The sequence below is a fragment of the Salvelinus alpinus genome, chromosome 19 (genome assembly GCF_045679555.1).
Source record: "Salvelinus alpinus chromosome 19, SLU_Salpinus.1, whole genome shotgun sequence".
Classification (NCBI taxonomy): domain Eukaryota; kingdom Metazoa; phylum Chordata; class Actinopteri; order Salmoniformes; family Salmonidae; genus Salvelinus; species Salvelinus alpinus.
In genome coordinates, this window is record NC_092104.1 from 39,676,303 (window position 1) to 39,818,399 (window position 142,097).

The window sequence follows — 142,097 nt, forward strand, 5'->3', positions numbered from 1 at the left end:
TAAAACGGCAGTTACCTTGCCAGCTACATCAGTAAAATAAAGAATAGCAAATCAGCCTCTGTGATCCCTGAGTCCCCCATAAAGTAGCTGAGGAACCCTCAACTCTGTTCCCTTATATCAAGGCGGAGTTGAATTTTGATGACTGGTCACGGGATTTGCTAGCAACAACATTGAGTCACCATCAGTCGATTCTTGTAAAAAATGTAATTCTGAAAACGCTATGTTTGTCCTGTACAACTGCGGCGCTTCCACCGGAGGCTGAAATTCATACTGCTATAAAATCTTTTAGCGAATACAACCACCAACTTTTTTCCCCCTCGTTGCTCATACTACATATTAGGTAAGCTGAGATTCAATTGGTCTGCTATCCGGGTACCATGATGTCCCTACCCTAACCGTAACCCCTACCCATATTCAGGTGTCAGCATGCTTAAGTACGCCTAGCCGAGCTCGGCTAACCGAATGAGCGTGCTCGCATACTCCCTTAAAAGACCTTCGCTTGAAAAACGAGAAACGTTTTCAGAATTGACATTTTTACAAGAATCGACTGATGGTGACTCAATGTTGTTGCTAGCAAATCCCGCGATCAGTCATCAAAACTCATCTCCACCTCCATATAAGAGAAAGGAGTTGAGGGTTGCTCAGCTACACATAAAGTTGTCCTCCACAACCTACCTTCTCCCTTCCTTATCTAGATGTGATGTATTTCTTATTACACATTCTGCCTCCTCCAGATGGCCAACATCACAGTGACCCACAGAGACGGCCGTGTAGCCCAGCTGGAGCAGGTGTACATCCGAGGCAGCAAGATCCGATTCCTCATTCTCCCTGACATGCTGAAGAACGCACCCATGCTAAAGAGTATGAAGAACAAGAACCAGGGAGCTGGAGCAGGAAGAGGCAAAGCTGCCATTCTCAAAGCACAAGGTACAGATTTACATTACATTCTGGCCCTAATCAGACCCACCTTGGAATCCTACTAGCCTGGGTGCCAGTCTGTTAATGCCATCATGCCAACTCCTTGTTAGTCATTGGCCGTGTAAGAATACCAATACTAGCGTACTCCATACTTAAACTGCATACTATGTAGGCTACTCATCGTCTCATACTATTTAGCACGTGCCATTTAGTAAAAAGTATGCATTATGTCACTGCTGTGACGTAGTAGCGGATCCTGACTGGGTGAGAATGTGGAGCGGGGCTGAGTGTGGGATGATTTTTCTTTTTCAGATCCAACAGATATACAGTCGGAAGAAAAAGTATGCGAACCCTTTAGAATTACCTGGATTTCTGCATAAATTGGTCATAAAATTTGGTCTGATCCTCGTCTAAGTCACAACAATAGACAAACACAGTCTGCTTAAACTAATAACACACAATTCATCTTTTTCATGTCTTTATTGAACACACTGTGTAAACATTCACAGTGCAGGTTGGAAAAAGTATCTGAACCCTTGGATTTAATAACAGGTTGATCCTCTGGCAGCAACAACCTCAACCAAACGTTTTCTGTAGTTGCGGATCAGACCTGCACAACGGTCAGGAGGAATTTTGGACCATTCCTCTTTCCAAACTGTTTCAGTTCCACAATATTCTTGCGATGTCTGGTGTGAACCGCTCACTTGAGGTCATGCCACAGCATCTCAATCGGGTTGAGGTCAGGATTGACTGGGCCACTCCAGAAAGTGTATTTTCTTCTGTTTAAGGCATTCTGTTGTTGTTTACTTATGTCTTTTTGGTTGCTGTCCTGTTGCATCACCTTACTTCTGTTGAGCTTCAATTGGCGGACAGATAGCCTTACATTCTCCTGCAAATGTCTTGATAAACTTGGGAATTTAATTTTTCCGTTGATGATAGCAAGCTGTCCAGGCCCTGATGCAGCAACGCAGCCCCAAACCATGATGCTCCTTCCCTCCACCATATTGTACAGTTGGGATGAGGTTTTGATGTTGGTGTGCTGTGCCTTTTTTTCTCCACACAGTGTTGTGTGTTCCTTCCAAAAAACTCAACTTTAGTATCATCTGTCCACAGAATATTTTGCCAGTCGCGCTGTGGAACATCCAGGTGTTCTTTTGTGAACTTCAGACGTGCAGCAATGTTTTTTTTGGACAGCAGTGGCTTCTTCCATGGTATCCTCCCATGAACACCATTCTTGTTTAGTGTTTTATGTATTGTAGACTCATCAACAGAGATGTTAGCACTTTCCCGAGATTTCTGTAAGTCTTTTGCTGACACTCTAGGATTCTTCTTAACCTCATTGAGCATTCTGCGCGGTGCTCTTGCAGTCGTCTTTGCAGGACGGCCACTCCTAGGGAGAGTAGCAACAGTGCTGAAATGTCTCAATATTTAGACAATTTGTCTTACCGTGGACTGACTTTTAGAGATACTGTGTAACCCCTTCCAGCTTTATGCAAGTCAACAATTCTTAATCTTAGATCTGAGATCTCTTTTGTTCGAGGCATGGTTCACATCAGGCAATGCTTCTTGTGAATAGCAAACTCTAATTTTGTGAGTGTTTTTTATGGGGCAGGGCAGCTCCTAACCAAAATGTCCAATCTCGTCTCATTGATTCGACTCCAGGTTAGTTGACTCCTGACTTCAATTAGCTTTTGGAGAAGTCATTAGCCTAGGGGTTCACATACTTTTTCCAACCTACACTGTGAATGTTTAAATGATGTATTCAATATAGACAAGAAAAATACAATTTGTGTTAGTTTAAGCACGCTGTTTGTCTGTTGTGACTTTTAGATGAAGATCAGATCAAAATTTGTCAAATTTATGCAGTAATCCAGGTCATTCCAAAGGGTTCACATTTTCTTGCCACTGTTCATCACGTTAACCAGCCTGATAATAGCTCATTTCTAATTCTATTAATTTCTCTAAACTCTCTGAATAGAATAGAAATGGAGTCATAGGCCTACTCAGGCTGGTTTTAGGCAGACTATCACATTCAACATATACCATAGCCCATCTATCCCATTTTAAAATGGACTGAAGACAAACTGGTCATGTACATTAAATAGCCTAGTACACACACACTTTCAAATTAAAATTCTGTTGCACAGAAAAACGTGGACAGTCGGGTACATCACAAATTCAGAACCGCTGGACAGCAACATATTAAACTAAAGCATTCATCATTGGGAACGAGATCCATTAATTACATAGGTAGCCTAGGTTACAAAACTTAAGCTGGTTGAGAGAATGCCAAGAGTGTGCAAAGCTGTCATCAAGGCAAAGGGTGGCTATTTTGAAGAATCTAAAATATATTTTGATTTGTTTAACACTTTTTTGGTTCCTACATGATTCCATATGTGTTACTTCATAGTTTTGTTGTCTTCACTATTATTCTGCAATGTAGAAAATAGTCAAAATAAAGAAAAACCCTTGAATGAGTAGGTGTCAACTTTTGACTGGTACTGTATGGTTTTATTGACAAACAATTTGCTTTGTCTCCTCTTTCACAGTGGCTGCCAGGGGTCGAGGACGTGGAGGGATGGGAAGAGGACATATTTTCCAGAAAAGGCGATAGTTTAAAAATATATATTTTCTACTTTCTATATTACAACTTGTTTGTTATTCTTTTGTGATCAATTATGTGAAATGACAATTTCCATATTAAAATTATTTTCTTACTATTTATTTGTACCTTGTTTTAAGGTAGTTTATAACAGATTATATACTTCACATTTGACGAGGCTTAATCTGGAATATTAGGAAATATGAGTATATGCCTCATGTATGATGTTTAGGGGGCAGGGGCTGGAGATGGCTAGAGGTCTGGACAAAAGAAGATGGCTTCAACATTCCCCCACAATGTGAAATGACCACTTCTCTGTGCAGGATCTACCGGGTCCCATACGTTGTTTCTCCCAGCTGTACAGACAAATAAGAATTTGTCAGATTAATAATACATGATTTATATAACTAATTTAAGTCAAATCTGCATAATGAAAAAGTTGATAAACAGTCAAATTGCAGTTGTTAAGCAAAGAATAGTGATGGTTATTTTTGTAAGTATTCCCTGATAATTAATTTAGTCCTGTATATAGTGGAATAAGCTTGAGAAGTCAGTAACTCACAGGTTCACCAGCATTGTCATCAGTGTTATCCAGATATGTGAATTTGTGTTTGCTGTAGTAATCTCTTTTCTTTGTGCATGTCAGGAGAAACCAGTTACAAACTGCATTCACCTAAGGGCACACACTTGCATGACTATTTCAAACTGAAAATGACAACTCAATTACACTGTATTAACAGGCTAACATTTCTCTGAAAAATGCTTTACGGTACTAATAATGAATGTTTGTTTACAAATAATGAGTGTTTTGGAGATGGCTCCACTTAACAGAACTTACCAAAGAGAGAAACGTAAGCGCTGCACCTAAATTCACTATGGTCGGAACCATGTTGAATTTACCTGCCTGTAAAGATGGAACAGTAGAGGAAGGTAGGTCGATTTGTCATTTGACATTGAAACCCTTATTGTGGTCGTCTCAATTGTTGCCTTTACCATCTTGTGAACATAAAGCTCATACATTGTCAAAATTAAGTATTCTACTCCTGTGGTTTGAAGAATAGATTCTTTTTTGTATGTTGAGTCTCACCGTTCCAAATACAATGACATCAAATCGGATTCCATATGCTTTGATCAAGGTTCTTGTTTCCCTACCATCTGTGGTTTTGTAGTACTTGGCAAACCTGTGGAAATAAGTCTTGTTGAAAAGCTGTATTTATTCTCTATGAAAGTATTGTGTCCACAGGTTCATTGATTTCACCTAAAGTTGTATCCAGGGGCCACATTGTTTTCAGGGATTTTGTTGTCTAGCCTGCGGAAGGAGTACTTAGGGCCACAGTAATGTTCAGGCCAGTCCAGGTCACAGCTCCAGTCAATCATAATCCCAAGAACACCACCCTGAACAAACATAACCATATAGTCTCATCTCAAATTAATCTATTTAAATGTGTTATTTGATATACCAATGAGTGACACCACTGCCAAAATGTGGCCTGATGAACAAGGATGATTAAAGCCCTCTCATTCAATTGCAACACACACCAAACACGGCATTGAGAATAACTACAGGAAAATCTAGTATGGGCTTATGCAGAATCGAGGCTTGTAAGGGACCTAAGAGGAGAGTGTAGAGCAACATTTTATACCCTGATTGCCATGGTCTGAAAGTCCTCCTCAGCTTCAGAGACCATGTCTTTAAGGCGGAAGATGGGACAGTCAGGGTCTGTTTTGCGATTGAATTCACATTGCTTCAGATATGAGGAGTTAACATCAGGCAAAATGTTTCTTCTGCAAGAGACCAAAGAGAAAATAGTAGTTATTCTACAGAATAAAGTAAAACTCTCAAGCAGGTGTCCTGCCTTTATTCCTTTTCATGTTTAATTTCGGTGCCAGACAAATTAACATGACTCACTTGTGAAAGTTGAATTTGGGGTATGTCACACTGTTTTTGATTAGCACCGTGAAGTCCTCTGCTGCAACCAGCAGTGCATGTCTATGATACAAAATATGTTCCACTTATAATACCTTGCCCCATGAGTATACCCCCATGAATCATATTATCATTTGTTCTTACTTACTCGGGTAAGTTGATGTCTATTTCAAGAGGACACCAAGATAGCACTTCACATGTTTTGAGAGTCTCTGAGTAGTTCATGCATAGCCCTGTCTGGATACCTTTTAACAGAGTAATATGATTAGAAAACATTGCTCTTTAGTTAATCAAATATGTTGCAGGAGGATTCTAAAAGAAGAAGAAAAGTTTCAGCTGTCTCCCTGCTGGTTGCTGCCCTTGTTAACAATTTTACAAGGACACATCAGCATGGCATGAAGACCTACCGTTTCCACGAACATCATTGGATCCCTCTAAGCAGTCACTGTCTGACATGCAAATGGTGGATTGGTTTGGGAGCTTAAGAAGATACAGGATCACATTTCACTATCATTCAAATACTTTTGATTACCATTGAAATAATGGTTGTATAACGCATATCTTCTAAGTTGATGTATTTAAGTATAAATACAGTCCAGCTTAACATTTCACTGGATATTTTCAGTAGTGTTTAATTCAAACAATAAATACACAACTTACACATTTCAATGTATTTTAAACGAGAAATCAGCAACTTACCTCGGGACAGGTCGATTGAGTTTGATTGGGGGTGACAATCATGTTGGTCAACACAAAGAAAGAACTCTCACCCTGCCAGACAGAAGAGATTTTCCTAAAACAAATTATCTTTCTATACAAAAATACAAAAACCGTTACCAACACAATCTGAACTCAAACTGACAAAAAAGTGGTAAAGTGTATGGAGTATAGGATGATGCTACCTGAGCAGGGGTGTAAAGTACTTATGTAAAAATACTTTAAAGTGCTACTTAAGTAGTTTTTTTATGGTATCTGTACTTTACTATTTATTTTTGACAATTTTTACTTCACTACATTCATGAAGAAAATAATTTACTTTTTACTCCATACATTTTCCCTGACAACCAAAAGTACTTGTTACATTTTGAATGCTTAGCAGGACAGGAAAAGTGTCAAATTCACACACTTATCAACCCAAGTGCCTCTGATCTGACAGACTCAGTAAACACACATGCTTCGCTTGTAAATTAAGTCTGAGTGTTGGAGTGTGCCCCTGGTTTTCTGGTTTGCTTAATATAAGGAATTTTAAATGATTTGTACTTTTACTTTTGATACTTAAGTATATTTTAGCAATTATATTTACTTATGATACTTAAGTTTATTTAAAACCAAATACTTTTAGACTTACTCAAGTAGTATTTTACTTGGTGACTTTCACTTTTACTTGAGTCATTTTCTATTAAGGTATCTTTACTTTTACTCAAGTATGACAACTGGGTACTTTTTCCATCACTGTACCTGAGGGGGGATGTTGTAATCAGCCACGTCCCACACACGGGCACCCAGATCAGAGGTGTTGGTGAAGCCAGTGCCCTTCACCTTGGTTGTGACAGAACTGATCACTGAGTCTGTTTCCTGGTAGGACTTTTGCACCACACAGACATACCTATAGTGTAGCAGGTCAGACAGGAGACAAGGGGACACAGGTGTAGAGACAAAGTGATACATTCACACATCCACTCTGAGTAAATGTAGTGGAACACCGGCTTTTTAATGTAAGAAACAGAAGAATTGAATCCCAACTTACCCAATCACATAAAAGAGGATCAGAAACTGGATTAATCTGAAGACGGATCCCACTACTTTGCTCTTCACCACAATCATTCTTTCAGTTTCATATTCAAAGAAACAGCGGTGGCAGCTCTGAGAGCTACAGCCGCCCATCTTCTGAGTTATGGTTACACTGTAGAAAACTAGCAATGGGAGTGATAAAAGAGGTAAAGAGGTGTCACAGCCTGCTGAGATAATAGTCTAATCATTTTAACGGCTAGTATGAAAATTACAACTGACCCTGGCTCAGTTGGCAAATATACCCTATCTGAAAAGTGGCATGATAAAACTGCTGTTCATCCACTCCAATGGATGCATGAAAATGGTATGTATTACTGTATGCACACAAGAACTAGCGAAGTGGTGAAATTATGTTATCAAGTCAACAATATTTTCAAAGTTACATTTATTGCACATGGTAAAAAACATATGTTCCAATCTAAATGTAAGTAGACAGTCAAAGGAAAGATAAAGCAGTTCCCACCTCCAGTTAGCTCCAGTTCAGTCTCATCTAAGATAAGTCTATTACGTTATTTCCCTCTTCATTATTGATGGTCCCTAGACAGTGAGATGGATGGACACAATATCTACAAGACAATGTTCCGGTTGAAAATGTTAACCTTAATGCTGAATGGAAAATTAGATCAATACACCAGTACAAATGCGTTGTACAGTCACTACATGATGAGAACCAATCTCTGATGGAGCTTTCTAGAACACTGACTCTTCCTCTTCCCTAAAGCTGTGTGTCAGGGCTGGACTGGGGAGAGGTAGTTCTCCTGGGCCTCAGACAGTGTACTCTCCTTCTTGGCTGGGGTACTCCTCTCTGATTCTCCACACACTACAACTGGGCATGACAGGGATACTTTCTCTGGGTGGGGCCCCAATTCTCCAGCTGATGTACTGTCTGTAGGCGCAGTTGCGAAGGGCGGCGATCCGTTGCTCCCCCTCGGTCAGGTCAGAGAGAGGCTCCCTGTACAGCAGCACTGCGTCCAACAAGGGCCGACTCAGCACCAGCTGTTCAAACAGGGAGGAGGTGGTAATGCAGCGGCCAATGCTCTGCCTGCAGCACAGCTGCTCCTGGGGATGGGTGGAAGGGAGACAGCAGCCACACAGACACCAGGCTGGACGGTTGGGCCGGGGGAGAACCTGGGGCGGCTTGTCTATGATGTTGTTGCCTTTCTGCAATACACCAACCATGGCACTCAGGTGCCCTGTGTCGTCCTGGCAACAAGTGTGCAGTACATATCAAATTAGTCATATGCACTGACACAATATGTATGTATTACCATACTGACTTACTGTATAAAAGACAAGAGGAGGATAACAAAGTGAGATTAAAAGTGACATCTTTATCTATTGTATCGGGGTGAGAATGGCACTACATTGGGGAAAACACAGTTATGCTAACCTTGCATGGGTGAACAGAGATGGGCTTCACTTGTTGTAAACTTTTCTTATGTGATTTTTTCACCACTCTTATATGGTTCTCGTCCACAAACGAGACACAGAGAATGCACTGGAAAATAGAAGAAGAATTGTCTCATTGTTCAGCGTCTCACCACATATTTACATCAAACAATTCAGCCAATGAGAATGAAAATCTTGCTCTGGGTTTGTATAATCCTCAGTGGGGAATGCCATCCCACTCCTACATCCCACTCCTACCTGCTGTCTGTCCTGAACAGATTCAACTTTCTTCTCGGAGTAGTTCTGTCTGGCTTCTTTAGAGTAACAACTGGTCCCAATGAGCCAGTCGATGAATATAGTGGTCTACGAAAAATCACAATCATTGTCCTTTACTTTCCCTGTTATTAGTTTTGCATTTGAAACAAGTTGAATAAAAAAGTCTGAATAACACTCACCAGTGTATAATATGATAGAGTTGATCCAATAAAGATGATCAGTTGGATTATGCTGAATTTTCCTGCCTTGAAAGAACACATTATATCAATTACCATTTGTATTTCTCTGATTGTCATGAATTAGAAAAAGAAATGCACGCCTACTGAGTGGCGCAGCGGTCTAAGAGGCATCACTACAGCCCTGGGTTCAATCCCGGGCTGTATCACAACCTCCCGTGACCGGGAGTCCCATAGGGTGGCGCACAATTGGCCCAGCGCCGTCTGGGTTAGGGGAGGGTTTGGCCTGGGGGGACTTTACTTGGCTCATCGCGCTCTAGCGACTCCTTGTGGCGGACCGGGTGCCTGCAGGCTGAAAGCAGTCGTCAGTTGAACGGTGTTTCCTCCGACACATTGGTGCGGTTGGCTTCCGGGTTAAGCGGGTGGGTGTTAAGAAGCGAGGTTTGGCGGATCATGTTTTGGAGGATGCATGACTTGACCTTCGCCTCCCGAGCCCGTTGGGGAGTTGCAACGATGAGACAAGATCGAAATGAAGGAGAAAAAGGGGGTAAAAAAAACTAAAAAATAACAACATTCACAAGATTACCATCATCATTGTTGCAGGTTTAAATGATGAGACTTACTCAGTCATACAAACCTTTCCAAACACCATGACATCAAACCTGATCCCAAATGCTTTAAACAGGGTTCTCTCCTCAACACCTTTCTCTGTCTGATATCTGGCAAACCTGCCAACACAAGTAGTAGGTTAAACAATGTAATATCTGGATTGCACTGATATATACAATTACAAATGTCTATAGCAGTATTGAATGACAGATTTCCATAATTTGACATGGGTCAACTGACCATGTATGACCTATGACATGACCGTTGGCCTCAAGAACAAGGCCTGTCACAATTACCTGAAGTTGAGACCAGGGTACAGTGTTCTATTGCTCTCCTTCTCATCTAGCCGGCGGAAGGAGTATTTGGGCAGACAGTTCCGCAAGAACCCATCCAGGTTACAATCCCACTTAATTTGGATCCCAATGACGCCACCCTTTGGTGAGAGAGCATGGTGGAGATGATCTACTCATCGTGTTTTATATCAACCTGACAATCATGTAATCTGACGTAACTAAGGTGATTTAGGGCGAGATTCAATCCGTATCGCCGAAGTATCGCGGGAACATCTGCGTTATATCTCGATTTAAATGTAAAGGCAATGTTCCCGCGGTCGCGGAGACTGCACTGCACTCACGGTACACGCTGCACATGTCAGCTCAATTTTTGACACCACACTCCAAAAAGCAAGTTCTGCAGGCTCTAGTTTTGTCTAATCTTGATTATTGTCCAGTCGTGTGGTCCAGTGCTGCAAGGAAAGACCTAGTTTAGCTGCAGCTGGCCAAGAACAGAGCTGAACGTTTTGCTCTTAATTGTAGTCAGAGGGCTGATATAAATACTATGCATGCCAGTCTCTCATGGCTAAGAGTTGAGGAAAGACTGACTGCATCACTTCTTCTTTTTATAAGAAACCTTAATGTGTTGAAAATCCCAAATTGTTTGCATAGTCAATTTACACACAGCTCCGACACACACACTTACCACACCAGACATGCCACCAGGGGTCTTTTCATAGTCCCCAAATCCAGAACAAATTCAAGAAAACGTACAGTATGATATAGAGCCCTTATTGCATGGAACATCCTTCCATCTCATATTGCTCAAATAAACAGAAAACCTGTTTTCAAAAAACAGATAAAGCAACACCTCGTGGCACAACGCCGCTCCCCTATTTGACCTATTTAACATTTTTACGCGGATACGGATTGAATCCAAACCATAATTCTGTAATTCATTAAGTAATCAAATATGTCCAACATTATGTGCAGTGCCAAAATAGATACAGACAACAGTGAGTGACATACATAATTGAGGGTCATAGAGTTAGTTAATGTGAAAGTTTGTGGTTGTTTGAGAAACTCCCTGTAACAAAGCAGCCCACCTCAACTGCCATCTCTGAGAAGTTCTCTTTAGCCTCCTTTACAATGTCCCCCAGACGGAAGATGGGGCACGAGGAGTCTGTATGGCTGTTAAACTGGCAGCGCTTCAGGTAACTTTCCGTCATCTCAGGGAGGATGTTCCTTCTGTAAGACAAAAACGCATCAGTTAGATCCACTTTTACTAAATTGAAGAATGTGCTTATTTTCCATATTTTTATGAATTAATTTAATAGTTTTTTATGCTCTCAGAGTATGTACAGATGAATGATCTTAGTTTGAGCCAGTTAGCTACAGCAGGAAAATAATCCTGCAGCAACAGGAAATTTGAATTATTATGTGGATTACAATTGATGGACATTTTTGATACATTTTTCTTAAGGGAAAATCAAGTCTGAAATTTCTAAGTGGATATTACAAACTTCAGAAGCCTTTAAAATGTTTTAAACCTCAAATACACTACAAATTTTAAATGTCCTGCATTGCAGGAATGTTCTCCTGCAACAGGGTGTTCAAATTAAGATCCCACATCTGTAAAGGTGGTGAAGGTTACTCTAATTATAATATACTTGAGAACTGTGGTGTGCAAACTAAAAAGCCAAATTAATTCATATTGAATTGGAAAGTCTCACCTCATGAAATTAAAGTTTGGGAATCTGATGTTGTTTTTGATGAGGACTGTAAAGTTCTCAGCTGATGCCAAGAGAGCAGGCCTAGACGTCAGAGCAGTCATCAATTGCATTATTGAAGCAAAGTTGTGAAAACAATAATTTTTTACAGCGGACGGTTTCATTTTCATTTAAAAGTTTCTGTTAAACTACTGTGAAACAATGTTCCTTGGCATATTTGACTATATATACATGCAGCACTAACAAAGTGAGCTTCCTCCACATTAGAGGAACTAAAGTATAAATATAGCTGTCAGGCAGTGGTCTATGTAGAAGAGAAGATAACATTATTTACTGAGTAACTAACCTCTACAGGGACCACATGTCAAATCACACTGAATTTGATGAGAGTAGGAGGACAGGCACACATAAATGCATACTGATGCTGAGAACAACAACAACAATAATAGTGAGCTTATTTACTTGGGGGGCTTTTTCTTGGACTCTATGGGGCACCACGCAGACACCTCACATGTTTTCCGTGTCACATCAAACTTCACACATGCACCTGTCTGAACCCCTGATAAGGAAAGCAACATTTTAATTATTGAATGGGTCACATGACAAACAATACCAACTATTATCTTAGATGTTCTATTATCATGTGTCTACATGTTTACTACTACTGTATAAACGTATATAACCATAATGTATCTGCAAATAGTAAAGAGCCCAGAGCGGAGCTGACCGTCTGAAACCTTAACACATCAGGGACAAATTCCTCCCCTCCATGCAAGAACAAATGGTATCACCAGATAGAGGTGACACAAACAGAAGAGAAGGATAATGGGAGAAGTTCTGGACAGTTGTAGTTGTACCATGACTGTGCTGATCCCAGAATCCCTTTACACAGTCCTCGTCTGTCCGACACACTTTTCCATACGGAGGGACCTGTAATATAAGCACTCCTAGGAGATTAGTGGGTTCTAGTCATCAAATAGAAATTATATAAGACATTAGAATGTACAGTAATTGGATGTCCTACTGGCACTCTACCTCAGGGCATTTTCCTTGCCTTTGTTTCTTTGTAACAATGACATTGGTCACCACGAAAAATGAATTCTTTCCCTTGAAACAGAAAGTCAAACAAATGTATAGAAAGTCAGAAGCAATGTAAAAATATGTGCATGTATATTACAAATGTAATATGTGTATAATATACAACAATAAAACAACAATATTCTCTCACTATCTCACACACACATAAACACACACACACACACACCTGTGATGGCCCACTGTAATCCACAACGTCCCATACTATATCACCAACATCTGGTAAACTGGTCAAGGCCACTCCCTTGACCTTAGCAGTAACAGAGCTGACCACATAGTCGTGTTCTTGGTACTCCTTGTGCCAGAGCATCATAATGCTACAAAATAAAACAATATTTGATCATGGTATTAGGCAAATTGGAGTAAGTTAGCCTACTTTGATATATATCCCTGATCGTTTTAAAATACTATTGGCATGGTTACAAGAGATACAGTTGATGCAAGTAATACATCATTATTTTAGAATATAATCATTATATAAATCATTCATACTTTATTTTCATGCACACATTCTTGATCAGTCAAGGCGCGTGGGCGTTCGTAGTCTATTACCGTTATTACCGCAAGATGAATCATTCTGCAGAATAGCCTACTCACCAGATGAACATCAGTATGACTCCGTTAAATGTCCATTTCAGCGATCCCAGCCTTACACTTTGTATTCGGACCAGTTTATGTGTTTCATACTCACATAGATTTAGCAGTTTACAAGGCATTTTGGATAAGTCTGACTGAGAGAAAGGATCTCTTCTGACTCATACTTGGTTCTTTCTTCTCCTTCCTCTGGGTCAGCTTGCAGCTGTTGCAGTTCCATTGACCGAACAATATTCTACGTCTGTGAAATTCAAGACTGGTCCAGTCATCGTTGTTGTGGAGGCAGTGTGCGTGCACATCCCTACTGAGCAGCCAAAGCGGAAAACAAAGTCGTCTTTGTCGATTGTTTTATGTTATTCGCTACTTTGAAATGATTTGACAATAAATTGCTTGAATAATAATATATTCATATTGAATAACGATGTAGGCCTTGGGCTATACCGGCAAGAACATTAAAAGAGGTAAAGGATATTAAATTAAGATTTCTGTCACTATCAGTATTTGCATATCAAAGGGTCACATATCCTTATGAAGGGTTTCATTGTATCTGGGCAGGGGCACAACTTTCACTGGGGAAGGGGGGATGTCTCCCCACACATTTTTGTCCCCCCCAGTATTATCATTGTAATGTGATACAAAACAAGGCAACGGTGTGCAGACACCTACGAGTGGTCGGGTAGGATTTTTGGAGTGTTTATCCGACTGGATTTAGGACCATGTGGAGATCACAGAGTGGGTAGACAGGCTGTGTGAAGGCAAAGCCTCTGGAAGTCTGTCTGGACCAGCACAGGAGAGTTGAGCATAGTTCAGTGTACGCCTTGCGCTCTTTCATAGAGTTGTGAAAGGAACAGAAACTAGCTACTCTTTAGTTGACTGACGTAGCCGTCAAGGTAACTGCTCTTTAACAGAAAAAAAAACTAAACTAGTGTTTATTCGCAGTGCTGAGCTAGTATTGTAACTGACATGTAACATCCCCTCTCTGCTGAAGTGAATGAATAAGCTACACTAGTGAGTAGCTACCACACAGCCAGGTCAGCTCTAACTTCTAGTTATCTGTCAGATAGCGATATGAGATGGCTATTATTACTATCTAACAGCAGTTGTTTGTATGGATATGTTTTGTACCCTTTGTTTTGTTTGCATGGACATGTTTTGTAGCCTTTGTTTTGTTACATTTCAGAAGTAAATGAACTTGACAAGCTTTCGCCAGTTGATGTACCATTAGAGAGAGAGCACCAAAAGTTGGCTTACATAAACTATTATTTTTGCCTCAATCAAACTAGACAATGTGAGTTTTATTAGTCAGTATGTCAATGTAACGTTATTGATCTGTCAGTTTCCCTAGTTAATTCCCTACTTTTCACACTGACACAGTAATAAACAGCTCTAACATTAGAGGCTTCACTATCATGGTGCACAGAAGAGGTCTGTGCAGGACCGATTTCTTAATCCCGCTCCCGCCCGCAGTCCCGCAATGTTATTTTAGGCGTGTGTAACGCAGCTCACTTGCCAGCCATGGTCCCAGCAATTTTGCGCCCAATAGGCAATATCAAATGTGCAACAATACCTTAAGAAACAGGTTAAATTACCAGAGATTCTGGCATGGCCCTTATATTAGGCTATCTGTATTACTGAGCTATATCAGCCAATATGCTAGATGTACATTGAAGCAAGCAGAGTAGGAGAGACTTGCACTTCCTCTTGAGCTATTTTTATAGCCTACCTTTAAGGAGTGGGAAGAATTTCAGACTGAGAAATATGGGTGATCAATATTTAGGCCTATTTCTAGGCAATGTAGTAAACTATAGCCTAATCATAGGCCAATTTAGGAAGTACATTTCCTTGGAATGATAACTGCCCCGTGCTTCTCCGTCCATGTATACATAGGCTATAGCCTACTCTATTTAATTGAGACCACACACGCACCTGATCTCGCTGGTATGGCTACTGAACTGGAAGCAGCAAGAATGAAGACAGTGACACTTGCTACATTTTGCATAATCCTATAGGATATAGCCTACCTTTTAGGAGGACGATTTACAGGCAGAGACAAATAAATGGGTAATCCATACTTATTGAAAGTGAAAAGGCGCAACGCTCACTCAGCATAGTAGCCTAACCTATGTGTGCGTTGTGCGTTTTCCTTTTCAATCATGATAAAAACATTTGATTGCACTTCGACTCACATTGGTTGAGCGCCTTCCACTTCTTTTCATTATCAATGTTTATTTACAGACACTGTAGTAAACTACAGTCTAATCATATTTAAGTTAATTTCATCGCTTACTCTATTTCAACGAGAACACACATACTAGGCGCCCAACTACGAGAGGTAGGCTACTGAAGTTGAAGCAGCGAATTCTGAGTGTGTGAATAATGCGAAAAAAGATGTGCTTTTAATACAATAGGTAGACTAACGCTTACAAAGCAGAAAGAGGACAGTTTCAAAATAATCTGTGGGACAACAAAAATATTTTCATCCCAAAGTTGTCTGTCTGACCGCCCGCTCCCGCCTGTAGCATGAAAAATGTCAAACGAGCCATAATCTCTGTCGGGACCAGCAGGTCCAACACTATGCTCATCATGTCTTAGCAGGATCAGACGGTGACAAGGGTCCCAGCAGGGTCAGACAGCCAGGGAAGACCAGTCTATGGAGCTCAGGTGAATTTCGCAGTATGTTTAGTGAATGATACAAAGTTCCATCTTGAATTGATGGGTAGACCTACAGTAGCTACATGACAGTAGGTTAAGTTTAAAGCTACAGTCTGGGATCTGGGAATAATGTTCATTTCAATTATTGAACCATTTCTTCTATTTTTGGATAACATAATGTATAAATGTACACCAAGTTAATTATTTGTCATGCCTCATTGTAGGAGGATCAGATGGTGACAGGGTTTCTCAGCAGGGTAAGGCAGCCAGGGAAGACCAGTCAGTGACAGAGGTGAGGTGGATTTTTGCAGATACAACACTTTATTCTCTCACACTGGACAAGCCAGATGCTATTTTTTCGCATTATTCACACACTCTGACAAACTTCCAAAGTTGATTTCCAAACTGTATCAAGGGTTGATAGAGGCTTTTCCCGATGATACAAAACATGTAAAACACAAATGTGAGGAAGACCTGGGAGACACCACTGATGATGATAAATGGATACATATATGTTTGAATGCCCAGTCATGTTCATATAATCTCAGACAGAAAGACCATCCATATAACATACTATATATGCCAGTGAAACTGAATATCATGCTCTCAAAAATTTTATTCTTCTGCTGGAGGTGTAAAACACAAAAGGGGACATATGTGCATATGTTATGGTCTTGTGAAGGCTGGCTGAATTCTGGCAAATAGTATGTTCTTTTATCTCAGCATGTCTACAGATTCTCCCTTCTCCTGTCACGCCCTGACCTTAGAGATCCTTTTTATGTCTCTATTTTGGTTGGTCAGGGCGTGAGTTTGGGTGGGCATTCTATGTCTGGTGTTCTATGTTGTCCTTGTTTTTTATTTCTATGTGTTTGGCCTGGCATGGTTCCCAATCAGAGGCAGCTGTCTATCGTTGTCTCTGATTGAGAACCATACTTAGGTAGCCTGTTCCCACCTGTGTTTGTGGGTAATTGTTTTCTGTTTTGTGTTTCGTCACCTTACAGAACTGTTCGTTTGTTGTTTTTGTTGTTGTTTCTCCCGACGACAGCCGTTACATCTCCCTGTTTTTGTTTGCTTGGAAATGTTGATATTGGAGACTGTTATCAGAAGAAACTATGTAACCTAGTATTTATAGTGGCTAATAAATGCATTGCCATTAGTTGGAAGGAATGTTATCCTCCCACAATGTATGGAAGAAATGTCAAGTTATGTACAGTATCACTACATCTGTTTTAAGATTAAAGGTATACTGTGCAACTTTCATAAGGTCTTATATGGACTACTAATATACGACAAAAGGAGTCTGTATTGAAAACATACACACATCAGGGGAGATGTAGGCAGTCCCTAGCTACTGGGCTGCTCAGTCCTGGCCATGGGGGTCTGCTGTACTGTTGTCACTCTGGCCTAACACACCTGAAACCAATAATGAATGTTTCACTAAATCCCATTTAAAAAATTGTCACATGCGCCGAATACAACAGGTGTAGAACTTACCATAAAATGTTTACTTACTAAGATCCTAAAGCTGAGTGTGGTGTGTTGGGTTGGGGCGCTACAGGGACGTGGACCGCTAGGGGCAGGACGGGGTGACCCAGCTATATTGTGTGCAAATAAAAAGCTCTACAGTACTGTTAGGCCTATGATATTAATTATATGGAGGGTGTACTGTTTCTGTGTGTTAATGGTGTATGTGTGTTTTCATTCATCTTTTGTTTTCCAAACCTTTTCCTTGAAATACATTTTTTTTTAAATGGGAAGGAAGTTGGGGAGAGAGTTGAGTTATTGACTAGACTGGTGGGGGTTGGGCATGTAGGCGGCTTGGGTTGACTGGCCGTTCTGGCTGAAATTTGATATAGAGGATGTCTTAATGTAACGTCCTGACCAGAGTTCTTATGTGTTTTGCTTGTTTAGTGTTGGTCAGGACGTGAGCTGGGTGGGAATTCTATGTTGTGTGTCTAGTTCGTCTGTTTCTGTGTCCAGCCTAATATGGTTCTCAATCAGAGGCAGCTGTCAATCGTTGTCCCTGATTGAGAATCATATATAGGTGGCTTGTTTTGTGTTGGGGATTGTGGGTGGTTGTTTCCTGTCTTTGTGTTTTGTCTGCACCAGCTAGGACTGTGACGGTTAGTTTGTTTTGTCATTTTGTATAGTGTCTTGTTTTGTGTTAATTAAATAATGGAAAATTACCACGCTGCACATTGGTCCTCAGATCCTTCTCGCCTCTCCTCGTCTGAGGAGGAGGACGACTTAGACTGCCGTTACAGAACCACCCACCAAACTCGGACCAAGCAGCGTGAGTACGGGCAGCAGCAGCAGCAGCGACCCACTACACAGGAATCCTGGACATGGGAGGAAATTCTGGAGGGTAAAGGACACTGGGCTCACATTGGAGAATATCGCCGCTCTCGGGAAGAGATGGAGGCAGCTAAAGCCCAGGAGCGGTGGTATGAGGAGGCAGCACGGAAGCGTGGCTGGAAGCCCGTGAAGAAACCCCAAAAATTTATTGGGGGGGGGGGGGGGGGGCTAAAGGGTAGTGTGGCGAAGGCAGGTAGGAAACCTGCGCTCACTTCCCATGCTTACCGTGGAGAGCGGGAGTACGGGCAGACACCGTGTTATGCGGAAGAGCGCACGGTGACTCCTGTACGTGTGCATAGCCCGGTGCGGGTTATTCCACCTCCCCGCACTGGGCGGGCTAGATTGAGCATTGAGCCAAGTGCCATGAAGCCGGCTCAACATATCTGGCCTCCAGTACGTCTCCTCGGGCCGGTGTACATGGCACCAGCCTTACGAATGGTGTCCCCGGTTCGCCAACACAGCCCAGTGCGGGTTATTCCACCTCCCCGCACTGGACGGGCTATGGGGAGCATTCAACCAGGTAAGGTTGGACAGGCTCATTGCTCAAGGGAGCCAGTACGCCTGCACGGTCCGGTATATCCGGCGCCACCTTCCCGCCCCAGCCCAGTACCACCAGTGCCTACACCACGCACCAGGCTTCCAGTGCGTCTCCAGAGCCCTGTTCCTCCTCCACGCACTCTCCCTGTGGTGCGTGTCTCCAGCCCAGTACCTCTAGTTCCGGCACCACGCACCAAGCCTCCTGTGCGTCTCCAGAGCCCTGTACGCACTGTTCCTTCTCCCCGCACTCGCCCTGAGGTGCGTGCCCTCAGCCCGGTACCAGCAGTGCCGGTACCACGCACCAGGCCTATAGTGCGCTTTGAGAGTCCAGTGTGCCCTGTTCCTGCTCCCTGCACTAGCCTTGAGGTGCGTGTCTCCAGTCCGGTACCACCAGTTCCGGCACCATGCACCAGGCCTACTGTGCGCCTCAGCAGGTCAGAGTCGGCCGTCTGCCCAACGCCGCCTGCACTGCTCGTCTGCCCAGCGCCATCTGAGCCATCCGTCTGCCCAGCGCCATCTGAGCCATCCGTCTGCACAGCGCCATCTGAGCCATCCGTCTGCCCAGCGCCATCTGAGCCATCCGTCTGCCCCGAGCCATCAGAGCCGCCCGTCTGTCCCGAGCCGTCAGAGCCGTTCGTCAGTCAGGAGCCGCTAGAGCCGTCCGTCAGTCAGGAGCCGCCAGCCAGTCAGGCGCCGCCAGAGCCGCCAGCCAGTCAGGAGCCGCCAGAGCCGCCAGCCAGTCAGGAGCCGCCAGAGCCGCCCTTCAGTCAGGAGCCGCCAGAGCCGCCAGCCAGTCAGGAGCCGCCAGAGCCGCCAGCCAGTCAGGAGCCGCCAGAGCCGCCAGCCAGTCAGGAGCCGCCAGCCAGTCAGGAGCCGCCAGAGCCGCCAGCCAGTCAGGAGCTGCCAGAGCCGCCCTTCAGTCTTGAGCTGCCCTCCAGTCATGAGCTGCCCTCCAGTCATGAGCTGCCCTCCAGTCATGAGCTGCCCACCAGTCATGAGCTGCACGCCAGTCAGGAACTGCCCGCCAGTCATGAGCTTCCCTCCAGTCATGAGCTGCCTTCCAGTCATGAGCTGCCTTCCAGTCATGAGCTGCCTTCCAGCCATGAGCTGCCCTCCAGTCATGAGCTGCCTTCCAGTCATGAGCTGCATTCCAGTCATGAGCTGCCTTCCAGTCATGAGCTGCCCTACAGTCATGAGCTGCCCTACAGTCATGAGCTGCCGTACAGTCATGAGCTGCCCTACAGTCATGAGCTGCCACTCAGTCCGGAGCTGCCACTCAGTCCGGAGCTGCCACTCAGTCCATAGCTGCCACTCTGTCCGGAGTTGCCCCTCTGTCCTGAGCTACCTCTCTGTCCTGAGCTACCTCTCTGTCCTGAGCTACCTCTCTGTCCTGAGCTACCTCTCTGTCCTGAGCTACCTCTCTGTCCTGAGCTACCTCTCTGTCCTGAGCTACCTCCTAAATCATGTGGGGGCCTTTGGGAGGATTCTTCGGCCAAGGTCGTGGGCGAGGGTCGCCACTCAAAGGACGCTAAGGAGGGGGACAAAGACAGTGGTGGAGTGGTGTCCTCGTCCGGTGCCGGAGCCGCCACCGCGGACAGATGCCCACCCAGACCCTCCTCTTGAGTTTTAAGGGTGCGTTCGGAGTCCGCACCTCAGGAGGGGGGTACTGTAACATCCTGACCAGAGTTCTTATGTGTTTTGCTTGTTTAGTGTTGGTCAGGACGTGAGCTGGGTGGGAATTCTATATTGTGTGTCTAGTTCGTCTGTTTCTGTGTCCAGCCTAATATGGTTCTCAATCAGAGGCAGCTGTCAATCGTTGTCCCTGATTGAGAATCATATATAGGTGGCTTGTTTTGTGTTGGGGATTGTGGGTGGTTGTTACCTGTCTTTGTGTTTTGTCTGCACCAGCTAGGACTGTGACGGTTAGTTTGTTTTGTCATTTTGTATAGTGTCTTGTTTTGTGTTAATTAAATATTGGAAAATTACCACGCTGCACATTGGTCCTCAGATCCTTCTCGCCTCTCCTCGTCTGAGGAGGAGGACGACTTAGACTGCCAGTACACTTAAAGACAATCAAAAGTTGTCTTTGTACTTTATTTGTAAGAGTTGTTCATTTGTTAGGCTATTGGTTAAAGGTGCAACACAATATTGATTATGGAATTATCATGGATCTAGTTCAGTCTTATCAATCACTTAAACATATTTAATAATCTCTTACCTAGCTTGATGACCGTGGGCATTTTTGCTTACTTTTTGTGGTTCTAAAGACGGCTAGAAGGGCCATGGGTCATATTAGATTATGTAGAAATGCAGGAAAAGTGCTTTAGATGCTCCCAAAAATGGGAGGGCCCCCAGACCCCCTGCCACATTATGTCCCCCTCTGCAAATAGCACTGCTGGGTGATTTAAAAAGTCATAGTCAATTGATCAATAATATAATAATACCCGGAAGCCAGCCGCACAAATGTGTCGGAGGAAACACCGTTCAACTGGCAAACCGGGTCAGCCTGCAGGCTACAGGCCCGCCACAAGGAGTCGCTAGGGCACGATGAGCCAAGTAAAGCTCCCCCCGGTCAAACCCTCCCCTAACCCAGATGACGCTGGGCAAATTGTGCGCCGTTCTGTAAGACTCCCGGCCATGGCCGGTTGTGGCACAGTCTGGGAATGAACCCGTGTCTGTAGTAATGCCTCTAGCACTGCGACAAATGTTGTAAAATATGTAAAATCTATGAGAATAGAAAGGTTCAGTACATTTGTGTGTACCTGTATGTCTTTATCACACACTATTTAGTTCAGTTCTTTGCACCCCATCATTGTGAGGTATTGTTTGTTTTGTGACAGTTATATTCAGAGCTCTGTTTTTCCCCGTAATTTAGTCCTCCCGTGTATGATAGTTTTTGTCTGCCTTACTAACGATACCTTTGGCCTACTCCCTGCATGTACCTTAGCCTATCGTATTTCCTGTTATCAAGCTATTGCCTGATCTCCCGGACGACGTTACTAGCCTTTTCCCTGCCTGTACTGTTGCCTTGTTGGACCCCCTGTGTATGACCTTCTGCCTGCCCCTGGACCCAGCTACCTGCCTCCTCCTGTGGTCCTTTACAAATAAACACCTGCTGCGCCCTGCGCTTGAAACCAGCACTCTGTCTCCCATCATGTTCATTACAGTTAGATATTACTGCACTGTCGGAACTAGAAGCACAAGCATTTCGCTACACTCACATTAACATCTGCTAACCATGTGTATGTGAGCCGCCAGCCAGTCAGGAGCCGCCAGAGCCGCCAGCCAGTCAGGAGCCGCCAGAGCCGCCAGCCAGTCAGGAGCCGCCAGAGCCGCTTGTTGGACCCCCTGTGTATGACCTTCTGCCTGCCCCTGGACCCAGCTACCTGCCTCCTCCTGTGGTCCTTTACAAATAAACACCTGCTGCGCCCTGCGCTTGAAACCAGCACTCTGTCTCCCATCATGTTCATTACAGTTAGATATTACTGCACTGTCGGAACTAGAAGCACAAGCATTTTGCTACACTCACATTAACATCTGCTAACCATGTGTATGTGACCAATAAAATTGGATTTGATTTTATATGAATATTGTCATTCTTCTGCAGCAGGGGTCTCTGCAACACCTGCCATAGACCTATTGCCCATGTTTCAGATGTTTTTGTTTCCTTTCACTCTACATGCACACCTTTGCCCAATGTATCATTATTATGTAATGATTTGAGCATCAGCGTGTATCTTGCTTTTTAAACAGGACAAAACTGACTTGTGAACAAAAATAGCTTCGAAGAAAGAATTAACTGATCACGAAAGCTGTACATGACATCATTACAAATAAAATCAGCACCATACTACATCATGGTTTGATCTTCCTTCAGTCTCAGTAAGGGACCCAACCAAACTCCCACCTCATTCCTTTGTTGTTGTAAGTCTCACAGGAGGTCAAGCCAGGTCACTCATGTGGAGACTTGTATATTCTACAAATTTTATCAGATTAATTGTTTTGTACAGATAATTATCACACTCAAGTTACAAATGCTGGTAAACACTTAAATACATGGAGTTTAAAGATTTTTCAAACAAGTAGTGCACTGGGCCTTTACTAGTCCTGTATTAGGGATGGATATATATCTTCAGCTCTGGACAATTTCTTGCACCACCCACACATCTGCAAAAAAGAATCGCAGCATCCCCACCCAAACTACTTCCCGCTGCTATGGTGGGCAGAGCACTGGATTCTTGGAAAAATATTCCCTAGAAGGTCATGTTCTTGTCGGGTGTCCACTCAAGCCTTTCAGTCCTTGAAAAGCTTTAGCTAGTCAGTAATTTCGGGAACACTTTACTTGACACCCAGCGTCATAACACATTATGACACAGTCATAACCATGTCATAATAGCTGACGTAACTTGTCACATCCTGTTATAATATAGTCATAACACTGTCATGACACATATATTTAGACCTGTTGTGACATATATTGCGTTATTTTATGGCTGGTTATGACACCTACATAAGAGTATAAAAACCTTGGAAACCTACCATGGAATTATTTTATGGCTGGTTATGACATCTACATAAGAGTGTTACCGCAATTTCTAAATACTTCACACATACATACACACACACACACACACACACACACCTCTATAATAACTTTCTGTGGTTTGTGGGTTGTGATTCTCTTTCAGGCAAACGGGATATATTACGGCCTTTTCCCTGTACCAAACGTAACGTCTGTCAGTAATTAAATAGACTGGCAATGTTCAATTCCTGAATCCTGTTATTTAATGATCACAATTACTGAAATTAACTTAAATGGAGTTTCAGGGAATGCCTTGCTGCGGGTGAAGCAGCTTTTTTGTGGCTGGTGGGACTGGTGCCCACTTGGAGATGGGCACCAGTCCTAGGACAAGGTTTGGGTAAAGAGGGTTGTTGTGACGCATTATTTTCACATCAAAAACACAAATGGTTATATGTTATATGGAAACAATTACACAGCTTGCTGCAAACGAAATGTGTGTAGCCTATATGTGCCATTATCAGTTGCCTGCGCAAATAGCTCAACCTTGGCCAATGAATATCGAACCAAATATAAACAACAAACTTCAATAGCATTTAAAAAATATTTATTGATGAAGAATAAATTACATTTGAGTTACACATAAGTTGTTTTTCCAAAAGACAACATGCATTAGTTTCCTATTCTGGTTATTGCAGGTAGATCATATGTTTTGAATCAACGTTATCGCAGCACAAAATGGGTTAAATGTCACGTGGTAGCGGGTGGTATCACTTGAGGCTATAAAATTTGTATTTGAAGAAAGAGAACAAAGAATCAGAACCTATATAAGAGTCCCCAAGACGCTGCGCAGTCACTCTTTGGCATTAGAGAGAGCAGAGAAGATTACTGCCGCTGCAATCTGCGTCCACGGGTCCAGAAGAAGATGATGATGATGATGCTGACTTCTATCCTTCTATCCTGCGTCTTTACGCTGCAGTGCCTCCGAAGCATGCATTGTTCGCCAGTGCCAGAAAGAAGCAGGTACCAAGCGGCGCCGGTGAGTGCAGTATACTTGAGTTTTATACATTTTCTTTGTTTGATAATATCTCTCAACAGACAAAATTAACTTGATAGTAATTACTGGAAGTTTCATCGGTATTGCAAGTCAACCATTATCCGTGCATTTCAAATTCACCTGCTATTTCAAATCACGCACACATGAGAGTGCAGAAAAGTTTGCTTAGTTGTCATTCCCAGTTTTCCAGTTCAGATTTTCACTGCAGTGGGGGAAAATCTTTTTTTTTTTTCGAATGGTCAGTGTGCTATACCCACACTACAGTTTGCTTGCAGTTATGAGTGTGCTGAGCCCTGGTTGACAGATACCAATCTGCTAAATGTTTAAAACCAATCTGGCAAACAAACAATCTTGTAGATGTTATGTTCAATATTATTAGAAGAGTTCTATGTCAATACTTAGTGTTAAGATGATGCGCCTGCCCAGTGGACAAAGTGTCATATCTTTCAATGATGACCAATACATGACAGGAGTAAATCACAACATAAGATTTAAACACGGCATCATTAATCCTAAACAAAAAGATGTCTCAGTCGAATACATAACCATCCCATGATGGGACTAAGTCTAAGAAATGTTTCATTTAGAAACTTCACAAAGCCGCTGCATTGACACTGACATCAAGAAGGCTTTTATTTTCAACCTTGGCTACCATGGCACAACTGAAAGTCCTGCAGGGTGTGGGGATGTGATCAATAGAGAAGGTAATTGAGTTCTTGTCTCTGCAAGGCAGGAAATTATAATAACTGGGCTAAAAATACATTTTGTCAACAACCCCATGAATGAGAGGATAAAGAGATATTGCTGATAACTTGCAATATTAGCCTACTGCCTCAATTACAGAGATTATCAGGTACGTTGAGATGAAAACTGAAGATTTTTTTTTTGAGGTAGCCTACTGTAAACCTACTGTATAAAGGACGAAGTATGGTAAACGTCTCCTCAATGGAATGGAGGAAAAGATGTTAGTTTAGTTTCTACTCTTCCTTTTACTGAAATGACTTGCACCTGCGATGGCAACACATACAAATAGTAATTCAATGTTATCCCACTGGTAACACACTGTTTGAATCAATGTTGGTTCCACGTCATTTCAATGAAATGAGGTTGATGTCTAGTTGGTAACTGAACTGAAAATCTGTAGTCTTGTCAATTTGTTTCCCATTGTTGACAAAAGAGTGGGTGATTATACAAGCACAGACAAGTTTCTCTGTATGTGGCATCTGGGTCAGGAAACACAGTGCCTGTTTGCTCTCTCAGGGAAAATGGAGGGAAGGGAACACGAAGGGCTCACTGTTTGGATATCTCTTTGTGAATAAAACGCATGTCCCTTGGTTTTTCGTCTTGTTTTGCTCCATTAGTTCTGTCCTTTGGCCAAACTGACTGCTAGACACCGTGAGACCAGAGAGATTACGAGCCTCAGTTAAATAGCATCCACCTGTTGAATTAGGCTACAGCAGCTCCACATCACTGGAAGGCTCCAATGGAATGAAAAGTTAGAACGCTTTGAAAATGAACTGATCGTATTCATTTTCTCGGTTTTTATGGTCCTCAGGAACCCTCCTCTGTTTTGCAGATGCTTTACAGAAACCAATCACCTTTCAAGAGGGAGGGTTCCTGAGGACCATAAAAACCGAGAAAATTAATACGATCAGTTCATGCAAGGTGAGTGGCATCATCTCCTTGATTCTCAGCTCAGCACGAGGAAGTTTGTTTGCAAGGAAAGATAAGAGAGCACAGTAAGTACCCAGGGGATTTGTAATATATCTTCCATTGCCTGGTGTTACTGATTGTGGCTGATGTATTCGATTAAGGAGGATAAGGAGGCAGATACCAATGAATGTATTGATAGTGGTGGATCTATCTCTCACCTCATGAGTTTAATCCTCCTTCCTGTTATAGTGAAATAGTTTGTCTTTATTTACTCAGTTGTATATATGCACTCTCCAAATCCAGACCACATCTGATTTCTCATGTAAACATTCACTCAAGAAGACCAGCTTCTCTCTTCATAACTAGATTCACTCCAGAATGCTTACCAAGTTGCTCAGTTTACAGAAAATATCCTCTAGTATTGTTCTAATAGGAACGGGTTTTAGTATCCTCCTTCTAAGTTTTTACAAGACATAGTGAGATCTGACAGAATGTCCACATGTTATAATGTCAGGGCTTTAGTATAGATGGAGAAACTTTTCAGAGGCGCCTTGTACAGACATGTTGAGTTGTGCTCTTTGAATATCACTCTGCCAGATCCCCTCCACTACATTGGCTCAGAGATCTTGTCATCACTGTTACCAGAAGCTAGATGTGTCCATACATGTAATGAATCCCCCTCTCAAAACGCGTTGGTTCACACACACAATGATAAAACAGCCTGAATCACCTAGATGCCCACTTTCGGGGTGTACTACTTCAAAAATGGGCTATTTGCATAGTCAGCAGAACAGAAGATGATGGACTGACTGAGTGGCAGCCAAAGCAGTGGAAGCACAACACCACTGTGTACTGGGTATACACTACATATGTACATAATTACATATGTGTCCAGCCTGTACGCGCAATGGGTATACACACAGAACATTATATACAATACATGCTGTAAATGTCAACAAAGGCATGCAAATTGAGGACAGTCAAAGTTTCCGGTTCAACCCGTGACACCATGGAAGTGAACTTTTACCTTTACCCTGTTGGGAATCTGAGGGGAGGAGCTGTGCTTTCTCTCACCTCAGGGGCTAGACTGGTTCATTTGATTGATGAGGGGGGATAACTTGTCAACAACACTCATTTATTTTCTCATTTCTCTCTTTGAAACATGTTGAGTGCACACTTCTACTGCCTGTTAGCCATGATTTACAACGTACTGTAGATAGCCCACACTTCCTTTCTCATGCTGTAAGGTATATATATCTTCTTATCACCAAACTAGATTAGAGAGCAACCCTAACATACATATATTAAGTTGAATTCCAGTTTGCAAACTCTACAAAGTGAAATGCAGGTGAAAGACTGAGAGTTCTGCATAGTGTTCCTCCCCTTGTTTAGGGGCACATAACTCAGGGTAAGGCCCTCTCGTTTTGAGGTCTGGAGCACATTCCACAAATCCTGCTGGACATTGTTCCCATTATAGTGGGGCAGCTAAGCACATTTTGTGATAAAAGCACCAAATTTGGCACATAGGTAGATTTATAGACCCTGAAAATATTTAGATATGTAGCCACCCCAGATTTGGCCCATGCGGGGCATGGCAGCCATTTTTCTAAATGGCCGCATAGAGTAATACTATTTTAATATTCAGAAGGACTATATTGAGGCAAGCACACCACATTTGACACAGAGGTAGATTTGTGTAGCCTGAAAAGATTAAGATATGGAACCACCACAGACTTGGCCCCTGTGGGCCGTGGTGGCCATCTTATAAAATGGCCACTGTCGGTAATACAATGTTACAACTCTAAACATTTTCTTTTGTAAACACACCAAATTTGGCACAGAGGTAGATTTATGTACCCTGACAAGATATATACATGGAGCCACAACAGATTTGGCCCAAGGGGGCCAAGGTAGCCATCTGAATTTGCTTCTGATATGGGCATTGCAAAGTAGCTTTAGTAGACATTTGTTACATGCTTATGTACCTGGTAGGATGTGAACCCCAGTCTCCACCTCCAGAACCAAACGTCAGAACCAAAATAAATATTCTGTGCTTGGCCTAGGGTGATTTTAAGCCGAATTCAGTACCTCAAGCATTCTACCTCATATCCACTACACTAATTTAAAAAATTGACCTACATGACTGCTGTGTTTCTGTCACGCTCGTCATTATGAATGGACCAAGGTGCAGTGTGGTAGGCGTACATTTTCCTTTATTAAATGAACACCGAACAAAAACAACAAAATACCAAACGAAACGTGAAGCTAATAATAGTGCTGACATGCAACTATCCATAGACAAGATCCCACAAAGCACAAAGGGGAAATGGCTGCCTAAATATGATCGCCAATCAGAGACAACGATTGGGACCGTGGATCGGACCGTGGATCGTTGCCGGTTTATCGTTGTCTCTGATTGGGAACCATAACAGGCCAACATCAACATATAAAACGCCTAGATGACCCACCCTAAATCACACCCCAACCTAACCAACATAGAGAATAAAAGCTCTCTATGGTCAGGGCGTGACAGTTTCCTTCTGTACTCTTTGTAATATACTGTGTGTTACTGTTAAACATTTTGGTTTTGAGGATATCCAGAGCAAGAAGTATAGACCAGAAATATGACTTAGTATAGGCGATAACTTTTTGTAGATTCAAGGTTTGTAAAATAGTGGCACAGTCTGCAGCCTTTTAGTAAAATGATTATGGCTCCATATCTTAATCTTTTCAGCATACCTCAATCTACCTCTGTGCCAAATTTGGTGTGTAAGTCTCAAAATAGGCCTTCTGAAATGTAAATTGTATTACCATCTGCGGCCATTTCATAAGTTGACTGCCACCACCCCCAGAGGCCAAATCTGAGCGGGCTTCATTTCTAAATTGTTTCAGGGTACATGAATATACCTCTGTGTCAAACTCGGTGTGTTTATCTAAAATAAAGTCCTCCAAAACTCTAACATTGTATTACCGACAGTAGCCATTTTGTAAAATGGCTGCCATGCCCTCCAGGGGTCAAATCTGGGGTGGATCCATAGCTAAATGTATTCAGTGTTCATAAATCTACCTCTGTGTCAAATTGTGGAGCCTATCTTAAAACAGTCCTTCTGAATTCCCAAAAAGTTTTACTGTTGGTGCCCATTTTTAAAAAAATGCTTCCACGCCCACAGTGGCCAAATCTGTGGTGTCTCCATATCTAAATGTTTTCAGGGTACATCAATCTACACCGGTGCCACATTTTTACCACAAAAATGCACAACACATTTTTGCAGCTATCGGTCACCCCACAACTCCACAACACGATTTCCTCACAGAGCAGAAGTTAGCTACCAGAGGAGGGTGGTCACTTCAGCAACATGGTATCTTAACCCAATGACAGAATGATTATCTGGTATCTATCGTTCATTTAGAAGACACTGCAGTACACTACCTTTTTTGATCATGAATACACCGCAATAGGCTCCTGAATTGCAATGCTGCAGGAGCTGTAAAAGGCCTGCAATTGTACAACTTCAAAAAGCCATCGAGACACTGTGCCACTGACAGAATTTCTCCTTTCTGTAATTTACGCTCGAGGTATGAGTTAATGAGCAGAACCATTTCCTCTGGGTTCTGCAGGGGGATATTTACAGTACTAGTTCCTATGTGTAATGATAACTGACAGTACAGTAAGCTCCAAGCCCACAATATTTTCAGGTATTTTTGACCTCTCATACTTCCACCTTCAGAAATATTTACAGGCAATCATGTTCAGGCAATGTTTCTATTTTTTATTTTACCTTTATTTAACTAGGCAAGTCAGTTATGAACAAATTCTTATTTTCAATGACGGCCTAGGAACAGTGGGTTAACTACCTTGTTCAGGGGCAGAATGACAGATTTTTACCTTGTCAGCTTGGGGATTCAACCTTTCGGTTACTAGTCCAACGCTCTAACCACTAGGCTACCTGCCGCCCCAATGTCAATGTATGCATGGATTATAATAAAAAGTAATGCATTTGTATACATATTTCTACCAAATCTGGTGTTCTCTAATGATTTTAAAATTATTTTTCTAATAAATGTTGCTCATGTTCCTGCTTTTGCAAAGGGATGGCTCCAGAGGTCTGATCTCTACAACCTAAAGAAGAGAGGAAGAGTCGCCCATCCTCAGGACACACTCAAAGACACAGCCTTGGCCAGAGGAGACCCTATAAGAGCAGCCCTGGTAACTAACAGCACTGAGGTGTCTAACCGCCCCCGCTGTGGCGTCCCTGACTACCCTATGCTGAATGATGTCCTCTACAGGGGGAAACACAGGCAGAAACGCTTTGTCCTGTTCGGGGTGCGCTTGGAGAAGACTGACCTCACCTACAAGTAAGGATATATTATTATTATCATAGTATAACCACACTGTTGAACGGCTTGTATGTATTTAGAGATGGACTTGGACCCAACCAAGGAAATATAATTTTATATATGACATGTTTTGGTGGATAGTTGCCAGTACAACTGGTTATAAAGGTACAGTATGCCCAGAATCCAGTGTTACTCTATCCATCATTAGTTAATTTTTTAAGTCCCCTGTTGAGTCACAGCTCGTATATTCTAACTCAACAAGGCAAGCAGGAGGTGCACTCTCATCACGTTTGCCTCAAAAACAAAGTGTGTCTCTGAAAAGGAGGGACCTACGATGTTATTTCTTTGCCTCCTCCGGAGACTCACGGCATGGAGTGTCTGGGCTGTCTGTCAGCTGGATGCTGCCTCTCTGTCTGTGTCCTCTGGTTCCTCTCATTGTGGCTGTTCTTTATCATAATGCATGGTATCTAAAGAGCCACTCAGAGAGAGGAGGAGAGGGCAAGCCATGATGGGCTAATGAGACTGCTGGAGTTGAGCAATACATTTGTCTCAATGTGCCCAGGGATAGGAGTAGGGCTCGCCTGTGTCATGGCAGTGTTACATTGGGAGCCCTCATGCTTAGGACAGTGGAATCACTGGGTTTGCCAAGGGCTTTCGTTTGGATAGTCGACTTAGGCATGCATTTGATATGAATCAACTTCTTTGATGATTCCCTAATTTGATTTTAATTGTTGACATAAGCTCTCTAAAGAGTTTCTTTGTTTTAATGTAATAGTCATCCTGGGTGGTTTTACCTGAGACAGCTCATGTAAAGGTGAAGGAAGAGGACTGTTATACACAATTATCTTACAGAGCCTGCGGGTCTATGTAACAGCACACCTCTCTGTTGATTTGATGGTTAGATATCAAATCAAATTGTATTGGTCACATACACATGGTTAGCAGATGTTAATGCGAGTGTAGCGAAATGCTTGTGCTTCAAGTTCCGACAGTGCAGTAATATCTAACAAGTAATCTAACACACAAATGTAAAGGGATGAATAAGAACATGTACATATAAATATATGGATGAGCGATGGCCGTGCGGCATAGGCAAGATGCAGTAGATGGTATAGAATACAGTATATACATATGAGATGAGTAATGTAGGCTATGTAAACATTATTAAAGTGCCGTTATTTAAAGTGACTAGTGATACCTTTATTAAGTACATTTATTTAAGTGGCCAGAGATTTGAGTCTGTATGTTGGCAGCAGCCTCTCTATGTTAGTGATGGCTGTTTAACAGTCTGATGGCCTTGGGATAGAAGCTGTTTTTCAGTCTCTCGGTCCCAGCTTTGATGCACCTGTGCTGACCTCGCCTTCTGGATGATAGCAGGGTGAACAGGCAGTGGCTCGGGTTGTTGTCCTTGATGATCTTTTTGGCCTTCCTGTGACATCGGGTGCTGTAGGTGTCCTGTAGGGCAGATAGTTTGCCCCTGGTGATGCGTTGTGCAGACCACTTTACCCTCTGGAGAGCCTTGAAGTTGTGGGCGGTGCAGTTGCCGTACCAGGCGGTGATACAGCCCGACAGGATGCTCTCGATTGTGCATCTGTAAAAGTTTGTGAGTGTTTTAGATGACAAGCCAAATTTCTTCAGCCTCCTGAGGCTGTCTGTGTCGGTGGACCATTTCAGTTTGTCCGTGATGTGTACGCCGAGGAACATAAAACTTTCCACCTTCGCCACTACTGTCCCATCGATGTGGATGGGGGGGAGTGCTCCCTCTGCTGTTTCCTGAAGTCCACAAACATTTCCTTTGTTTTGTTGATGTTGAGTGAGAGGTTATTTTCCTGACACCACACTCCGAGGGCCCTCACCTCCTCCCTGTAGGCCGTCTCGTCGTTGTTGGTAATCAGGCCTACCTCTGTAGTGTTGTCTGCAAACTTGATGATTGAGTTGGAAGCGTGCATGACCACGCAGTCATGGGTGAACAGGGAGTACAGGAGGGGGCTGAGAACGCACCCTTGTGGGGCCCCAGTGTTGAGGATCAGTGGGGTGGAGATGTTGTTTCCTACCTTCACCACCTGGGGGCGGCCCGTCAGAAAGTCCAGGACCCAGTTGCACAGGGCGGGGTCGGTCTCGAGCTTAATGACGAGTTTGGAGGGTACTATGGTGTTAAATGCTGAGCTGTAGTCAATGAACAGCATTCTTAGATAGGTATTCCTCTTGTCCAGATGGGATACGGCAGTGTGCAGTGTGATTCCGATTGCATCCTCAGTGGGCCTATTGGGGCGGTAAGCAAATTGGAGTGGGTCTAGGGTATCAGGTAGGTTGGAGGTGATATGATCCTTGACTAGTCTCTGAAAGCACTTCATGATGACAGAAGTGAGTGCAATGGGGCGATAGTCATTTAGTTCAGTTACCTTAGCTTTCTTGGGAACAGGAACAATGGTGGCCATCTTGAAGCATGTGGGGACAACAGACTGGGATAGGGATTGATTGAATATGTCCGTAAACACACCAGCCAGCTGGTCTGAGCATGCTCTGAGGACGCGGCTAGGGAAGCCGTCTGGGCCGGCAGCCTTGCGAGGGTTAAGACGTTTAAATGTTTTACTCACGTTGGCCACGGAGGAGAGCCCACAGGCTTTGGTAGTGGGCTGTGTCAGTGGCACTGTATTATCCTCAAAGCGAGCAAAGTTGTTTAATTTGTCTGGGAGCAAGACGTCGATGTCTGCGACGGGGCAGTTTTTTAATTTTTAATTTTAGTTTATCCGTGATTGACTGATGAGAGGGAGGTTATAGATATGTAACAATGCTGGTGGTCTATGGTGTGTTTCTACAGACTACAGATGATGGTGTGTGGAGCTTACAGTCTCTGATGTTTATATCTATATCTCTTCCTCAGAGTGGTTCGCTTCCCCTGGCAGATGAGTGAGGACAAGGTGCGGCGTGTCCTGCAGGAAGCACTGAGAGTGTGGAGTGAGGTCACACCCCTCACCTTCACTGAGGTCAGCAGTGGAAAGGCTGACATTGTCATCGACTTCACCAGGTACGCATGTGGTAGAGTAAGTGTATTCAAATGTCCGATTACAAGTTACTGAGTTACTGAGTCACTTTCCTGATATGGAGCTCTACTGTAGGTACTGGCATGGAGATAACCTGCCCTTTGACGGGCCTGGTGGCATTCTAGCTCATGCCTTCTTCCCCAAGACCCACAGGGAGGGCGACATCCATTTTGACTATGATGAAGCATGGACCCTTGGCAACTACATGGGTGAGTGTTTGCTTGGTAGGGAACATGCAAGAAGTATGAAGAGTTGATTTACATAGAGCTCTATGTAAAATTAGTACAGTCAGGAAGTAGTTGTCAGCTCTGTGGTTGTACTGTGTATCCCTGTAGGTGTGACCCTCTCCCTGTATCCACTGCAGGCACAGACCTCCTCCAAGTGGCTGCTCATGAGTTTGGACATGTTCTGGGCCTGCAGCACTCACGGGAACTGGGTGCAGTGATGTCCCCTTATTACAGCTTCTCCTATCCCCTGGAGTTGAGCGAGGATGACAAGCTGGGGATCCAATACCTGTACGGCCATCGTCCACATATCCTGCCCCCACCTCCACTATCACCACCGCCACAAATCCCCACAGAGACCAATGAGATCATTAGTAGTATCGTGAGTGTTACATCTTGCCATTCATATGTTTTTTCGGCTGCTACACAGGAAATAATAATAACATAAGACATAAAATACAACTGAGAAACTAGCCACACAAGAATACACATAATATGACAGTATGGAGATGCACTATTGATCCTCTTTCTGTTTCCAGCCTGACGTCTGCCAGACAGACTTTGATGCTGTGTCTATGATCCGTGGGGAGCTGTTTTTCTTTAAATCAAGCTATGTGTGGCGCATTCGGGAGGGGCGGCTGGAGGCGGGCTACCCCGCGCTGGCGTCCCGCCATTGGAGGGGGATTCCAGAGAGCATTGATGCTGCCTTTGAAGACCAATCAGGGAGTATCTGGTTCTTTCAAGGTGTGTGTCAGAGATGTTGGCTGTCTGCTGTGGTTAGTCATGTCTTATGAGTATAGGATTAGATAAGCCTCAAGTTGAGTACAGACAGGTAAATATACATGTAGACAGACAAGCAGTAAAATGACTGCATTATAGCGTTATGCCCTTTTTGGTTACCCAGAAAAGTGTTCTTCCAAGACCAAATGCAGCAACCTTAAGTAGGGCATGTCAACAGTGACAAGAGTGTTGAATAGCCAATAGTTATGGAAACTATGAAAACTTAGCCCAGATCCTTGCAGGGCCACAGCAAGGGCATCTAATGTATGAAGTTCTCTCTCTCTCTCTCTCAAAGGTCAAAGCTACTGGGTGTTTGATGCAGAGAGACAGATCACAGGGCCAGAACCTGTGCGGAGGCTCGGCCTGTCAGTCTCCCACATCCAGGCAGCCCTGCTCTGGGGCCAGGACAGCAGTTACAACACCTACTTCTTCAAGTCAGGCAGCTACTGGAGGTTCAGCCCCAAGGAGAACCGCGTCCACTCTGTCTACCCTCGCAACATGCAGGACTGGCGCGGCTTCCCCACTGATGTTGACGCAGCCTTCAAGGACCAATACGGTAATATATCTTATGAATGAATCACCCAATCAGCTTTACATTTTGAGGTGAGTCCTACATTGAAATGTTCCATGATGGAATAATTATTGGATTGTATTGAGTAGTCCTTTTCACTCGAACCCGTATACGGGTTGAAAATTGCAGATTCGGCCAAGGATAAGCACCTTAATTGGAACGCAGTGCCTGCACTGTAACATGCTATACATGATGTCAGAGCCCAGGGTCTCTGCTTCACAGAGCTGTATGGGTTTTGACTGACAGCTGCTCTGAACTTGAGCACAGCGCGACAAGAAGTTTCCCCCATCCCTCCTGCTAATTGGGCAACTTTAGCTAAATGTTTGTTGTCTGAGAAATGCTGTAAATTACGAGTGGTCTGTGTATTTTTAAAGATGAGACGTTGAGGATTATAATAAATACTGCTTTGATGTTATACAAGCAAGCCAGACACCAGTGAGTCCAAATGTGCACTTCACATTTCCATATCATAAAACTAATGTAATATACAGTTGGAATTCTGAACTTACATGCTCGCAACTAGATTTAGAATTTTGGAATATTGACAAGTGGCAGTTGGGATGTCGAGTGCGCAAACATCACTATGTTTGATGCACAGTTACAAGATGACATGGCGTCATACCCTGAGTTGTTCAGAACAGAATGTGTTTCTGTGTTTCTCTATTGTGTAGAAAATGAGCTGTGGACCACGCATCTGAATGCAGTCATGACTCCATTCTATGATCACCAAAATTACTATCTGTTTCTCTGAACTGCCTTGTGAAAGACTTACACTGTAAGATCCTATTTTATAACTTAGCTAGTCATGTTGGCAATAGAATAAACTTAGAAATGAGGCCCACCTGACCCAAATGGAAATTCATAATGGTCCGTTTTTGGATTGCGTAAAAAACAGTAATTATGGAAAGGCGGGGATGCAGGGCTGTGTTCCAAACAAAACAACTACAAGTGTGCTTGCTCTAGTTCCTCAATGGCAAAGCTAGGAGAGATAAAATAAGTTGAAGACTCTTCTTTGAGTCATAAAAGTACATTGAAATTACTTGGGAACTGTACACACTTTGGAGAGGTGTGCAGCCACTTGGAGACACCAATTAGTCCTCTCACCCAAACCCTTGTCATTTTTTGGTCTTATATTTCACCTACCCCACATTTTCAGGAATATTCTTAGCATGTTACTGAATGTATCCAGAATATTTTCAGATTTCTCTATCAATAAATGCAGCGAATAGTACAGTAAATGTAAAATGCACAGAAAATCTATCAAAATCAGGGCAATGTTTGGATTCAGTCTTGTGTCAAGTGAACTGTTGTGTCCTCACCTTTAGTCTAATAATTTTTCCATAATCTCCAAACTGTTCCCTTTTAATTGCTACCATGGTTATGCATATGTTTTCTGTAAGAAAGATTTCAATGTAGCCCAGTCCTTATAGGCCAATTCCCACCAGTGTAAGGAGCTAATAGATTTTTTTATTTATTGACAGGCTATGCCCACCTTATCCGAGGGAGGCAGTACTGGAAGTTTGATCCTGTGGAGATGAATTTACTAGAGGGGTATCCTCGCTATATTGGAATGGACTTCTTTGGTTGCCTAAATGCATGAATAATCAGTATTAAGTGATGCTGCTGTCTCAAGATCAAACCCAAGTCCAAGTTTAGTCCAACTATGCCCTCGTACTTATGGTCTTCAAATACAACATTGTAATGTTGTGCATTTTTTGGGAACAAGACCATTGCATCTACAGAGGCTTCTTCATCTTCTTCCAAATGTTGAAGAAACAAACTATTTAGAGAGAGACTATTTCTTTACTTGAGTGAGTTCCAAAAAATGTGTGTTCTTCCTCAAATACGTTTTTGTTTAATCATGATCTTAACACTTTGAATGGACTAGATCCCTTTTTCTTCTCAGGGAAACACAAATTCAGAGTTTGGACTTTATGTGCAGCAATGTACTTGTATTTATTTGTTACTGGGTTCGGTTCTAGGGTCAGAAATTGCGTTGTTCAAGACCATGGGCAGACAGTACAGTGCCATCTACAGTCCAGTACCAACCAATTGCAGGAGGTTCTTTTGAACTATATTATGATGTATAATTTACTCCAGAGATGTTGCAGCATAAACATGTTTGCTTTATTCTTAAAGGGAAATATGTCTAAGGCACTGCAGTTAAGGTGCTAAATCTGTTAATCACTGACAATCAGGGACACCTTTTGTTCTCAAATGTTATGAACACTTACTCAGAGTCTTATATGTATGACATCAAGTACATTATCGCGTCACATTTAATTTCTCTCTAAGATTACTATACTTAATTCAATAATGTTCCATCCATGGTGCTCTCAGTCAGTGCAAAGGGATGGGGTGAACTTGGTGTTGCATTATGTGAATCTAAGCCATGAGGATAAGTTACTTTTTGGTTCACTGCAGTTTGTCAGTGCAGGACACTGATATATCTGCTTTACTGTAAAATACACTACCGGTCTAAAGTTTTAGAACACCTACTCATTCAAGGGTTTTTCTTTATTTTGACTATTTTCTACACTGTAGAATAATAGTGAAGACATCAAAACTATGAAATGGCACATACTGTATGGAATCATGTAGTAACCAAAAAAGTGTTAAACAAATCAAAATATATTTTATATTTGAGATTCTTCAAATAGCCACCCTTTGCCTTGATGACAACTTTGCACACTCTTGGCATTCTCTCAACCAGCTTCACCTGGAATTCTTTTCCAACAGTCTTGAAGGAGTTCCCACATCTCAAATAAATATTTTGATTTGTTTAACACTTTTTTGGTTACTACATGATTCCATATATGTTATTTCATAGTTTTGATGTCTTCACTATTATTCTACCATCTACAAAATAGTAAAAATAAAGAAAAACCCTTGAATGAGTAGGTGTTCTAAAACTTTTGACCAGTAGTGTATGTATGTGTGATATTTTGTGTTTGACAGCCAATAGCTGCAGCCGGGCAGATAACTTGTTTTTAGTCTGTCTCTTCTAACATTTCGAGTGTTGACTATAGAGCTCAGAAGTATTTCAGGACATAATTGACCTTTAATTAAAAGAGCCATTATATCGGTTCTAATTACATATTAACATGTTTTTCTACTCAAATGTCACATTTACTATGTAAATACAAATATATGAATTCTGTACTGTGTTTTGGTACAAATAAAATATTTCAGCTTGAGTACCTTGTCCATTTTTATGAATCAGATAGATAAATAGATAGATGGATGAATATATACTTAACAAAAATATAAATGCAACATGTAAAGTGTCCCATGTTTCATGAGTTGAACTTAAAGATCCCAGAAATGTTCCATACGCACAAAAAGCTTATTTCTCAAAAATGTTGTGCACAAATTTGTTTACATCCCTGTTAGGGAGCATTTTTGCTTTGCCAAGATAATCCATCCACTTGAAAGGTGTGGCATATCAAGAAGCTGATTAAACAGCATGATCATTATACAGGTACCCTCTAAAATGTGCAATGGCACAGATGTCTCAAGTTTTGAGAGAGCGTGCAATTGGTATGCTGACTGCAATGTTGTTTTAGAGAATTTGGCAGTACGTCCAACCGGCCTCACAACCGCAGACCACGTGTAACCACGCAAGCCTAGGACCTCCATATCTGGCTTCTTCACCTGCGGGATTGTCTGAGGGAGGGGGAGGTGGTGGATGCTGGGTGCTGAGGAGTATTTCTGTCTGTAATAAAGAACTTTTGTGGGCAAAAACTCATTCTGATTGGCGGGGCCTTTTTTCCCTTGGTGTGATATGAATATGGTATATCCCATTAACCAATTTTCACCCAAAATGACATACTGAAATCTAACTGCTGTAGCTCAGGCCCTGAAGCAAGGATATGCATATTCTTGGTACCATTTGAAAGGAAAAACTTTGAAGTTTGTGGAAATGTGAAAGGAATGTAGGAGAATATAACACAATAGACCCGGGAAAAGATAATACAAAGGAGAAAAAAAACATTATTTTGTACCATCATCTTTGAAATGCACCAGCCCAGGTGCAATATACATTTTGGCCACTAGATGGGAGCAGTGTATGCGCAAAGTTTTAGACTGATCCAATGAACCATTGTATTTCTGTTCAAAATTTTGTATCAAGACTGCTCAAATATGCCTGATTTGTTTATTAATAACTTTTTATATTCAAAATTGTGCATTCTCCTCAAACAATAGGATGATATTCTTTCACTGTAATAGCTACTGTAAATTGGACAGTGCAGTTAGATTAAAAATAATAATATCAGATATGTCTATGTCCTGGGAAATGTTCTTGTTACTTACAACCTCATGCTAATCGCATTAGACTACGTTAGCTCAACCGTCCCCTGGAAGGGACACTGATCCCGAAGAAGTTTTAATAAACTTCTATAATTACCTTTTAAGACGTATTTTCGTTAGACCTATTTGTATCCTGTTGCAATTTTGATCCATTTAAGTGATTTTGAGTGCAATATTTATGTATTCATTCTCCCATGCATGGTTTCGCACTTTTAGCAGGTGAACAACCTCTGGGTCTGTCTCTGCCCTCTGGGGAGGGTCTTGTTCTTTTACTTGGCCCTAGTGATGGTGCAGATATTGGGGGCTGGCTGCGCTGCTCCCATTCCTGGTTCTCACTCCCTGCATTAGACCATCAATCGCCTTGTTCCCTCTGTCTGTCCTACCAGTTTCACTCCTGACCGATTGGCATACGTGATCCACCTTGGGAGTGCCCATATCAGCCGTGCCTCTTTTGGAGACCCCCCCTACCCCCTCTGCTCTACGTGGTTGATATTCTAGCCCCAAAGATTAACCAATTACACACGGACAGTACATTGAAATGGTGAATGGTTCATTAAATCAGTTATGGTTCGTTCTGACCTTTGGGGACAGGTGCATTTATCAGACCCAAAACCCATACGGGGTGCTGTCGGGTGCCCTGGATGCTTTTGGTGACCCTTTGTGGCCCTGGAGTCTCATTTGAATGTCTGATCTATCAACTTTTTATGGTAGTTTCTGTGCCTACCATGGTTACCACGAGAAACAGGGAAACAGGGAATCAGGGATCGATTCCGGAGAGGGAGCCTGAGAAACGGCTACCACATCCAAGGAAGGCATCAGGCACGCAAATGATCCACTCCCGATTTCGGGAGGTAGTGATGAAAAATAACTATGCAGGACTTACGAGTCCCTGTAATTGCAATGAGTACACTTCAAATTATTTCATGATGATCCATTACTGATGTTCAGAACTGATGTTTAGAAGCATTTTTACAGTGGTAAAAAACTTCCAAAAGTGTCACTACGTTTTAACAGTAAAATTTGACTGCCTGCTGTGTATTGTCATTCAGTGTGACATAATGCCCTATGGGGTGACGCCATTAAATGAAAGGGATTTTTTTTTTTATCTTGGACAAAATGGTAAAATAATTGTTAAGCATGAGGCATGTAACATTATAATAATACACAGGTAAGATAATTGCTTTTTACCTAGGCTTAGTGAAGTTACTGTGAATCTTACCCAAAATGTAATAGCGAGACACTTGGTTATCATCATAATACAAGGAAATTATCTTTTTAATTTGAAATGCAAGAATATGATTACAAATTTAAAGACACAAGTAACAAAATAATTAGTTTAAAAAATATTGTTTATTTGGGAATCATTAAACCTTTATATTAACATTGATTGTAATGTCACACCAGAGGTCAAATTCAAGCCATTAATACATGAAATGGTTCATTAAATTGGATATAAACTCAAAATTGAAGCGGGCGGTATGACATTTTGAGTTGTTTAGACATAGTTTATTGTAACTATATGTTTTTTTACTTGAATTTGAAAGAAAACACATTTTATTTGTTTTACTTTTGTTTTGGCCATATGGCAACTACCCATATACAGATAACTCCTTTTTACTATACATTATTTAAAGGTATACCATATTGAAACGGTGATGAATTCAAACATGTAGCAACTGGAGGTCCTCACCCCATTTCAGCTTTATTTCAACCCAGACCTGATCATTAAAAGATACCATGTAAGAGGAAACCTCTGTTAAAGGCAATGTACAGTTGAAAACAATTAGGCCTACTGTACATTTTACTGTATAGATTATTGTTGAAAACAAGTCTAGGTTGGAACTGTTGCTGTTAAAATACAGTTAATTTTTATTCTGAACTGGAATAAACTGATTGAAGCAAGATGCTTTTTGAGGCAAACACACTGACACAGTTCTGGGTTGCTCATCTACAGCAGGAGGCGGTCTCCTGCCTGGCTGAGAAAGCAGTAGATGTTCTGATCTAGTTTGGCACCACATACAGTCGGAAGTTTACATACACTAAGGTTGGAGTCATTAAAACTCGTTTTTCAACCACTCCACAAATTTATTGTTAACAAACTATAGTTTTGGAAAGTTGGTTAGGACATCTACTTTGTGCATGACACAAGTATTTTTTCCAACAATTGTTTACAGACAGATTATTTCACTTATAATTAACTTTATCACAATTCCAGTGGGTCAGAAGTTTACATACACTAAGTTGACTGTGCCTTTAAACAGCTTGGAAAATTCCAGAAAATGATGTCATGGCTGTAAAAGCTTCTGATAGGCTAATTGACATAATTTGAGTCAATTGGAGGTGTACCTGTGGATGTATTTCAAGGCCTACCTTCAAATGCAGTGCCTCTTTGCTTGACATCATGGGAAAATCAAAAGAAATCAGCCAAGACCTCAGAAAAACAATTGTAGACCTCCACAAGTCCGGTTAATCTTTGGGAGTAATTTCCAAACGCCTGAAGGTACCATGTTCACCTGTACAAACAATAGTACGCAAGTATAAACACCATGCGACCACGCAGCCGTCATACCGCTCAGGAAGGAGACGCCTTCTGTCTCCTAGAGATGAACGCACTTCGGTGTGAAAAATGCAAATCAATCCCAGAACAACAGCAAAGGACCTTGTGAAGATTCTGGAGGAAACCGGTACAAAAGTATCTATATCCACAGTAAAAACGAGTCCTATATCGACATAACTTGAAAGGCCGCTCAGCAAGGAAGAAGCCACTGCTCCAAAACCGCCTTAAAAAAGCCAGACTACGGTTTGCAACTGCACATGGGGACAAAGATTGTACTTTTTGGAGAAATGTCCTCTAGTCTGATGAAACAAAAATAAAACTGTTTGGCCATAATGACCATCGTTATGTTTGGAGGAAAAAGGGGGATGCTTGCAAGCTGAAGAACACCATCCCAACTGTGAAGCACGGGGGTGGCAGCATCATGTTGTGGGGGTGCTTTGCTGCAGGAGGGACTGGTGCACTTCACAAAATAGATGGCATCATGAGGCAGGAAAATTATGTTGATATATTGTAGCAATATCTCAAGACATCAGTCAGGAAGTTAAAGCTTGGTTGCAAATGGGTCTTCCAAATTCGCAATGACCCCAAGCATACTTCCAAAGTTGTGGCAAAATGGCTTAAGGACAACAAAGTCAAGGTATTGGAGTGGCCATTAGAAAGCCCTGACCTCAATCCTATAGAATATTTGTGGGCAGAACTGAAAAAGCATGTGCAAGCAAGGAGGCCTACAAACCTGACTCAGTTACACAAGCTCTGTCAGGAGGAATGGGACAAAATTCACCCAACTTATTGTGGGAAGGTTGTGGAAGGCTACGCGAAGCGTTTGACCCAAGTTAAACAATTTAAAGGCAATGCTACCAAATGCTAATTGAGTGTATGTAAACTTCAGGCCCACTGGGAATGTGATGAAAGAAATAAAAGCTGAAATAAATCATTCTCTCTACTATTATTCTGACATTTCACATTCTTACAATTAAGTGGTGATCCTAACTGACCTAAGACAGGGCATTTTTACTAGGATTAAATGTCAGGAATTGTGAAAAACTGAGTTTAAATGTGTTTGGCTAAGGTGTATGTAAACTTCCGACTTCAACTGTATACTTATTGAATCAAGACATTTCAGATTTACATTTTTCAATTAATTGTAAAAACATTTGAAAAACATAATTCCTCTTTGACATTATGGGGTATTGTGTGTAGGCCGGTGACAAAAAAAACGTACATTTAATCAATTTTAAATTCAGGCTGTAACACAACAAAATGTGGAAAAAGTCAAGGGGTGTGAATACTTTCTGAAGGCACTGTAGGGGAGGGAGCACATTGTAGGGGCTGTTTGAGGTCGCAGACTAGAAAGCTGAGATGAGCGGTGAAGATGAGGATTTGCTCTGGTAAACAGGCTGAAGGAATTCCTGTGTAAATGCTATTAGCATAGCATGTCCCAACACATTTCATCAAATGGCCTACTGTCTGTCTTGTTGAAGGAGCAGGACTTCTCGCTTGCATCATCTACCACGCTGGTGCTGTGTTTGCCAGTCGTCTCATGCGCCTGTAATGCAAATATACAGAGAGAATATCAGTAACTGACATTAATAAAATTCCATTAAATCAAACTAATTAGATTGAATGAGTGGACAGTTTTATTTACAATACTTTCAAACTGTTGTTTAAAAGAGACTCTGGGTAAGATAGATCATGAGGTATATTTTTAGGACAGTAGTTCAGTGCGGTAACACCCACTGACAAAGAGCCACAACAAATTATTACACAACCATGAGACACAGCCAGACAGGAAAATAGCATGTTGCTGCAAGGGGTATTTCGGTATAGGAGCCCAACAGAGGCAGAGGTAATTGATATTGTTTGGGCAGTTACTTTTTACCAAATTTTTACATTGCGTTACAAACAGACTCTACAGAGTCAAGACTGTCTATTACGTTTCTCCCAAATACAAAAACGATTGGAGATAGATCAGTCCTCTGTTACCAGCTCAGCTTTGAGTTTTTGCTATGCATATATTTGAGTGGGTGTACTGTACAAGTGTGTCTTAGCATCAATCTGTATATCTTACCTGAAAGCGTATGTCCTCTGGTGCCAACTAAGTTGTCCTCAGATGCTGTAAGCGATGGTGATGACAAACTCTCCCCTAAGCCAAGCTTCAAGCAGTTTCAGTGCAAACTTCTCTGGGGACTTCTTCCTCTCTGACATATCCCACTTAATCTGGTCCACCAGCGAGATGTTTCCAACATGAATGTTCAGCTTATGGTGAAGATAAGAAATCGTGTTTCAAGTTAACGATCAGTTAAACGTCCATTATGTGATTTCAGATAGAAATGTGAGTTATAGCTCTGTCATTCTCATTTAAAGCAAGTCTGATACACAATAGATCCTTTTTATATGTGATATTTCTGTGATTTCTCCCTCCGTGCATTTTGTTTTAGCTTCTTTTTACTTTCGGTTTTGTACATCAGGTTCAAACAGAAAATATATTTCACAGCAGTTTAGGTGATACAATGATTCTCTACAACAGGGGTACTCAACTCTTACACTACGAGGTCCAGAGCCTGATGGTTTTCTGTTCTACCCAATAATTAATTGCACACACCTGGTGTACCAGGTCTAAAGCAGTCCCTGATTAGAGGGGAACAATCAAAAAAATGCAGTGGAACTGGCTTCGAGGTCCAGAGTTGTGTTTGAGGGCTCCACACATTGCTTGCTGTGACAAACTAAAATCAGGTGAACATTTTAGAAACCAGGAAATGGTGGAGCTATTTCTACAAATTGCGCCTTTAATTATAATAGTCTCAGTTTCCTAACTCTGGTCTCAGCTCATCATTGCACACACAGTAAGGTAAAGTAACAATCTTGGTTTTACCTTACGATGACCCTTTGGTCAGTCTGTTCGTCCAGGATGCCGTCTGTGGGATAGGACTATCTGCTGGCGGATGGCGGAGGCAATGACAGGGATTAAGGCCAGTGGGTCCAGGTCATCACACAGGATCTCAGCAAACATCTCAGGAGTCATGAGGTTCTCTGAGGAACAACAGCATGTATCACATGAGGACTTGAACTAGGACTGAGAAGAAAAGGTGTTTGGGCAGAAGATGACAAGAACGTTGTCATGTTAAAATAATTTTGTTCTAGAAAACGACGAGATATATATGGATTCAAATACCATCGTTATGGACACCAGTTTTAGACAGAGCTACAATGCCATCCTACCATTCATATTCCAGGTGAAAGCATCCCTGAGCTTCTGCACCTCTATCTCCATGTCCAATCGGATCAAAACCAGAACCTCAGACTGGGTGGCGTTCTCATGGATCACTGCAGGATCATGGTCATCAAAGATGTGCATGTGAGAGAGAGAACAGGACACACATTTGAAAGATTGTTTCACACAGTTGTGTTTACATTCTGTTTGACTATGATAGGCCTTTACACCAGAGTTAATCTGTTCTTACAGTGGTTTAGGCTTTATCAGGCTCACCAGAGAAGGAAGGTCCTCTTCTTGTCTCAGCCTAAGCGACTGCTGTTGATAGTTGTGGAGCAGGGGACAGCGTCCAGGTGATGAGAGCTGTTGGGCAGCATGGGTATCCACTGACTATTCCTCTTATCCTTTTGCTCCCTGTTGGCAAGGCCATACACAGTGAGACATGAAGACTATGCATGAGACAAAGAGACAGTTATTGACTATAATACCAGGAACATCAAGGACCAGGAAAAACATGTATCTCCTCTACCTCTAATGCCTTCAGAAGGGTCACACTGGTAGCTAGGGCTGTGTAACCATGATCTGAAAGTAGTTAAAAAAGCCAAGGGTTTAGCTATTCCCCACATTTCAGAGGAGACCTTCGTTATCTCACATTAGGTATTGTTTCATGATAATTAGCTAGCCATCTAGCTAGTTACTACCCCAAGACGTACTCTTAAGGAGCCTACCTTTACTCCTTAAGTTCCAAGGACCATATATGCTATTTTCAGGGATAGACTGGATATGGCAGCCAAAATAGCCAAATACTCCATCTAAACGTGAATCGACTCTCAATTGCAATACGGTTCTAGAAACATAAAGCCCTTTACGTTCATATCCCATCAAAATAATTTCACAAATGCAAAATATACACTTAGCCTACTGTACACTGTTTTAACCTGGGCCAGCAGGTAGCCTAGTGGTTAGAGTGTTGGGCCAGTAACCGGAAAGGTTGCTAGATCAAATCGCTGAGCTGACAAGGTACAAATCTGTCCTTCTGCCCCTGAACAAGGCAGTTAACCCACTGTTCCTAGTCTGTCATTGTAAATAAGAATTTGATCTTAACTGACTTGCCTAGTTAAATAAAGGTAAAAAAAATAATGCTCTGTTACAGCCAACAGTATTTTTCAGTGACAACACATTTCTGGCGGCCTTCTTCCCATTACACACAGGTGTTTAGAGCGTGCTAGATAGCTAATTATAAACTGGGTGGTTCAAGCCCTAAATGCTGATTGGCTGACAGCTGTGGTATATCTGATTGCATACCATGGGTATGACAAAACATTTATTTTTACTGACCTAATTATGTTGGTAACCAGTTTATAATAGCAATAAGGCACCTTGGGGGTTTGTGGTATATGGCCAATAGGGCTGTATCCAGGCACAGCCCTTAGCCATGGTATATTGGCCATATGCTGTACCACACCTCCTAGTGCATTATTGCTTAATTAGCACAGGTGGTCCCTCTGTCTAACGTAAACACGCGTTGTAACATGTTTATATTGTAGTGTGGGAAAACTGACCCTGTAAAAAGGTTCGTATCAATTGAACCTTTTGTTTTTAGAAAATTATTTATCCGATATGAAAAGCTTCCAAAACCATACCGCAAGCAACGCGTGTTGAGACCGAGTGTCGGGGGTCTTAACAAAACTCCCCCATTCAGAAGACACCTTCATCCAATGACTACTGTGTAATGGAATGGAACTGAGATTCATGATCAAGGGCTAGCTAGTTACTAACCATGTGATGATTGCATTATTTTCTTCCTCTCCTCCACTGATGCTAGTTTCCTCTATAGCGATGGGTTTCATTATACAAGTAACCTCTGAACATACGCAGGTAATTTCCGACCTAAAAGCAAAAACAACAAATTGGTTTACAGCTGTTATTGTTGTTTTATCGACGGTAGCCTAACTCTTTCCGGTAATTAGCAAACAAATGCACGAAAAATGTAGCAAGCTAATGTTACTATAGCTAAATAACACTAAATTACTAATCTTAAAATATACTATAGCCAAAGAAACTAACCTCCGACCCAATCAAATAATAATCCCCATTTTCTTCAAGCTGGAATTTGGGGAATTTATATGTTTAAGGTAATGACTAAAGAATTTCAACCTGAAATGTAATTATTAGATTATGTAACATGTATAATGAATAATTAGACAAGCGTAACTATTAGTAATTATTAGATTATGTAACATGTATAATGAATAATTAGAGTGATAAACTTAAGTCCAATAAGGTTTGGTCGAGACAAGTAAGGGAAAGAAATATGTGTGTGTGACTAAGAAAACACAGAGGACAATTAAACTATGCATGACCTGACCTGGTTAGAACTCTGAGAAATTTACGACAGGAAAGGGAGTCCTGTCAAGGTCCCTCTAATCTCGGGAGGATGGAACTGCCAGCTTGGTAGTGATAAATGAGGAATGAGAACTGTGGGGAAAGATACATCCCACCTACTATTTGTGTGTCTGTATATGCGTGTACGTAGGTAGGGGGGTGGAAGTTATAATATGACATGTCTTTGCATTTTTTGACTTTAGAGCGCTCTCTGAATAAACGTTACGGACCTCTTGCAGAAGCTGAGTCTTTGCCTAATTATTATTAAACCCAGGCTCTTACAAGCCTCGGGGTTTGGTCAAAGCTTAAATAATTGTTTAGTTATCATCATTGGGATTGAAAATTCTCGTGACAGTATTACTAAGAGCCATATTGGAAATAGCACTAACCATTTGTTATGACATCTGGGATACGGATCATCTTCGATGAGGTTGAACGGCGGTTGGCATCCAATATGTTGCATTACCGCCACCTACTAGACTAGAGTATAACACCCTTATACTTTGCTTGAAATTTAAAAATACAAAAATAAACAAAAACCCCACCATCTAACACTACATACACTCACAAAAAATATGTTTAAAAATCAAATCAAATTACCACCACCCTACTCCACTATTTAAATCTATGTAGTCCTACATCATGCCAACAACCTGAAAGGATGGGACATCACCACTTAACACACCCTGTAGCTCTTTTGATGTCAAGTCTTGCACACCCAAATGCCTTTCTGCAGCTGCCTCCACACCCTCAATTTTCTGGGACTTACATTCCATCCCTGCAGTACAGTTGATAACCATTGCTAGAAATGCTAGAAATCCAATCTTACTGAAACATATATCACTTGTTGGCCTATCCCTCTGTACTGGTACAGATCTACTACTCACACCACTCCTCTCAGGATCACTCCCCTTGACCCATCTTCCTCTACTTTCACTGTCTCAGCATATGGCAACTTCTGCACTACTCTAACTCTGGAAACCTCAACCTGCCTCTCTCGCACTGGACATTTCTGATCCCCAGCCCCATGGGCACCCCTACAATTAACACATACCCCTACTTTCCCCAATGCTACACATTCCTTTGTCTCAAGCCCTTCTGCACACTTCTCACACCTAGGAACCTCCCTCCTACACACTGCTGCCACATGCCCATGAGCTTGACACCTGTAAGAATGTCAAAAGCTCGTACAGGATAACTTATATATCCTAACATCACTTAATCGAGAAAAGATTCAACATCAAAATTCAAAAGAACAGACAATGACTCTTCTGTTTCACCACTCTAGGCACCCTGTCTGCGTCGCACCAAACGACGAGCATCACAAACACCGGGAATCTACCCCTTTAGTTGGTCAACTTTTACATTTACTGCTACCCCAGTAATCACTCCTTTCAATTGCGCCTTTTTCTTGAGAGTGAAACAATTCACATTTCTTGCCTCCATTCGTTTAACGCTGAGCACCTTCTCCCTCTGACCAGCAGAAACACAAACAATTATCACAAGACCACTTCTGGTTACCCTCACCGATTCCACAGTACCCAACTCTGTTTTCACCCACCCTGAAACCACAAATGGATCAGCCAAAAGGTAAGGGTCCACTTTTTCCCCAAAACTTCACTCCTACTGTCATAGACTCATCTTTACCGAGACCCTCGGTGCAAGCCTCGGGCTCCGAAAACTTCACCACACCTGCCACCTCCAATACTTCGCCCTCATTCACTTCCATTTATCCTCCTGTCTTCAGCTCACTCTGCTTACAGTTTCTACCATTCTTCTTCAACAAACCATCTCCCTTTTTTCTACCATTTTTAACTGACTGAAAATCACCATCTTCCTCCCTCTCTCTCTTAGACCTCCTCTGCCTCTTTTTCCCTCCATTCCTCCTCCGTATTCCAAGTATATGTCTCCTTATGATAATACGGCACTTCTCCTAACATACATCTTGTTCTTGCTTTCTCAAGGGACGCCATTTAACCAGCTGTCACAATCTTCGTACAATCAGCACGAACCCCTCGGGATGTAGTGCAGTGCATCCACTAATAAAGCAGCTGCTTCATCTTGATGTTATTCTTTATCAAAAGCTACCGCGACACTTTTAAATTTCAAACAAGCGCTCTCTCAGGGTAGCCTCTGGATACGGATCCTTGGGACGTCCCTACCCTTAACCCCTAACCCTTAACTGAACCATTGCAAATTCAACTTCAATGGAGTAGGGACATCCCAGGGATAATATACTGTAGCCTATGTTCATCATAGATGTTTTCCTGTGAATATTCTTCAATTGCTGTAATTTATTGGGTAGGCTGTATGAGGGTATCAAACTGTTGATCCGTTTATACCAGGGGTGAGCATTACTATCACATCTGCCAAGGAAGGAGCCACCTTCTCCCCTGATTGAACTAAATTACACCAAAACAACGAGTGAAATTAGTGAGTATTGTAAACATAAGTGTTTATTTGTATATACATGAGTATATATATGAATCTATAATTACGTAAGAGGAAATAATGTACAATGCATAGCAAAATCTCTGTACAAACCAATAAATAATGCCAGGTCAACAAATACATAAACAAAGACAATTCCATATGACATCTTAATATTTTCATGAGACATGACACTGCAAATACATATAAAGGTTTTTAACTCTATGATAATGGCAACAGATTCTGCCAAAGTAATATGCAGAGTAGGACCAGTCATTCCAGGTAAAGCAAAGCAGGCTCCAGTAAATGATGAATAACACCACAAAACAATCAGTGATCAATCAAGTGGTAGTAAACAAGCATAAAATATACTGAACCATTTCAAGTGTCAAGAGTCAAATTAGTTACTGTTACTATTCAGGACAGTGGTCCAGTTTCTCCAAGGGTAACCAGTAATAACCACACTGCCACCTAGGCTTGAACAGTATATCTGAGGTTCTTAGAATGTTGTTGTAGTGTTCAGAACATAACACTCAGAAATGGCCATCTCCCCAAGAAAAATCAAGTGATAGAGAAATGAAACAAACATTGTATTTTGAGAGTAACAGACCCCTCGTCCTCCCTCCCTCCCTCACCCACTCTACTCATCTCTTTGGTACATATAGGGAGGGGTAAACCCGCCACCTTTCTCCATGGCCTGAAATATTTTCTACCACCACATGGACCTCTATCTATTCTCCGTCAGGGTTGAGTTTTCCCCATTGAATTGTGTCATAATGGAGAGAGAGACAGAGAGAGAATGTGTGTTCACAGTGCTCTGCATAGAAGAGAGCCAATCGGAGTAATCGGCAAAGACCGAATCACAGTGTAAGGGAGAAAATCACAGTGAGGGAGTTCGATTAAGTGCACCAGGCTATGGCCCATGACGTGAATGGGCCAAAGCGGTGAGGGAGGAGTACCCTTCTCAAATCGAATTGTAATTTGTGCCGCTCGGTCATGTTGTCAACAAGGCAGCGTCATGCATCGTTCAGAAACATACCATATCTCTTTTTCCATAAAATATGTTTGAATCTTCTAATTAGTTTTCATTGGGAAGGCAGTTAAAGCCTTTTTTTATCAAAAGCAATCACTTCTGCATGTGAAAACACAGAATCCTAGTCATTAAACTATGTGCTTAACCTACGTCACTTTTGTTTAGAGCCAACTTCGCCATCGTCCATAACAGGGAACATGGGTCACTCCTAGGAGGCAACCCAGTTACAAAACTAATGCAATTAAAGCTATCCCAGTTCACCCGGGTGAAGTCTGGGGCATTAATTGAATACCCTCAGTGACAGCCCAGAAGAGATAACCAATCATTATGCTATGTATGTCCCTCCAAAAAGAACTCTTAACATCATGGGAGAGTTTCCACCATATTGCTATTACTCATCTCTATGGTCCTATCATGGTCATCAAGGAAAGGACACACATTTAAAAGGCAACTGAAGGGGTTGGGACCAGCATACAGCACTGAGCAATAAAGGCATGTAATGTCAGTGAAATGACAAACAACTTTTTGGTCGTCTATTCCATGACATAAAAAGACCACTGGCATGCTCGTAATAATTTCAGAGTTGGTGTCATTGCTCTCACTCTGTCTGCTTGTAAGTAAGAAGAAGCTTGTTTGGGGTTTGATGCACTGCTTTCTTTTGAGGCGAGGATTGTTAACTCCTCTTGCATGATTGGGCAGCCATAAGGGGAATCCTCAGGCAGTTACAGATTATACATGATACCACTATCCCACTGTCAGTACTGGGATGTAAACCGTTGTTTTCCATACAGAGATAGTCCAGTAGGGACAGGGTGGTATGAAATGCTGTCCTCTGAGCCCCTGAATCACTCAGTGATACTCAATACCATGCAGTCGTATGAAAGTCCCAAAGTCATGCCTGTCCTCACCCCAAAAAGTTTTTTTTTAATTAAGGTGAATTATTGACCTTTAGAAAATTTACATTTAGCAGCAGCCCCATAGCAAAGGAAAGGGTGGCAAAAAAAACTAAAGCAATAGCCTAACTGTAATGGGAACATCGTCAAACATAAAGGTCCATTGCAAAGTAATGCTGATATTATGCTGTGAAGTTGGGTATTTTTTAAATACCATAATACTGTATCTCTATCACGTTTTTCTCTTATTTTACACCTACCTCTCTGTAATTCTTCTAATGTTTATTTTGAGCATATTGAGCCCCATTGCTACATCCTTCTTCCTTGTAGTGGTTATAATTGAATATAACAAGATGTGTCTCTTGGCTGCTCTTAATAGAGTGTACAGTATTCACACCTTGTTTGCTCTGAAATGGGCACAGACTTGAACCTATATTCAATATGGCAGCATCTGCAGTAAACTCTTCAAACTTACAAAGGAGCACCTCTCTATCTAATCACACCAGGCCACTTTAGTTTTCTGTACGTTCCTTGTGCTCCTGTTTTACTATATTTACTAACACCCCTCTTATCATCACAGAGTCAGAGAGAGTATTTAACATGACCAGATATTCCAAATATCTGTAAACACCATTGACACAAACTCAGGCACGAAGGGTTAGGGACAGCACATTGTTAAGCTCCCAATAATCAAGGCCTGAGCCAAGAAGACATCAGTCTCTTCAGGCTTGTCTGGAGAGTCCTGGTCTGGACACAATTGTGTTGATACCGGTAATTGCTTCTCCTGCTTTGCTGCCTGCTTATGATGCATGCAGACAGTTCTTGTTTTCCACTAGGCTCCGTCTCTAGTGTAGTTATCAGATACTTTAGTGTAGGTGGATTTAGAGGGCCTTAATCCAGAAGACTGACAGGGAGCTGGGACACTCGCCCTCAGAAGATCCCTTTGGCAATTTTCAGGCCCTTCTGCTTCATGCGGGGCAGCGTACAGCTGGCTACACTCTTGGCCCGGCCTGTCTTGGATGAGGTACGTTTCTTCAGCACGAAGTTATAGTTGGCGGTAGAGTTCATGGCATAGAACACGTTGGCATTGTCTGGGATCTGCAGCTCTATAGGGTGAGAGGAGAGGTGTATATATTGTTAGTAAAAACATTTGTTTTCCAGGTAAGTAATTAATAAATTAGGACACTATACAAGATGGATGGAGATAAGTGTCAGTGGTAAGAACAACAAATTGATATACTATTAATGACAATCTGTTTGAATGATAATGAAAAGTATTATATGGGTGAAAACGAAATATGAAAAGGTCCAATGCAGCCATTTTTATCTCAATATCATTTGGGTTGGCGCCCCCCCTTGGGTTGTGCCGTGGCGAAGATCTTTGTGGGCTATACTCGGCCTTGTCTCAGGATGGTAAGTTGGTGGTTGAAGATATCCCTCTAGTGGTGTGGGGGCTGTGCTTTGGCAAAGTGGGTGGGGTTATATCCTGCCTGTTTGGCACGGTCAGGGGGTATCATTGGATGGGGCCACAGTGTCTCCTGACCCCTCCTGTCTCAGCCTCCAGTATGTATGCTTCAGTAGTTTATGTGTCGTTGGGCTAGGGTCAGTCTGTTAAATCTGGAGTATTTCTCCTGTCTTATCCGGTGTCCTGTGTGAATTTAAGTATGCTCTCTCTAATTCTCTCTTTCTCTCTCTCGGAGGACCTGAGCCCTAGGACCATGCCTCAGGACTACCTGGCATGATGACTCCTTGCTGTCTCCAGTCCACCTGGCCGTGCTGCTGCTCCAGTTTCAACTGTTCTGCCTGCGGCTATGGAACCCTGACCTGTTCACCGAACGTGCTACCTGTCCCAGACCTTCTGTTTTCAACTCTCTAGAGACAGCAGGAGCGGTAGAGATACTCTCAAAGCCAACTGACATTTACTTCTGAGGTGCTGACTTGTTGCACCCTCGACAACTACTGTGATTATTATTATTTGATCATGCTGGTCATTTATGAACATCTTGGCCATGTTCTGTTATAATCTCCACCCGGCACAGCCAGAAGAGGACTGGCCACCCCTCATAGCCTGGTTCCTCTCTAGGTTTCTTCCTAGGTTTTGGCCTTTCTAGGGAGTTTTCCTAGCCACCGTGCTTCTACACCTGCATTGCTTGCTGTTTGGGGTTTTAGGCTGGGTTTCTGTACAGCACTTTGATATATCAGCTTATGTAAGGGCTATATAAATACATTTTATTTTATTTGCATATTTCCGTTAGGGAACGCCTACTTTGAAGTGCGCATTGGCAATAACTCAATTCGCATTTGCACTCCTAAACAACGCAATTTAAAAAAACTTTGGCAAAGGGTAAAGTCTACTAAACTTAGTCCACTCTGTTCGTTACATATTTTGGTTTTGGGAATTGAAAACTGCATTGAGATGAAATGTTTCATCGATGAGAAAATTTGCAGAATGTCATCCAAAATCCATCTGGTTCCATCTTCTCCCACTGCCGGCCACTGGGCTTCCTCTCACTACCATCGTTGGTAGTGAGTGGAAACGCCAAGCGGATGCTTCACATTTATACATCCAGTGAAATATCTGTCTCATTGTTCTATCTGTGGCACTATTTTCAAAGTAACATCATCACGTGATCAACGACATCTGAAGTGTTTTTTCACACCGGTGTTGCAAAAAGCGAGATCCCACTGATTTCACTGTGTTTCCAATGCTTTCTTCGATTCCAAGCTGCTTTCAAACACCGACCTCTACTGGACATCGTACTTACAATGAATGTAGTTAGGATTTTTAAATTAAGTGTAACCTGAACGGTAGCTCAGCAGGTTGAGTCGGGTTCTTTGGGACTGCCATTTTAGATTAAGATAGATTTAAGAAGAAAGTTAAGCAAAGTTGATATTCCTCAAAAAGGTTATTGGAAACTTTCTTGCACTATTTCTTATGTTTCTCCTTAAGTAAAAAGTTAACAATTTCGATTCTTGAAAATAAAGTTAATGGAAAGATAGCTAAACTCATAAAAGCAATTGAACATTGCTTTAACATTCACTCACAAACTTCATCTGAAAGTTTCAGTATTGATTATTTTAAACCCAAGAACATGTTTTAGAACGGTAATCTCAGTAAGAAATATGCTAACATAATTGCCATTGCTAGCTAGATCGCAAGCTAAAACGATTGCCTAGCAACAAACATCTTAAGATTTGTAAGGAGATATTTGAGAAGTTCGTAAGAAAATCATTAAATCTTAAGATATTGTTGAGGAATTGCACTTACGAACTATTTAATGAATGTATTTTTTTTTCTTAAGAAGGGATAGCAATTAAGTACCTTACTGTGATTGTTTTCAATTAAAATGGTCAAAGAGAAACAAAAATAGCTTATTAGCAAAGAGACACTTCTCAAGGAAGAATTTTGCTAGGACTGTCTGGGAGGGATCAAATCAAATTGTATTGGTCACATACACATGTTTAGCAGACGTTATTGCAGGGTGTAGCGAAACGCTTGTAACTGCTTGGTCTGAGTGGGGAGGGGAAAACAGTAAACCAGCTGTTATTGGCAGAGCAGTTTGGAACTATTTTTTTATTGGTCCATTAACTAATTTACCCCCTGGTGATGTCACCAGGCAGGCCAAAACTCCAACCAGCTCTTACACTAAATGGGCGTTAATATCATTTTCATAATTTCACAGTACCATACCACCATATTGTGGAAATATAAAACACAGGAAATCAAGTTTTTGGGCCTTTAACATATTTTTGGTAAATTATCATATTACCTTTTTCTTCAGAGATTATCTGCATCAGCTCATAGTCCTCAGCTTTCTCTCGCTCCAGGTTGTGTTTCACCATGGCTTTCCTGATGACTGCTGGCGTCTTGTCCTGACTGGTCACCTGCACCAGGAGATAAAGAACACATTTTTAGTTGACATATAAAACTGATTTGCCTGAAATCTCTTCTCTGGCTCAGACATTGTTCATTGAATCAACCGCCCTCTGCTAACAATTAACATTTTCCACAACATTTCACAAGAAATTAATCTATCAATCTAAAATAACTCTCTCCTGCTCCTCCTCCTTGGTCTTACCAGGATGCTCTTGTACATGTTGCCGTTGTCCACCTCCAGGCTGACTCTGATGATGCAGCAGTCATCCACCTGCTGGTTGTAGCGGGGCAGGGAGTAGCAGGATACGGCTGAGACGGAGCGCTTGTGGGAGTGGGAGGCGCCTGGGAGAGGAGTGGAGGAGGACACAGAGGAGGACGAAGCGCTGCTGGAGCCTGAACCGGAACCCATCCCTGAGGTGTCTAGAGACGACAGGGAGGTGGACTCCCAAAACTAGAGACGGAGAGAGAGAGATTGATTACAACCATTTACAGTCCACAGAACAAGCTTCTGTTTGCAGAGTGGCATGCTGCAATAAACAAATAAAATGTGAAATGTGAAAGTATGAGTCGTAAGTATAAAGATAATGGGGATGAGAAGCTGAGAAGTAATGTCTGTGATGAGACGGTAGTGAGGAGGTTAGAAAAGAAGAAACCCCCTCGTGTGAGAGTGAGAGGGTTAGAAAGAAGAAACCCCCTCGTGTGAGAGTGAGAGGGTTAGAAAGAAGAAACCCCCTCGTGTGAGAGTGAGAGGGTTAGTAAGAAGAAACCCCCTCGTGTGAGAGTGAGAGGGTTAGAAAGAAGAAACCCCCACGTATGAGAGTGAGAGGGTTAGAAAGAAGAAACCCCCTCGTGTTAGAGTGAGAGGGTTAGAAAGAAGAAACCCCCTCGTGTAAGAGTGAGAGGGTTAGAAAGAAGAAACCCCCTCGTGTGAGAGTGAGAGGGTTAGAAAGAAGAAACCCCCACGTATGAGAGTGAGAGGGTTAGAAAGAAGAAACCCCCTCGTGTTAGAGTGAGAGGGTTAGAAAGAAGAAACCCCCTCGTGTGAGAGTGAGAGGGTTAGAAAGAAGAAACCCCCTCGTGTGAGAGTGAGAGGGTTAGAAAGAAGAAACCCCCTTGTGTGAGAGTGAGAGGGTTAGAAAGAAGAAACCCCCTCGTGTGAGAGTGAGAGGGTTAGAAAGAAGAAACCGCCTCGTGTGAGAGGGTTAGAAAGAAGAAACCCCCTCGTGTGAGAGTGAGAGGGTTAGAAAGAAGAAACCCCCACGTATGAGAGTGAGAGGGTTAGAAAGAAGAAACCCCCTCGTGTTAGAGTGAGAGGGTTAGAAAGAAGAAACCCCCTCGTGTAAGAGTGAGAGGGTTAGAAAGAAGAAACCCCCTCGTGTGAGAGTGAGAGGGTTAGAAAGAAGAAACCCCCACGTATGAGAGTGAGAGGGTTAGAAAGAAGAAACCCCCTCGTGTTAGAGTGAGAGGGTTAGAAAGAAGAAACCCCCTCGTGTGAGAGTGAGAGGGTTAGAAAGAAGAAACCCCCTCGTGTGAGAGTGAGAGGGTTAGAAAGAAGAAACCCCCTCGTGTTAGAGTGAGAGGGTTAGAAAGAAAAGGCTGCTGAGTGGAAGTACCGTGAAGTTGGGATCAGGGGTCTGCCACTCTTTCCCCAAAGCAGAGACGGAATGTTTTACTGAGGATGTAGAGGTCTATAGAGGGAATCACAGCCACAGTTAGCCAAAAGTGTGACCGGTAAAGGAAGTACATGGGGCAGTGTCAACTCACATGGCCCTTAATCATTATAGAAGATTAATTCAAAGACATGACGATTTCAGGACTGAAATTGCTGCAGTGATGCTGTAATTTCAGTATCTCAGAAAAAAAAATCAAGATGGATGTGTGCGGCATGATGAAATGCCTCTGCATCTGGTGGGAGTGTTCTCCTCCCCCCATGTGACCATGGCCCGCCTCCTCACCTTTCTCTCTTGGGCGTCCGGTGAGTCAGACAGGAAGCTGGAGTTGACATCCTCCAGGTCAGAGCCGCTGGAGCCGGCTGAGGTGACGCTGAGGGTGTCCCCACTATCAACTCCCCCTCCCTGGTACGGTCTGAAGTGGGACTGGTCAAACGACTTGGAGTGGGGGCTTCCTGCACTGCTGCAGCTGGCCTCAGTTAACTGGCGACTGGAGATGGAGGAAAACACAGAGACGTATAAGAACCGGACCTCTAAAAACATCAAACTGTACACAATGGAAAACACTGGGTAAGGATGTACGCTAAAAATGTCATTACTAATTTTCAACTACACTGAACAAAAATATAAACGCGACATGCAACAATTTCAAAGATTTTTACTGAGTTAAAGTTCCTGCAAATCCGTCAATTGAAATAAATTCATTAGGCCCTAATCTCTGGATTTCACAGCTGGGAATAAAGGATTTGTTAGTCACAGATACCTTAAAAGAAGGTAGGGGTGTGGATCAGAAAACCAGTCAGTATCTGGTGTGACCACCATTTGCCTCATGCAATGTGACATCTCTTAGAGTTGAGAGTTGATTAGGCTGTTGATTGTGGCCTGTGGAATGTTGTCTCAGTCCTCTTCAAAGGCTGTTTGAAGTTGCTGGATATTGGCGGGAACTGGAACAAGCTGTACATGTCAATCCAGAGCATCCCAAACATGCTCAATGGTGAGTATGCAGGCCATGGAAGAACTGGGACATTGTGAGGCCAGTTGGACGTACTGCAAAATTCTCTAAAACGACGTTGGAGGCTGCTTATGGTAGAGAAATGAACATTATGAAGGAAAAGGAAACCGCACACTGCTCTTGATAGTATCACCGATATTTAATAAGCTTATGTATCGGCCACACGGCCTTCGTCAGAGCTTTTGGGATTTTTTGAAAGTTGCACCCTTATGTAGACCTGGCTCCACCCACATCCGTTCTACACATCGAAGGGGGTTGGAGGCAAAGGAAAATAAATAAGTGCTACCAAATATAACAATGTGCATTTCATAAATATTACAAAAGTGTATAAATAAGGCGTATTGAACACTTCTGTATAATCTCAATGAGGACATAGCAAGTTCATTAGTCATTGGGTACATCATATGAAAAACGTCAGAATAATCTACAAGAGACACACATTTCATGTTCCAATTCACAGCATAACATACAAAGGCATTTCATCATTAAGACATTGACCCCAATCTCAAATTCACTATTGAACGTGACACTAAACGTGTTCATTATCTCGATATGTGGATTGAGAAATCAAATGGAACCTTGTTTACAAGTCTATATAGAAAAGAAACGGACAGAAATACTCTATTACAGGGTGACAGCTTCCACCCTGAGCCATTAAAAAGAGGACTTCCAAGAAGCCAATTGTTTAGACTGCGCCGTATATGCCACTCCACAGATGATTATCTAGAAAAAGCAGCGGAGATGCGCATGAGGTTTCTAAAAAGAGGCTATTCGTCACAATGTGTGGATGAAGCTCATAACTTGGCATTGGAAAAAACACGAGATGAACTGCTACAAAAAAGACCCGCTAAAGCTACAGAACACTCCGTAATGTTCACAACTACATATACTTTGAATTCGCGAAAAGTGGGAGAGGTGGTCAAGAAACACTGGCATATTTTATCATCGGACCCAGCTTTGCCGGCTGAATTTAAATATCCACCACGTATTGTGTATAGGAGAGGTCGCAATTTACGCGATAAATTGGTTCATGCCAACTGCCAGCCACTTAAGAAAATTAGCCAAGCACTTTTACGCCCTCTACCAAATGGTAGCTATAAATGCAGAGGATGCACACAGTGCAACAATATGATGAAGTGTCAATATTTCTGTCACCCACACACAGGAAAAAGGTTCCAAATAAATGACATTATTACGTGTTCCACCACCCATGTTATTTACATTATTAAATGTCCATGTGGGCTCTGTTATGTCGGTAAAACCACCCGCTCTCTCAAACAGAGAATTAGTGAACATAAAACTTCAATCAGGAGAAACGGCAGGGATTATCCAGTCGCTGTACATTTCAATGACATGAAGCATGACATTTCCACCTTTAGATTTTGTGGCATAGAGAAAGTTAAGATATCAGACAGGGGAGGTGATATTAATAATACTCTGAGTAAAAGAGAATGTTTTTGGATTTTCACCCTCCAGACATTGTTTCCAAAAGGACTTAATGATGAAATGCCTTTGTATGTTATGCTGTGAATTGGAACATGAAATGTGTGTCTCTTGTAGATTATTCTGACGTTTTTCATATGATGTACCCAATGACTAATGAACTTGCTATGTCCTCATTGAGATTATACAGAAGTGTTCAATACGCCTTATTTATACACTTTTGTAATATTTATGAAATGCACATTGTTATATTTGGTAGCACTTATTTATTTTCCTTTGCCTCCAACCCCCTTCGATGTGTAGAACGGATGTGGGTGGAGCCAGGTCTACATAAGGGTGCAACTTTCAAAAAATCCCAAAAAGCTCTGACGAAGGCCGTGTGGCCGATACGTAAGCTTATTAAATATCGGTGATACTATCAAGAGCAGTGTGCGGTTTCCTTTTCCTTCATCTTGTTCAATTGATGCCATGCACCTGCAAATAAGATTGCTCAGATGTGCGAGTGCCTTTTTGAATTTAGAGAAATGAACAGTCAATTATCTGGCAACAGCTCTGGTGGACATTCCTGCATTCAGCATTCCAATTGCATTGTGTTGTGTGACAAAACTGCACATTTTAGAGCGGCCTTTTGTTGTGTACAGCACAAGCTGCACCTGTGTACTGATCATGCTGTTTCATCAGCTTCTTGATATGTCACACCTGTCACACCTGGATTATCTTGGCAAAGGAGAAATGCTCACTACCATGTATGGAACATTTCTGGGATCTTTTATTTCAGCTCATGAAACATGGAACCAACACTTTACATGTTGCGTTCATATTTTTGTTCAGTGTACAATACATTTAGGGATAGTGTGAAAAGTTGTCTATACTATATGGGACTTACTCGCTCCAGCGTTTCATGATGCCCCCGTTCTTCTTGGCTCTGAGAGTGTTGCTGGCAGACTCAGAAAGCGGTTCAATCTCACAGGACAAAGTGTAGCTGTGGAGAAAAGGAATGGAAATGACAACACTGTATGCCCATAAAGACTTGATTCTTTTCATTTTACATTTCATAAAAATCCTTAGGCCTCTCCTCACCTCTCTGTCTCACTGAGTCTCTCCACTTCTGAGAACCAATCCCTGAAGAGGCTGTCCTGGGTGAAACTGTAGTTGTTGGACGCCAACTGCAGAAGCTTAATCTGAGCTATCACCTCAAACTCCTGCAAAGAGAGAGAGAGAGAGCGAGAGAGAGAGGGGGGAGGTGAGTCTGCCAGTCACCTCTGGTGGGCCACAACCAGAATACCAGGGTGTCTCCCTGTTTACCAACACCTATTTATCATAGGTACATATGAATTTAATTTACCTTTCGTCGCTTCTCAAAGTTGATAAGTCCACTCTGGAATAGAGAACAAAGAACAATAAGATGTGGGCACTATTCATGCTGCTATAAACAGAGACTTAACAAGTGGACTGAAGAGGCTACAGCATCCAGAGATAGATAGAGATAGACTCTCACCTCTGTGAAGTCTTTCATAGCCGTGTCCATCATGACCAAGTCAGTGAGGAAGGTGCCCAGGTAAGGAATGGTCCCCTGCATCACCCCCTGGGACAGAGACAGAGTCAGAGAGAGGAGTTATCAGAGAGCAGTGACCACAGGAGCAATAACACTCATCTAACCACTAGATGGCGCTATGAACACAATAACAGCATAAAGTGGTTGACTTTGGTATTTCATGTATAAAAAAAAACACCTAGACTCACCAAGTCTCTCTGCTGCTGGTGTCTCCTCTGTGCTCGTTTAGGGTTCATCTCCAGGGTGGCAAATTTGGAGGTGCCCTCCTGTAGAGAGAGAGGGAGGAGAATCTGGTTTTACAAAACTGCCTAGAACAGTGCAAAACCCAAATGTGAAACACAACTGGTAATGGCCATGATTCCATTTCAGAAGAGTAGATGGAGAGGGCTTAACTAATTCACAAATGTATGAGAGGGTGCGGTATGGGCACTGTCGAGTTAGCTCTCACGTTTCTGTGAATGGTGCAAACCAGTGTGATTCTTCACCCCAGGTAATGAGACCTTGCAATCCTACACAGGCGTGGTTGAGCTGGCCCAGATAGATAGAGCAGTAGTGGTAAGTGGGAGCAGAGGTAAGCAGGACAACGCCTTAGGATATCCCTTACAGGCTCATGCATCATTAGGGTGGGGCTCTTATCTGTACTTGCCAACTGCCTATGACGTCAGCAGGGATTCCCTCTGAACAAGCACAGGTTTCCTCTGTCAATTCACAGCCAATGTACAACTACGTCAACAAGCACCCCAGGCTTCACTGTTAGGGCCAATTCATTTACATGCCTAATAGCCTAGGAATATGGATAGGAATACCTGTTGGAGAAACCCTCTGCTTTTTCCAATCATAATTGCTTCGTATGACATCAACACAATTTCACCATTTCACCAGTGAAAGAATATGCTGGTAGTTAAAGAGTAACTTATGCTAAATAGGCATAACAACGACGAGGGCACTTCCTATTTCTTTGTGTAGTAATGTATTCAGGTGAGCAGACTAAATATGTTTCTCTTGGAGGATTCAGATATAACTGAATATGTTGTCTGCTATCTAATCCTCTGTGATCTTCATCAAAGAGAATATGATCTGCCTCTAGTCCTGGTAGAAGCACTGAGCCTCATGTTGAAAGAGTAAAATATGAATGACTACTGGTGACACGCTCTTCTTCTGCAGGCATGCGGTTAGGCATATCAAGTCCTCTCGAAACACAAACACACTGATACTTGCACTGGTGGATCTGATACACTTTAGAGAGAACACTACAAGGTAAGATTCTATACTGTGTTGTACAACTCAACTCAACTCAACTGAGAGGAGACAAGGTGTTAGCTAGTTTGTCTATTTATTTTCAGGATGCTATGGAGACCCAGCTGTACAGATAGAGATGAGGGCCAATAAAGCAGTAATGGGTCAGCCAGCCATATTTCCTGTCAACTACTTAGTTGTCAAACCCCACTTTTGACACAACCACATCCTGTTTATGCAGTCCATATCCTAAAAGATCTACTAGGTGCTGAGTAACATTTGGGTCATTTATGCGCACAATCGTTTCTACATGCACGTTTTCCCCTATGATCTTTGACCCACCTTGACCAGCAGCTCTCGGCTTAGAGAGTAGTTGTTGTCATCTGAGAAGATTTCTGACAGCTCACGGAAGGTGCGGAAATTCTCTCTGTTAGCAGAATAAGTCAAATAGGTCAAAAGATGAACCTGATATCTCAGTGGCAAAGACAAACCTAAACCAGCACTGCAAAAAAACACAAAATTACATTTTAACTTCTACCATCAACCCATGTCACTAATGATGTTTTCTTTGGTGGTTGGGGAACTTGACCATGAAACCCCCCTGGTTCAATTCATAATCTAATAGTACACCCTCCAACCCAACTGTTATCCCTCTGTTGCTGATCCCCTGTCTCACCTGGACACCTCATCCCAGGTCCTCTTGAGTCGGTGGAGAGAGTTACACTGCAGGGCAGAGAGGATAGCTCTCAGAGATGAGAAGTTCTTGAGGATCCGACATTCCTAAACACAAAAACAGACATGACCAATGACCTACACATGAAACTAACTGTTGAGTGATTGAGCCAGACAGTGGGTCTAATGGCCTTACCCTGGCCACCTCTATCCAGCGCTCCACCAGTCTGGCTCGCTGGGTGGGCTTCAGACAGGGGTTGCTGAGGCAGGTGGTGATGACACAGTTGGTGACACTGTTGAACTGGGCCACTGTGGCCCGAATGGTGGGGGCCAGGTGCTCCTTCCCCTTCTTATCCCGCTGGGACCAGATGCCCCCCAGGCAGTGGTAGGGGACCACCTTCTTGAACAGATCCTACAGGGGGGAGGGAGAGAGAAGGTAAGGGTAAGTAAGGGTGCGCACAAAGAAGTTGAAATTGAAGTAACTTGAACTCGAGCAGCAAGTTCAAATTAAGAGGGGGATGTCTCACCGCATCCATGAGTGTGAACTGCTCAGCAACCATGATGGGGTCAAAGGACAGTAAGTTCAGGGCAGGAAGCTCGTCCTCAAAGACACTCTCTTCCTGCGTGGCGAACGGACAGCCAACCTGCTCCACTGTAAAGAAAACACAGCTGAGATAATAATCAGACTGCCTAAATGACCGTCTATATTACCAGTTCACCACAGGCCCTTAATAAGCATCAGCATCCCCATCATCCCTGATCTCTGAGACACAGACCAGTTTAACCCTAGCCTGGCTCTCACCGTTAAGGTCCGGCTCACACCGATGCCTGCGGTGGAAGAGGGCTAGCATGTTGAGTGCACGGCGCTCCAGGTCGGAGCCAGGGAAGTGTTGGTGCAGGTAGGACATCAGGTGGTGTAGACAGCTATACTGTGGAGGACTCCAGAAGTCCTCTGAGTACTGGTCCAGCCACGCCCCCAGGATGGACGACACATTGCTGCAAGACACAACCAGGATGGTAAGAGGCAGGGAATGAGGAGACGTGCAGATGACAGAGAGGGAAGAGCACCTGTGGTACATTAGAAATCTGAAAGATCAAACTGTTTGAACACGCTGGTCTCCCCAGACACTTACTGTCTGATCTCTGTGTGGTCCTCCTGAGTGTGTCTGTGCATGTCTATACCAGGCTGGCTCTGAAGCTTGGCATACCTAAGACATGAAGGACAACATCTGTCAACGTTCTACAGAGGGAACTGACACGTACATTGTGTTAGTTTGTGTGTACACATGCAGGTGTGGTTTTAGCTTCATAGCCGACAGTCTCTGTACCTGTTGAGTAGGAGGCCCAGCACCTGCTGGGTGGTGGCGAAGGAGCGGTAGGTGCAGAGGAAGATGGTGACGTAGGTGGAGTCCTTGCCCCTGAACGCAGACACCATGTATTCCACTAGCCTCTCCAGTGTACCAGCCTTAATGGTGCGCACTTTACATGTCTCATAAAGGCTGAGAGCAGAGTCTGTCTCCACCCCCAGCCATCGCTGCGCTTTGCTGGCCGACTGGTGCAGCTGCACTTTCCTCAGGGTGATGGTGAAGACTGCCCCCTCCTCCACCTCCTCTCCGATCTCCTGTGTCGAGCTCTACAGGAAAAACAAGACAACAAAATGTTGGAAATACACAAGCAACGTTTGAGATCGGGCCTTTGCTCTTTCTCTCTCCCTCTCTCTAACACTCATACACACACTTAGAGTGTACATCTGTGTGTCTATCAGTGGAGGCTGCTGAGGAGATGTCGGCTCATAATAATGGTTGGAATGGAGTCATTGGAATGGCATCAACCACATAGAAACCACATGTTTGATGTGTTTGATACCATTACATTGACTCCATTTCAGCCATTATCATGAGCCGTCCTCCCCTCAGCAGCCTCCACTGGGGTATATGCATAAATAACAATACTGTTCAGCAAACAGAGGTTGCTATAGATACACAGCCCAACAACACAGCCCTGCTTTACAAACAAGGAACTAACAATCAAATGTATTTATAAAGCCCTTCTTACATCAGCTGATGTCACAAAGTGCTGTATAGAAACCCAGCCTAAAACCTCAAACAGCAAACAATGCAGGTGTAGAAGCCCAATGAAAGAGGCCATAATACAGTTCACTGTTGTTGATTGTTGTCACCATTCGTTTTTTTCTCCAGCTCTCCAACACAGAATGTTGTAAACAGTAATGGTCATTTAAACTCACACAGTCTGACATAACCAGTACATGTAGCAGAATACATTTACATTACAGGACTTTACAGTGAGCATCCCAGGCACTTGACCCAGATAGCCAAGTAACATCGGTTTAATCACTTTTTGGCTCCCGACCTCTATGGGGGACTGGTACGTACAGTAATCTAGCATGCCACAGACATCAGTCATACCCTTACTTGTGTATCTGTCACACATTATTCATCGGAACCTTTCAGTAGCTAGGTATACAGCAGCTTCTCCCTCAGACATCTGCTGTTAGTCGTAGCCTACTCTGTACTCTCTCACCTTCAATCACACAGCTGCTCTGTTTTGATTGGTTTCCACGGAGTGGAGCAGCTGCATTTCCAGTTCAAGTGCTATATTCATACTATCAATGATGCAACCTATTTTTGAACAGAAGTGTTTACTGTATGTTGTTACAAATCATTTTTTACATGTTTGTAGCCTAGTGGTTAGAGCGTTGGGCCAGTAACCGTAAGGTTGCTGGATCGAATCCCCGATATGACAAGGTAAAAATCTGTTGCTCTGCCCCTGAGCAAGGCAGTTAACCCACTGTTCCCCGGGCGCCGAAGACGTGGATGTCGATTATGGCAGCCCTCTACACCTCTCTGATTCAGAGGGGTTGGGTTAAATGCGGAAGACACATTTCAGTTGAATGCATTCAGTTCTACAACTGGCTAGGTATCCCCTTTCCCTTTCCCTTGTATGGCAGAGGCTGAGCACACCAGTACTGGACTTGACAGTGAGAGTAGCCCTTATCATCTGAGCCATACAGAAATGCTGCTGGCCTATCAATATAAACCCAATGGAACACAGCCCTGCTCTTAATATAATGGCAACCTCTCTAGGTTCATGGAGCAAGGCCACAAATCAGTGCTATTCAGATTCACCAGGTCAAGAATAATGAAAGAATGAAAAGAAGAAAGAAACCATAATCCTAATGTAAATGTAGATTAAAGGGTTTAGATAAGATTAGGTTTGGGTGGAAAACTCTATTTGTGTAGTCTGTGTATGTGTATACAGTGATGAACTGTGGCTGCATGTGGTATGGCTGTGCCACACAGGACCTATTTACAACTGCAGAAAAGTCAGGGGACTCTCCAGAGACCAGGTTACCATGGAAACCAGAGGAAACTCCCAAAGAGCCACAGGAACAGGGCATAAGTAGGGCCAGGAAACAGACATATAAGTGAAAACAGCTTCCCCCATTTAGCCTTAACCAGTCATATTCCCTCTCTGCCTGACTCATAGCTTAGTCAGCGACAGAGGTGTCATGGGTAGCCCTAGTAGTGTGCCTTTGGTCTCAATTCCACTTTCTGTTGTTCTAACACAAAAAGAGCCACCATCACAAACATACAATATATATGTAACGGATGTGAAATGGCTAGCTAGTTAGCGGGTACGCGCTAGTAGCGTTTCAATCAGTTACGTCACTTGCTCTGAGACTTAAGTAGGGTTTCCCCTTGCTCTGCAAGGGCCGCGGCTTTTGTGGAGCGATGGGTAACGACGCTTCGTGAGTGTCAGTTGTTGATGTGTGCAGAGGGTCCCTGGTTCGCGCCCGTGTCGGGGCGAGGGGACGATTTAAAGTTATACTGTTACATTGATGCTGTTGACCCGGATCACTGGTTGCTGCGGAAAAGGAGGAGGTTGAAAGGGGGGTGAGTGTAACGGATGTGAAATGGCTAGCTAGTTAGCGGGTACGCGCTAGTAGCGTTTCAATCAGTTACGTCACTTGCTCTGAGACTTAAGTAGGGTTTCCCCTTGCTCTGCAAGGGCCGCGGCTTTTGTGGAGCGATGGGTAACGACGCTTCGTGGGTGTCAGTTGTTGATGTGTGCAGAGGGTCCCTGGTTCGCGCCCGAGGTCGGGGCGAGGGGACGTACTAAAGTTATACTGTTACATATAGATGTAGGATCTTAATCCGAGCCAGTTTGCTACAGCATGAAAGTAATCCTGCAGCAACAGGAAATGTTCATTATTATGTGGATTATAATGAATGGACATTTTTTGTAGGGGTTGATACATTTTTGTAAGGGAAAATCAAGCCTGGAATTTCAAAGTGGAAATTACAAACTTCAGAATCCTTTTTAAATCTCAAATGCATTACACCTTTTAAATGTCCTGCATTGCCGTAAAGTTATCCTGCAACAAGGTGATCAAATTAAGATCCTACATCTGTTCACCATCAGATTCAAGTAAACTACGAAGACCTTTGTCACAAACCATCTCATTGACAGATTTTCATTATTCTGTGAGTACTCGTTCATATGATAATTTTTATCAAGTGTTGATAGGCCTACTTGAGTTGATTTTGTATTAAGTGTTGTATCTTGAGTTGATTTGATCAAGTGTTGTACTTGAGCACACACTAATAGGGTGGCACCATGCATTCTAGAAGTAACCTTCCTCATTATGACAAACAGGTGCTGCTGTCACAAGGGTGTGATGATGACTAGATACTAGACAATGGTGGGAAATATCTAATAGGGAAGAAAGGAAACGAGACTCACGTGGGGAAGAGTCTCCTTTTAAACAAGTCATCAGTTTATCGGAAAGCGAATTCTAACTGGAAAGTCCATCAAAAACGAAAGAATGAAAACGAGTCTTTAATTGACAGGCCAGGAACCTCACTGTAACCACAGCAACTGCAACATTTGAATGGGTTCTGTTTTGCAAGATCACTTTTTATGCAAGACTGTGTCAGAATGAAAACTTCTATGGGGAACTTCCTCTGTCAATGCAAGTCGACAATGAGTGGTCATATACTATGCATCCCACCTATAAAAAAAAAAATCTATCTGGATGTGTTAGCTTCAGTCAGTTAGAAACCTTATGAATAGCATGTAGCGAGGCTGTAGCCACAATGACCACATAAACGAAGCATTGATCTTTGGACTCTGAGCAACAGAGACCTCCATCCTTCAGCCAACAGTTGCAGATAATTCGTTCTATACATGTGCCTGAATACACATTGTCACATGGCACAATTGCAGCTAATGCACATAGCATCGCTATAACAATCTACTTCTCATAATTGTATTTCAGTAGTTTGTTGATAGTGTTGGCTATTGGGAAATTGTTGGCAAATCCACAGCTGGTTTCATAATCATCCTCTCCTCCAGTTGTTCAGGGAACTGACACATAGAAAGTCCACACCAGAAAGAGATCTACTCCGAAATAAAGTAAACAAATACACAACACAAACAATAGTGCAGTCCAACAGTACGGGCAGCAGCTTCCGCTCACACACAATGGCTGTTGAAAGCCAATGAGATCATGTACAGCTTAGGATCACTTTTTTCTAGAGCAAAATCTCAACTACAAACACAAATATACACACAAATTACACAAACTTTGCAGAAAATGTCCCGTAGACATCAATTTATGATTTACACAAAACTTAGTATGCAAGGGTAAAATGCGAGTGTGCATTATCTGCTTTCATTTTCTTTTGAGTGCTGTTCTTTAAGAGAGGGCCTGTGAGCACAAGAGAGTTGAATGTTCAGAATGTTCTTTGTTCTATGTGAATTCATATCAGGAGCTGTATCCACAAAAATTATATTTGGAATAGTCAGACAGAACAAGGCCTACATCCTTGCTATAACATTAGTAGCCTACGGTTTGGGACATAAGTAGGAATTCATGTTTGGAAGTAAGTCAAAGACAACTACTTACTTGGTATTAAGTTTCAAAAACTTGGAATAAAGTTATTTTCCAGGATGCAGGCCTAAACATTCCAGACACTGTCTGTTTCTTTCATTCAACCTTCCTGAACCTCAGTGCCACTCTCCCTCTCTTTCACTTAATGTCCCTCTTCCTCTCCCTTTCCCTTGCTCTCCCTTTCTGTCTCCATTCAAATGAGCTACAAATCGACCTACAGTTTCTCATTACAGTACTCAGTCACTCTTCCGCCTGCAGTCTGCAGTCTTCAGGATAAGATCCAACAAACAATGGTCTCCTTAACAAAAGGACATTTGTAGAGCATTTCCACAAACACACACACACATACATAAACACACACAAAACAACAACAAAGTATGTAATTAACTATTCGGAGGGAGAGTATGATTTGCTTTTTACTTATTTGTTTGACAAATGATATGTCCAATTTGTTCATTACCACATATGTGGAAATACCCTAATATTTTAATTATTGCATATTATTAACAATAACACTTTTCAATTACGGTCCGTCATCTTTTACCAAGGAGAATTTGTGCCAATATCACCAGTTTAATCTCTTTGATTGACCTAAAAACTCAAAACCGAAATAAACAATTAGCTATAAAGTGCAGTACTTTATCATCATAACAGTTTATTGGCTAGATGACTATGCATCATGGCTAATGGACAAGGGCCAAAGGAAGGACACACATATACAGGGTGAGGACATCATCCACAAGACAAAGGGGCTCCTCCTCTCTACCCTTGGTTGTACCACTATCAGTAATGTCATATTTCAGATGACAGAATGACCATAACAGTATCAATCTTATGCCAAGCCTGTGACACAGCACTCCTGAGATAGACCGAGTTATTTACAGACTCCCACTACACCATCATTTCAGCTCAAGGATATATAACTGCTTATGTGTTACAGGGGCTATAGGGGTCCTAAAGCAATCAACAGCCATTGGCTGAAGTGTCAAATGAATTTCAATGGACTGAGTTTCTTTATACACAACTGAACCATTGAATTCCAATACTGTACATTCACCTACTCAGCTGAAGGAGAAGAATGGCTGTGATTGTAGAGGCAGCTCCTAGGCCAATGAAAGAGGGGGATTAAGCATTAGGTAATTGTGTTACTGGAGAGGATTAGATTATAGGAGAGAGAGAGTTAGTGCATGTAGGAGTGGAGACTGAATTGCCCTCTACACTTGTGACAAATGAAGGAAACATACTGTCTTTAATAATAATGGAGCGTTTGAGTTCCTGCCTTTCGTTTCACAAGCTTGTTGAAACTCTTAAGGCAGCATTTATTCTTCAGAAGGATATTGAACATATTTAGAAACATGCATGCCAGACGGTGGTGTTACTGGTAACATACAGTAAGTACACACACACACGGTTTGTAAACGCACTTTCCCAGAATTACAGATGTTTTGCCTGCCAATTCTTGATCTGATGTAACAACTAACAACATTCAAAGTCACTGTATCAGTTACGCTCTCGTCCTCATCTGATCTCCTCTGATCGAAGGAGGCATTATGTAAGGCCAACCAATTTGATTAGTCATCCCCAATGCTTTATTTGCGGCAACTTATCAGGGGAAAAACAACTGTTAAAAGTACAGGCCCATAGTATAATACGTATGTGCTGAAGTATATGTACTTCTTTACACGTTCCCCATCTGCCTATAAGGCCAGTATTGAGCATCAGCAGATAGTAGCCTAAGTTAGAAGGAACATATCCCACTCTTTTGAATCTTCCTTTGAAATGTGGGTAGTACAGGACACTCAGGACTTATGTCATGATAACAACCATATAAAAACCCTGAAACATCACTATGAACTTCAGTAGGCCTACATTTTATACATTTTGATAAGACTCAAAATCAATAGGATACTACCACATCCCAAATGTTCAGTTTAGGGACACTAGCTATAGGCCATGAGCCTATAATTACTGATTCGGTATTGATGTAGAGTTCTTTACGCACAGCTCACTGGCTTACCTCAAATAGTGGTAGGTCAGGGTCCAAATGGGTAAAACTGTGAAGGACCACCGGGCTTTCGTCCTCGCCAACCTCCAGCTTTACCCCATCCCAAATATTTCGCACCTTCCATGTTCCAGCATCAAACATCTCATCGAGGTATCCTGATTTGATGTTTTGCGCATCCGAGTACATCCACATAAAGTGGACCATTGATAAAGGATACGATTATGGCAGGCAATCGCTGCTGTGACAACCTATCTTGGTCGTACATCCATAGTTCCTTCGTATGATAGGCTACAATAACATTATTTTTTACCATGGACCCACCCACACAGTAAAAACGGACTTACATAGACGGAGTATGCTACTGTACTAAAGGCAAGCGCCTCGACCTACTGTACTTGGTAATACATGACTCAGTTACGGAAAGTGCTTCATAGCTCCACCTTTCTTACGGTACCCGTCCCTCGGGGAATCGTTGTTACTATTATGTCGCTGAGGAAACCGTTTCCAGAGAAGGTATTGTATATTGATACATTCGTCCGGTTAAAATGTATTCACTGCATGTATCCATTACGCGCAACAACAGAGGTATTATACCTCAGTAGAAATATAAAAGGATAGAAAACAACTAAAACCTTTCAATAAATCTAATGGATGGACCATAGTCAGTGAAGCATTTTGAAGGCAAGTGAATCCTTTAGACGTTATGTAACTCACAGGGAATGGGTGAGTATAACAGTACAACTACAATTAGTGCTGGGGTATTTTTACAATTGTGCAATGACTCCTAAGCAATTACCTTGAGGTGAGGCAACAACTACAAGTAACATTCAATACTTTTCTCCTTTTTTGAAAACAGCTGGTTATCTAAAAAAGATGATAAGTTTGCCGGTCAAAGGAATGGTATCATTAGGGGTATAATTGTATGTTCTGTGGATGAGTGCTCATGTCATCTCCAACATTGACTGGATAGACAATTTTGATGGTATTTCTCTAGAGTGACACTTCCCTCTGCTGGTCAGAATTGGAACACACTTGGAACCGCTTAAGAACCAAACATTACTACAACACATTGCAAAATACAATATTCAACAACATACACTAATCTAAGTGTGAGAAAGAAAAGAAAAACAGGTGTGACTATGAAAACATCTGCTTTAACAACAGGGGGTGTTTTCTCCAATACATTCCTGAGCCCACATTTTCTCCCATGTCCCATCATTCAGCAGCACAATATAGAGATTACTGGTGCTGCTATGATTCAGATTCACAAATCTCTCCCTGAACAGCTATATGGGATGAGGAGATACAGAAAGAGAGAGGAGAGAGAGAGAGTGAAATGGATGGGGTAGGGAGAGGGAGAGTTGTCAGCATGGAGGTGCAACCAGCTGGCTACCTTTTGCCCTCCTATGATTGAACCACAGTCCATCCCTCTTCCATTTGTCAGGCTTCCTGCTTGAATCAATAAACAGTGTTGTTCTGCTATGGCAGATACCCCAATATGGTTTACTCTCAGTAAGTGCTCATGTACTAACTGTACTATTACAACTAACCTATAACTACAAAATACAGAATTATGATCATATCACACAGAACAGAAACAACAAAGCCAAGCTATTGGATAATATGCCACTGCTAAATGTGAGGAAAACATACTGTATGCACACACGCACATGCTCAGGCTCATAAAAAAATTTCATTTATCAAAGAAACTCAAATATTTCATGCATAATATTGAGTGTATCAGAGTTGATAGCTACCTTTCGGTCTACCTCTCTGCGTCTCACAGTAATGAAGGCAGCCTGGCACATAGACTGAGTCCTACAGCAGTCTCCACCCCTCAGCAGTCCACAGGTCCACTGAGCCCACCACATCACTGCTTCCCTCAGAACCAAGGAATAAGACTGGAGAATAAAACCGGACCGGGACAGAGAACCAAAAGCACGGCTTAGGGCTGTCCCCTTTCCCCCCTCCCCAGTCACAGATTGTTTGACCACCTCAGGCCCACTCCAGTGGGTATTTACTTAAACAATTGTGTCAACACGCAAGAAACTGAACAATAAAATATTAACTTCTACTAAAAAATGATAGGGATTCCAAAAAGCCTGTTCATAGCTTGTAAGAGTGAAGAAACTGTCCCATTGTTCAATTGCAAATTACAACTATAAACGGTACTTTACAGTGCCTTCAGAAATTATTCACACCCCTTGACTTCTTCCACATTTTGTTGTGTTACAGCCTGAATTTAAAAGTAATTACACTGAGATTTGTTGTCACTGGCCTACACACACTACCTCATAATGTGAAAGTGGAATTATGTTTTTCGGAATTTTTACAAATTAATAAAAAATGTATATCTGAAATGTCTTGAGTCAATAAGTATTCAACCCTTTTGTTATGGCAAGCCTAAAAAAGTTCAGGAGAAAGAAATTGCTTAACAAGTCACATAATACGTTGCATGGACTCACTCTGTGTGCAATAATAGTGTTCAACATGATTTTTGAATGACTACCTCATCTCTGTACCCCACACATATAAAGACCAGAGAGGTTTTCCAATGCCTCGCAAAGAAGGGCACCTATTGGTAGATTGGTAAAAAAAAAGTAGACATTGAATATCCCTTTGTGCATGGTGAAGTTATTAATTACACTTTGGATGGTGTATCAATACACCCAGTCACTACAAAGATACAGACCCTAACCCTAACTCAGTTGCCGGAGAGGAAGGAAACCGCGCTGGGATTTTACCATGAGGCCAATGGTGACTTTAAAACAGTTACAGAGTTTAATGGCTGTGATAGGAGAAAACTGAGAATGGATCAACAACATTGTAGTTACTCCACAAAACTAACCTAATTGACAGAGTGAAAAGAAAGAAGCCTGTACAGAATAAAAAAGATTCCAAAACATGCTTCCTGTTTGCAACAAGACAATACTGCAAAAAATGTGGCAAAGCAATTCACTTTTTTTGTCCTGAATACAATGTTATATTTGGGACAAATCCAATACAACACAATACTGAGTACCACTCTCCATATTTTCAAGCATAGTGGTTAGAGGTCGACCGATTATTGGAGGACCAAAAAAAGCCGATACCGATTAATCAGCCGATTTTTAAAATATATTTGTAATAATGACAATTACATCAATACTGAATGAACACTTATTTTAACTTAATATAATACATCAATAAAATCAATTTAGCCTCAAATAAATAATGAAACATGTTCAATTTGGTTTAAATAATGCAAAAACAAAGTGTTGGAGAAGAAAGTAAAAGTGCAATATGTGCCATGTAAGAAAGCTAACGTTTAAGTTCCTTGCTCAGAACATGAGAACATATGAAAGCTGGTGGTTCCTTTTAACATGAGTCTTCAATATTCCCAGGTAAGAAGTTTTAGGTTGTAGTTATTATAGGAATTATAGGACTATTTCTCTCTATACGATTTGTATTTCATATATCTTTGACTATTGGATGTTCTTATAGGCACTTTAGTATTGCCAGTGTAACAGTATAGCTTCCATCCCTCTCCTCGCCGCTACCTGGGCTCGAACCAGGAACACATCGACAACAGCCACCCTCGAAGCAGCGTTACCCATGCAGAGCAAGGGGAACAACTACTCCAAGTCTCAGAGCGAGTGACGTTTAAAACGCTATTAGCGCGCACCCTGCTAACTAGCTAGCCATTTCACATCGGTTACACCAGCCTAATCTCGGGAGTTGATAGGCTTGAATTCATAAACAGCAGAGCTGCTGGCAAAACGCACGAAAGTGCTGTTTGAATGAATGCTTACGAGCCTGCTGGTGCCCACCATCACTCAGTCAGACTGCTCTATCAAATCATAGACTTAATTATAACATAATAACTCACAGAAATACAAGCCTTAGGTCATTAATATGGTCGAATCAGGAAACTATCATCTCGAAAACAAAACATTTATTCTTTCAGTGAAATACGGAACCGTTCCGTATTTTATCTAATGGGTGGCATCCATCAGTCCATCAGTCTAAATATTCCTGTTACATTGCACAACCTTCAATGTTATGTCATAATTACGTAAAATTCTGGCAAATTCGGCCCAAACTGTTGCATATACCCTGACTCTGTGTGCAATGAACGCAAGAGAAGTGACACAATTTCACCTGGTTAATATTGCCTGCTAACCTGGATTTCTTTTAGCTAAATATGCAGGTTTAAAAATATATACTTCTGTGTATTGATTTTAAGAAAGGCATTGATGTTTATGGTTAGGTACACGTTGGAGCAACGACAGTCCTTTTTCGCGAATGCGCACTGCATCGATTATATGCAACGCAGGACACGCTAGATAAACTAGTAATATCATCAACCATGTGTAGTTATAACTAGTGATTATGATTGATTGATTGTTTTTTATAAGATAAGTTTAATGCTAGCTAGCAACTTACCTTGGCTTCTTACTGCATTCGCGTAACAGGCAGGCTCCTCGTGAGGCAGGTGGTTAGAGCGTGGGACTAGTTAACCGTAAGGTTGCAAGATTGAATCCCTGAGCTGTAAAAATCTGTCGTTCTGTCCCTGAACAAGGCAGTTAACCCACCGTTCCTAGGCCGTCATTGAAAATAATAATGTGTTCTTAACTGACTTGCCTAGTTAAATAAAGATGTAAAAAAAATATTTAAAAAATCGGCGTCCAAAATTACCGATTTCCGATCGTTATGAAAACTTGAAATCGGCCCTAATTAATCGGCCATTCCGATTAATCGGTCGACCTCTAATAGTGGTGGCTGCATTATGTTATGGGTATACTTGTAATTATTAAGGACTGGGGAGCTTTTCAGGATAAAACATTTTGCCAAGCACGGGGAAAATCCTAGAGGAAAACCAGGTTCAGTCTGCTTTCCACCAGAAACATGGAGATGAATTCACCCTTCAGAAGGACAATAACCTAAAACACAAAGCAAAATCTACACTGGTGTTGCTTACCAAGAGGACAGTGAATGTTCCGGAGTGGGCGAGTTACAGGTTTGACTTCAATCTGGTTGAGAATCTATGGCAAGACTTGAAAATGGTTCTCAAGCAATGATCAACAACCAATTTCACAAAGCTTAAAAAAAAAAATAGGCAAATATTGTGTAATCCATGTGTGCAAAGCTCTTAGAGACTTACCCAGAAAGACTCAAAGCTGTAATCGCTGCCAAAGGTGATTCAAGGATGTATTGACTCAGGGGTGTGAATACTTATGTAAATGAGATATTTCTGTATTTAATTTTCAATAAATTAGCAAACATTATAATTAAAAAAAAACTTTTACCCCTTTTTTCGTGGTATCCAAATAGTAGTTAAAGTCTTGTCGCATCACTGCAACTCCCGTACAGACTCAGGAGGCGAAGGTCGAGAGCCATGCGTCCTCCGAAACACAACCCAACCAAGCCACACTGCTTCTTGACACAATGCCCGCTTAACCCAGAAGCCAGCCGCACCAATGTGTCGGAGGAAACACTGTACACCTGGCGACCATGTCAGCGTGCATGCGCCCGGCCCGCCACAGGAGTTGCTAGACCACAATGGGACAAGGACATCCCTGCCAGCCAAACCATCCCCTAACCCGGACAACGCTGGGCCAATTGTGTGCCATCCCCTGGATCTCCCGGTCGTAGCCGTCTGCGACAGGGCCTGGACTCTAACCAGGATCTCTAGTGGCACAGCTAGCAACTGCGATGCAGTGCCTTAGACCACCGCGCCACTCAGGAGGCCGTAAAATTTGCAACATTTCTAAAAACATGTTTTCACTTTGTCATTATGGTGTGTGTAAAGGGGTGAGAGAAAAAATATATTTAATAATTTTTTTAATTCAGATTATAACACAACAAAATGTGGAATAAGTAATGTGGTATGAATACCTTCTGAAGGCACTGTATTTCTCTGAACAGAAAATAAAAATGAAATCCCTGGCATCATGTTACCCTGAAATTCCCAGGGTTATTCCTATTCAGCTGAAATTGTGAGGCAAAATGTATATAAGGCCTAACAAAATAGATTATGGCAATTCTATATTTTCATCAGTTAATCAGCTAATGAACTGACAAATGTAAACCGAAAGCAAACATGGTGAGCATAGGCAGTCAAACCAAAAGCAGTGCCAACACTAGTACAGCTTCCTTATGGTGGAGTACAACAACAAGACAAACACGTGAATGAGTTCACCATAAATTACAGGCGTTGTCGTCAATCTCTTATAAAGGTTACACAAGAGCCTAGTTTTAATGGGGCGTTATGTGATCTAGAAGCCGAACAGTTTATTACTGGCCACCCATTCCAAAACAGACTACAACTCTTTGTTAATCATCAGCATACATGGACACACATGTTTTGTTTAATGCGTGGCAGGTCATTGTTAAAAATAGAAAAGAGTAGAGGGCCTAGAGAGCTGCCCTGCGGTACACCACACTTTACATGTTTGACATTAGAGAAGCTTCCATTAAAGAAAACCCTTTCAGTTATATTAGATAGATAGCTCTGAATCCACAATATGGCAAAGGCTGAAAAGCCATAACACATACATATTTTCAACAACAGGTTATGCACTGAAATCTAACAGTACAGCTCCGACAATCTTATTATTATCAATTTATTTCAAACAATCATCAGTAATTTGTGTCAGTGCAGTACATGTTGAGTGCCCTTCTCTATAAGCATGCTGAAAGTCTGTTGTTAATTTGTTTACAGCGAAATGGCATTGCTAGAAAGCTTATAGGTCTGCTGTTAGAACCAGTAAAGGCCGCTTTACCACTCTTCGGTAGCGGAATTACTTTGGCTTCCCTCCAGGCCTAAGGACGAAGACTTTCCTCTAGGCTCAGATTAAAGATATGACAGATAGGAGTGGCTATAGAGTCAGCTACCATCTAGCTTTCCATCTAAGTTTGTCAATAATTTCCCCACCTCTTCCACACTAACTTTACAAAATTCAAACTTGCAATGCTTTCTTTAATTATTAGTTTTTTTTATGCATGAATACGATGGCTCACTGTTAGTTTTTTTTTTCCTGCCTAAGTTTTTCCACTTGGCCAATTAAGTAATCATTACAATAATTGGCAACATCAAATGGTTTTGTGATGAATAAGCCATCTGATTCAATGAAAGATGGAGTTGAATTGGTCTTTCTGCTCATAATTTCATTTAAAGTACTCCAAAGTTTTTTTCCATCATTCTTTATGTCATTGATCTTGGCTTCATAATATAGTTCTTCTTCTTTTTTGTTAAGTTTAGTTACGGGCTTAAAAAAAAGAAGACACCTGTACCATGTCAGAAATAGAGTTGAAATTAATCCAATTTTGAGTTTGCATCCCAATATTACACTTTATATACATCACAGAAGACTGAAATAACAAAACTGACATAGAAACACCGGATTTTCTGTGTGTTTTTTAAAATAACGTTTATTAATTTAAAATATTCATAACATTCGACCCATGAAGCCACTCTGTCATTGGACTGCAGGAAAGGGCTACGAAACGTCCCATTCAAACAGAGTGAAATAACTTCTGAGAACGACAACACTCCTAACTACCTGACCGAAAGAGTCTGCTCTTATGAACGGATGGATTTATTGCTCACCATTATTTCAAGGAGCTGCAGGCCCATTCCGAGGCACTCCTAGCTCGTAGGTCTTAGCATTTAAAAACTTTTTGACAACTGCACTGCAGCTAACTGAGGACCATTTGAAAAGCAACCCCTCTGAGGCAGCTTAACAATACCTTAAGGAGACACCCTATCTAATAGCAGGAAAAAGCAGGGTCTTTCTGATTGGGTTTGGGCCAAGACTGCCAGCAGGAACACAAAGTTTTACGAAATGCCTCTAGTGCAAAGATTCTGTCTTCCGAACTTCTTTGTTCAACATGTAATTGGAAATAAATCATAGACCAGCGGCTACCATAGGGAACAACAAAAGCAACTTCCTCTATAATCAAGTGTAACAGGGTTTGAGCAAGAAGAGCAGGACTAGAGGAAAACAGCTGACACAATGAAACACACAGAGATGGACTTGTCACAGTGAGAAGGAACTAGAGACCAATGTCACACAGTCTATTTCCAAACTCAGTGAATAACAACAACACAAAACCAAATAATTTCCAACACCAACAAAAAGAATGAACCACCAAGTAGCAAGTAATACCATATTTATAACTATGTAATAAACAATAAAAACACATCCACATTCAATAGTGGGCATGACCAACCATGCACAAGAAAAACATATCGAAGTAAACGCACACCACAGGGGAATGGTTGCCTAACTCTACTCTTGGATGTGTGCCAGACACACTGAACAGCTGAACCACCACCCTGGTGGTAGCATACTGTAGCAGACAAACACATCCTCCTTCTCTGAATCACCACCCTCTCTCTCACCCATAAACTCTTTATCTCACATACACACACACAGCCAAAAAGACTGCGACTGAATCAAATAACAACATATGAGCTCTTTCTTACCAGATCATCCAGTATGTTGACAGGGAAGTCAAACATACACATCTTGACTGGCTGAGCCAAGGCTTTGTGAAGGCTGAAGAGGGACTTGGTCTCCATGCTGCTAAAGCACTCCCAAGAGCACAGACGACCGATGCTCCCGGAGCAACAGATCGCTAAACTCCCTCTCGCTTTAACGCTCACTCTGCATCAATCACGCACACACACACAAACAAACAAACAGGAACTCTGGGCTGCAGTTAACAGAAACACCACCACAACTACCACTGTTGCTGCCGCTGCCTCTACTGAAGACTTGAAGGAACCTGTCTGAGAGGGAGAGAAACCCCCTCGGCTCCCTCACCTGCTTCTTCTAGCCTCTCTCTCTCTCTCCCTCCCTCCCCTCTCACTCTCCTTCAGGCGCTACGTTGGGAGAATCTAAATTGTATACTCCTCGCGTCGTCTCTATTCTCTCCTCATCTCCTTCTCAAAACCCATTGGAGGAGAAGGTCAGAGGGGCGGGACCTTTGGCTTTCTCATCCAATAAGTTTTGAGAAGGAGGCGAGAAGAGAGGACGCGAGGAGTGAGAAAATGCGATTCTCCCAGAGTGTTTCTCACAAGGGAATGTCTGTGCTGTCAGCTGCTGCCCTCTCTGCTTTCATCTATTTCATCCTGCAGATGTAGGTAGAACCTCTCATCATTCAGCTGCTTATCCAACATTAGTGGCTGCTTTTTCTTCCTCAGTAGCATTGTAATGTTGTTCACACACCCTTTCACACTGACCATAGCCTGCATAATAAGTACTGTATGCAGAAGGCAGAGAAAAAAACGAATGTGAAATGCAGCAGGTGTGCTCATCTCCCTCTGCCTCAGTCTCTGACTGTGCTGCAGTGGAATGAATGTTAACACTGGAAGCCAAGCTACATTGTTATGTGTAACCAGAGGTGCTAAATAAACAACACATCCAGGGAAAACAAGAGAAATTACTCTGGGGCGAAAGGATGTCGCAATGTGGGCTGTGGTCAAGGCAACATTAGAAGTGTTTTTTTGGCTACATACATTAGAGGTACAATGTGTACACAGTCCATGCATCTTCCTGCATGAAGTACTACTTCTGTTGATGCCCCAGCTACCATCTCTAGTAGCTCCTAGGGTTTCAAACTAACAGCAGAGCTAAAATGAATCTTATGCATGATATGTAGGTCACACGGCTTTTACCTCAAATGGCTAAAGGCTAAAGTAATTTCTTACAAGATTGGAAAAAAAGTTGTTCCTCCCCTGAAGACCGCACATACACACTTGGTACTTTTGTGTACAATGTACAATTCTGGAATATGACTAACGTCCTGTTTCATCATCCACCAGGGGGATTCACGGTAGTGAAATATAAGTTTCAAAAGCATCAACATGTAGTGTAAATCCAATTTGTAAGTCGCTCTGGATAAGAGCGTCTGCTAAATGACTTAAATGTAAATGTAAATGTACAATGCTCATTCAGAGAAGTGAGAAGAGGGTCATTCCATGTCATTTCAGCAAGCCATGACACCCACCATCTCAGATTGTTCTGAAATGGTTTCTGCAGTTAGCAACAGATAAGATAAGCATTCCTGTAACATTATTTGGTTGAAATATAATTTGATCTTAAGCTAATTGACTGCAACCAAATTGGCCCTTTTAATTTGTAGGATTCACATAATATTCAATAAATATAGTACCTAACATCGGAGTTGTACCAAACTTCATCCTACCAATGATTAAGACATGAGGAATCCAAATAAATGGTCAAGAGCCACCCACAGACCCTCCACACCCCACACCCCACACCAAGCCCACCCCAACAGCCATTATACAGTATCAGTCTGATTAGAAAATAAGATTCTCACACATTCACCACTGTATGCTCATCTATGGATTTCCCAAGGACCATATCAAACATAATGGCATAATATGTGTCACTGGAAACTCACTTTGCATCTATGAGGCTTTTGGAGAGTGGAACAAAGTAATGGAAGATGCGGGTTCCTGGCAGAGTTCTTGTGTTATAGTTTTCTGCTATGATGAGTACTGGATTGGAACTGCAGATGCCGTGAATGATGAAAACATGGACGTAAAGTTGAAATTCATGCATCCAAGTTATCCAGCAAGGTCATTCTCTTGGCCAAACATAAAGGACACATGTTATGTACCAAAACCAAGCATCATCTGCACCATTAATGCAACGACCCCTGCAACTGGTCGCCAACATCATTTGGGATGTAGATACATCACTGCAATAGAAGATGCACTAAAGGAAAATAAAGTGAAATAATAAAATGAGATATGAGTAGTCCTCAGCTCTGTTGATGATTTTTCTTTGATGTGTATTTGGGCAAATACATTGTTCTGACTTTAACTCTTCAATCTACATTTATAAATCATTTGAAGGTTCAATCTTGAATTAACATTGAGGAATGGGGGGGGGGATTCTTCACACTTTTCCCCACTAATAGCAGGAACAGCACCCTCTAGTGGTCAGAACCTAGTAATATCAAGTTGTATGATGGTACATAAACCTAACAACTTTAATGATGCATTTCTCTGAAAAGGGGAAAATAACCATAATCAAATTCACTGAATAGATTACATTGTATGAGGAAACAATACTCCTATCTGCAGCTTCATACTACTTGTCAGACATAGAGAATTGGTACTTTATACTAGCCATTGGGGTGGGCTTGGTGTCATCACGTCTTAATCCTTGTTAAGAAGAGGTTTGGTCTAAATCGGTTGTTGCGTACTATATTTATTAAATATTATATGAATCCTATTAATTGAAATGGCAAATTTGTCAAATTGTTGAAATTGTCTTTCAACAAAATGATGTTGCAGGAATGCTTATCTTATCTGTTTCTAACAACAGAAACGATTTCAGAACAATCTGAGATGGTGGGTGACAAAATCCTCTATCTTTTTGAGGTGGAATGACCCAAGAGACAGATTTGAAATGTAAACTAAATCGTAATTCGCAGATAGTATTGTGGTGCAATTTAACATTGGCTATAGGTAGACAGATAGATGGGCAGTGAAAATAGTATATGTGCTATGTTCAATAGAATAAGGTTTGAGACACTGAAAACTGTTTTCAGATGCAGAGATCCACATTGCCTGCCTACTGTAGAAGAGCAGTTGTCATGGAAACTGTACGGCAAAGCTTTCCCTCATGGAGAAAAATCGTGTGGCCAATGCCATGGCTGAATTCATGCAAGTCTTGCCTCAGTGAGGGAGTTCTATTAACTGCGGTGCTCCGGCCTATGAACCGTGACATGAGCGGGCAAAAGCGGGCAAAAGCGTTGAGCGGGAGGAGCACCCTTCTCAAATGGAACAGTAACCTGTGCCACTCGGTCATGCTGTCATCAAGGCAGCATTGTGCATCGTCCAGAAACATACAACATCTCTTTTCCATAAAATATACATTGGATACAGTATACCAAACATTAGGAACACCTTCCTAATATTGAGGTGCACCCCTCCCCCCTTTTGCCCTCAGAACAGCCTCTATTCGTTTGGGCATGGACTCTACAAGGTGTCGAAAGCATTCCACAGGGATGCTGGCCCATGTTGACTCCAATGCTTCCCACAGCTGTGTCAAGTTGGCTGGATGTCCTTTGGGTGGTGGACCATTCTTGACACACACAGGAAAAAGTTAAGCATGAAATACAACTTTTGAGTAGTAAGACATGTATAAAGGCAACAGATACCATTAATAAGAAGGGGCTAGAAGCCACTTATATGGTGAGCTACGAGTGGCTAGGACAGACAAGCCCCATACTATTATGGAGGACTTAATTCTTCCTGCTGCGGCGGATATGGCTGGGACAATGCTGGGGGAAAAGGACTGAAAAACTACACAGACAAGGCCTTCATCAAACAACACTGTTTCACGACGCATCAATGACACGGCAGGAGATGTTTTTAAACAATTACTGCTTTGCATACAAGCCAATGAATTCTATGCATTATAGCTGGATGAGTCAACTGACGTGGCGGGCCTGGCACAGCTCCTGGTATATGTCCGTTACGTTTATGGTGGGGGGTCAATTAAGGAAGGCATCCTCTTCTGCAAAGCACTGGAAACCAGGACAACAGGAGAGGATATTTTTAAAGTACTGGGCAGCTTTGTGACATCAAATGGACTTTGGTGGTCAAGATGTGTTGGTATCTGTACTGATGGCGCAAAAGCCATGACAGAGAGACATAGTGGAGTGGTAATGCGCATGCAAGTAGTTGCTCCCGACGCCACTTGGGTACACAGCAGCATCCACCGAGAGGCTCTTGCTGCCAAGGGAATGCCTGACAGCTTGAAAGACGTTTTGGACACTACAATGAAAATGGTTAACTTTGTTAAAGCAAGGCCCCTGAACTCTCGTGTATTTTCTGCACTATGCAATGATATGGGCAGCGAACACGTAACGCTTTTACAACATACTGTGTGCTGGTTATCAAGGGGCAAAGTATTGACACGTTTTTTTTAAATTGAGAGACGAGCTTAAAGTTTTCTTTACTGACCATCATTTTCACCTGTCTGACCCCTTGCACGATGACGAGTTTCTCACACAACTGGCCTATCTGGGTGATGTTTCTTCTCGCCTGAATGATCTGAATCTAGGATTACAGGGACTCTCTGCAACTATATTCAATGTGAGGGACAATATTGAGGCTATGATTAAGAAGTTGGAGCTATTCTCTATCTGCATTAACAAGGACAACACACAGGTCTTTCCGTCATTGTATGATTGTTTGTGTGCAAATTAACTCAAGCTTACGGACAATGTCAAATGTGATATAGTGAAGTACCTGAGTGAGCTGGGTGCGCAATTACGCAGATACTTTCCCGAAATGGACGACACAAACAACTGGATTCATTATCCCTTTCATGCCCTGCCTCCAGTCCACTTACCGATATCTGAACAAGAAAATTGCAACAAGCGGTTCTGTGAAAATTGAATTTAATCAGAAGCCGCTGCCAGATTTCTGGATAGGGCTGTACCCAGAGTAGCCTGCCTTGGAAAATCGAGCTGTTAAGACACTGATGCCCTTTGCAACCATGTACCTACAGTTGAAGTCGGAAGTTTACATACACTTAGGTTGAAGTCATTAAAACTTCAACCTTTTTTAACCACTCCACAAATTTCTTGTTAACAAACTATAGTTTTGGAAAGTCGGTTAGGACATCTACTTTGTGCCTGACACGAGTAATTTTTCCAACAATTGTTTACAGAGATTATTTCTCATTTAATTCACTGTATTCACTGTAATTCCAGTGGGTCAGATGTTTACATACACTAAGTTGACTGTGCCTTTAAACAGCTTGGAAAATTCCCGAAAATTATGTCATGGCTTTAGAAGCTTCTGATAGGCTCATTGACATCATGGGAAAATCTCTTTGCTTGACATCATGGGAAAATCAAAAGAAATCAGCCAAGATTTGTTGCGTACTATATTTATTAAATATTATATGAATCCTATTAATTGAAATTTAACATTGGCTATCTCAAGACATCAGTCAGGAAGTTAAAGCTTGGCCGCAAATGGGTCTTCCAAATGGACAATGACCCCAAGCATACTTCCAAAGTTGTGGCAAAATGGCTTAAGGACAACAAAATCAAGGTATTGGAGTGGCCATCACAAAGCCCTGACCTCAATTCTATAGAAAATGTGTGGGCAGAACTGAAAAAGTGTGTGCGAGCAAGAAGGCCGCTCAATGACCTGTTCCCTGGACCAACATTGGGACCATCCCTGCTCTGTGGCCTCCTCAGATTCCGTCAACATGCCGTAGCTGTAAGTGGTGACATCAAAGGCATGTTTCCTCAGATCCGCCTCTTACCAGTTGACAAACCGGTGCTACTCTTCATCTGGCAGAACATGCATAGAACTGAAGAACCGAGCATCTATGAGTGGCAGGTCTTGCCATTCAGCACGACTTGTAGTCCCTGTTGCGCCATCTACGCTCTGCAGCAACACGTTCAGGACAACATAGGAGCCAACGAAGAGCTTGTGAAGTTTTACGTGGACAACTGCCTTCAAAGCATCCCCTCTGCCGATGAAGCAAGAAACTTTGCTAATGGACTGTGGCAGTTGCTCCATACTGGAGGCTTTGAGATACGACAGTGGGCTAGCAATGTACCAACTGTCATCAAGCACCTACCACCCGAGGCCAGATCAGAAAGCAGCAAACTGTGGCTTTCCCAAAGTAGCACGCATCTCCAGGAACTAACCCTGTGGCTATGTTGGAACTGCCTCAGAGACTCCTTGGGATACAAGCACAGCACTGTGGAGTGCTCCAAACCTACAATGACGAATATCTACAGCATGCTCACCCTTCAATACAACCCACTAGGCTAAATCACGCCTTTCACAACCCAAGCCAATGTACTCGTCCAGGAGCTGTGGAAAGAAGGGATAGGTTGGGATGACCCCATTCAGCTCAGAGGCTGCTGGACAGATGGCTTGTCTGGGAACAAGACATTCCTGACCTTTTCCAGATGGAACTCCCCAGAACTTACACACCACCATATGCTGACAGTCGACCAGAGATCTGCACATATTCAGTGATGCGTCAGAGAGAGCATATGGCTCTGTTGCCTACATGTGGACTGTGGATGACCAGAAGCAAGTAAACATTTACTTCGTTCTGGCCAGGTCTCGCATTGCGCCAAAGAAGCAGCTGTTGATGCCACGCTTGGAGTTGAGTTCTGCATTCACTGGAGCTCAGCTGGCCAGTGTCCTCCAAGCAGAACTCACCCTGCCCATCGGACAAGTCATCCTCTGGTCCAATTCCACCACAGTCCTTCATTGGCTCAAGTCAGAATCTTGTAGATACAAGGTCTTTGGAGGAACTCGAGTTACAGAGATTCAGAACCTTACGGATGTAGCCAACTGGAGGTATGTGGATACCGCAAACCACCCAGCGGATCACATCACTCGGTCCAGGCCATCATGTCAAACCGGTCTATACCTTCTAACAGTCGTCTGGGTCCCTTGTTTCCTGAGTATGATAAGGATTCGGGACTCCTTAGAGTTGGCTTTAGACTACGAAGAGCAAAGCACCTGGAGATGGATGCTATGCACCCCATCGTCTTGGATCCAAATCATCCGCTGACCATGCTACTCATTCAAGATTTCGACGAGACTCTCCTCCATCCCGGCCCAGAGAGGGTTCTGGCAGAACAGAGTCATAGACACTGGATTCTGCGGGGAAGGGAAGCCATCCGGAAGTTTCAGCACACCTGTTTGCAATGGCAAAGATTGATCGCCAAACCTGAAGTTCCAAATATGGCAGACTTACCTTCTGCTCGTCTGCAACTGTACAAGCCACCCTTTTACTCTACTGGAGTGAATTGTTTCGGACCATTCAAAATAAAAATCGGACGTCGCAACGAAAAGAGATGGGGCATCGTCTACAAATGCATTGAGCAGCCGCTGCACCCACTTGGACCTCCTGGAGAGCCTGGATGCCGATACCTTCCTGATGTCTCTAACATGCTGACCAGACCGGACACGTCGCGTGCGCGAGCGTCGCAAAATACATTTTGAAATCCATGTTATTCAATTATTGCACCCACACTGCTTGCGCGCGCCAACGAGCGTCTGCGACACCAAGGGCTAAAATAGATGTCGTTCCTATTTCTGACGCAGATCGCGCTGCAAGTCCTGCCTCTCCCATCTCCTCATTGGTTTATAGAAGCAGGTACCCACGTGCCATCTCCTCATTGGTTTATAGAAAGACGAACTGTTTTGCCGGTAGTCGTGGTAATACAATGAAAGTTTAGATGCGATCACCATATAATTTAAACGATGAAAAGGCCTGGAAGGAGGAGAGATGACTAGAAACGATTCAGTTGGCCGTTTTATGTGTGGATTAATTGTTGGAGTAGAGATCCTTGTGCATTTCAGGTAAAATAACAACTCAATGTTTATATCCCATGACAAATTAGCTAGCAACAGCAAGCTAGCTAAATAGGACAAATTAACGTTAGCTAGCAAGAGCAAGCTAGCTAGCTAAATTACCATACATGTTTAATGCTTTTCGACCTGTCCCCAAATTAATGTCATTGGTTCAGAGTTTGTTTTGATATTTTAACCTGCGTGTCGTGATCGCGTTTGGTGTGGGGGGGCAAAATAAATTTATGCACGATGGCGCACGCACGCAGCCGGTTTGGGCAAGTTGTAAGACGCTTCATTGCACGTCGAGGCAAGCCTTTCGAGCTTCTTTCGGACAATGGTACGAACTTCGTTGGAGGAGACCGAGAACTGGGAGAGGCCTTCAAAGTGATGGCCCCCCCACCTGAAGGAACAGTTGGCCGAGCAGAGGATAACATTCCAGTTAAACCCGCCAAGCCCTCACTTTGTTGGAACGTGGGAAAGAAAGGTGAACTCAGTGAAGATTGCTCTCAAGGTCATACTCAAGGAACAGACCAACACTGAAACCGTGCTCTGCACTGTGCTTACCGAAGTGGAGGGAATCTTCAACGCAAAACCCCTTGGGTACCTCTCCTCCAATGTCACGGACCCAGATCCCGTCACATGAGCCTCCTACTAATGGGACGCTACAACACATCTCTTCCTCAGATTTTTTATGACTCCAGTAACATCCTAGGGAAACTCTGCTGAAGGCATAGCCAAGTCCTTGCCAATTTATTTTGGTCCCAGTTCGTTTGCTATTACTTGCCAAGTCTACAGGAAAGATAGAAGTGGAGGAAGGATGGAAGAGAACTAACTGTGGATCAAGTGGTTCTCATCGTGGACCCTCAGCTCCCTCGAGTTCTCTGACCTGTCGGGAAGGTGAGTCATACTTACCCCGGAGCTGATGGACGTATTTGGACTGCTGCTATCCAGGTCAAGGGTTAGACTTACCTACGACCAGTGGCCCGGCTGGTGCAGATCCCAGCCATCCTTGATGACGATGCAGAAGAACCTGTCACCTAGAACAGACTTTCCATCTGGTTAGAATGTCGTAGCAGACATTCGGGGCGGCTGTGTAAGAAAGCCTGTCCCTTTAAGAACTCCGTAATGACATCACAGCTATCACAAGCTGGCAGAGTGTTTAGTTCATTACCAAGTGCAGCTCGCCACCTACTGCTGTGAACACAAATCTCAGTTTTGGACATTATTTCCTTTCTGACCAATTTATTCATCACTGTGCATGAACACCAAAACTGTAAGTAAGACCACATCTTGTATGGATAAACAGTTAATTGGATAATCACAGCTGATTGACATGGCACAGAATTGCAAACATTGTTAATCTCCAATCAACATTAAAGAACCCTAAACTGAGGATCTGTCTCTCTAACCGTCTCTCTAGTCTTATAGGAGTACAATGTCCATAACTTCACCTACTCAATCAGTGTATAAGTTCCAGAGGCATTACCCTCTAATTCACAACCTGTAGAAACATTTGAAGAATTATCAATGAAAACAGGATGCACCTGAGATACATTTCGAGTCTCATAGCAAAGGGTGTGAATACTTATGTAAATAAGGTATTTCTGTTGTTTTAATTTTTATAAATTTGCAAACATTTATAAAAACCTGTTTTCGCTTTGTCATTATGGGATATTGTGCGTAGATTGATGAGGGATTTAAAAAAAATCTATTTTAGAATTAGGCTGTAACGTAACACAATTTGGAAAAAGGGAATGGTGTCTGAATACTTTCCGAATGCATTGTATATGCCCATATATGCATATATACTGTGTGTATCCAAACATACACTATATATACAAAAGTATATGGACACCATTAAAATTAGTGGATTCAGTTAAATCAAATCAAATTTTATTTGTCACATACAAATGGTTAGCAGATGTTAATGCGAGTGTAGCGAAATGCTTGTGCTTCTAGTTCTGACCATGCAGTAACATCTAACAAGTAATCTAACAATTTCACAACAACTACCTTATACACACAAGTGTAAAGGAATGAATAAGAATATGTACATAAGAATATATGGACGAGCGATGGCCGAACGGCATAGGCAAGATGCAGTAGATGGTATAGAGTACAGTATATACATATGAGATGACTGATGTAGGGTATGTAAACATTATATAAAGTGGCATTGTTTAAAGTGGCTAGTGATACATTTATTACATCAACATTTTTATTAGTTATTTCAGCCACAACCGTTGCTGACAGGCCCATTACTGAAGAGCTCAGTGACTTTCAACGTGGCACCGTCATAGGATGCCACCTTTCCAACTAGTCAGTTTGTCAAATTTCTGCCCTAGTAGAACTGCCCCGGTCAACTGTAAGTGATGTTATTGTGAAGTGGAAACATCTAGGAGCAACAACAGCTCAGCCACAAAGTTGTAAGCCACACTAGATCAGAGAACGAGACCGCCGGTTGCTGAAGCCCGTAGCGCTTAAAAATCTTCTGTCCTCGGTTGCAACAATCACTACCCAGTTACAAACTGCCTCTGGAAGCAAAGTCAGCATAATAACTGTTGGTCGGGTGCTTCATGAAATGGGTTTCCATGTCTGAGCAGCCGCACACAAGCCTAAGACCACCAAGTGCAATGCCAAGCGTCGACTGGAGTGGTGTAAAGCTTGCCACCATTGGACTCTGGAGCAGTGGAAATTGGCAACGCGTTCTCTGGAGTTGGAGTGATTAATTTCACTTCACCATCTGGCAGTCCGACAGACAAATCTGGGTTTGACAGATGTCAGGAGAATGCTACCTGCCCGAATGCATAGTGCCAACTATAACGATTGGTGGCGGAAGAATCATGGTCTGGGGCTGTTTTTCATGGTTCGGGCTTGGCCCCCTTTCTAGTGAATGGAAATCTTAACGCTACAGCATACAACATTCTAAACGATTCTGTGCTTCCAACTTTGTGGCAACAGTTTGGGAAGGCCCTTTCCCGTTTCAGCATGACAATGCCCCCCGTACACAAAGCAAGGTCCATACAGAAATGGTTTGTTGATATCAGTGTGGAAGAACTTGACTGGCCTGCACAGAGTCCTGACCTCAACCCCATCGAACACCTTCGGTATGAATTGGAACACCGACTGCGAACAAGGCCTAATCGCTAAACATCAGTGTCCGACCTCACTAATGCTCTTGTGGCTGAATGGAAGCAAGTTCCCGCAGCAATGTTCCAACATCTAGCGGAAAGCTTTTCCAGAATAGTGGAGGCTGTTATAGCAGCAAAGGGGGGGACCAACTCCATATTAATGCCCATGATTTTGGAATGAGATGTCTGATGAGCAGGTGTCCATATAATTTTGGCCATGTTGTGCATATTGTCACACTCCACTTACCAAGACCATTGCCAAATAAGGCACGCTGTCACCTGCTTTTAAAGTAAGCATTGCGGTGGTACCCCCCAGCACATCTAGCATCTCTAAGGGAGTGTATTTTATACCAAACCCCTCCCTTGAGATGACATAGAGGCACCTTCTCTAAATCACGATTTCAAAAAGAGCTAGATTTACTACTAAAAGACCAAAATATATAACTTTTGCAATGAACTGTCAAAATGAATGTGTTTCGCTATAACTAAGCCTTAAACGTCTGTTTTTTTATGAAAACTTTAAGAGCATAATAGTCTAGGCCACCGGACATCATCTATTTGTTATTAATAATATCCTATTTCTTCTCCAATTTCAGCATGTTGTGAACACAAAACGTCTTTGGTGATCTCCAAATAATTTCATGGAACTTCCATGTCGGCACCTAGTTAGCCTGGGATAGTTACTAACAGGACCCAAACTGTAGTTGTAGTAGCTAACCTTCCTGATAGCCACTAGCACAGGTGGAATACACTGGGATTTACAAATGTTCATAGACGCGTGCTGGGATTTACAAATGTTCATAGACGCGTGCAAAAATAACTGCTTTCCAAACGTCGCTCTTTGGTTGGGTCTTTTGCCCATTTATCAGCAAAGATAAAATAGCAATAATTCCATACAGGCAGATGTTATTACCCCGCCTGGTTTCTGCAGCCGAATTGCCCAGAGACCAGGTTGTATTACAGGTACGTAGGCTAATCTTAGTTCCATAATGTCAACGGTGAGAACTGTATGCTCTCCATACCTGTGCATCCCTACTTCCTGGTCACCTGTGCGCCAATATACATGTGACCTGTGACCGATGACCCAACACATAGTGCCCTCTAGTGTACAAATGATGTGGAATACACAAATGGACAACAGCCACAAAAGTAGGCCGAAATGGCTCTTACAGCAGTAATGGTATAGACTTTATACCAGAGAAGGCTGTTGGGAGGGGCTATAGTAGGATGGGCTCATTGTAATGGCTGGAATGGAATCAACTGGACAGAGTCAGACATGTGTTTGGTGTGTCTGGTACCATTTCAAAGATTCCATTCCAGCCATTACAATGAGCCTGTCCTCCCAGAGCTCCCCCCACCAGCCCCCTCTGCTTTATACCATTGGAACAATGACAACCTGCAAGGTAAGGTTACATACAAAAGCATCATATTGTAAGTTATCTCACATTGCAACTTATTCTGATGATTAAAGGGCAGGGGGGAAAAGATATAGAACAAGTCCATTTTCAACGGCTGTTAGAGCGAGTTTGTTATTTTCGGGGTAGGCTTTCTTTGCTTTTTTTATAGCCCAAGAGCTGACTTTGGAGTTTAACCATGGGAGGTCCCCCTCCCTCTGATGCTGAAGGCCAGTGGGCCTGATCCAAAAAGCATATTTCCTAGAAAGCTTCACTTCCTTGCCAAGAATATCATTGTGTTTATTGTTCATTCTTATCAATGCACAGCCTGTCCAGAAACAACATACAGACACTTAAATATTCAGCACCATGCCCTTCATCTTTTAAGTAGAAAAGTGTGCTTGTATGTGCATGCATGAGTGTATGTGTATGTGTGTGAATGTTTGTGTATGCACACGTGCATGGATTTACGTGTATATGTGTGTGTGTGTCTGAGCGAGAGAGAGAGAGAAAAAATGAGAGTGTGTGTGTATCACATTCAAACCATATCTAAGGATACTGACTAACAGATGCAGTTCCAATGATGGATGTGATAATGATGTTTGCTCATTCAATGATGATGAGGGGATGATGTTTCAGCTTCAGCGTAGTAGACCATTGGGAGAATTGTCCACACATCCAAGAGAGTCATAAACATATTGGGGGTTATGGGCATGCTGACAAATTACTATTCACATGCATTTAGGTCAGGGGTTTATCCAGTGAGGTTTCAGGTTAAAATGATCTACCAAAATAAAAAATATAATATAATAATATGATGGTGTATTATTTATTATGTGGGTCTATGCAACACTACAACAGAGTGACAGGACAGGTGCATCTCACATACTAAATGTTTCCCAGGTGACTGTAACTGTAGCATACCTGTTTTTCCAGCATTATCATCCTCTCAGATTCATGACCTTAAAATCTCTTCTCGTGCATGTTCAGGATATATTCTCTTTTCTTCTGCACCAGCATCCAGCATTTTGATAACGATATTATCCACAGTGATGCTCGTGCATCAAATTAGCGTGTACCCTTGTGGAAATGTCCAGTGAGTCCAGCACCACCTTGAGATGACATGTACTGTAGTAGGACAACAGTTACTGTACTAGTCTATTCAGCTATTAGTCTAAACTACACAGTAAATTGCAGCATTCGTGCATTTAATTTCTAGCTTCATCCTCTATCTTGATTATGCCCTCCTGCAACCATGGGAAGCATGCAATGCGCATTGGTCTGATTTGAACAATTTCATGCGATTTCTTTATTTGCAATTGTTAATTTAACCCCCCCCCCCAAATAGTCATACAAATGAAGTTAAATAAATAAATAAAAAATACAAATTACGGGTCATATAATGCCTGATCCTATCATTTTGCTTTGGTGTACATAGCAGCATCACGCAGTGACTTATTCTGTCCACTTATGTTCAAAATAAACTTTTGGAGGAAATGATTTACAGCTGTGCACTGAGACTGGCAAAAAAAGAACAACTGGCCTACCTATGTCAAATATCTATTTACTGCCTTCTGTCCGGCTCTTAGGTAGCAGCTCTTGAACACCCCAACACCCAACCAAATCGCAAATCGATACTATGTTCTTGAACAAGTCCCTACGCACTGCATTGTGGGAACTTATGTAAAATCAAGATGGCAGCTTCCTGTGCGAGAACTGTCGGTAAGATCGGCTGGCACATTTTGGAGTCTCCAGTATGTCTTGCTGGAAATATTGCCTCTCTGGTTCCAAGGGTCTCGCTGCTTAGATCAAGCAGGGCACACGGAACGGGCGGTTCAGGATTCCGATCCAAACTGCCCTTCTCCCCTCTGCGCGGTGGCCGTGTCCTGGGTTGTGCGTTCCTGCTTGGAGGGGGACTTGGCTTGTATAAAACAATACAGTTGTCTGTCCAACATCACCTTGCTGAAGAAGAAGAAGCAAAGGTAATAGGCAATAATATTAGCTATGAAATGTATTTTCATTGATGTCCATATAGTCTACCTGAAGCAAAGCATGTCAGGTGGATTGTGTCAGCTGACAACCTGTCTGTGGTTTGCCTAATAAATCAGACCTGTACACAATGGAACGCATCGCCACATTTGGGACTACTGGCAGGTGTGCTTTTGTCATGTAGTTTGCCCAATGTTACATCCACGTTCAACCAAATTTGGCCTTTTTAAATATATTTGCAGTTAATAAAATTGACTTTCTGAGTTGTATCTCTTCCACAGGCTTATTCTGATGGTGGCCTGAAGTTGACCCTGTACCAGTACAAGACCTGCCCGTTCTGCAGTAAAGTGCGAGCTTTTCTGGACTACCATCGGCTTCCATATGAGATTGTGGAGGTCAACCCCGTCATGAGGAAGGAAATCAGGTGGTCAACTTACAGAAAAATGCCAATCCTAATGGTGAACGATGATGTGGTAAGGGGGGACAGAGTCACTCTGCATGGCTTGGTATTAGCTAGCAGATCCGACCAGCTTATTTACAGCTGCACTAGGGTCAGACAGGCTTCCTGTATATATATGGCTCGGAAAACGTACGTCATTCCAGGGATAAGAAGTGCGTTCTCCGAATAGTCCCATTATCCTAACTGTTACAAAGAGAAGATTGAACGACTGCTAGTTTTTTAGCAGTTGCTCAGTCTTCTGTGTAACAGTGGGGATAATGGGACAATTCGAAGTACATATCTCGCACCGGCTCTACAGTGGCTTAATCTACACAGGAAGCCTGTCCCACCATAGTGCACCTGTAAGCAAGTGGGTCGGATCTGCTGGCTAGGCTTGGTATTAGTTACAGGTGTGTATGGGATGATGGAAAACTTGTCATGTGATCGCTCTCCTTCTGTGCTCTTGACCTATCAGCAACTGAACGATTCCTCAGTAATAATCAGCGCTTTGAAGACACAGTTGGTGAGCAAGTAAGTAGCTACCTCCCGAGAAGTGTTCTAGTTGTTTTTTTACATAAAGTGTTCCTTCTTGATCATGATAACTAAGCATTCTGAATTCTCTCTCTTCCTCCAGAGATAAAACCATCTCAGAGATTCTGCGCTGTTACCCAGAGATGAAAGCGGTCAACGAGAAGGGGAAGGAGGTGACAGAGTTCAACAACAAGTACTGGGTAATGGTGAATGAAGCTGAAGGTCAGACGATGTACCCAGAGAAAGACTCCAGAAAGTAGGTGAACACATTGGATGCCAAATTACTGCTGCCCATAATGACAATTCTCAGTGCATGGGATATTAATGAAAATTAATGTATCTGTCCAAACCTCTCTAAAGACATACTGTGCATCACTACTCTTGATAGATTCTGTCAAGCATCATCTAGGCTTAAATGTCCCTTTCTCTTTACTGTCCATCTTCTTCAGAGAGGAGATCAAATGGCGTAAGTGGGCAGATGATTGGCTGGTTCACCTGATCTCGCCCAACGTGTACCGGTCCACTGGAGAGGCCCTGGCCTCCTTTGACTATATTGTCCGTGAGGGCAAGTTTGGCACTTATGAGGGCTTCTTTGCAAAGTATGTTGGAGCAGCTGCCATGTTTGTCATCTCAAAAAGACTGAAAAGTAGGTGGGTGACAACATTTTTTGTGTGATTGTCTGATATATAACTAGCCAATAATGCTTAGTGATGAGCTCTGTTTAAATTGAATGCCTCTATCCTGCAGACACAACTTGCAGGATGATGTGAGACAGGATCTGTACAAGGCAGTCAATGAGTGGGTGGCGGCCATTGGCAAGAAGTTGTTCATGGGTGGAGACCAGCCCAATCTGGCTGACCTGGTAAGAGCATCACATCTGTCATGTGAAGTATTATCTTAGACTTCTAGAACTTGTATTGTCTACGTTGTCTCAGATGCAGATTTCCTGATGAGACTATTTGTTTACAATAGCCAAAGTGTGTTTTGCTGATTGTCCTTGACTCTCCTCTCTGCAGGCAGTGTATGGGATTCTGAGAGTGATGAAGGGTCTTGAGGCCTGGAATGACATGATGGAGAACACCAAGGTGAAGAGCTGGTACAGACGCATGGAGAAAGCTACAGAAAGCCATGAGGACCATAACTGATCCTGCTCAAAACATTGACCAGCACTAGGAGACTTGAATTCAATAGCACTTCCAGCCCTAAGACTAAATCTGTAGATGTCATGAGATGGGAAAAGTGATTGCGTTAAGTAAAGACTGCATGATAGGCAATAACATTTTGTCCCAAGGACCTTTTCCACCTGTTGCAATTTACAGAAATCTACTTCCAACCTTGATATATTGTCTGTGAAAATGCACCCAATGATTTGTTGATTTTCTTTAAAAAACTGGAAGCAATTAGCTGTTTAGATACTTGTTTACTGTCTACCTGGTGTCCCCCAGTGTCAAAGCTGCAGACTTGAACAACGTGTATGACATGGGTAAAACCAAATTGGCAGTTTTAAATTTAGTGCAAAACATTACCTCCAGTCTTAGCATTTTAGGTTCCATTTTTATTTGCCCCCGTTTTATTTTCCATTCACAAAGGTTTAAATTTAACAAGCTAATGTTACATTTGATGACTCAATGTAATTTCCCTCTAGGTTTGATCTTCCATAAGTTATGAAAGTAGGAAATACACTTGTAATGCTTTGATGGAAAGTATACTCAATTATGGCTACCTGTTTCAGGATTTTCTTGTTAACTACCTGACTGCTTAATCTACCTCAGATGGTTGTCACAGTCAGATTGAATTATCTGAGCAGAAAATGTATTCTCAATTATGCAGGATATAGCATGGTGTTAGTGTGCAAAGTGAAATGGGTATAATAATTTGGGAGCTACCATTGGACAAACTGGTTGAAATTGTTATGTATTAACCAGCCTAATGATGTGCATACATATAAAAATAAGTAAACAATGTATCATGTTTTAATTCAGTTACACCTGTATTATTCATTTCACTCTAAGACTGCATTTAGACAGGTAGCCCAATTTATGATCGGTTTTCATCTGCTCTGAAAATGATCTGTGATTGGTCAAAATACCAATATTGGGCTGCCTGTGAACGCAGCCTTAACGGTTTGGTACAAGCTCAGCACTAACAGAGTGGTAAATGCAAACCTTCAATCCTCACACTATATAAAAACAGTTAATTACATGTAAATGTACAAATTATAAACATGTTGGTGGATTCCATTATGACCACACTGACAATATGACTTGAATAGGGGATGTCATGATTGAGTAATCAGATCTAAAAGCAGTCAACAAAAAATAAATACAAATAGAAACAAAAAAGGGAAAGAAATCCCTCAGTTTAAAATAAGTAATACGATATGAATTTGGTAAAGCAAAATAATCACATTGCAGTGAATCAGAAAAAAAACTGGGGGAAAAGCCTTGAACTGTACAGCAAGAAGCTACATAACTACCTTAATAGTATAATGTTCTCAACAAGGGTAAGGAGAAAAACAACAACGGATGACTATGCAGTAGGATTAGCACGAAGATTGGATAAAATGGTTCATGTTGCAGTCACGATACAAGCCAGTTAGTATAGTTGGCTAAAACCAAATTATAAGTATACATACTATTAAGCAAATTGATCAGAATATAGTGCATCATTGCAAACATAACTTCCACATCAAGACAGAGCTTCTCTACCTAGTAAATTCTATGAGTTGGGGACTGAGGTGATGCAGCCTTGAATCCAACTGATGCATCATGTCCAAAACCACCTTTCCCATCCTTCCCCCACTCAGGATCTCCAGAAGTGGGAGCTCAGCTGGCCTTTGGGGGGAGGGATCTGCCTGCTTCTTAATGAACTCTGATAGGGAGAAAAAAAGAAAACACAGGATCATTTTTGACCAATTTTAAGAGTTCAGTAGGTTTTAAAGACAGTGCATCAGTGTCAGTTAAACAACAGTGCCTATGATACTGTGCTATACTTGGCCTTGCAGCACACTCACCTCCAGGAACTGCTTGAGCCTCGTGACTGAGCCCGCCTGCCCTTGGCTGGTGACAGCTTCAATCCTAAGAGAGAACAAATGACAACATGAAGTCTGAGCATTGAAAGAGCGGCCAAGGTAGAGTGTACCACAAAGTCACAGCAGACTATTTTGTTCTGATGTAAAACTGAACTGCTGAGAGTGGTGATTGTACCTTGGCAAGTATTCCTCTTGGATGAGCAGAATGAGCTTCCAAAACTGAACCTGATACTGCGTCATCAGGGCATTGCCACAGACCTAAGGGAAGACCGAGAACAGTGGACGTCAGTGACCGGCATAAAATGTCTAGTCCAGAGACCGTCTTTGGAGACAGGTGTCAGAGACATGACTCATCACCTCTAGGAAGTCAAAAAGGAGTGTTGCCGTAACGTCTGCCAGGGGCTCCATGTTCAGCATCTGAGCCAGCCAGCGCCAGCCGTTGTTCAGCCCATGTGGGGCAGGCTGGAGGGGTGGACACAATGATAATAATAAAGGTCAGCCTAATAACAGTATACAATTGGGGGGGGGGGGGGGGTCAGTGAAGTGTTTTGACATAGTTAGTGATATTAGCATTCGTTATATAAACAATGTAGGATTGTCGATACCCCCTGCTTGGAGCCATTAGGCCATCGGAGCTGTATGATAGCAGCATAGAGGCGGATCATTCCTGACATCCTCTTCAAAAAGCTGTCCTGAGCCTCCACCCCTCCATCTTCCACACGGTAGCCTAAGATTCTGGTGGGACACAAAACAACACTTCAGCCAGAGCAACTAACCTCATTTGCTTAGATCGTGTAAGCAACTCACTTGAAATGCAGCATAGGTGTTTTCAACCCAAAGTCATGGAATTACATCAATTTCTGTTTCATTACAGTTCGTTCCAGATGCATTGTAAAACAGTGTGATGCTTCACTGACTTCTGATATTCCTCTACAGATGTGCCATCCTTCATAGGTGGGTAGTGGGGCACGGCGTAGGGGCATTTCTTATGAAGGTGGGCGAGGATGAGGTCTCCGACTTTGGGGTGAAGCTCCCACACCCCGGAGGCCACCACAGCGATGGGGAAGGCTGCCTCGTGGTGGGACGCCACCTCCTCTTCTCCTTGTTTCTAGAGAAACAAATTGACAAGGAAGCATTTAAGAGCTCTATGAAAACAAGACACTACAGTCTTTTATTTGTATGACTACGGGAGTATAAAACGTAACAGAAAAATTCAGCAATGTATGGAAGAGACCATACAGACCAATAGTCCTGTGTCTCCAGCAGTTCAAGCCAAGGTCATGTGAACTCACCACAAACTTCTCGGCCAGTTTGTAGCTGACAAAGTCCAGGCCGTTGGGATGCTGGGAGGTGGAGACAGACTTCCCTCCGGATACCACTGATCTCCCAGACAACAGCTTGTCAATCTTGTCAAATATTTCCCTGAGCTTGGAACCTGGGTATTTGACAAACATGGCACAGACAATTTCAATCTCACAATTATTATAGCAATGTTCACCTTCTTTCACTTTACCATAGATATAATGAGTGTCATTATAAGCCTCTGAGCCCTCTGCATAACCCAGACGCACCCGAGATACTGGAGATCTGGCTGACAGGGATTGTGGCTGCCTTCTGGAGCTCCATTCTTAGTTTCTTTGTCTGAAAAACAAATGTAAAAGGTAATAGGAACAAAAAGGTAATGTTGCCAATCGTTTGTAATTGAGCTTTTAATGTGAAGGTGTATCATAATGTGGGAACTGCATTTTCCTATACTGGCACAGTTCATTCCTCACCCATGCACAGTTTCAACCAACCTGGATATCCTTAGTGTTGTTCAAGCCTTCAAAAGACTGTGCACACTGGTTAGCGGAGTCCTGCAGCTCTTGGTACCACTTCAGAGTGCTCTGCTCGGCTTTAGTCTGCAGGCCTTTGGAAAGAAGAGTGCTTTTTAAACCCCTTGTTCACTACCTAACCTTTCACTCATTCGTACATACCCTATGTAATCAAATAAAGACATTTTTATCCATCCATTTATCCTCCCTCTCCTTACCCTTTTTCCGTGCCTTCTCTTTGGCTGACAGAGCTGCACTCTTCTTCTGCTCTTCCTGCTGGGCCTGCAGCACTGCCATCTTCCTGCGCTCCTCTTCCTCCTCCTGCTCCTTCTTCCTCTTCTCCTGGGCCTGGGCAGCTGCCTCCTGCATCACCCGGATCAGTGACCTCATCTCATGCAGTGCCCGCTCTGCCACCGTCATGTCCTCCACACTGGGGAACTCCCCCTACACAATCACAACCACTTACCCATATTGACCAGAGCAAGGACATAAACAGGATGAAAACAATAGATGGTATTCCCCGCTCCCCCATAGCATGGGTCTACTTCGACAAAGACACATACAACCATAGATGAGGGATAAAGAGAATCACACTGACCTCTGCTGTCATGCGCACCACCTCTGACACCTGGGAGCATAGCTGGTTGGCACGGGTGCTATAGGATGTGAGATCAGGGGAGGGGCCTGACTGGGTGGGTGCGGCCGGCTCCAGGAGCTGATTGAGTTGAAGTATCTCTTCCTGGATGGCGTTGAGAGCACGCAGTCTCTCCCTACCCTCCACCTGTCTCTGCCTCTCAAATTCCGCCTCCCGCAAACGCTGTTGCTCCGCTTCCCGCAGGCGCAGGTTCAGGATCTGTGAGGGGCGGAGGAGGTTTTTCAACCTATATCTGAATACGACTGTTTTGCATTTTGCTTTCTGAAGTTCCAGTGGTTAAACTTTCAATACCTTTATTCTGTTTTTGTGCTCTTCTTTCAACTTTTCTTGGCGCCCAATGCTTTCTTGTGTTCTTTTAAACAAGAGAAAGACAAGCAGCAAATTAAGATTCTTGACATTTAAACACATTTTCAATTCTGTCACAGGGACAGCGGCATATTGGTAGGTGAAAAGGAGACAATTATGCTTTAGAGATAAAAACAAGCAGGGTGTACTCTCTGTCCATCATGTCCCGCATACTCTGGTACTCCTGTCTCTGCTTCAGCTCCATCAACTCCTCAAAGCGTTTGAGCTGCTCCGACTCACGGCTCGCAACTGAGGCCACCAGCTTCTCCTGCAGCTCCTGCCTCAGACTCAGCTCCATCTGCACCAGGAAATTCAAGGGTCTAGATTAGGTATGAAATGCTAGCTTAACATAATGCCATGGTTCTCACATATACAGTACCAGTCAAAAGTTTGGACACACCTACTCATTCAAGGGTTTTTCTTTATTTGTACTATTTTCTACATTGTATAATAATAGTCAAGACATCAAAACTATGAAATAACACATATGGAATCATGTAGTAACCAAAAAAAGTGATAAACGTGTGGGAACTCTTCAAAGTAGCCACCCTTTGCCTTGATGACAGCTTTGCACACTCTTGGCATTCTCTCAACCAGCTTCACCTGGAATGCTTCTTCAACAGTCTTGAAGTAGTTCCCACATATGCTGAGCTTTTGTTGGGTGCATTTCCTTCACTCTGCGTTCCAACTCATCCCAAACCATCTCAATTGGGTTGAGGTTGGGTGATTGTGCAGGCCAGGTCATCCGATACAGCACTCCATCAGTCTCCTTCTTGGTCAAATAGCCTTACACGGCCTGGAGGTGTGTTTTGGGTCATTGTCCTGTTGAAAAACAAATGATAGTCCCACTATGCGCAAACCAAATGGGATGGCGTATCGCTGCAGAATACTGTGGTAACCATGCTGGTTAAGTGTGCCTTCAATTCTAAATAAAAATGACTGACAGTGTCACCAGCAAAGCACCCCCACACCATCACACCTCCTCCATGCTTCACAATGGGAACCACACATGCGGAGATTATCCTTTCACCTACTCTGCGTCTCACAAAGACAGCGGTTGGAATTCACCAGAATTCTCAAATTTGGACTCATCAGACCAAAGGATATTGCTCGTGTTTCTTGTCCCAAGCAAGTCTCTTCTTCTTATTGGTTCCCTTTAGTAGTGGTTTCTTAGCAGCAATTTGACCATGAAGGCCTGATTCACGCAGTCTCCTCTGAACAGTTGATCTTGAGAAGTGTCTGTTACTTGAACTCTGTGAAGCACTTATTTGGGCTGCAATTTCTGAGGCTGGTAACTCTAATGAACGTATCCTCTGCAGCAGAGTTAACTCTGGGTCTTAATTTCTTGTGGCGGTCCTCATGAGAGCCAGTTTCATCATAGGGCTTGATAGTTTTTGCGACTGCATTTGAAGAAACTTTCAAAGTTCTTGAAATGTTCCGTATTGACTGACCTTCATGTCTTAAAGTAATGATGGACTGTCATTTCTCTTTAACTTATTTGAGCCGTTCTTGCCATAATATGGACTTGGCCTTTTACCAAATAGGGCTATCTTGTGTATACCACCCCTACCAACACAACTGATAGGCTCAAACGCATTAAGGAAAGAAAATCCACAAATTGATTTTTAAAAAGGCACACCTGTTAATTGAAATGCATTCCAGGTGACTACCTCATGAAGCTAGTTGTGAGAATGCCAAGTGTGCAAAGCTGTCAAGGCAAAGGGTGGCTACTTTGAATAATCTAAAATCTATTTTGATTTGTTTAACAATTTTTTGGATACAACATGATTCCATGTGTGTTATTTCATAGTTTTGACATCTTCACTATTATTCTACAATGTAGAAAATAGTAAAAAATAAAGAAAAACCCTGGAAGGAGTAGGTGTGTCCAAACTTTTGACTGGTACTGTATATATTTTGTTATGGTACACGAGACACCTGTCTGATGTACGCCTGTCTGAGTGGACTAATACATTACGGAGGCCGCGGGGATGGCACACCAATATCACATTTACCATTCTAATCTACAATGTTTGTTTGGTTATGGTAATTGCTGTTAATGCATTCAATATATTATTATGCCATGTTGATGCATGAACAAGATAACTAAGAAGAAAAAAAGACAAAAGCTTTTGCAACCTTAGCTTTGGCACGATGTTTCTCCTCACAAATGCGTATACATCCTTCCATTTGAGTTGCCCTGGGAGACAGCAGGGAGATGGTGGGGGGAGGAATGGGGTTGGTGACTGGACTGAGATCGTCGCTGGTATCTGGGGCACTGTCCTCATCACCAACAATCTGCTGTGGATCGATATGAAGACAAATGTGGTGAATACATACGAATGTAAAACAAATTGTGTGCAGAGGGAGTAACAAAATGGTATAAACAGAGCGGGAAAGAGACTTGCCTGCTCTGTGTCTTTCTTCAACCTGGGGACCAGTAGTGGAGAAGAGAGGGGAGTGGGCTGAGCATTGGCTGAAGGGAAGGGGCTGGTTGAGGAGACTGGGGCCTCCTCAGACAGGCCTGGGCTTGGGTCACGGGAAGCAGAGCCCAAAGAGCAGGTCTTCTGAAGCGCTCGAGGGCTCATGTTAAGCCTCTTCAAGATGAGCCCAGAGAGTGGGGACAAGCTAGGAGCTTCATTACAACCTGACAAAATATCCTGCAGGGGACGAGAAAGGATCATACCAGTAACGTTAGGCTATATCACATATCTAATCCAATGAAATGCTTATTTAAAACGTGTCCAATGTTGGCTAGAATACTGAAATCGTAGACATGCCATGGTCCAGCTAGGTAGCAGGCTAATAATTATATTGGTGATGTGGTAACTTTGTTTTAGTCAGTTAACGAATGCAGAACATGCGAGACAACTTTGAACCTTTGAGCTAACGTTATATATGTGAAGCCGTTAGCTAACGTTGACGTTCATTACCTCCCCCTTTTCGAGCCAGTCTGGGTTGTATTTCAGTCTTCCCTTTGGTGAGCTTTTCAAGGCCTCCAATGTATCCCATCGTAAACTTTCAGCAGGCATTTTGGCGTGTAAATAAACACACGACAAACACTTTAAGAGACAGGTGATTATTAGGCTAGCTGCTGAATGCGGTATAAGTGCCACTGAAAGTCAAACTCCGACGTGGTCCATTTCCGGCTGTGATATATCTATGGTTCCGAGTCAAGGCTGTTTATCCTCAAAGCTACTTTGCCCTCATAATGGGTAAAATCGTAACATATTGTGAACAATGTTCATCTAAATACTGGGGGTAAAAGCTGGATAACTATCTAGATTTTTTCCTTCATTTTCTGAGTCTTTTTGTGAAACACACCAGACTGTCCACTCTCATTTTAAGCTTTTGTTATTGTTTTGTTAAACAGTACAGTACATTTCAACTGAATATAAAAAATAGAGCTCATACAACTCATACAAAATATTTCTAAGAATATTCAATCCGATTGGTGAGTGTGTGTGTCGAGAGCTTGATAGCACAGAGTCACCAAACACATTACAATACGGAGCTTTGAGAAACTGAACATAATTCTGCAGGCTGCGGTTTGTGGAGTCAGATTGTTCCAGTCTCTCCTTCAGGTTCCTCAACTGATTCCGGAATATTCATTCCATCTGCAAAGAAAGAAAGACTTACATATCAGTTCAGTTTGACAAAGTTATCATAGTTGTTGTATCATTCCTTTTTATGGTGTTCAGATTTTATAGTTTGTATAAATAGTATTCCTGTCCATTGCAATTGTTTGCGAAGTTGTAACAAATATTTCACTAGATATTGGATGTATAATGTATAACACATATAGATAACTCTCTAGAAAACGAGGTCTTTGGGTTAAAATGTCTCACTCACATCCTCTTTGCTGACTGAGCTCTGTCCTACTGAGTCCCAGCTGGCTCTCCAGGTCCAGAGCCTTGGCCTGGCTGAACCTCTTTGAATAAAGCCCGCTGTAGGCTCTGATCCACCTAAAAGTTGAAGAAGTCCAACCAAAATTATCAAGTTGACACTTAGAACATAAACATTTTAAAAATGCGAAAATAAAATCTTGACTGAAATAAACTGAAAGACTGCACAGGTATTTGAGTGATGTTCAGTAGTAAGACAGACCTGTCTCTGTCCGGCCTTGAGGGGCTGCTCCAGCTGCTTGGAGAGGATGCTGCACTCCCGGACCTGCTCCTCAAGCTGTTTCTGGGTGCTGTGATTCGTCTCTGAGATCTCCAGCTTTAAGCAGTAGTCCTCTGACTCTAAGCGGGCCCTCTGAACCTGCAGCACAATTGTCACATATCAATTCAAAATCTATGCTACAGACTGGATAGCATGCAGCATTATAGCTAGATTATAACACCTTGATTGAAGTACAGCCGACACTCTGATAGGCTGATCAACTGTACCTTGCTCTTATATTTTTCCACCTGGCTCTCTAGCTTCTTGACTGAACTCTTCAGCTGCTGGGCGTCAGACTGGGACTGCGTCAGGTTTTCCTCTGCAGCAGACAGGGTGGTCTCAAAAAGAAGATCCACAAATAACCTGACATTCAAAGTTACAGAATGTTTTGTCATCTTCAGTCCTTATCAAGGTTTGATATACTATACTTTTTACACTTGATGACTGAAAGTAAAGAGAAACATATGTTTACCTTCAGTCTCTGGTTCTCTAGTTTGTTGACGGAGTTGCCAGAGGTGAAGTCGGATCAGGAGCCCACCCGTCTCAGCACGGCCTTTCTCCACCACAGTGTGGATCTGTGCAGTCATCTCAGTCACCTGGCTGCATAGACAGACAACAGAGCACATCATCCAGTAATCAGAAAAGAAGAAATGCCTGCAAAATACACCTATTTCAAGGTTTTGGACAACTTATTTTTTACAAGGTCATTTGCCAAAGACAAACCATTATGAATCATTCATATGAAACATGTCTTGAATGCCTCATGGTAGTCACAATTACTCACTTCTTGAAAACAGTGATTTCCACTTCAAGCTGCCTTTTTGCAGTCATCTCTTTGGAGTGGCGGGTACACCAGCTCTCAGCTGAAAAAAGGGCCTCTGCCACCTTAGTATCCTGAATGATGGCACACAAATACATAGGGCAGTGTGACACTTGGACCGCTTGTTAATAGTGTGACACTTGGACCGCTCGATAATGTACAGTGGGGCAAAAAAGTATTTAGTCAGCCACCAATTGTGCAAGTTCTCCCACTTAAAAAGATGAGAGAGGCCTGTAATTTTCATCATAGGTACACTTCAACTATGACAGACAAAATGAGGGAAAAAAAATCCAGACAATCACATTGTAGGATTTTTTATGAATTTATTTGCAAATTATGGTGGAAAATAAGTATTTACCCACCCATAGCCTCATTCAAGGCTGTCAACTGTGTGGCCACTGCCACCCCATCAATATCTGCTTCTACCAGCTTCCTCAGTAGCATGTCTCTTTCCCCATGTAGAGTCCCCGACTCAGCCCTGCACGAAATGGAAAGATTAAAACCAAGCTAGTCCTAAACTGCCTCACACATTTTTACATTGTCTTGTGAATGTTTGTAAACGTATGCATGATGACTAAATGTGCTCATGTCATGATATTACTCCACACCTGTTGTGGCCAGTCTCCCACCTCTTCCTTTGGGAGTGCTGGAGGGAGATGTTCTCTCGTTTTCCAAGGTCTAGGTCTTTGGTGGAATCCAGCAGATCCTCCTCCTGCTCGTCGATGACATGCTGGCATGCACCCAGATACTCAGACTGGTGCGCCAGCAGACGCTCCTTCTTCCGCAGCCTAATCTGATCATCAAAAGCAGACAGAAACACACACACACACCCACAGTTTCTTTGTTTACAGGACACATTTATGCAACAAACAATAAGGCACTGGATATTGCTGATTGCCAGTTAGATCTTTGCTCTGTATGTTGTGATAGTGGGATAGCCTCTTCTAGGGTTTGTTGGGTAAGGGGCAAACATTGAACTGTACACACTATACATTATCAACTGACATACCTCATTCTTCAGAGATCAAACATCCATCATGAGTCTATCAATCTTTTTTCCATATTTGTTACGCTGGGCATGTTCTCTGCTCTTGTTCATCCTCATGAGACAGGTCAGCCAACTGCTCCAGACAGTAGGCCCCTGAGAGACATGAAAATCAATATTGGTAGTATATCTAATGATATCATGCGTGATATACCTTTGGGAATAGTGAGCAATGATGTATGTTTATAAATGTGAAATGTAAGCAATGTCCATTGCACTGGATGAAAATGTATCTGTGAGGAGCAGATCAATTACTTGCAGGACCTCCCACTTGTGTCTTCCGGAGTAGAGGTTCTTCCTGGGTCCAGCACCCAGGGGACCATGGCACATAGGTGCACAATATGACCTTTGATGTGTACCTCTTTGATTGGCAGTCATTGCTTAACTGTTATAGGCCCACTTAATTTCAAAGGTTGAATCAGTGTTTAGAACTCTATTGACTAAACGTTTACTAACCTGTGGGGTCTTTTCAGTGCAGCTCTTCTGACACATCTTCAGGTGTACATTGTACAGGTCTGGTCTCTGGCACGTGGACATGCAATGCCAATGGTGGTGAAGAATCACGCGTTTTCAACCAATAACTTAATCTAGAATTGGAGCACACGATAGAGCATAATTTGCACTAGTAGGCCATCTAGCTGCTAGAAATTCACACAAGACAACCTGAGATAATCATACCACGATAAGAACAGTACCCGGGAGGGAGCATGTTCATGATCACTCCATGCATGTCCAGCAAGCTAAATCTCAACAGATGTTCTTTATTCATAACCGGATTATGAATAAAAAAACGGGTTTGGCAAAAGTGAGTGATTTGTTAACCTGCTAAATCTCTACCGACGGGATCGGATCCGGTCATCTCTAAAGATATCGGTCTGGTGATTGGAGAACATTCCTTGGACCCGCGTTTTAATTCGCGTTGCCAATAGCAACGGGAAATCCTCTGCAACATGTAAAATTACCGCAAAATATTTCCTGCCTGTAGACGGAGACATGCGATAACTCATTCGACCATCCTTGTAAACATGACGTAGTTTTCCAGGCCATGGGGTGCTCAAACGAACCAAATTTGAGGGATACATTTCGAATATTATATGAATTGGTTGGTAACGTCCTAAGCAAGCACCATTTATTTTCTTAACTGTTTCGTCCGATCTCGCTCGTTCCTGATCTGCATGACTGCACACATATGAAAGAGTAACTAGTATCATTGCATAAGTAAGTTGGCGGGCAGAGACAACCGTCGGAACTTCGGCTGCAAACACTTGTTTCACTGTATTTGTGTGTGATAATGCTCGTCGAAGCCTGTGTTGTGGATGGATTCGGTGACTTGTTCTAGTTAAAGCGTAAATAAAAGTGTTTACTTGTTCTGCAGGTCCAGCGGACAAGAATTGGCTTTTGAGAAAGATGACAACTTTATCCACTGTCGACTTGCGCCCTCTCACATGATACTGTTATAGGGAAACTAGGAGTGCCCGTCGAGCTGTTCGAACCCCCTCAGGGCTAACAGACATGACTTTCGGCGGAGACATTTCATCTGGTGTACTGGACAGTCGTCACGCGCACCTTGGTGGGTTGGAAGTTAAGATAGACTTCGGCATATGATTTTGGTGTGTCTAGTCTCATCCATCAAACGTGTCTGGCAACCAAGTGGGGGGTTTCTAAATTGAAGGCACCAATGCCATACACCTATCTACCTTATGCTGTTTGTTTTGTAACGGCTTAAGTCTAACCAAAAAGCAATTCGAGGAATCGGCGCAGACATTTGGGGCTTTGATAACTAACCGATTGCTAAATTATTGTACCATCAACACTTCCTATGACTTTAAACATTCAGAAGTGGACAACTCCTGCATTCAAAGTTACAAAAGGATACCTGGCTCAGCTGGCTCTACCAATTAACTTTTGCATTTCATAATAAGTGGCGCCAACACAGCATGTAGTATTCTATGTGATTGTATACACTTCTAAAATAAACTGGTCATTAACACTAATATATACTGGTCCAGTAACACAAGTACACTATTTTAGCCATAACCACCAGACATTTAACATCCATGTAGTTTGCTGATTCTAGATAAATCGCTACAATTTACTACTATGGTTGGTTAGAAGAGTCACACACATTTGTGTACACATTAAGTTTTATTGTAACAAAACAACTTGTACACCGCTAAGTTTAAAACATGATTATTTCCCCCCCAGCGGAAAATAAAACTTTGATTAGATGTAAATTCCATGAGATAACAGGTTCTATTCCATGAAGCAGTGGGAGGCCCAAATTTACAAGCATTTTTTTTTTACATTTTTGTTTTGTTTATTAAAAATGTAATTTCACATCTCATGAATGTCTGTAAAACAATAAAAAAATGATATAGTAATGGTGTCAAAATGCCCACCCTCCCCAGCACCCCAAGATATCCCTTCACCCTACCCCAGCATTGACCCCAAACATTACAGGTGATGGGAATAAGCTGGTATTTTCTGTTAACTTTTAACCACATGAGGGGGACATTATTTGCAGGGATCTACTCGCCAACTGAACAAAATTATAAAAACTATAGAGGGGTCTGCTAGCGCTAGGTCACTGCACCATGGCTTTTGTTCATTTATCACAACCCTTTTAACAGCAAGAAAATTATATATATAAATTGCTATTTAATTCTACTCAAGATGGCATGCTGAATCTATTTTTTTGTACGTTTTTATTTTTCTTCAGATGAATTTGGGAATTGGGGTGGTACATACAATTCAAGGCAGGAATTTGCCATTGGTTTTTAGATGAGACAAAGAAACTTAACATGGCACAGACAGGAGTGAGACTTCAGAATGAGACAGCGAAGCACAAAATAAAAATACAAAATCTTGCTCCCAAATATGGGTGGATAACCAAATTGGGTGAAAATAGGAAAGGGTATTGGTAGATGTCATTTTTCAGTTTAGTCATCTTCTCCTTCTTCATCCTAAATAAAATAAAGGAACAATCATCAACACCATAAAAACAAATCTCACTATTCAATATAGCCAATTAAGAGGAAATTAAGCAATTATCTAGGGCATACCTCCCCCTCGTCTCCATCATCCTCATCTTCCTCTCCATCATCTTCATCACCCTCCTCATCAATGTCCTCAAGACCTTCCTCGTCATCATCATCTTCACCTTCTGCCTCCTCATCATCCATGTCAGGAACCTGCCAATCAAATTAGCCAACATTTTAACTATAAATTCTTCATCTACACAGGAGACTTAATCTCCTGGGTGACATCCAGAGAAGGAATAATAAAGTTGCACAATGGACATAGAAGTCAAAGAGCTGGTAACAAGTCCTATTCAAAGTCAAGAGAACATCGATAACAGGGTGTGCTAGGCATTGGAGACCAGCGTTGGAAAAAGTACCCAACTGTCATACTTGAGTAAAAGTAAAGATATCTTCATAAGAAATGACTCAAGTAAGTAACCCAGTAAAATACTACTTGAGTAAAAGCCTAAAAGTATTTGGTTTTAAATCTACCTAAGTATCAAAAGTAAATGTAATTGCTAAAATATACTTAAGTATGAATCTTTTCAAAATCTATATATTAAAACAAACCAGACAGCACGATTGTTGTTTTTAAAATGTACGGATAGCCAGGGGCACAGTCCAACCCTCACACATAATTTACAAACTAAGCATGTGTTTAGTGAGTCCGCCAGATCAGAGGCAGTAGGGATGACCAGGCATGTTTTCTTGATAAGTGTGTAAATTTGACAATTTTTCTGTCCTGCTAATAAGCATTGGGTGTCAGGGAAAATGTATGGAATAAAAAGTACATAATTTTCTTTAAGAATGTAGTGAAGTAAAAGTTATCAAAAATATAAATAGTAAAGGAATGTACAGATACCACAACAACAAAAAACGACGTAAGTAGTACTTTAAAGTATTTTTACACCACTGTTGGAGACTTACCAGGTAGTACTGCAGGGGGTTTGGCCAGATGTCATCCTTGATGACCTCTCCCAGCTCATCTGCCCCAGCATCTGAGTGATCAGTGAACCAGGTGAAGAAGCTCTCTGGCTCTTCATGCTGCCTCTTCTTGCCGGCTTTATTCTGCGTCTGGCTGGAGCGCTTTGTCAGGTCCTTCAGAGACGTCACAGGGGTAACAAACCAACTTAGGTATTTGTTGTGAAACTGTTAGATATTACTTGTTAGATATTGCTGCATTGTTGGAACTAGAAGCACAAGCATTTCACTACACTCGCAATAACAACAACCAGGCATGAAAACCAAAATTATCTATATACACTGAAGTACAACATTCAGGTTAGGGCTGGGAATTTCCAGGGACTTCATGATACGATATGTATTTTGAAACTAAATTTATTGTGAATAAATACTGCGATTTGATGTTCCAAGCATATTGCCCACTAAAGAGGGAGCACGAACGAGAAAGTGAGTTTTGATCAGTCAGGGTAATAAGTGACAAAAACATGTTGGTTCACTATTTAAAAAGATGGAGAGCAAGCTAGCTATATGATTAAAAAACCCAGAGTTTTGGCATAAGTACAGCCAGCTAACGCTACCCACAGTAGAATTCTACATAGTTTTCACCTGAAATCAATACTTATGACAAAATGTACATGATCCTAAAATAATTTTGCTATATGCAACTGCAGAGATATTTCCCCCTCATATTCAGGTACGTAGTGTTAAAAAAGTCTGGTCAACATACTGGTTTAAGTGCCCTACTCGTTTCTGCCAAATGCTGTGCTTTTAAAGCAGCAATATGTAACTTTTTGGGCAACCAGACCAATTTCACATAGAAATGTGAGTTATTGATCTGTCATTCTCATTGAAAGCTAGTCTAAAAAGCCGTAGATATGTTCTATTTGAGCCATTTCTATGCTACACATTCGTGAGTTTAGTTTTTACGTCTTACTTTGTAGTTGTTTTTTTACACCAGCTGAAAATACACTGTTGGGTTACTGAATATATATTTCACATCATTTTAGATTGTATAATGATTCTCTACACATTACTTGTTTAGTCAAACTAAAATGATTTAGCAACCAGGAAATAGCAGAGCGATTTCCGCATATTGCACATTCAGAGAATCTCCAATATGTCCATGCATGTGAAAAGAGGTGATGTGAAATACCTTTCCTGATTTCCATTTGATTTCTGTTGACTTTGATGATGGGTCTCCACTCTCATTCAGGTGGAACTCTTTGGAAAGGACTTTGTTTTCAAAGTATGGGTTTTCATCAAAATACTAGAAGACAAAATAAATCAATTTAATTAAGCCAATAAATGACATATTGCTGCCATTAATGCAATATCCTATGAATGCAATATGATGGTAACCTTCACGTACAAAATCTATTCTGTAGCCTGACTTGATATCTTCAAATTCTGTAACCTCCACCCTGGTCAGATAGTGAAGTGCCTCCTCATCTTCCTCACCAAGAAGGGCAGAAACTGTAGGGGGAAGAATTAAAACAGTCAGAACGTCTGAGCATTCTAGGTTCCAGTGGTAAAATCCTGTGAGCCTACTAAAGAAACGCACCTTGCGGATGGTTGACGAACGTTGTGACCCAGAAGTTGGGGATTTTGGCGATCAGTTCTGACCTCTTCTGAAAGAACGGCTGACGGAGTTTGTTGTATTTCTGTTCTACCTTCAATATCTCCTCACTCGCCTGCTCATTCAGTCTGTGGAGAAGAGATTGCATATCAGCGTTTTTCCTGGATCAAAAAGGGCTTAGGTGGCGTTTCTCTTCCCGAAAGTTGTGTATATAGATTTTTTTTGCGTTTTACGTGAATTTCCTGAAATTAACAAAATTACTCTATGGAGACAAGAAATGTTTGCCATTTTAACACGAATTTCCTGAAATTCTAAACACTGTGCCATGGAGCTGAGAGAAAATTGTGTAGTTTTAAAGCTAATGTAAACGGAATTGTACATGTTCTGCCATGTAGCTGAGCGAAGTCATTTTAAAAGATAATTTCCTGCAATTCTATGCATTTTGCCATAGCTAATGTTTTTGCTCAAACGTAACAAAATCAATACTGTTAAATGAATTATAGGTCCTTTCTCTTTTCTACATACTTTATATTTGGTTTCAGTCATTTAAGTTTACACCGAAAGAGTTTATAAAAAAAATCGGCATGGCTGATTAATAAGGGGATTTTTGGACGCTGATCATGGCCGATTACATTGCAATCCACAAGGAGACTGTGTGGCAGGCTGACCACCTGTTACGCGAGTGCAGCGTCAAAAGGACCCTGTGGCTGCAAGGAGCCACGGTAAGTTGCTAGCTAGCATTATGTATCATATAAAAAAATCACATAATCACTAGTTAACTACACATGGTTGATGATATTACTAGGTTAACTAGCTTGTCCTGCGTTGCATATAATCAATGCGGTGCCTGTATCATCGAATCACAGCCTACTTCAACTTCGCCAAACAGGTGATGATTTTAAAAAAGCACAATCTTTGCACAAATGTACCTAACCATAAACATCAATGCCTTTCTTAAAATCAATACACAGTAGTATATAAAAAAAACTGCATATTACGTTAAGAAATTCATGTTAGCAGGCAATATTAACTAGGGAAATTGTGTCACTGCTCTTGCTTTCAGCGCAAGCAGAGTCAGGGTATACGTGAAAATTTCTTCATAAAAAAAGAAAGTAATTAATTTTCCAGAATTATGACATAACATTGAAAGTTCTGCTATGTAAAAGCAATATTTAGACTTAGGGTTGCCACCCGTTCGATAAAATACGAAACGGTTCCATATTTCACTGAAATAATAAAACGGTTTATTTTCTAAATGATAGTTTCCGGATTTGACCATATTAATGACCTACAGCTTGTATTTCTGTGTTTATTATATTATAATTAAGTCTGATTTGATAGAGCAGGCCGACTGAGCGGTGTATGGCAGCAGCAAGCTCGTAAGCATTCATTCAAACAGCACTTGCCAGCAGCTCTTAGCAATGCTTGAAGCACAGCGTTGTTTATGACTTCAAGCCTATCAACTCCTGAGATTAGGCTGGCAATACTAAAGTGCCTATAAGAACATCCAATAGACAAAGGTATATGAAATACAAATGGTAGAGAGAGACAGCCGACAAGTCATATTTCCTATAACTACAACCTAAAACGTCTTAATTGGGAATATTGAACCACCAGCTTTCATATGTTCTCATGTTCTGAGCAAGGAACTTAAACGCTAGCTTTTTTACATGGCATATATTGCACTTTTACTTTCTTCTCCAACACGGTTTTGCCTTATTTAAACCAAATTGAACATGTTTCATTATTTATTGAGACTAAATATATTTTATTTATGTATTATATTAAGTTAAAATAAGTGTTCATTCAGTATTGTTGTAATTGTCATTATTACAAATATATACAATTCAGCCGATTAATAAATCGGTATCATCTTTTTTTTGGTCCTCCAATAATCGGTATCTGCGTTGAAAAAGGTCAACCGCAAATATATAGCACATTGTTACACCTTTAAACACAAATGTGTTTAATACTGATACATATGCACTAACTTGAGTGGCTCACCTGTCAATTTCATTTTGAACTTCATCAATGTGTTCAATAGCTTCCTGTTGCTCTTTTTCTGTAATGAGAAATGCAATAATGTCAGAAAATATTGTAGTGACTCTCGGTGCAGTGCATTGGTGATATACATCAACATTAAATAGTAACTACCAAGTTCCTGCACATTTACCTGCCAATAGTCAAAGATGTAGCTATATCCAACAAAGAAAGTTACGAGCTAATGTTCTTGTTTTGAAATTGACCCTGAACTCCCAAGCTTCACTCAGGTCCATGGATGGAAAAGCGTTGCAGGAGTGAGCCGGTAACGATTTGTAGTCTGAATAAAGGGGTGCAAAATGGGCGAAAACATCCATCTTAATCAACAAATTGTTTTTGCCATGCATGACTGAAAGTGTTAGCAACACCTCTGCAACTAACGATTTCAGAGCAGCTTGTAAACGGCGGTTCTTCCTGCTGGCTACAGCGAGGGCCGCGTGGTTTGAATGTGGGAGTCCGCACACTGCACTCTGTGCCTCCTTTTCCCAACACTGACTTACAGCTAGCTAACTAACGTTAGCTGCATTGCATCGAAACTATGCACAAGTTATTTGTTTATAACTAACCCTGCATTGTTGAATCAACGCATGTAATGCTTCCAATGGCATACTTCTCGAAAACAACGGCTCACTAACTATAAGTTAAGCTAGTTAGCCATGTTTCAAATAACACTCTCTCTGGCTAGTTTCATGGCGGATATGCACAACAACAAAGTAACGTTAACAAGGCCACGGTGGTTTCATTCAACATAGAATGCATGACTTTTCAATCAAAAATGCACTGTCTATTATACAAATGGTTGTACAATTGCTTTTACAGTACCAAGGACTAGACTTGCGAAATAAAATACTGAACAGGACATTCAGTGATTAAACAATTAGCTAGGTAACGTTAGCTAGCTAGGTAACGTTAGCTAGCTATGAAGTGTTGCTAACGTAGTTAGCTAACATGGCCTCCATCACCGGTCTAACGTAGTAGAACCTAGAACTACGCACTCACGGCAGACAATAGAGACTGCACCCAGAATCGGGCATATTCATATGGAAAAGCACAAGGACAACACATTACTGGCGGTGAACTCATTTGCATTCAAGTTGTACATTTCAATAGAACTAATAAAGAAAGTGAAAATGGCGGTTAACTGGAGGCCGCCATTCCTTACCGGAGGTCTCGTCCGCGCCGTCATAGTTTGAGTTCAGCTCCTTTTTACTCACTTTTGCCGCCGATGCCGACATGTTTTTCGAAGGCTGTGAATAACAGACTTCGGAAAAGAACACTGAATTCGTTATTTTCTGTTCTCTCCGAACAGGAGATGATTATTTCTACCTACGATTTCGGTGTGCCGTTACAACGTGTGCAGCCCTCCTCTACACAATAAAAAGCGAGTAAGCCAGACACCACGAAGCTCAAGGCAAGCCCACTCACGCGCTCCCTTTCACTACGAACGCGCCTCAGCAAATGGAACCAACCGGGCTCCGCCTCTCGAGGACAAGTCTACTTGCTCGATTCTAGTGTTGCTTTCTGATTGGCGAGGTCGCACACGGGCTGACATATACTAAGGTGATTCGATTAATCTGGCCCGGGCAGGCGTGTTTTACACCGGGTGAAAGTTGATTGCATTCGTTTAGGAACCAGGCATCTAGTTCAAAGCCCGGGCGAGGACGGCTCAAAACAAAAGTGACGTAAAGAGTAGGATTCTGTTTTCACATGCAAAAGTGATTGCTTTTGATAACGCTTTATCTACCTTCCCAATGAAAACTAGTTTGAAAATGCAAACATATTTAATGTCAAATACATGTATGTTTCTGGACGATGCAACAAAAACTGCCTTGTTGACAACATGACCGAGCGGTGCAGATTACTGTTCTATTTGAGAAAGCCACTCCCCCCTCACCGTTTTTGCCCGTTCAAGGCACGGGCCATAAACCGCTGCCCTGCAGGTCAGCATAATCGAATCCCCTCACTAACAAAAAAAGGCGGGATTTTGTTGAAAAAAACATCAACATCTTTGTAACATTTTGTATGTATTTACATAATCATTTTTACACGATCACAGCTAACAGTTTCTTCTCTTTTAAATATATAGTTATTTACTTGCTGTATAGCATTTTCCCTCTCAACTCTACCCTGCTACAAAGGGAAGGTAGGCTACTGCTATTGCAGAAAAAATGTTTGTTATTTTCAGTTTTTTATTTATTTTTATTCACCTTTATTTAACAAGGTAGGCCAGTTGAGAACAAGTTCTCATTTACAACTGCGACCTGGCCAAGATAAAGCAAAGCAGTGCAACAAAAACAACAACACAGAGTTACACAAAAACAAACACAGTCAATAACACAATATAAAAATCTATGTACAGTGTGTGCAAATGTAGAAGAGCAGGGAGGTAAGGCAATAAATAGGCAATAGAGGCGAAATAATGACAAATTAGCATTAACACTGGATTGATAGATGTGCAGATGATGATGATATAGATACTGGGGTACAAAAGAGCAAGAGTATAAAAAACAATATGGGAATGAGGTAGTTGGGTGTGCTATTTACAGATTAGCTGTGTACAGGTACAGTGAGCGGTAAGCTGCTCTGACAGCTGATGCTTAAAGTTAGAGAGGGAGATATAAGACTCCAGCTTCAGTGATTTTTGTAATTCGTTCCAGTCATTGGCAGCAGAGAACTGGAAGGAGAGGCGGCCAAAGGAAGTGTTGGCTTTGGGGATGACAAGTGAAATATACCTGCTGGAGCCCGTGCTACGGGTGGGTGTTGTTATGGTGACCAGGGAGCTAAGATAAGGTGGGGCTTTACCAAGCAAAGACTTATCGATGACCTGGAGCCAGTGGGTTTGGCCACGAATATGTAGTGAGGGACAGCCAACGAGAGCATATAGGTCGCAGTGGTGGGTAATGTATGGGGCTTTGGTGACAAAACGGATGGCACTGTGATAGACTGCATCCAGTTTGCTGAGTAGAGTGTTGGAGGCTATTTTGTAAATTACATCGCCGAAGTCAAGGATCGGTAGGATAGTCAGTTTTACAAGGGCATGTTTGGCAGCATGAGTGAAAGAGGCCTTTTGGATTGGAGATGCGTAATGTGAGTCTGGAAGGAGAGTTTACAGTCTAACCAGACACCTAGGTATTTGTAGTTGTCCACATATTCTAAGTCAGAACTGTCCAGAGTAGTGATGCTAGTCAGGCGGGCGGGTGAGGGCAACAATCCGTTGAAGAGCATGCATTTAGTTTTACAAGCATTTAAAAGCAGTTGGAGGCCACGGAAGGAGTGTATGACATTGAAGCTTGCTTGGAGGTTTGTTAACACAGTGTCCAAAGAAGGGCCAGATGTGTACAGAATGGTGTCGTCTGCGTAGAGGTGGATCAGAGAATCACCAGCAGCAAGAGCGACATCATTGATATATACAGAGAAAAGAGTCGGCCCGAGAATTTAACCCTGTGGAACCCCCATAGAGACTGCCAGAGGTCTGGACAACAGTCCCTCCGGTTTGACACACTGAACTCTATCTGAGAAGTAGTTGGTGAACCAGACAAGGCAGTCATTTGAGAAACCAAGGCTATTGAGTCTGCTGATAAGAATGCGGTGATTGACAGAGTCGAAAGCCTTGGCCAGGTCGATGAAGATGCAGTACTGTCTTTTATCGATGGCGGTTATGATATCGTTTAGGACCTTAAGCGTGGCTGAGGTGCACCCATGACCAGCTTGGAAACCAGATTGCATAGTAGAGAAGGTACGGTGGGATTTAAAATGGTCGGTGATCTGTTTGTTAACTTGGCTTCCAAGATTTTAGAAAGGCAGGGCATGATGGATATAGGTCTATAACAGTTTGGGTCTAGAGTGTCTCCCCCTTTGGGGATCTCAGATGATACGAAAGAGAGGTTGAACAGGCTAGTAATAGGGGTTGCAACAATTTCAGCGGATAATTTTAGAAAGAGAGGGTCCAGATTGTCTAGCCCAGCTGATTTGGCCATGTTTGGGGTAGCCAGGTGGAAAGCATGGCCAGCCGTAGAAAAATGCTTATTGAAATGATTGATTATCGTAGATTTTTACGGTGGCGACAGTGTTTACTAGCCTCAGTGCAGTGGGCAGCTGGGAGGAGGTGCTCTTATTCTCTATAGACTTTACAGTGTCCCAAAACTTTTTGGAATTAGTGCTACAGGATGCACATTTCTGTTTGAAAAAGCTAGCCTTGAAACAGCTAGCTCTAACTGACTGAGTATATTGGTTCCTGACTTCCCTGCCAGCTTGTGATAGCTTTGACGTCATCACTGAGTTCTTAAAAGAACAGGCTTTCTTACACAGCCGCCCCGAATGTCTGCTACAACATTCTAACCAGATAGAAAGTCTGTTCTAGGTGACCAGGTTCTTCTGCATCGTAATCGAGGATGGCTGGGAGCTGCACCAGCCGGGCCACTGGTCGTAGGTAAGTCTAACCCTTAACCTGGATAGCAGCAGTCCAAATACGTCCATCAGCTCCAGGGTAAGTTTGAGTCACCTTCCCGACAGACCAGAGAGCTCGAGGGAGCTGAGTGTTCATGATGAGAACCCACAGGGTTCACAGGAAGTTCGCTTCCATCCTTACCCCACCTCTGTCTTTCCTGTAGACTGGGCAAGTAATAGAGAATGAACTGGGACCAAATGTGATCGGCAAGGACTTGGCTATGCCTCCAGTGGCGTTTCACTAGGATGTTACTGGAGTCATACAAAACCTGAGGAAGAGATGCATCATAGCGTCCCATGAGTAGGAGGCTCGATGTGACGGGATCTGGTTCCGCGACATCGGAGATGTTCCTTCAGGTGGGTGGCCATCACTTTGAAGGGCTCTCGCAGTTCTCTGTCTCTTCCAACGAAGTTCATACCATTGTCCGAAAGAAGCTTAAAAGGCTTGCCTCGAAGTGCAATGAAGCGTCTTAGAGACATCAGGTAGGCCTTGGCATTCAGGCTCTCCAGGAGGTCCAGGTAGGTGCAGCGGCTGGTCATGCATTTGTAGACGATGCCCCATCAGTTTTCGTTGCGACGTCCGATTTTTATGTTGAATGGTCCGGAACAATCCACTCCGGGACAGTAGAAAGGTGGCTTGTACAGTCGCAGAAGAGCAGGAGGTAGGTCTGCCATTTGTATTTGTATTTATTATGGATCTCCATTAGCCAAGGCAGCAGCTATTCTTCCTGTGTTTTGCCAAGATTAAGGCAGTTATACAATTTTAAAAACATTACAATACATTCATAACAAAATTCACAACACACTAAGTGGAACATCAGGTTTTACACGCTATCTTTGGCATTGCAAACAGGTGTGCTGAAACTCCCAGATGGCTTCCCTTCCCCGCAGAATCCAGTATCTATGATGCAGTTCCGCCAGAACCCTCTCTGGGCCGGGATGGAGGAGAGTCTTGTCGAACTCTTGAATGAGTAGCGGATGGAGGAGAGTCTTGTCGAAATCTTGAATGAGTAGCTTGGTCAGCGGATCCAAGACGATGGGGTGCATACCATCCATCTCCAGGTGCTCTGCTCTTCATAGTCTACCGTCAACTCTAAGGAGTCCTGAATCCTTATCATACTGGGGAGACAAGGGACCCAGATGACTGTTAGAAGACCGGTTTGACATGTTGGCCTTGACCTCTTCAGGAAACGATTCCATCTGAGCTTGCTTCAGGAGGAGGTTCTCTATGTAGTCTGCTGCTTCGCTAGGTGAACTGGAGAGTGGATTGGCCGTGCCGTGTAGGGATCTAGTTGTTGCCTTCATGAGGTCTTTCCATGTATCAAACTTGCTGATATCTGGGAGCTGAGGACTAGGACTGACAGACATGTCCGCAGAAGGCTGATTTCTTCAGTTCGCTGTCATCAGGCTCCGGGTAAGCAACAGACATTGAAGGCCACTGATCTGTTGGAGGAACTCAGGGCCTTGGTGCCATCGATCTGGTTGGGCCAGCTCTTTCAAGGTCTTGCCCCGAGTGACGTCATCAGCCAGGTTGTTTGCGATATCCATATACCTCCAGTTGGCTACATCCTTAAGGTTCTGAACCTCTGCAACACAGAGACATATCCTCTCTCTGATGCATAACAGAATATGTGGAGGTCTCTGGTCGACTTTGTATTGTCAGCATATGGTGGTGTATAAGTTCTGGGGAGTTCCATCTGGACAAGGTCAGGAATGTCTTGTTCCCAGACAAGCCATCTGTCCAGCAGGCTCTGAGGTTGAATGGGGTCGTCCCAACCTATCCCTTCCTTCCACAGGTCCTGGATGAGTACCTTGGCTCAGGTTGTGAAAGGCCTAATGGGTCGTATTGATGGGCGAGCATGCTGTAGATATTACTCATTGTAGGTTTGGAGCTCTCCGCAGTGCAGTGCTTGTATCCCAAGGAGTCTCTGAGGCAGTTCCAACGTAGCCCCAGGGTTGGTTCCTGGAGATCCGTGTTACTTTGGGAAAGCCACAGTTCGCTTCTTTCCTATCTTGCCTCGGGCAGTAGGTGCTCGATGACAGCTGGTACATTGCTAGCCCACTGGTGTATCTCAAAGCCTCCAGTATGGAGCCACTGCCGCAGTCCATTAACAATGTTTCTTGCTTCATCGGCAGAGGGTATGCTTCAAAGGCAGTTGTCCACATAGAATGACTCCTCGGCGGGCTTCACAAGTTCTTGGTTGACTCCAATGTTGTCCTGAATGTGTCCTTGCAGAGCGTAGATGGCGCAACAGGGACTACAAGTCGTGCTGAATGGCAAGACCTGCCACTCATAGATGCTTAGTTCTTCAGTTCTATTCATGTTCCGAGGTGAGCTGGGGGTTCATGTTCCGAGGTGAGCCGGGGGATGTCTTTCTCTCTGTGAACGGGGCCGCACGGATGGGTCAGGTGCGTTCGTATGTGTTGGATCCATATCTTCGGGTTGGTAACTCAATCCGGCTTGAAGAACCATGAATTAAAGGATGATGGCTCTGGAATTTTTACACTGATTGAGTAGTAAGTTATGGAGATTGTACTCTTATTAGAGAGACGGTGAGAGAGACAGTTCCTCAGTATGTGGACGATGGTTCTTTAATGTTGATTGGAGATTTACAATGTATGTTTTCTGATATGATCTGTGCTTGAAATCTGTGCTTTTTTTCTCATGCACCATTGACTCAGGAAGATGTGCCCTAGTGGGTGTCAATCCCCTGGACATTCGTGTGGCAGAGTTAAAACACTATGTCCAGAGAGAGACAGAGGTGGTGAAGGTGGCTAGGGATGTGGTGAAGGAGCTTGAGGAGCTGTCATCTCACGGCCAACTGGCCCTGGCTGAGGTGGGCTAGCTTGGTTATTTCTAGAAACACTTTAAAAAAATTTTTTTACTATTCTATTAGAAAACAGTACAAAATTAGTATCAATTCACAGGGACTAAGGAACCTTTCGTAAAATTAGTTTAAGATTGGAAAAACATCATCAGGTTATTGGTTTTTACATTGGAACATTTGTTTTTGTTTCTATGCTATGTGTGTTTGAGGAATTGCATACAGTATATCTCTACCAGACCCGATTCCATGTGTAAGATTTGTCTCAGAGGCTACATCTTCTGCGTCTTTCTCTGGAGTATCGCCTGAGGGAGTCCTCCCAGGAAGCTGTCCAGGAGCCTGTCACCAAAGAGGGGCTCCCTACAGGATCCCCTCCCCCTGGGGGACAATGACAAAGTTGTTTACTCTTCTCCCTTTCCTCCTCAACCTCCTCATCCTTACTGAAGCCAGCCTCCCTAACAGGTAACCACTCTCTTCAAACCTTACAGATATTTTATGTATGTTTATGGATCTGAGGTAAAATCAGAATGATAATATTTATTTTAAGGTCTGTTCTCCTGATAAATGTAACATTTTACAGGCACAATTGAGGTCAGGCTTCTGGGATGTGAGGACTTGCTGAAATCCTTGCCAGGACGAGGCCAAATAACCAGTGCATCTTCTGCTCCGGATAGCCCAACAGATTCCAAAGTTGACAGCCAACCTGATCACACAGAAGACCTCTTCTGTAAGTTCCTGTATAAAGGACCTTAGCCCTACTCATCCTTAGTGCTATATTGAACATCCACTACCTCCTCCTCTCCTGCGGGGAGTGTACTGTGTATGTATGGTATTAAGTGCCCAGAGGGCTTGTGACTTCTTTGTTGAAGCTGTGGTTGTCGTGTTTGAATATCCCAAGTACTGTACCTGTAGAACCAGCTCTTCTACATGTTATTGTAGTCAAGGAAATACAGGACAGTAATATCTGACTTTGTGTCTGGCAGTGGAGATGAGTGCAGTGTTGAAACTGGATAACAGAATGGTGGGTTGCACCCACTGCAAACCCCTGAACAAGCAGGCCTGGAGACAAAGCTTCAGCATCCAACTGGAGCGGGCAAGTAGTGTCAATAGAGTGGGTGATTGATATTCTCATTGAAGTGGAAAGGGTGACTAGTAGAGCTAGTTCTTATACAGAACACCAGGAGGAGCCATTGTACTGCCCCTACCTGGTTGTATGGGAACTCAAAGGAATGTGTTGTACATAGTCTGAACATGTCTATATTGGTAAAAAGTCATATTAATTCTCAGTTGTGAGATTATAAATATATTTCATATTTGGACCCCCAGTCTCGGGAGCTGGGGATTGGGCTCTTCTGGCAAAAATGGAGGGCGACGTATGCAGTCAAGTACCTGCGCCTGGAAGAGTTCCTGGACAACCAACAACATTTTCTGTGTTTGTGCCTGGAGCCCCAGGGTACACTGTTCACTGAGGTGTGATTTGTTTATAGTTCCGAATATGAGATGGCATAGCCACAGTGCGGCCTATCAATCAGATATCCATATGTAACACACTACTTGTTATTTTTCTGGTGGCTTTGCAGATTAATTTAGTCAAACCTGTTATTGAGCGCCAACCCAATGAAAGGTGGATTTTCTCAAAAGAGAAAGTTACTCTATGTCACCTGCCTTGGTCCTTTAGTCACAGATCGAATAGGCCTACTCCTGTTACTGTTGATGATAGGTACAGTATATTGGGTTGATGGATTGAACTCAGCGTTCTTTTCCCTCCACTCAGGGAAGAACTTCCTACGTGTTGCCCAGATGAACAGGAACTTTGCTACATGGGGCCATCTGATGATGAGTGTCCTGCCTCAATGCAGTTCCTTCACCACTTTGAGTCTGTTTACTTCCTCTGATGTTGTGGTCAACCCGCCACTTTCCACCAATAAGGCCACTCTCAACCCCCTTTCTGCCAGGGTGAGAGAAAGCACAGTGCTGCCCATGGAAACACAATACAGACAATGTGTGCATTAAGAACATCAATTGTAAAACAGGTATTGTGTGTTGTGTATTTATAAGAATATTTGGTTATGGGACTATATGTAATATTACTTTCACTGCATGATTTCCCTGACTATATACATGACCATCACTGTGTTTCTCTTGATCTGCAGTGACGTGCCGGTGATTAGGCTGAACATAAGTGAAGAGCAGTAATCTAAAACGTCTAGCACTGACCAGGGAAGATGCATCCCCAACATGATCTCAACAGCACAGAAAACACCACAAATTCCTACTCTGACAGAAAAAGTGGTGAACACCTTTATCAGCTCCACCGAACAGAAAACTGTGGTAGTCAAATGTCATTTTGGTAAAGTCATGTGCATAGAGTCCTTTAGAAGACTTTGATGAAATGTTATTCAAATGAATGACTGGTTTTGTGGAAATTCTTACATAGGGACACTCAGTCAATCTTAAACCAATTGTTTATTGATTTAAGATTGTTTATTGTTTATTGTCAGTGCGCTGGAGAGGGTCCAACAAACTTAATGCACCATAGTGAATGTCTGTCAGGAGCTCTGCTGGTGCAGTCCCAGCGGTTGTCTTATACAGTGGGGCAAAAAAGTATTTAGTCAGCCACCAATTGTGCAAGTTCTCCCACTTAAAAAGATGAGAGAGGCCTGTAATTTTCATCATAGGTACACTTCAACCATGACAGACAAAATTAGATTTTTTTTCTCCAGAAAATCACATTGTAGGATTTTTAATGAATTTATTTGCAAATTATGGTGGAAAATAAGTATTTGGTCACCTACAAACAAGCAAGATTTCTGGCTCTCACAGACCTGTAACTTCTTCTTTAAGAGGCTCCTCTGTCCTCCACTCGTTACCTGTATTAATGGCACCTGTTTGAACTTGTTATCAGTATAAAAGACACCTGTCCACAACCTCAAACAGTCACACTCCAAACTCCACTATGGCCAAGACCAAAGAGCTGTCAAAGGACACCAGAAACAAAATTGTAGACCTGCACCAGGCTGGGAAGACTGAATCTGCAATAGGTAAGCAGCTTGGTTTGAAGAAATCAACTGTGGGAGCAATTATTAGGAAATGGAAGACATACAAGATCACTGATAATCTCCCTCGATCTGGGGCTCCACGCAAGATCTCACCCCGTGGGGTCAAAATGATCACAAGAACGGTGAGCAAAAATCCCAGAACCACACGGGGGGACCTATTGAATGACCTGCAGAGAGCTGGGACCAAAGTAACAAAGCCTACCATCAGTAACACACTACGCCGCCAGGGACTCAAATCCTGCAGTGCCAGACGTGTCCCCCTGCTTAAGCCAGTACATGTCCAGGCCCATCTGAAGTTTGCTAGAGAGCATTTGGATGATCCAGAAGAAGATTGGGAGAATGTCATATGGTCAGATGAAACCAAAATAGAACTTTTGGTAAAAACTCAACTCGTCGTGTTTGGAGGACAAAGAATGCTGAGTTGCATCCAAAGAACACCATACCTACTGTGAAGCATGGGGGTGGAAACATCATGCTTTGGGGCTGTTTTTCTGCAAAGGGACCAGGACGACTGATCCGTGTAAAGGAAAGAATGAATGGGGCCATGTATCGTGAGATTTTGAGTGAAAACCTCCTTCCATCAGCAAGGGCATTGAAGATGAAACGTGGCTGAGTCTTTCAGCGTGACAATGATCCCAAACACACCGCCCGGGCAACGAAAGAGTGGCTTCGTAAGAAGCATTTCAAGGTCCTGGAGTGGCCTAGCCAGTCTCCAGATCTCAACCCCATAGAAAATCTTTGGAGGGAGTTGAAAGTCCGTGTTGCCCAGCAACAGCCCCAAAACATCACTGCTCTAGAGGAGATCTGCATGGAGGAATGGGCCAAAATACCAGCAACAGTGTGTGAAAACCTCGTGAAGACTTACAGAAAACGTTTGACCTCTGTCATTGCCAACAAAGGGTATATAACAAAGTATTGAGATAAACTTTTGTTATTGACCAAATACTTATTTTCCACCATAATTTGCAAATAAATTCATAAAAAATCCTACAATGTGATTTTCTGGATTTTTTCCCCTCATGTTGTCTGTCATAGTTGAAGTGTACCTATGATGAAAATTACAGCCCTCTCTCATCTTTTTAAGTGGGAGAACTTGCACAATTGGTGGATGACTAAATACTTTTTTGCCCCACTGTATATGGCTATACACAGACAAGTCATATTTGCATAATTTAGCTTAATTAATTCATCATTACTGTTTTGTTTCATTCATGTGACATACCAATACTGGTTCATAACATGTGACAGACCAATACTTCACGAGGCTTCTTCTCTCTAAACTGAGACCTTGAAACGGAGATATCTTTCGTTCTGAAAACAAGGTCTGGGTGTACTGCCAAATTGCAGCTACTGTTAGTAAGGATTTGTTCAGTCAGTCACTTGCATGAACACAAAAATTGGTTTATAGTAAAGCACAAACATAGAACATAGAAATTGGTAAATAGAAAAGCACAAGTATGACATTTCCATCACACTGGCCTTGGTGTCCATGGTTCTAGCTTTGTAGCATATCTGTCTGCCCCTTTTCAGCCCTCCATTGAAAACTACACAACAGAGAGAGCAAGGATGCAGATGGAAGATTTCAAATGTATCTCTGTCCTGGGAAGGGGACACTTTGGAAAGGTCCAGTGTTTTTTGCCAACACAACATGATGTTAGAGTATTATATGATTTTGTAATAGCCCACTGCACCATGTACTCCAATATTCACCCTATCCAGGTACTTCTAGCTGACTTTAAGAAGACAGGAAAACTCTACGTCTTCAAAGCCTTGAAGAAGAGTGACATTGTGACCTGTGATGAAGAAGACAGGTTAGTGTTCTTTAAGAATAGGAGACATAATGATACAGTATACCATACAATGGATAGGCTTGCTCACTTAACACAAATACAGTAGTACAGTAGTGATACCCACAGATAATAACTTATTTACAGTAAGAAATGCTCTCTCTGATGGCTTGACAGCCTTATGTGTGAGAGGAGGATCTTCGAGATAATCAACGCGTCGAGGCACCCTTTTCTGGTCAACCTGCACGGCTGCTTCCAGACCAGTGAGCATGCGTGTTTTGTCATGGAGTACTCACCAGGGGGTCATGATCCATATCCATAATAACGCCTTCTCTGAGGTGCAAACCAGGTGAGTTGTACCTTACACACGTAACAGTGCAAATTTGGATTGTCATGACTTCTCTTAGATTTTCTTGACTTTTCTTTAGGTTACAGGTTCTACTCAGCCTGTGTTTTGCTGGGTCTAGAGTTCCTGCATCTGAATAAGATAGTTTATCGGTAAGTCGTGTCTGAGTCATTTGACTCACGGGTGTTATAAACCAGCCCTAAATACAGCTATAGCTTGCATCTGCAGCTTATTTAAATTGGATGTGTTTTACACAGGAATTTGAAGTTGGACAACTTGCTGATAGACGCAGACGGATTTGTTAAAATCACAGACTTTGGACTTTGTAAAGAAGGTAAATTATGGTTTATCGTATCTCAGACAGAGTATGTGGGTATGTGTGGAAATTACATATTACAAACTGTATGTGTGTGTGTGTGTGTGTGTGCTCTATCTGCTGTTGACCTGGCAGGGATGGGGCATGGCGACCGGAGGTCAACATTCTGTGGAACTCCAGAGTTCCTGGGCCCAGATTCGCAAAACCTTCTTCAGAAGAAATGTCTTCTTAACTGCCATTTTAGACTTATGAAGAAAGTTAAGCAAAGTTGATATTCCTCATAAAGGTTGTTATTGGAAATGTTCTTGCGCTATTTCTTATGTTTCTCCTTAAGCAAAAAGTTAAGAACAAATTTGATTATTTTAAATAAGGTTTTTGAATTTGTTCTTAATTCTAAGATAGCTGAACCCTTGTCTTAAACTCAGGGTAGTGAGAGAATACGCTCATGAAAGCAATTGAAAGCAATTCACTCACAAACTTCATCTGAAAGCTTCAGTATTGATTATTTTAAACCCAATAATATGTTTTAGAACTAGTCTCTGAAGGAAATATGCTAACATGATTGCCATTGCTAGCTAGATAGCTAAATCAGTTGCCTAGCAACACACATCTTAAGAAGATTCGGAATAAGATATTTGAGAAGTTTGTAAGAAAATCATTGAATCTTAAGATATTGTTGAGGAATTGCACTTACGAACTATCTTATGAACTTCTTATTTTTTTTCTTAAGAAGCTTCTTAAGTAATTGCGTAAGAAGTGTTTTGTGAATTTGGGCCCTGGCGCCTGAGGTGCTTACTGAAGATAACTGCACACGAATGCACTCCCTAAAACACAGACAGACTAAACAGTTTGTCACAAACAAGCAACACAAACATAGACATATGCATACAAACACACAATAACACACACACTTTACACATGTACACATGGATTTTGTGTTATAGATATGTAGTAGTAGAGTAGAGGTATGAGGGGGCACACTTAATATGTTGTGAAATCTGTTGTGAATGTATTGTAATGTTTTTAAAATGTATAACTGCCTTAATTTTGCTGGACCCCAGGAAGAGTAATGGGGATCCATAATAAATACAAATGAATAACCACAAATACACAGATATGTAATGTTATATAGTTTCAATGACTGGCCATAAAACAGAATAAAGCCTTCCCTCTATCACTCTTTTGCCAGTCTCCATTCCCAGGAGAAGATGAAGAGGAGGTGCATGGCAGCATAGTTAATGATGATGTTCATTATCCTGGATGCCTCTCTCCAGACTCCATCTCCATCACTCAAAAGGTAACCACCCTCCTTTCTCTTCTCATTTTGTCTCTCATATTTGTATATATTTGGAAACCGTTCAGAAAGAGTTTTGTTATGAAGATACCAGCGTTTGTTTTGAACCCTCAACCTGTCTGTACATGCAGCTTCTTAAGAGGAATACAGAGAAAAAACTGGGAGCCGGAGAGGGGGACGCAAATGAAGTGAAGGGCGAGCAATTTTTCAAGCTAGTTTAGTTCAAGTCATTTTCAATCAATGCTTTTAGATATACACTACTGTTCAAAATTGTTTATCATATCTCAGACAGAGCATCCCGGAGTTGCGTCTTCACTGTTGACGTTGAGGCTGGTGTTTTGCGGGTACTATTTAATGAAGCTGCCAGTTGAGGACTTGTGAGGCATCTGTTTCTCAAACTATACACTCTAATGTACTTGTTCTCTTGCTCAGTTGTGCACCAGGGCCTCCCACTACTCTTTCTATTCTGGTTAGAGCCAGTTTGTGCTGTTCTGTGAAGGGAGTAGTACACAGCGCTGTACGAGATCTTCAGTTTCTTGGCAATTTCTCGCATAGAATAGCCTTCATTTCTCAGAACAAGAACAGACTGACGAGTTTCAGAAGAAAGTTCTTTGTTTCTGGCCATTCTGTAATCGAACCCACAAATGCTGATGCTCTAAATACGCAACTAGTCTAAAGAAGGCCACTTTTATTGCTTCTTTAATCAGCACAACAGTTTTCAGCTGTGCTAACATAATTGCAAAAGTGTTTTCTAATGATCAATTAGCCTTTTAAAATGATAAACTTCGATTAGCTAACACAACGTGCAATTGGAACACAAGAGTGATGATTGCTGATAATGGGCCTCTGTACGCCTATGTAGATATTCCATTAAAAATCAGCCGTTTCCAGCTACAATAGTCATTTACAACATTAACAATGTCTACACTGTATTCCTGATCAATTTGATGTTATTTTAATGGACAAAAAATGTGCTTTTCTTTCAATAACAAGGACATTTTTAAGTGACACAACTTTTGAACGGTAGTGTAGATGCATCAACCGTATCTTTGAGATGCTTGTGGGAGAATAAGTTATATTTTGTAACTTAACCCATATGTACCATATCTATTTTTCCTGACAAAAATCACGGAGTCTGTGGACGTCAGTAACTTTGATAGCGAGTTCACGACTCTCCAGCCAACCCTGGCACCTCCTCCCGTGTCCTGCAGCCTCTCCCCTGAGCAGCAGGATGCTTTCACAGACTGACTTCTCAGCTCTGCATGGATGAAGCAGTCAGAGACAGAGGGTTGCATCCAGGTCATGAAACGGTTGCATGAACAGTTTCCTAGCACAACCTTGACTGACATTAACTGAATGCATGACACCCTAATGGTACATAGATGAGGCAGACTGTCATCAAAGTCAACATCAACAAACCCAAATAAGCAGGATAAATGAATGCAACCCTGGTATTGTTGTGCCATGAATGAGTCTGACGTCCTGGGGCCTGTTGCACAAAACTAGGATAAGGGATTAAGCCAGGATATCTTGGTGATCCTGGCTCAATTGATCCGTAATCCGGTTGCACTAAAGATGGATAGGGGGCAGGAGGATATGTTATGGTATAAATTACCATGGAGATTTATTCTGTGGAGCTAGCCTGCTCCAGACCAGGCTAAATTCCAGGATCTATTTAATCTCATCCCTAATGTCAGTCAGCAGTCACCACAAATGGAAACCAATAGTTATTTCACTGCTCACTATACATTGTTATCACATATAACTAGACCCACTGTTATTATTTAAACGTTTGTGATCATTAATTTCAATGATTTTGGATAAAAAATGATTTTTAGATGATGTTGCTATCATTAGATAATTTACAGTTTCCCATAGACTATAAGGCTATATATAAAATGATAGAATATTAGGGCCACAGAGGGGAAAAAAACACAAGTCATAATATTGTAACCAGTTGTTTTAAAGGAGGACAGTTGTTAAAATGACAGATGTGGGGCATTTCGTGAAATTGTACTTCAGTATGGTTTCATAAACAAAGACATGCTGATGTGCCAGAATATTAAGTATCACATTGTCATAAGTATCAAAACTGTAAAAACAATATGTAGCTTTTCTGCAGAAAGAACCAGCCTCATAAATTTATGACTTTATCCTTTTTCTTCAGTGTGGCCCTAGTACTCTGTCATATAAACAAATACACATTCCATATGAATATAAAAACACAATGTGTAACATTATGTTCCTTTATTGAATAAGGACAAAACAAAGCAGGTAAACCATCAGCTCCTTTCGAAACTGAAGTCACAGTGACTCTACAAGATGGAAAGCACAGAATCCAAGCATATTATACAAAATGATACATACACATTCAAAGGTCTGTATATAACACACCCTGCATGTCTGCACACTAAAATAAATGCAGGACAAATCCATACACATCAACTGAACAGACAAATGAATGGATGCAGTAGCCTCCCTGCAGCCTTGTATTACACACAGTATACCGCACAAACATCATAAGAGGCCAAATTCGTCAAAAAACGAACCCAAAAAAACTCAAATTCCTCTGCCACCGCAGGACATATTTAACCAAAATTGAAAGCACACATACTAACTAAAATAATTCAACACATATTGGTCCCTCAGCAGCCGACCACTGTCGTCATCAGGGAAGATTGCCGGATTGTCCCAGTCCATGGCTGGTGGCACTCTGGGGGCCCTCTCCTTCCTCAGGCAGGCCACATTGTGGAGGACAGCACAAGCCACAGTAATATCACATGCCCTAACAGGGCTGACCCTTAATTTGTGAAGGCAGTGAAAGCGTGCCTTCAGGAGGCCAAAGGTCATTTCAACTCTGGCCCTGGTCCTGGCATGGGCATGGTTGTAGGCCTGCTGTGCTTCCTGGGGGTCTGTGAAAGGTGTCAGGAGAAAAGGCTGGCAGCCATACCCCCTGTCTCCCAGCAACACACCAGAGAATTCACCTGTCAACACAAAATCTCATCATTACTACCTCATAAACACAGTGATATTCTTGACACAGCCATGATGGTTATAAATAGGGGTTGTGTGGCTTACCTTGTGATAGGCACTGATAGATTTCAGAGGCCCGAAAGATTCTGGAGTCATGGACTGAGCCAGGCCATTTTGCCACAACATTGCTGATCACACAGTCAGCATTGCAGACCATCTGAAATCATAAGATGAGGAATATTACACCAATCAATGCACATCACTGGCAATGCAGAGTGTTCGTCAATGGACAATATCAAAAAGTTATGTTCACCTGAACATTATTGCTGTGAAAGGATTTCCTATTCACAAAATCGGCCTCATGGGCACCTGAGGGGGCTTTTATCCTTATGTGTGTGCAGTCCACTGCACCAATGACATTGGGGAAACCTGTCACACAAAGTAATGAGTATCCTACTATGTGTTAACAGTTGTCCTGTAATTTGTAGATCCACTTACCTGCAATCCTATAGAACTCCTCTTTGATGTCACAGAGTCTTCTGTGGCCAGGGAAGGAGATGAAGACATCTGCTAATGCTTTGATAGCCAGACACACACTCCTTATTGTGCGGCAAATTGTGGCCTTGTTCAGCTGTTCTGCATCCCCCACTGAGTACAGGAAGGCTCCACTAGCAAAAAAGCGCAAGGCCACACAAACCATTTGCTCCACACTCAGTGCATGGCTCCGTGCAGTGCGGTGCTTAATCCTGGGACCCAGTAGTCTGCATAGATACCTGATGCCATCTGCAGAAAACCTGTATCTTTCATATAGATGGTCATCAGGGAAGGCCAGTGGGTCCAACCGGTCCCTGAAGACCCTTTCTCGCCTGAAGGCTCTCCTCAGCACAAGTGCTTCTTCATCCACCACATCTCGCACGAATGGGCATGCCATTGTCAGAGCAGAAAGGAACACACAATTTTGGGCCTTCATATAGGCTAGTGGCCACACCTGGTGCTGGGGGGGTGGGCAAAAGAGGGCGATGCCTTATAACGATGACTTGGTTGTACTGATTGCTGGGAAAATAAAAAAAACCTTAGAAAGATGCCACCGTCCTGTGTGCTCACAATAAGAGCTCATATGTCATGGCTCACTTGACTTTACGAGAATATACCTAATTTTTATTTTGAGCTGTGTCATCTTCTTGGAGCTGGGGGAGGAAAGAAAAATAATGATTAATACATTTGTGTTACAGTTAGCATACAGTGTACATTGAAGGCATATCTCACCTCCCTCTCAAGTTTTTTTATTTCAAGGTCCAGTTTCCTAATTGTCCTCTTTTTTATTTCGGACTCCAGTGCAAGATTTTCCATCTTTTTCTTCTTGTACTGAATGTCTATGTCTGCCAGTTCTATTTGGCGCCGGAGGTGGTTGCCATACAACTTTCTGATAGCTTGTGAGCTCTGTGAACACAATACAATTAGCGCAGCTGGAATTTGGCAGGATGTGGTGTCCTTTTATTAATACGCACTATGTTGCCAGGCTGGTTTTCCCACTGTATAGCATCTGGGTCCTGTAAAATAAATTAGATTTTTTGATTTTGATGAGGACTCCTCACCATTGTAGAGTAAATAGTACTTTCACAGTCTTAACATGATACCTCATGCCTTCTGGAATCCAGAGAGATGGTCTCCTCCTCATCATCGTCTCCATCATGTGCTGTTGCTGCTGCACTGGGGCCTTCACCCTATCACATTTAATCGGATTCATATTGAAGCTAGTAGACAAGACATGCCAGGCCTACAGTATGCCTTTGATGGAGTACTCACTGGATCAGCATCGTCTGGTGCTTGTGCTGGTGGCTCTAACAGGAACACAGTGCTGCCAGACACTGCAAGGCAATAGGTAAACCAAAGTCAGACAGTCCAAATTGATTCAATATGAATGTGGTTGTATCCCATGTAGAGATGGAAGGACATACCTTGAATGAAGCGGGTGGCATCTTGGGAGGAACCTATGCTCGTCTCTTTCCCCCCAGGGATCCCCTCTAAGACGGGCCTGCCTTTATTTAGCTCCAAGGCCATGTCCTCTGCTGGGGTAAGGTCAGCCTTTGGTGACCCACCACCCGTGCCTTGTCTGTGGGTATTCTTTTTCACTGCTAAAACAGTACAGACAATGTGTGAGCAGGCACCTTCTGGGTACAATATATGCTTGTGCTTTGTTAAATATTAGTCAGGGACCATACCATTCTGCAGAATGTTCTTGTATTTGATTTTGACCTGCTGCCATGTCCGTTTTGGCCCGTTCATGTTTAATCTACACACACACACACACACACACACACACACACACACACACACACACACACACACACACACACACACACACACACACACACATTTAATGGAGTCACACTGCAAAAAATTACTTGGTATTTTTGTCTTGTTTTCAGTAAAAATATCAAAAAATGTATCATAGCTTTATACAGTGTGATGGAGTTACTTTACACAATTTCACTCATATCTGCAGTGCATTTCAATTAAAAATTTAACCGTTTCATAATTACAGTACAACTGCATTTTTGGAGATGTGAATTAAATATTTGAATTGTAATTGTGATGTTTCAGCGGAGCGGTGAGTGTGTAATTGTGCACTACTTACGCATTCAGGCGGTCTGCAATACTTTGACACGCTTTTTCTCTTTGCTTTATCACTGTGGCGGTGTTGCCTTTCTTCTTAATTATATATTTTACCTCCTCGTATGCCTCCATGAGGATTTGTGCTTCCGACGGTGAAAAGTACGCGGCTCTAGTTGCCATGGTAAATCAGTTAATCTGTGATCTGTGGCGGGGTCTATTTGAGTGAGCCGTGAGCGCGCACCTATCCAGGATTGGTTTCACCTGGCTTAATGAATCCGTGTCTGCTCATCCTGGCTTGGTCTTTGTGCAACCAATTAAGCCTGGACGCACATGTTTTGGCTTCATTGAGCTCAGCTGAGTCATTTATCCCGGATGTCTTAATTCTACTTTTGTGCAACAGGCCCCTGGTTCTATGACTGTTTCATTGTTTATAGTACCCAGTGAAATCCAAAAATGAACACTACTGTGTAATGCTCTTTTGAATGGATTTCACTCAAATGAAAATGGCTGCCATCTACAAAACATAAAGGAATTTGATGAGAGGTCTATGGGGACAGAATTTGGCATGCTTTGTGGCCTTTGCTTATTTTGCTATTATAATGGGGACCACTCTGTCCCCATCTGAGCGTCCAAGATGGCTTAGCAGTTCAGACGTCATTTCTGTTTCGTATTGTCGTGTCCTGTATATATATATATTTACACCTTTCTTCGCATATCTTTTATATATTTTATTATCCAAGAACTCAACTACAAAAGCTTCCCTGCAAAAGCTTTCCTGCAACCCGCTTCACCAATTACAAAAAAGTATTATTTACCTCAAATCTGAAAAACCACCGTGGAAGCTAGCCAGGGGCTAATTCAGAAGCTAGCCAGAAAGCTAACCAGAAGCTATCCGATAGCTAGCCAGAAGCTAATCTGTAGCTGCCCAGAAATTAGCCGGTCTGCTGGCTAGCGTTTGGTGTTTCAGCTGCCCACGTTTTGTGGTCATCAGCTATTCCTTTAGCTCGATAATCTACCGGCACTTTTGTGCAACGCGACTCGGACCGGAGCATTCCGGGACTTTTTTTTTCTCTCTCAGTTTCCCCGGATTTCAGCCGCAGACTCTGGACATTTGCAGCTAGCTAGCTGCAAACCGTGTGACTACTGGCTTACGTCGATCCCGGAGCAAACTCAAATCATTCCGGAGCTAGCCAGCTGAGGAGTTCCATCAGCCATTCCTGGGCTACAGCCACCTATCCGGACCCGTTTTTTTGTTGTTTTGTTGTTGCTGCAGATACGGAGCCCCACCGGGCCTTCACGACTGACTGCCGACGTTATCTGCCCGAGGGAGTTATCCAACTGGCACCTCCGTCCCGACGTTACCTGAACGCTCATCTGGGGCCCGCTAACCGTTAGCTGTCTTATCGGCTGCTATCTGAATAAGTATATCGGACAATTATTATTATTATTATTTTTTTTTTTTTTTTTTCTTGGGTCACTATATCTATTTTGCCAATTTGGATTGATCCCCTCTACCACACGGAACCCCACTAACCTACCGACGGAAACGCACGAGGTATCTACAAACAGACTTCCATACTATGCTATCTTGCTACCGATAGCCATCTACCCGGCCAGCTGTCTGGATCGCCGTGACCCCAACCAACCTCTACTCACTGGACCCTTATTGATCACTCGATTAAGCATGCCTCTCCTTAATGTAAATATGCCTTGTCCATTGCTGTTCTGGTTAGTGTTTATTGGCTTATTTCACTGTAGGGCCTCTAGCCCTGACCACTATACCATATCCAACCTCACAGTTCCACCACCCACATATGCGATGACATCACCTGGTTTCAATGATGTTTCTAGAGACAATATCTCTCTCATCATCACTCAATACCTAGGTTTACCTCCACTGTATTCACATCCTACCATACCTTTGTCTGTACATTATTCCTTTAAGCTATTTTATCGCCCCCAGAAACTTCCTTTTACTCTCTGCTCTAGAAGTTCTAGACGACCAATTCTCATAGCTTTTAGCCGTACCCTTATCCTACTCCTCCTCTGTTCCTCTGGTGATGTAGAGGTGAATCCAGGCCCTGCAGTACCTAGCTCCACTCCTATTCCCCAGGCGCTCTCTTTTGATGACTTCTGTAACCGTAATAGCCTTGGCTTCATGCATGTTAACATTAGAAGCCTCCTCCCTAAGTTTGTTTTGTTCACTGCTTTAGCACACTCTGCCAACCCGGATGTTTTAGCCGTGTCTGAATCCTGGCTTAGAAAGACCACCAAAAATTCTGACATTTTCATCCCCAACTACAAGATTTTCAGACAAGATAGAATGGCCAAAGGGGGCGGTGTTGCAATCTATTGCAAAGATTGCCTGCAGAGTTCTGTTTTACTATCCAGGTCTGTTCCCAAACAATTTGAACTTCTACTTTTAAAAATCCACCTCTCTAAAAACAAGTCTCTCACCGTTGCCGCCTGCTATAGACCACCCTCTGCCCCCAGCTGTGCTCTGGACACTATATGTGAACTGATTGCCCCCCATCTATCTTCAGAGCTCGTGCTGCTAGGCGACCTAAATTTTAACATGCTTAACACCCCAGCCACCCTACAATCTAAGCTTGATGCCCTCAATCTCACACAAATTATCAATGAACCTACCAGGTACCACCCCAATTCCGTAAACACGGGTACCCTCATAGATATCATCCTAACTAACTTGCCCTCCAAATACACCTCTGCTGTTTTCAACCAAGATCTCAGCGATCACTGCCTCATTGCCTGCATCCGTAATGGGTCAGCGGTCAAACGACCTCCACTCATCACTGTCAAACGCTCCCTGAAACACTTCAGCGAGCAGGCCTTTCTAATCGACCTGGCCGAGGTATCCTGTAAGGATATTGATCTCATCCCGTCAGTAGAGGATGCCTGGACATTTTTTTAAAATGCCTTCCTCACCATCTTGAATAAGCATGCCCCATTCAAGAAATTTAGAACCAGGAACAGATATAGCCTTTGGTTCTCTCCTGACCTGACTGCCCTTAACCAACAGAAAAACATCCTATGGCGTTCTGCATTAGCATCGAACAGCCCCCGTGATATGCAACTTTTCAGGGAAGCTAGAAACCAGTATACACAAGCAGTTAGAAAAGCCAAGGCTAGCTTTTTCAAGCAGAAATTTGCTTCCTGCAACACAAATTCAAAAAAGTTCTGGGACACTGTAAAGTCCATGGAGAATAAGAACACCTCCTCCCAGCTTCCAACTGCTCTGAAGATAGGAAACACTGTCACCACCGACAAATCCACTATAATTGAGAATTTCAATAAGCATTTTTCTACGGCTGGCCATGCTTTCCACCTGGCTACCCCTACCCCGGACAACAGCACTGCCCTCCCCTCTGCTACTCGCCCAAGCCTTCCCCATTTCTCTTTCTCCCAAATACAGTCAGCTGATGTTCTAAAAGAGCTGCAAAATCTGGACCCTTACAAATCAGCCGGGCTAGATAATCTGGACCCTTTCTTTCTAAAACTATCTGCTGAAATTGTTGCCACCCCTATTACTAGCCTTTTCAACCTCTCTTTCGTGTCGTCTGAGATTCCCAAAGATTGGAAAGCAGCTGCGGTTATCCCCCTCTTCAAAGGGGGGGACACTCTTGACCCTAACAGCTACAGACCTATATCTATCCTACCCTGCCTTTCTAAGGTCTTCGAAAGCCAAGTCAACAAACAGATTACCGACCATTTCGAATCCCACCATACCTTCTCCGCTATGCAATCTGGTTTCAGAGCTGGTCATGGGTGCACCTCAGCCACGCTCAAGGTCATAAACGATATCTTAACCGCCATCGATAGGAAACAATACTGTGCAGCCGTATTCATTGACCTGGCCAAGGCTTTTGACTCTGTCAATCACCACATCCTCATCGGCAGACTCGACAGCCTTGGTTTCTCTAATGATTGCCTCGCCTGGTTCACCAACTACTTCTCTGATCGAGTTCAGTGTGTCAAATCGGAGGGTCTGTTGTCCGGGCCTCTGGCAGTCTCCATGGGGGTGCCACAGGGTTCAATTCTTGGACCGACTCTCTTCTCTGCATACATCAATGATGTCGCTCTTGCTGCTGGTGATTCTCTGATCCACCTCTACGCAGACGACACTATTCTGTATACTTCTGGCCCTTCTTTTGACACTGTGTTAACAACCCTCCAGGCGAGCTTCAATGCCATACAACTCTCCTTCCGTGGCCTCCAATTGCTCTTAAATACAAGTAAAACTAAATGCATGCTCTTCAACCGATCGCTGCCTGCACCTGCCCGCCTGTCCAACATCACTACTCTGGACGGCTCTGACCTAGAATATGTGGACAACTACAAATACCTAGGTGTCTGGTTAGACTGTAAACTCTCCTTCCAGACTCACATCAAACATCTCCAATCCAAAGTTAAATCTAGAATTGGCTTCCTATTCCGCAACAAAGCATCCTTCACTCATGCTGCCAAACATACCCTTGTAAAACTGACCATCCTACCAATCCTCGACTTCGGTGATGTCATTTACAAAATAGCCTCCAAAACCCTACTCAATAAATTGGATGCAGTCTATCACAGTGCCATCCGTTTTGTCACCAAAGCCCCATATACTACCCACCACTGCGACCTGTACACTCTCGTTGGCTGGCCCTCGCTTCATACTCGTCGCCAAACCCACTGGTTCCAGGTCATCTACAAGACCCTGCTAGGTAAAGTCCCCCCTTATCTCAGCTCGCTGGTCACCATAGCAACACCTACCTGTAGCACGCGCTCCAGCAGGTTTATCTCTCTGGTCACCCCCAAAACCAATTCTTCCTTTGGCCGCCTCTCCTTCCAGTTCTCTGCTGCCAATGACTGGAACGAACTACAAAAATCTCTGAAACTGGAAACACTTATCTCCCTCACTAGCTTTAAGCACCAGCTGTCAGAGCAGCTCATAGATTACTGCACCTGTACATAGCCCATCTATAATTTAGCCCAAACAACTACCTCTTTACCTACTGTATTTATTTATTTATTTTGCTCCTTTGCACCCCATTATTTCTGTCTCTACTTTGCGCTTTCTTCCACTGCAAACCAACCATTCCAGTGTTTTTAGTTTTATTTTACTTGCTGTGTTGTATTTACTTCGCCACCATGGCCTTTTTATATTTTTTATTTATTTATACATATATTTGTTTGCCTTCACCTCCCTTATCTCACCTCACTTGCTCACATTGTATATAGACTTATTTTTTTTCACTGTATCATTGACTATATGTTTGTTTTACTCCATGTGTAACTATGTGTTGTTGTATGTGTCGAACTGCTTTGCTTTATCTTGGCCAGGTCGCAATTGTAAATGAGAACGTGTTCTCAATTTGCCTACCTGGTTAAATAAAGGTTAAATAAAAAAAATAAAAAAATCAGAAAGATACACGCTGCTGTTTCTATGCTTCACTGTGAGAGGCTTTGCCCACTGCCTGACTGAGCAAATGAAAAAGGCTGTTTATTCTTGTTACAATACGTCCTTTTCAAAAAATAAATTGCGTCTTTAGATGAAAAATGCCATGTTCTCATACAATGGCAAGAAAAAGTATGTGAACCCTTTGGAATTTGCTGGATTTCTGCATACATTTTACATACAATTTGATCTGATCTTCATCTAAGTCACAACATTAGACAAACACAGTCTGCTTAAACTAATGACACACAAACAATTATAATTTTTCATGTCTATATTGAATACATCATTTAAACATTCACAGTGTAGGTTGGAAAAAGTATGTGAACCCCTAGGCTAATGACTTCTCCAAAAGATAATTGGAGTCAGGAGTCAACTAACCTGGAGTCGAATCAATGAGACGAGATTGGAGATTTTGGTTAGAGCTGCCCCGCCCCATAAAAAACACTCATAAAATTTGAGTTTGCTATTCACAAGAAGCATTGCCTGATGTGAACCATGCCTCGAACAAAAGAGAACTCAGAAGATCTAAGATTAAGAATTGTTGCCTTGCATAAAGCTGGATATTACAAATAAATTAAACAAATTGGCAGATTAATCGGTATCGGTGTAACGTTCGTTCTCCTCCTCGTCTGAGGAGGAGCATGGATCGGACCAAAACGCAGCTTGGGTAGAATACATGTTTGATTTATTAACGAAAGACGAAGACGGAAAAACTCTTAACAAACTACAAAACAATAAACGACGTAAACAGACCTGAACATGAGAACTTACAGACAACGAAGAACGCACGAACAGGAACAAACTAACAAACGAAACAGTCCCGTGTGGCACAAACACTGACACAGGAACAGGAACAATCACCCACAAACAAACAGTGTGAACAGCCTACCTTAATATGGTTCTCAATCAGAGGAAACGTAAAACACCTGCCCCTGATTGAGAACCATATCAGGCTAATTGAAAAGAACCCAACATAGAAACACATAACATAGAATGCCCACCCAGCTCACGCCCTGACCATACTAAACAAAGACAAAATAAAGGAAATAAGGTCAGGAACGTGACAATCGGCTTATTTTGGTCCTCCAATAATCGGTATCGGCATTGAAAAATCATAATCGGTCGACCTCTACTCTGTAGTACATCTGGTAGCAGAACATGAACTGGGACATGAACTCCCAGGCGTTGGAGTTGATGGAGATCAGATAGAGGTGGCAGCCCAGGAGCAGGACCACCACCAAGTACAACACACAGCGCCGCCAGCAGAAACCCATTCACATTGAGCCACAGTTTCCAAGTGGCGGCTGAATGGAAACCTGACCTGAAAGACAAAACATCTGTCATTTAACAGTACATCAAATTATATTTACAGCAATAATACAACAAGGGAACCATTGTGTATGTTGGACCAAAAGCATTTCAACACATCTCAGGTTAAATCACCCACACTCACCATGCAATCTGATGGGCCCAGAGTAGAGCAAGCAGCTGCACAGCCAGATAGATGATGAACCTGCGGTAGTTCCTCTCACCCACACAATTCTCTATCCATGGACAGTGATGGTCAAACCCCCATATACAGTGTTTACAGGTCTGGCAGTACCTAGCTCTCATGGGCTGCTGCTTGAGACCAAGGGGAGAGAAGAAGCCATACATACTAACAACAACATAACACACACCCAATATGTTATTTAATCTGTGATCTAAGATTGTGGTAATGTAAGTATATAAGTTATTCCCCATGTAATGATCTAACTGCAATTGGATGGTAATCTACCCGCTGTCCTACCTGTTAGTAAAAAGGAGCCACACCGGCAAAGACAAGGAGTGGGGTTTTGAGGTATCATCTCCAATTCTTCACTTGAGCCCTGAGCACACTAACACATTCAAGGGCAACGATAATGTAATAGCAGAAAGGAATACATATTATAAGAAGGGTTTTTGGGTGGTTGGTTGAGGATATTGCTCACCTTGACACAGAGTGAACAAAGCCCAGGTGCATCAGAGAGAGTGTAATACAGCATCACTGACAGCAGGACCAGCAAGGAAAACACCACATGCTGCATAAACTCTCCACTCTCCTCTTGTCTTCGCATATCTTAACAGGCGAGATATAAATTCACCAAAACACCACAGAAATCCAACACAGCAACAAGTGGAAGGTTGTTAAAATTGCTATTGTATTCACTTTGGCTAAATTATAAGGCTGGCTAGCCTGCAAGCTATCACTAGCTTGTATTGTTGTCATAATGTGACAGTCTCCCAGTCGGTCTTGCCTGGCATGCTAACGTTAGCTAGCTAGCTAAATGGCAAATTAAATTGTTTCGTCTCAAAG

At 42.4% G+C, this 142,097-nt stretch overlaps 8 protein-coding genes, 1 long non-coding RNA gene and 3 pseudogenes across 20 annotated transcripts; 4 read left to right on the top strand and 8 right to left on the bottom strand.

Annotated features, from left to right (window-relative positions):
- Positions 1–628: 628 nt before the first annotated feature.
- On the top strand, positions 629–3,638 carry LOC139545565 (uncharacterized). The gene is made up of 2 exons (XR_011669090.1): positions 629–927; positions 3,468–3,638. It is a non-coding gene; the product is annotated as an uncharacterized lncRNA (long non-coding RNA).
- On the bottom strand, positions 3,403–7,513 carry LOC139545564 (P2X purinoceptor 4a-like). The gene is made up of 12 exons (XM_071353490.1): positions 7,195–7,513; positions 6,906–7,053; positions 6,147–6,218; positions 5,855–5,927; positions 5,596–5,692; positions 5,430–5,510; positions 5,164–5,305; positions 4,779–4,915; positions 4,608–4,701; positions 4,359–4,424; positions 4,083–4,193; positions 3,403–3,876 (listed from the first exon to the last, which is right to left on the bottom strand). Exons 1-12 carry the CDS (start codon positions 7,329–7,331, stop codon positions 3,847–3,849), a joined length of 1,188 nt encoding a protein of 395 aa, XP_071209591.1. The 5' UTR covers positions 7,332–7,513; the 3' UTR covers positions 3,403–3,846.
- A 93-nt stretch (positions 7,514–7,606) lies between these two features.
- LOC139545563 (P2X purinoceptor 4-like) lies at positions 7,607–13,682 on the bottom strand. The gene is made up of 13 exons (XM_071353489.1): positions 13,383–13,682; positions 12,955–13,102; positions 12,726–12,797; positions 12,548–12,620; positions 12,153–12,249; positions 11,694–11,774; positions 11,067–11,208; positions 9,985–10,121; positions 9,717–9,807; positions 9,083–9,148; positions 8,886–8,990; positions 8,629–8,736; positions 7,607–8,441 (listed from the first exon to the last, which is right to left on the bottom strand). Exons 1-13 carry the CDS (start codon positions 13,499–13,501, stop codon positions 8,004–8,006), a joined length of 1,677 nt encoding a protein of 558 aa, XP_071209590.1. The 5' UTR covers positions 13,502–13,682; the 3' UTR covers positions 7,607–8,003.
- A 10,575-nt stretch (positions 13,683–24,257) lies between these two features.
- Positions 24,258–38,306, top strand: LOC139545566 (stromelysin-3-like). 3 transcript variants are annotated; one of them, XM_071353491.1, is made up of 8 exons: positions 24,258–24,481; positions 30,243–30,508; positions 33,375–33,518; positions 33,610–33,743; positions 33,899–34,140; positions 34,298–34,502; positions 34,834–35,094; positions 36,591–38,306. In XM_071353491.1, the coding sequence occupies exons 1-8, from the start codon at positions 24,368–24,370 to the stop codon at positions 36,707–36,709; spliced, it is 1,485 nt and encodes a 494-aa protein (XP_071209592.1). In that variant the 5' UTR covers positions 24,258–24,367; the 3' UTR covers positions 36,710–38,306. The 3 variants fall into 3 exon arrangements, with proteins under 3 accessions (XP_071209592.1, XP_071209593.1, XP_071209594.1); XM_071353492.1 differs by lacking the exon at positions 24,258–24,481 and adding an exon at positions 25,744–26,238; XM_071353493.1 differs by lacking the exon at positions 24,258–24,481 and adding an exon at positions 25,744–26,164.
- Positions 38,307–44,845: 6,539 nt separating this feature from the next.
- Positions 44,846–49,302, bottom strand: LOC139545861 (SWI/SNF-related matrix-associated actin-dependent regulator of chromatin subfamily B member 1-like; annotated as a pseudogene).
- A 705-nt stretch (positions 49,303–50,007) lies between these two features.
- On the bottom strand, positions 50,008–93,788 carry LOC139545567 (ral guanine nucleotide dissociation stimulator-like). Of its 5 annotated transcripts, none has more exons than XM_071353499.1 (18): positions 93,132–93,788; positions 64,723–65,027; positions 64,528–64,602; positions 64,197–64,390; positions 63,922–64,046; positions 63,591–63,806; positions 63,399–63,502; positions 63,065–63,149; positions 61,675–61,752; positions 61,430–61,516; positions 61,277–61,309; positions 61,012–61,133; positions 60,818–60,913; positions 57,762–57,966; positions 57,420–57,494; positions 56,009–56,257; positions 55,700–55,814; positions 50,008–53,035 (listed from the first exon to the last, which is right to left on the bottom strand). In XM_071353499.1, the coding sequence occupies exons 1-18, from the start codon at positions 93,150–93,152 to the stop codon at positions 52,860–52,862; spliced, it is 2,361 nt and encodes a 786-aa protein (XP_071209600.1). In that variant the 5' UTR covers positions 93,153–93,788; the 3' UTR covers positions 50,008–52,859. The 5 variants fall into 5 exon arrangements, with proteins under 5 accessions (XP_071209600.1, XP_071209599.1, XP_071209598.1 ...); XM_071353498.1 differs by lacking the exon at positions 93,132–93,788 and adding an exon at positions 79,784–80,191; XM_071353497.1 differs by lacking the exon at positions 93,132–93,788 and adding an exon at positions 73,071–73,184.
- A 19-nt stretch (positions 93,789–93,807) lies between these two features.
- LOC139545569 (prostaglandin E synthase 2-like) lies at positions 93,808–97,130 on the top strand. Of its 2 annotated transcripts, none has more exons than XR_011669091.1 (7): positions 93,808–94,189; positions 94,478–94,669; positions 95,111–95,166; positions 95,270–95,422; positions 95,616–95,812; positions 95,914–96,028; positions 96,183–97,130. XR_011669091.1 is itself a non-coding variant. In XM_071353502.1 (7 exons), the coding sequence occupies exons 1-7, from the start codon at positions 93,902–93,904 to the stop codon at positions 96,309–96,311; spliced, it is 1,134 nt and encodes a 377-aa protein (XP_071209603.1). In that variant the 5' UTR covers positions 93,814–93,901; the 3' UTR covers positions 96,312–97,130. The 2 variants fall into 2 exon arrangements, 1 of the variants encoding a protein (XP_071209603.1); XM_071353502.1 differs by having other exon boundaries at positions 93,814–94,189; positions 95,616–95,816.
- Positions 97,118–104,171, bottom strand: gle1 (GLE1 RNA export mediator). 2 transcript variants are annotated; one of them, XM_071353501.1, is made up of 16 exons: positions 103,945–104,171; positions 103,420–103,671; positions 103,151–103,309; positions 101,161–101,309; positions 100,958–101,018; positions 100,610–100,864; positions 100,230–100,455; positions 99,994–100,106; positions 99,769–99,838; positions 99,490–99,632; positions 99,115–99,305; positions 98,803–98,932; positions 98,555–98,659; positions 98,373–98,455; positions 98,180–98,243; positions 97,118–98,037 (listed from the first exon to the last, which is right to left on the bottom strand). In XM_071353501.1, exons 1-16 carry the CDS (start codon positions 104,041–104,043, stop codon positions 97,969–97,971), a joined length of 2,169 nt encoding a protein of 722 aa, XP_071209602.1. In that variant the 5' UTR covers positions 104,044–104,171; the 3' UTR covers positions 97,118–97,968. The 2 variants fall into 2 exon arrangements, with proteins under 2 accessions (XP_071209602.1, XP_071209601.1); XM_071353500.1 differs by having other exon boundaries at positions 103,151–103,312; positions 103,945–104,170.
- A 176-nt stretch (positions 104,172–104,347) lies between these two features.
- LOC139545571 (outer dense fiber protein 2-like) lies at positions 104,348–109,057 on the bottom strand (annotated as a pseudogene).
- A 109-nt stretch (positions 109,058–109,166) lies between these two features.
- On the bottom strand, positions 109,167–116,138 carry seta (SET nuclear proto-oncogene a). The gene is made up of 8 exons (XM_071353503.1): positions 115,802–116,138; positions 114,604–114,661; positions 112,585–112,727; positions 112,393–112,496; positions 112,177–112,290; positions 110,988–111,158; positions 110,103–110,231; positions 109,167–110,003 (listed from the first exon to the last, which is right to left on the bottom strand). Exons 1-8 carry the CDS (start codon positions 115,872–115,874, stop codon positions 109,980–109,982), a joined length of 816 nt encoding a protein of 271 aa, XP_071209604.1. The 5' UTR covers positions 115,875–116,138; the 3' UTR covers positions 109,167–109,979.
- A 5,293-nt stretch (positions 116,139–121,431) lies between these two features.
- On the top strand, positions 121,432–127,690 carry LOC139545862 (serine/threonine-protein kinase N2-like; annotated as a pseudogene).
- A 3,213-nt stretch (positions 127,691–130,903) lies between these two features.
- LOC139545572 (uncharacterized) lies at positions 130,904–136,710 on the bottom strand. 4 transcript variants are annotated; one of them, XM_071353508.1, is made up of 10 exons: positions 133,908–136,710; positions 133,644–133,820; positions 133,492–133,553; positions 133,323–133,409; positions 133,194–133,235; positions 132,952–133,125; positions 132,837–132,872; positions 132,184–132,679; positions 131,791–131,902; positions 130,906–131,696 (listed from the first exon to the last, which is right to left on the bottom strand). In XM_071353508.1, exons 1-7 carry the CDS (start codon positions 133,969–133,971, stop codon positions 132,837–132,839), a joined length of 642 nt encoding a protein of 213 aa, XP_071209609.1. In that variant the 5' UTR covers positions 133,972–136,710; the 3' UTR covers positions 130,906–131,696; positions 131,791–131,902; positions 132,184–132,679. The 4 variants fall into 4 exon arrangements, with proteins under 4 accessions (XP_071209606.1, XP_071209607.1, XP_071209609.1 ...); XM_071353507.1 differs by having other exon boundaries at positions 132,184–132,738; XM_071353506.1 differs by having other exon boundaries at positions 130,905–131,696; positions 132,184–132,738; positions 132,837–133,125.
- Positions 136,711–142,097: the final 5,387 nt, after the last annotated feature.

Excerpts from the sequence above, each read along its gene's own strand:
- LOC139545564 (XM_071353490.1), bottom strand. The coding sequence starts at position 7,331 with ATGGGCGGCTGTAGCTCTCAGAGCTGCCACCGCTGTTTCTTTGAATAT. Across the intron at positions 5,306-5,429 it reads CCCAAATTCAACTTTCACAA|AAGAAACATTTTGCCTGATG; the intron begins GTGAGTCATGTT and ends GGTCTCTTGCAG. Across the intron at positions 4,425-4,607 it reads ATGTCATTGTATTTGGAACG|GCAGGTAAATTCAACATGGT; the intron begins GTGAGACTCAAC and ends CCATCTTTACAG.
- LOC139545563 (XM_071353489.1), bottom strand. The coding sequence starts at position 13,501 with ATGCCTTGTAAACTGCTAAATCTATGTGAGTATGAAACACATAAACTG. Across the intron at positions 12,250-12,547 it reads CTGGGATCAGCACAGTCATG|GGGTTCAGACAGGTGCATGT; the intron begins GTACAACTACAA and ends TTTCCTTATCAG. Across the intron at positions 9,808-9,984 it reads TACCCTGGTCTCAACTTCAG|GTTTGCCAGATATCAGACAG; the intron begins GTAATTGTGACA and ends TTGTGTTGGCAG.
- LOC139545566 (XM_071353491.1), top strand. The coding sequence starts at position 24,368 with ATGATGATGATGATGCTGACTTCTATCCTTCTATCCTGCGTCTTTACG. Across the intron at positions 30,509-33,374 it reads AAGACTGACCTCACCTACAA|AGTGGTTCGCTTCCCCTGGC; the intron begins GTAAGGATATAT and ends TCTCTTCCTCAG. Across the intron at positions 33,744-33,898 it reads GACCCTTGGCAACTACATGG|GCACAGACCTCCTCCAAGTG; the intron begins GTGAGTGTTTGC and ends TATCCACTGCAG.
- LOC139545567 (XM_071353495.1), bottom strand. The coding sequence starts at position 71,517 with ATGGTCCACTTTATGTGGATGTACTCGGATGCGCAAAACATCAAATCA. Across the intron at positions 64,603-64,722 it reads CTGGGCCTCCTACTCAACAG|GTATGCCAAGCTTCAGAGCC; the intron begins GTACAGAGACTG and ends TTCATGTCTTAG. Across the intron at positions 60,914-61,011 it reads AGACTCAGTGAGACAGAGAG|CTACACTTTGTCCTGTGAGA; the intron begins GTGAGGAGAGGC and ends TTTTCTCCACAG.
- LOC139545569 (XM_071353502.1), top strand. The coding sequence starts at position 93,902 with ATGGCAGCTTCCTGTGCGAGAACTGTCGGTAAGATCGGCTGGCACATT. Across the intron at positions 94,670-95,110 it reads TAATGGTGAACGATGATGTG|CAACTGAACGATTCCTCAGT; the intron begins GTAAGGGGGGAC and ends TTGACCTATCAG. Across the intron at positions 95,817-95,913 it reads TCAAAAAGACTGAAAAGTAG|ACACAACTTGCAGGATGATG; the intron begins GTGGGTGACAAC and ends TCTATCCTGCAG.
- gle1 (XM_071353500.1), bottom strand. The coding sequence starts at position 104,043 with ATGCCTGCTGAAAGTTTACGATGGGATACATTGGAGGCCTTGAAAAGC. Across the intron at positions 100,107-100,229 it reads AGAGAAGGCACGGAAAAAGG|GCCTGCAGACTAAAGCCGAG; the intron begins GTAAGGAGAGGG and ends TTCTTTCCAAAG. Across the intron at positions 99,839-99,993 it reads ACAACACTAAGGATATCCAG|ACAAAGAAACTAAGAATGGA; the intron begins GTTGGTTGAAAC and ends TTTGTTTTTCAG.
- seta (XM_071353503.1), bottom strand. The coding sequence starts at position 115,874 with ATGTCGGCATCGGCGGCAAAAGTGAGTAAAAAGGAGCTGAACTCAAAC. Across the intron at positions 114,662-115,801 it reads CGGCGCGGACGAGACCTCCG|AAAAAGAGCAACAGGAAGCT; the intron begins GTAAGGAATGGC and ends TTCTCATTACAG. Across the intron at positions 110,004-110,102 it reads ATGATGGAGACGAGGGGGAG|GATGAAGAAGGAGAAGATGA; the intron begins GTATGCCCTAGA and ends TATTTTATTTAG.
- LOC139545572 (XM_071353505.1), bottom strand. The coding sequence starts at position 133,971 with ATGAACGGGCCAAAACGGACATGGCAGCAGGTCAAAATCAAATACAAG. Across the intron at positions 133,821-133,907 it reads CAAGAACATTCTGCAGAATG|CAGTGAAAAAGAATACCCAC; the intron begins GTATGGTCCCTG and ends GTACTGTTTTAG. Across the intron at positions 133,410-133,491 it reads CACCAGACGATGCTGATCCA|GGTGAAGGCCCCAGTGCAGC; the intron begins GTGAGTACTCCA and ends TAAATGTGATAG.